This window comes from Henckelia pumila, chromosome 2, assembly GCF_033568475.1.
Source record: "Henckelia pumila isolate YLH828 chromosome 2, ASM3356847v2, whole genome shotgun sequence".
NCBI lineage: Eukaryota > Viridiplantae > Streptophyta > Magnoliopsida > Lamiales > Gesneriaceae > Henckelia > Henckelia pumila.
The window spans coordinates 95,596,104-95,740,282 of NC_133121.1; the positions used below are offsets into that span (position 1 = coordinate 95,596,104).

The following is a 144,179-nucleotide window of genomic DNA, read 5'->3' on the forward strand; positions in this document are numbered from 1 at the left end:
TTTTGGAATTGCTTGTCTTGTATGTATATATCTTGTTTTGATATATTATTTGATATGCATGCTTTGTCTCTTTCTTATTATCCCGATCCGATCACCCTCCTGGAAAACAAAAAAGAATCCTTTTTCACACGCCAGTGATTGAATTTCTATATTTAGTCTGATAGGAAATAAATAAAACTAAGGCGAAGGGTCCAAAGTTTTTACTGGAAATTGTATTCTCACCGGATTATCCGGCTGTCGTTTTGTTTGTATGTGTACTTGACGGCAGGTGGGACAGGATCGAGTCAGAGATCGCATGGCTAGGTGGTCGAGTTGATAAAGTGAGGCCTCGTTATTGTAGGAGTCGATTTGGTTTTCGAACTCGGTTGTACTTGTTGTATTTTGATTGTAGAACTTAGAAGTGATGCATGTTCTACTAGATTGATTATTGTACAACTCTAGAACTTCATGTATTGTATTTTGATAGTCGGATATATATAAATGCATGTTTATAATTAGGTTGGTTTATGGTTTTGCACTTTCCCAAGCTTTAGCTTTGCTTTTTGGGAGTGTTTTTCAGTGCAGGTCGAAGGGGCAGCGCGCCCGCGCGACTCGAGGAGCGCCCGCGCCTCCCCTGGGCTTGAAATTTTGCATTTTGCGAAATTCCGGCGCGCCCGCGCCACCAGGAGGCGCGCCCGCGCCTGTAGCTCGATTTTTCGGCGCGCCCGCGCCTTAGCTTGATATAAAAAAAAAATGATTTCTTTTCCACGGCTCCTCGTGTTCATTTGTGTTTAATTAAATGAGTTTAGATGATTAGAAACGGGGTCTCACATTAAGTGGTATCAGAGAGATAAGATTCTTGGATTTGAATTAGAGTGGGCAGGGTAGATGGAGTCCGCATGAATTGAATTTTCGCATGTGATTGATTTATTTAAATAATTATTTGAATACGTGCAAGCATAATTTATTGATTCTTGAATTAATTGAATTACATGAGTTGTGATTTAATTTTCGAAGCACGGTTACTTGATTTGATCGAAAGCATGCTTTATTATTTGTAAATTACTTGAAATTGCATGATTATGTGATTTAAAATTTAAAGCATGAATTACTTGAAATATGAACTGCATTTTAATTTCGGATCCGAGTTCCACCATCTGCTTGAGCTAGCAGATCAGAGATTGTTTGCGATGAGAATTAGAATTTGATTGAGAACCGAAATTCAGTGATTTGTAGTTGAACGAACTTATCGAGAAGAGATGTGGAACACCGAATTTTGAGATGGAGATTTTGTGTCCATTTCTTACTGAATATCAGAATTGTCTCCTGAAGAATTTTAGCAGACGACAACCAGCAGTAACTCCTTTGACTGATCTAGATCGTACCACTACTGCACTGTTAATGTCACTCTGACATTGATGGAAGTTCTACCGAGGAGGTTTTAGTCGTTTAGACTACCGATTTTGAATAGTACCGAGAATGCTATCGGATGCGGGAGTTGAATAGAAGAGATCGAGCAGTTGGGTGATTCTCTGAACTACACAGATGACCGGAGAATTTGGTTAGTGTGGTACCAACTTAGAGGATTGGTAAAAGTTGGTAGAATTTAAAGAAGAGAGCATTAGGAAATCAAGGTTCGATCACTTTTTGGAATCCGCTTTCATCCGAATTTCTTCGTCATATTCCTTTTCACCGTTTGATCAGAGTTAGAGGGACTTAGAGATCAACTGTAATTGAAGAGGAAGCAGTTTATGAATCAGTGAGCAGTGCTTGAAATCAGAAGACGCTGCCAGATCGGTCATCAGCCCAAACACTCTGCCAGAGTTCGTCATCAGGATATTATCGAAGATCTCCGAAGGGAGTTGCCTTGTGTCTTTAACTCCAACTAGATTCTAGCAGTACTCTTATCGAGGATCAGACTCAGATTTTACCGATGATGACCGCAGGAAACAGTAGAATATGGTTTCTATTCTTATTCTGATATGATGGGTTGCATACCATATCTTTCTTCTTATCGATATTTATTGATTCATCTCAGTTTGTTGAATTTTGATTATCAGTAGTCTCAATTCTTGGAATTGATGGGATAAGTTGGAACCGAACAGTATTGTACTTCAGATTCTGATTTGATTGAGATTTTGATTTGATTGTAACTGAGCAGTATCGTACCTCAGATATCAGATTTTGAGTTGATTGTCTGTTGGGTGCTTATCCAGTTCAGAACTACTGAGGATTGTTTCAGGGAGTTGACAGATTCAGATCCGAGTCAATAGACGAACAGAAATCCTCCGGTAAGGATTCTCAATTCCAGGATTCTTTATTAGTTGATCTTCCGAATGACTTTCAGATGTAGAATTTCGCGGAGAAATTGTTTTGTTCGCAGTTGATGTCCTATAATCTAGCCTGAATTGGTTGATAAACCAGTGGTTAGAGAATTGCTGTTATCATCCGGATGAGATTTCTGGATTACCTCTGAGTCATGAGGTTAGATTCAGCAATTACTTGAGATCAGACATCATCAGTTGAGAGTTCAATAGAAAGAAGAATTTAAGACTGGACTTGGATCGACGTATGACTGCCTTGGAGTATAGTCGTACCGTTTGAAGTGAAAACTCGTCTGCATAATTGTAAATCTTTTGATCTGGATCTATCAGAGGTATTTAGATGAAATTAGGAATTATTATCGATCTTTTCGGTTCCGTTTGGAGAATATTACTGATCATACAGAGTATTGGAGAATGGTCTTACAGAATTGCATGCCGAGACTTGCATGCCATGCTATTGAGGTCTGAATCGTGATTGTATCGAGATGTCCTTTCCTCGATCATATTAATTCTATAGCTGGAAATTTCTGTGTTTATTGCAAGATCGAAGCTGTTTTGATTAAAGCCAATCCGACATCTGTACCTGAGAATTGAAGATTTTGAGTTCTATAGCAGAGTTTTGAGAGATTCTTATCGCCATGGAGCCGACTTCTTATCTAACTCCAGAGAATACTCTTATACCTGAACCGAATCTTATGAGATCAGTCTGTCTGACATGAAGAAGAAATTGACCCGAACTCCAGTATTTCTTATTTCCTATGTACTGATAATCTTCAGTGCATTGCTTTTTCTTATCCAGATTCTGGAGGTATTCTTATTCCGAGGAAGTCTGTGTTAGCACAGTCATGGTAGCAGTTGGGCCAGTTCGAGACTCAACATCCGATTCGTGTTATTGAATTGGTAGTGGTCTTATTGCTTGTTAGATCGGGCATCACTATTTTCAGTGAAATTTTTGAGGTCTTTTCTGAACTGAGAAGTCAGAGTATGAGTTTTGCAACCGAATTGATTTTGAGATTAAGGAACATATTTGATATGGTGAAAATCTGATGGTGAATTCCAATATGATCCAAAGTAATATGAGGCAGCAACGGAGGTTTGAACAGAATTATCTTTTATTATTTTATCTACTACCGTTATTCTCTTTGAGCCGATGAATCTGTTCTTATTTTATCTACTATTCTTGACTTTGCTGACCGATGAGTGTAGCACTTCTGATTTAGAGTCTGGAACAGATATGAATTTTAGTACGTACTGAAGCCGAGAAAGCCATGGCCACTTCTTCAAGCTTCTTCTTCCGTCCGATTCGCTCAATCCGACTATCAGATTTCAGATTCGAGTTGAGATTCACGATCACCGCAACGAGAGCTTCGTTTGGACGTAAGTTTTGCTACAATCCATGAACTTTGATTTTTGTTGGGTTGTCAGAATTTGATAATCTTCGAGTATGTTGTTCATGAGCTAGCATAGATCGTGTATTCGAAGTCGGTTCGGAAAAAGGACGAAGTTTGGATTTTATATGATTTTTGGGGCTTAATTTCGAAAATGGGTTTTAAGATTGTGGTTAGATTTGGTTGTTTTTGATGGATTGGAATATGATATGAGATGGTTTGAGTTGTTTGTTGATGTTGGTAAATTATGGTTTGACCGTTTATAGCTGTTATGCCGTCGAAATCGAGTTTTGGATTATCGGTTGTTTATTCGGTTTGATTTCCGGGTTTTATTTTGAGTTAGAAGATTTATATCGAATCCGTATGTTCAACTTTTTCAGAGTTTGATTAAAGGATTCGGGGTTGGAACGAATTGGAAGTTGAATCGTTTCGAGGATTGAAGACGGTATAGTATTTAACTTCTTGTTCGGCTTGTTTTGATTCAATTCGATATTAATTAAGTTCGTTGTTATTTTCAGATTTGAATCTTCGACGAACTTGGAAAGGTAAGAAGACGACAATTGAATGAATTGGACGATTAGCTCGAATTTGAATTAATTCGAGTGCCCAAAAGAAATCACATACTTGCATGCTACTTGAATTATATGATATTTGTTTTACTTGAATGAGTTTTGACTTGCATTGCATTCATATTGAGCCAATTACCTTGGTTTTACGGGCAAGAGAGGCCCAGAAGAGTTAGACGTTCTGTGGACTATAGTGGAGTGACATTGGTTAGCAGATTTTTACCAATTGTCGAGAAACACTCTCTATAGGTGCCCAGAGTCTAGAGGAGTAAAATATTCACCGTCCACCTCGATCGGGAGAGTCGGTGAGTTGGTGATATTTTATCCTCGGGATCCCAAATAAGAGAAGAGAACTTTTACCTCGTGATTATCCAGACTTGATAATCCCAGAGTTTTTAAAGACATGCATTGCATCGTATGCATTTGAATTGAGTTTAGACATGCTTTTGGAATTGCTTGTCTTGTATGTCACTACAAGAAAAACGGCCAAAGACAACGCTTTTTCCGCGTTGTTAATGTCCCCGAAAAAGCGTTGTCGTAGCCAGTGTTGTAAAAGACCACGCTCAAAGACAACGCGGAAAAAGCGTTGTCGTTTTTGGAAAAGACAACGCTTTTTAAAGCGTTGTCTAATCTAAAAACGACAACGCTTTTTCCGCGTTGTCTTTGTCACAAAAAAGCGTTGTCGTAGTTCAAAAGCTTTTTAAGCGTTGTCTTTTTTAGTAACGACAACGCTTTTTCCACCTACGACAACGTTTAAAAAGCGTTGTCTTTTCTCAAATAAAAAACAAAAAAAATATAATTCACAAATTTTCAATATTATCACTCAATATTCAAATTTTTTGAAAATTAAATATAATATGTAATATTTCAATATTATAAATCATTCAAATATAACAAAAATCATTCAAATATAACAAATAATCGAATTCTTCATGTTCATCTCGGCCATTTGCGCTATGCTTTCTGCCTCAAACCGGAGTCGGCGATCATACCAACTCTGAGAATGCTAAATCCATTTGGAGGACTGGAAATGTGCTGAACAATAGCAGCAAACAAGAATAACATTTTAAAGCGTTGGATTTGTCATGTAAACCCCTGCATAGAAAAGTAAATTTAATAAGATCTGAATTTGTTTTGCTATATAGACCATCCCCTTTCAAAATGACCAAGTACAATAATATTGAACAAACATATAAATATGCTTATAACTGTATGTACACAACCCTTTTGGATGAGTTTTAGAAACTAACAGTACATATAATTCACTTTTTGTATAATCTGAAATATTGATTCAAAAAAAATATTAACATCTGTGTGCCAATGGCATGGTATGCTTATGATTTGATTTTACTTTTCAGCTCTACGCATACTAGAGGTCATTATTTCTATATACCGTAATTTTTTGTATATCCATAGCCCAAAGGAGAATTGATTATCTTGAGCACATAAAGTTGAAAAGCCAGTGCACCTCCCATGACTGTTAAGTATGGAAAGCTTTCACACAAACAACTAGAGATGAAAAAAGTAAACCAATTTAGGATCTTCTACAACAAATAATAGGGAAGTCCGAGATGAGAGCCAAACTTTTGATTAGCTTTCTAGAGGACATCCCCGCAAAATTTATAAGTCAATTCATGATTTTTCGATATTATCAACCCTTTAAGAGGCCAAGGTTCACAGCTGCCCACTTTAGATAGCTTTCACTTGACCAAAAGCATTCAGCACATGCACCTAAATATACCTCTATAAAGTGAAATTGGAATCTAAAATCTGGTCTCATTTTTCAGAAGAGGTTGTTTTCAAACTGACGGTGATTTCTCTTTATTTGTAAGGTTACTCTCTCACTTGTCCTATTTCCCTTATTTTTTTTCATTTTTAATTTTATATAAATAAAAATAAATAAATCATTTATACAAAAATTGAAATTTGAAAATTGAATCATATTACATGGAAAATAATAATAATAATAACAAAAACAAAAAAATAATTTTCAGCAAGGAAGAAATAATTACAAAAAATCTAAATTAATACTTTATGAAAAAATAAAGAAACCAAAGTTTTACCAACATTGTAAGTAAGTCAACTACGTAACCAGTGGCAAATATGATGCGCATATCCGCATATGACATTTAAAGAAAAATAGACATGATAAAATCTGAAAAATAAAGTTAGTGCATTACAAAACCAAAATTAAAAATTTAATGTCGACCCATGCAAACAAAAAAAAAATTATATGTTAATGGACAATAAATCATAATTTAAACCAACTATATTGTTTAATGAAAAATTAATATTTTTAAAAATACAACTCGAGTTGTCAATTAGCTACTATACAATAACTCATAATCAATCTATGGAATGAAATATGTGATGCAATAGGAAAGTAAATTTCATTTTCATCTCTTAAGACTCTCTTCCAACCAAGTGTTATGGAGGGGAAAAAAAGAAAGAAAAAGTTTGGATTACCAGAAAAAAGGCAAGCAAGGGACTTTTGAGTATCCAAGATAGTTTGAAGCGCTGCAGCCTTAGCGAATCTGCATACTACATCACAGCTCACCACCTACCATGTAACCAAATAAAATATGAGAGTAAAATATTATTACATTAGCTTCAAGCAGTAAAAATACTCATAATGGCAGCAAGAACATCTCAATCAAACACCAACAACAACCACTCCACTTCAAACCAACACAGTAGCTTATTACATGGGTATCGCTCGCACCTTCTGAATTCAAAACAATTGGCCAGTAGCTTATTTTCATTTAGAACAGGTTGACGTGAATGGACCAAACACAGCTCCGGTGTATGAATTCCTGAAGAAAAATACTGGGGGATTGCTTGGTGATTTGATTAAATAGAACTTCGAGAAGGATATACAGAAGGCACTGGAAGCAGAGAAATCCTGTCAAAAATAATTAAAAACTCCACTCAATTTCAACTAATTGAAAAAACTGCCACAAATGTCCCCACATCCCCAAACCATCTTCATAGATGATAGCTTGTGAATTACACACACACACACGCAAATCTTTACATCCCAACAAAACAAACATGCAAAAGAAAACCCACAATTGAATGGTAATGTAAAGGATTCACCTTGGATTACGGGACAAATCAATCACCAAAAAAGAACTAATCCATTTGCAGAAAACACAAAAATGGCTTCAAAATCCAGCAAACTCCGAATAACTAAACAAATGTACACAAATCACAGAAGACGTAAGAATGCACATCTGTGATCAGTCACTTCATGATCTTTTATACTGCCAAATAATAAAAAAAAAACCAAAATATCATCAGGCTACATATTTTTTTCACCTAAAATTACAATAATCCCACCTTATGATGATAAGATATAAGCAGCCTGAGTCCTGATAGAACTAGGAATTAACATAACATTTTGCATCAAAGCAACAAGTTATAAGCCAGACCCAAATATCAAATACAAAAAATCTGCAGATTCAAACTCGCATCTGTTTTCAACAATTAATTAAAATGACAGCATTTTGATCACCAATCGACTGTAATCAGCGAGTTACTAAATAAAACAGAAACAACGCGCTTACGTTTTCCTCAGGGATACATATGAATTCAACTCTTTGATCTGAAATAAAAAAGGAAATAAAATGAAAACTTCACAAGAGTAAGAAAACAAAAACTGCATCAGTATTCAGGTGTTCTGGGTATCAGGATGCTGCGAAAAGTCTAAAACAATTATCTAAACATGATGAATTCAAAACATAAGACCCATGACAAAAATCAAAAGTATAATACATCAGAACATTAAGACCACATAAACCACTTAGAACTTTTAGAAGACCAATTTATAATCATTTTTTGCAACAGCGGCTTTGCATTCCACCATTCAAAATTGACCATTATCCGCTGTGAGTATAATAATAGAACGCCATGATGATCATTAATGTAACATCCAGCAGTATGGTGCCCACTCACATAACCTCTATCATATACTGCTGCCTAAGAGTGAGCAAAAGTAACAAGAAACTAATATAACTTTATGATTTATCAAGCAAGTTGTAAGCTTTTCTCTAACTAATAGTAGATCGTGAACAAAGTTAAGTTCATGAAGTTGTAGTAATTTGCAGGTGGTGTAATCTTTTTGTATCCTCGTTTCTTCCTCTCAAGAATGAAATGCTCTAGCAATCTTCATTTGTGTATCTCTATAATGGAGTCCGCCTAGATTCCTGATAGATTACTAGTCAACCTAGACTCCACTCAAGATATGCTCATGCTTGATTGTCAACTTAGATCTGCCCCACATATTTTGAGTATCATTGATTATTTAAGTCATAAAAAATTGGCTCGATTTGCTTAGCTATGCTAAGGCTTCACTAAACATAAGTAACTGAAAAAAACTCCTCAATAGTCCGTTGGATACAACTAATGAGTGTCTGCTCTGGATTAATATGCTCGTAGAGACTCTATATACAATAAAACAGCCTTGAGGTTATAGTTGAAAGATCCTGTTAATGATCAATCTTCAAAATCATTTACATGTGCAAGCAATTGTTGAATTATCCATTATTCCGCTCATGGGTGTGTGCTTATCTGATTCGTTTTGCTAAATTCCACCTAATATCAGTCCAGATATATACGTTATCATCAGCAGAGTAGCCATTTAGCCTGCGTCATTTTCTACTAAAAATTTACACGTGTATTTCCTTTCACTGTCTAATAATCAACGTAGGCAACAAATGGTCAATATTAGGGCAGGACTCAGGATTCAAGGGAAGGAGGTTGAGTCCTAACAAGGTGTTGAAACATGAATTTTGGAAAAAAATTAGACATGAAAATTTTAAACTTTTCTCATTCAAGAGACGACCTGCTGAATCTGCTCTTGGTCGATGAATTTTGCTCTTATTATCATGAAAAGATATGATTAATTTGACAGTTTGCTAGGTAAAATGGAAAGAAGTCAGCTGATGAAAACTTACTGTTGCCAAAATTTGCCAGTAGCTATTGATATTAATTTATCCAACTAATATATTCTTCACGTAGTCGAAATTATAAAACTCTACGATTAATCATTGAAATGATTATACCCAAAAAATCATTATAAAAGCATCACTAGGATCACTGACAAACAAAATTACATCAATATATATGATAAAAAAAACCCAAAGAATTAATATGATATTCTTAGAGATAGATCTGCCAACAAAGAGCCCCATGTAGCAGAATACATGATGATATATGGTTTTTTGTAAAAAAAAAAAAGAACAAAATCCAGATAACAGGGCAAACCCACATGAAAGCAACACTGAGGAATGAGATTTTGAGCAGCCCAAAAAACAGAGCAAGTTGTATATGAGATTTTGAGCAGCCCAAAAAACACGCAACACCTCTAGATATCTCAGTTTCTTACAAAAATTTCCACGCATCTAGCATTATAAGATTATAGAGAAATATAACGAGAATTGAATCAATTGAAGACTATGAGAGCAATGACACTCCGACAATCATGTGGACTGTAAACACCCACTTAAAACCCTAAAGGACTTGTCGCAAATCCTTTAATAATTATTTTTTCAATCGTGACAGGCAACTACAAGAGCTACAAGAAGAGCATATTTTCATATTCACCTGTAGTGTTGTTCAATGAAGTGAAGATGTTCGACGAGAGCGTAGCAGCAGATGCGAGATGGGCTTCCCGACGGCCCGAGTGAGAACAGCAGTGAGATGGGTTTGTCTTTGATCTTGTCCTTCACGCCCTTCTTCCTCCTGCCACCTCCCCGTCGTCCTCAGAAGACTGCCATACATTAAATTTTAAAGATGAAATCAGTACATATATATATATATATGCTAGCCTAAAATTACAAAAGAAAAAAGGGACAAGAAGACGTACGGAGTTTTCAGAAGCTGGCGGATCGGCGAAAAAGACTGAAATTAAACGTAAGGAGCTACAGAAGCTGCCGGATCGGCGGTGTTGAAAGAGAGAAAAAGGAGAAAGGGATCGGATGGGAGAAGTAATCGAGAAGAAATGGGAGAAGGGGTCTGATTTGGGGATTTGGAGATTATTATTTATTTTATGTTTTATTTTAAATAAAAATAATATTTTTTCTACAACAGTTTTTAAAAAGTGTTGTGCTACATGGGGAAAAACGCTAATAGATAACACTTTTAAAAGCGTTGTCTTTGACTCAAAAAAATGCTGATTGACAACGCTTTTTAAAAAAAGCGTTGTCTTTGAGTAATAAAAAAACATATAACCACAACGCTTTTAGTGAAAAGCGTTGTTTTTTAAAAAAAACAACACTTTTCACTAAAAGCGTTGTCTTTTAAGTGTTGTGTTTGTGCATTTTTCTTGTAGTGTGTATATATCTTATTTTGATATATTATTTGATATGCATGCTTTGTCTCTTTTACTGGGAATTGTATTTTCACCAAATTATCCGGCTGTCGTTTTGTTTGTATGTGTACTTGATGGCAGGTGGGACAGGATCAAGTCAGAGATCGCATGGCTAGGTGGTCGAGTTGATAGAGTGAGACCTCGTTATTGTAGGAGTCGATTTGGTTTTCGAACTCGATTGTACTTGTTGTATTTTGATTGTAGAACTTAGAAGTGATGCATGTTCTACTAGATTGATTATTGTACAACTCTAGAACTTCATGTTTGTATTTTGATAGTCGGATATATATCAATGCATGTTTATGATTAGGTTGGTTTATGGTTTTGCACTTTCCCAAGCTTTAGCTTTGCTTTTTGGGAGTGTTTTTCAGTGCAGGTCGAAGGGGCAGCGCGCCTGCGCGACTCGAGGAGCGCCCGTGCCTCCCCTGGGCTTGGAATTTTGCATTTTGCAAAATTCCGGCGCGCCCGCGCCACCAGGAGGCGCGCCCGCGCCTGTAGCTCGATTTTCCGACGCGCCCGCGCCTTAGCTTGATATAAAAAAAAATTGATTTCTTTTCCGCGGCTCCTCGTGTTCGTTTGTGTTTAATTAAATGAGTTTAGATGATTAGAAACGGGGTCTCACACACATCCTAAACTTCATTGTGGAAAAATCAAATAAGGACAAGTTTTTTAAACAGTACTTTCAGTCAGTCGAAGTAGCGTAAAATCAATGAGTATCATGTCATACATATAAGACTAAAATCTAGGAAAAATGGATTATGAACCCATTAAACCATAGAAAAATTACGAAACTCAGTAAACTACAAAAACTAGTTCGATTTAATAAGTTTAAAACTCTATACAAGAATACACGAATTGTAGATGCAACTCTTACTTATCTGAATATATATTAATGCTTCAATGAATTGAGATGACCACATAATATGAGGGAACACTAGTAGAAAAATGGCCTAAGACTTCGGTTAATAACCAAATTCGTAGGACCTTTATTTACCGAAGTAGTGTCACGTGAAGTAATAGGGTATGTTTTTACTTCGTTGAATCGCCGAAGTCTTATACGAAAAATTACCGAAGTCTTTGGTCATTTTTTGGAGGCAGAATTGGACCGATGCCGAAGTAAAAACATATATTTTACTTCGCTCATTTCATAATTGACGAAGTCAAAAATATACTTATACTTCGGTAGTTAATGATTTTAATGAAGTTAAAACTATGATTATACTTCGGTGTTTATACGAAGTTAATTCAATCTTTTACTTCGCTTATTAAGGAATTACTGAAGCCATAGAATATCTTTTACTTCATCAATTTTGTTAGCGGACGAAGTGATATAATATCGTTTACTTCGTTAATTTCATATATTACCGTAGTAAAATGCTTTCTTATACTTCGTCTATTAATGAAATTGCTGAAGTAATAAAATATGTTTTACCTCGGTATTTTTATTAAAATACGAAGTAGAAGATAACGATTTACTTCGTTTATTCTAAAATTGCCGAAGCAATAGAACACATTTTATAAATTAAAATTTAGATACAATAATGCCATAAATATATTTTTGAAACTTAAAAATACACTAATAATTAATAAATCCATCCCAAAACGACACATACATAAATCAACAAGTACTCTATCCACCGAAATAACCCAAAATTTGTTGGAAAACTGGCGTGTTCCCAGATCAATCACGATTGATACCCGGTGCAGCGGAAGTTTAAAATTTTTTTTTTATCATGGAACAATTCCATGGTGTGGGTATCAACCATTCAACGATTAAATTATTGTGTGTGTAAAATTCAAATAACAATTAATTAAATTTTACCTTCAATCTCGAAGCGAGATTATTGGACACCACACAGAATTAATCTGCTCTTGTTGTCTCTCCCTGGAACCGATGAACTCCTTCAATCAGGTCCACGAATGAGGTTTAAATCCCTCTGACAGATTGCACTAGAAAATCTGTCAGAAGTTTTTCTGCGAAGATTAAACGAATCTGATTCGTTATTCCTGACTGCAATTCAAAATCACAGACCGGAATTTTCTCTGACAGAGTGAAGGGGGGCGGCCGAAATATGTTTGAGAGAGAGGCTAGGGTTTCGAAATTCTGCTCTCAAAATAATGACCTGTTGTGTCTTATTTCTGTACTGCAATAACTTATTTTATAATGCAGGCCACTAACAGCTTAGGGCCCATTAGTCATAAGTTGAGGCCCGACAAGCAAAGCCCGCACGTTCAGAAATTAATATAAAATTCATCGTGACTCCGATTGATAAACCGATTTTACCAATGTGCACAGAAACCATTTCTGCACATTTTAAAGTCAAGATAAATTTTCCTGAATCCGAATTCAGTGATTTCCAAAAATGTCCATCCCTATGTCATTTTAGGAAATCCTACTCCCTTACTCTTATTTAAGAAGTCCAACTTCTTTATTCATTAAATTTAACTCTTTAAATTTAACTATCTCAACGGGATTAAAAACTCCATTACACTGTGTGACCCTCAATGGTTCAGGGATACAGCTAGCCGTGGGCTCACAACTCCTTGTGACTCGGAACAACGATTTCCGACTTGCCCAACGAATCATGGTAAAGCGCCTAGCAACATCGCCCCATGATTCCCTAGGTATCACTGATAGTGCCTACAAGAACCAGTAGATTTTGGTTAGCGTACAGTACGGTCCCTTCATCCAAATATCCCGATCGAATCAACAACCATTGGTATATCGAGAGTCGCTCAAGATTCGATAACTATGCAATACATCTTGAAGATCAAATTAGTGACATCGCATGTGCTACTAAGAAACCATTTCTTAAATCACATCAAGTACTCTGGCCAGAGATTTGTCACACTAATATCTCCTCAGATCGCATAGGATATCCACACTCGCAAGTATGTGGTGAATCCTTGACAACAATGCATCGACTCCTATATGTGTCGTAACTGTACCCAATCTCGACACCTGATGACCCCCATAGAGTCGGTAAACGAGTCAAAGCACAGCACTAGCATATAGAGTCTCCATGATGTTTCAAGTCGTAAGGACTAATGGTGTACAACCAAAAACGCGGACTTTATCCACTCGATAAGTGATAACCACTTGGAAAGTCCGGATAGGGTAGTTCGATTATTCATCCTATGAATATCCATTTGCATGCTTCGAACATCTCCATGTTCCCTACCAATGAAACGTGGTACTCCGCATCGCAAATGCTAGTCTCAAACTCGAGCGATCCTTATCCTTATTATCGGACGGCTCAATCGACTAGGAACAGTTTAGAATATACAGTGACTATAAGATGTATTTCATGATAGACATCTCCATGTTCTACCACATCTTACATACACTATAGTATATTCAAGGTCTTTATCAAAACAACAATAGTATATCACAATATAACAATATGAAGTAATATAAAGTCATTGCCATTAATAAAAGTGTAAATTACATTAAACAAAAGATTGTTTTTACAAAGAATCATCAAAGCCCATAGCCACAAGTTGGCTCACTGGGCACCCACTCTTTCAATCTCCCACTTGCCCTATAGCCAACTAGTCATACTACGTAGACCCATTGCTTCGCGATGTTTGTCAAACAATGGTCCTGGCAAGGGCTTAGTAAGCGGATCAGCGATATTGTCTGCAGAGGCCACTCGTTCGACAGTGATGTCTCCTCTTTCCACAATCTCCCGGATGATGTGGTATTTCCTCAGTACGTGTTTGGATCTTTGATGAGACCTTGGTTCCTTTGCTTGAGCAACGGCACCCGTGTTGTCGCAGTACACCGGGACTGGACCAACAAATTCAGGAATGACGCCCAACTCTTGGACGAAATTCCTCATCCAAACGGCCTCTTTAGCAGCAGCTGATGCTGCAATGTATTCAGCCTCAGTGGTGGAATCCGCTGTGGTGTCCTGCTTGGAACTCTTCCAAAAGACAGCACCGCCATTGAGCATGAATACAAATCCAGAGGTTGACTTCGAGTCATCCACGTCACTTTGGAAGCTAGAGTCGGTATAGCCTTCCAATTTGAGTTCTCGTCCTCCATAGACCATGAACATATTCTTAGTCCTTCGTAAGTACTTAAGAATGTCCTTCACGGCTTTCCAATGCATTTGACCAGGATTAGACTGATATCTGCTCGTGACACTCAGAGCAAATGCTACATCCGGTCTGGTAGATATCATCCCATACATGATACTACCTATAGCTGACGCATATGGTACATGTGTCATATTCTCTATCTCTGCATCAGTCTTGGGACACATAGACTTGGATAAAGAAACTCCATGACACATGGGTAGATGTCCTCTCTTGGACCCATCCATTGAAAACCGTTTCAATATGGTGTCGATGTAGGTTGATTGTGTGAGTCCTATCATTCTCTTAGATCTATCTCTATAGATCTGTATCCCAAGAATGTAGGATGCCTCACCCAAATCATTCATCGAGAATCTACCTGATAACCATATCTTTGTTGACTGCAACATCCCTACATCATTCCCAATGAGTAGGATGTCATCAACATAAAGTACTAAGAATGTCACAGCATCCTTAACTACTTTCTTGTACACGCACGGTTCCTCCGGGTTCTTGATGAAACCAAAATCTTTTATTGTTTCATCAAATTTCTGGTTCCAACTTCTTGATGCTTGTTTTAGAACATAAATTGATCTCTGAAGCTTGCATACCTTATGCTCGCTTCCCATGGATGTGAACCCCTCTGGCTGCTTCATATAGATTTCTTCCTTAATGTCTCCATTAAGAAAAGCAGTCTTCACATCCATTTGCCATATCTCATAGTCATACCATGCAGCTATGACAATAAGGATTCTTATGGACTTTGAACATTGCAACTGGTGAAAAGGTTTCATCATAGTCAACTCCTTGTCTTTGAGTGTAACCTTTCGCCACCAATCGCGCCTTGTAGGTCAATACCTTACCATCAGGCCCAAGCTTTCTCTTGTAGATCCATTTACACCCTATTGGAACAATTCCATCAGGAGGATCTACTAAAGACCAAACTTGGTTTGTATGCATTGAATCCAATTCAGACTGCATAGCTTCAAGCCATAAATTTGAATCCGCATCAGAAATTGCTTCCTTGAAGTTTCTTGGATCACATCCAATGTCGGGTTCATCTTGATCCCCTTCAAGAAGAAGACCATATCGAACAGGAGGTCTAGAAGTCCTCTCGGATCTTCTAGGTTCAGGCGTGTCCAGTAATGGTTCCTGAGGCGTAGGATCGTTATTTTGTATTTCGGGTTCTTCTCGAACTTCTTCGAGTTCCATCATCTTGCCTTTCTTATCCAATAAGAACTCCTTCTCCAAGAAGGTGGCATTCCTAGAAACAAACACCTTTGTTTCAGCAGGATAATAGAAATAATATCCGATTGAATTCTTCGGATACCCTACAAAATAACATAAGCTGGATCGACTATCCAACTTATCTCCCACTGTCCGCTTCACGTAAGCAGGACATCCCCAAATCCTCAAGTACGAATACTTAGGAGCTTTGCCATTCCATAACTCGTATGGTGTTTTGTTCACTGCTTTAGTGTGGACGTTGTTCAACAACAATACCGCCGTTTCAAGCGCATAGCCCCAAAACGAAGGTGGAAGCTCAGTGAAGCTCATCATGGATCGAACCATGTCCAACAAAGTTCGATTACGACGCTCCGATACACCATTCAGCTGTGGTGTCATAGGAGGAGTCCACTGTGAGAGAATCCCATTCTCTTTTAGATAGTTCAAAAACTCGGTACTCAAGTATTCTCCACCTCGATCCGATCTAAGTGCTTTAATACTTTTACCTAGCTTGTTTTCTACTTCAGCCTTGAATTCTTTGAACTTTTCAAATGCTTCAGACTTATATTTCATTAAATATAAATACCCATACCTTGAATAATCATCAGTAAAGGTAATGAAGTAGGTGTGGCCATATTGAGTCCCAACTCTAAATGGACCACAAACATCTGTATGGATCAAATCCAACAGATTTTGACTACGCTCAGGTTTCCCCTTAAAAGGAGATTTAGTCATTTTTCCTTTTAGGCAGGATTCACAAGTAGGTAGAGAGTTAATATCAGACATATCAAACATGCCCTCTCCCACTAGCTTGTTCATCCTCCTTGAGGAAATATGACCTAGTCTAGCGTGCCAAAGGTTTGCCGGGTTTTGACTATCGATTTTCCTTTTGTTTGTTGTTGCCGGTTTATCAGCATAATTTATTGGAACGTCTTTTATTTTTAAGTTGTATAGATCGTTTTCAAGTTGTCCATTTCCAATCAAACATTCATTCTTGTAAATATTGCAAATCCCATTCACAAAATTGCAAGAATAACCATCTCTATCTAGCATAGAAACAGAAATAATGTTTTTAATTAAATCCGGAACAAATAAAACATCTCTTAAAAGTAACTTAAAACCGTTCTGCAAAATTAAATAAATATCTCCCACAGCTTTGGATTTATCTCTGGAACCATTCCCGAGCCTTGACTGGGTCTCACCCATCCTTAGCCTATTACTTCTTGTCATCATTTGCAACTCATTGCAAATATGAGATCTATATCTGGTATCCAATACCCAAGAAGTAGTATTAAGAAAAACATTTATTTTAATGTAAAACATACCCTTTGCAGTTCGTAACTACTTGAGTTTTCCTTGCAGTTACGTTTCCAATGACCGGGTTTCTTGCAGTGATGGCAAACTTGTTTAGACTTGTCCAATTTTGCATGTAACATTTGGCCTTGAGATCATGGTCCAACCATTTCTCTAGTTCGGCCAACCTTTCGGTAGTTACATCAGCCGGGGCTGTTTTCGGAGAAGCCTTTTCTAACACTTTAGAAAATCTTTTCCGAACTTAGGACAATCTTAACTTATGGAATCATTCTGTATTGTTTGCGCCAGTAAGTTTGTTTTGTTGGAGAATAGAAACATGTGGATTACTGAGATGAAACAGACAATTATCGATGATTGTTTAAGCAATTTACTAAGAAATAAAATAGGCGAATTTAATTTTATGAATCTCACTCCCACTATTTTAACGATTTCACTACCCTCTAGTGAAAACGGAAAACTTTTTCCTTAGTGAGAACATGGAGTCCAATTGACAAACTTATGGTCCCGAATAATATCAGCCAACCATAATTCTCAAAAGGTAGAGCCCAATTGCTTCCAAAGCAACCCCCATGTATTTACCTCATGTCCAATAAGGGCCCAATAATATGACGCCGTTTATAGTGACATGTCAAGATTACCCATCAATATTAAGTTGTGATGGACGGTCGCCATGTGGATCCCCCAATAATATGAGCCGATCCCATGGGAGTTCCACCCAACTTACAACATGTGTCGATCCAATGTACAGCTTTCCGACGGACGGGCCCCCCCAATAATATGAGCCGGACCGTATCCGCGGGTAGCATCACATACATTGACCGTTGATGGAAGGTAGGAACATTTAAACAAATTTAAATTTCCTTTATTTATCTTGATATCAATTTTAAATCATATTTAAAATGAGGGATTTTTAATTATAAAAATTTTGTCTCATCAATTCAATTTATTGCATGCTTGCCGGATTCACGCAATTTATGTCTAAACATGCATACAATCATAATATCAAATATTATATAGGATGATCGATTCCATTTCTAATTGACCCGTGGTTGCCAATCACGAGTCTTAGTCCAATCCTAGGTAATATGCAGTATGCAATGCAATCCTATTACATATGCTTCCAATTTACATTTCTTCAGTCTTTATTGTCTGCTGGGCCCACCATCTTCAAATCTTGATCTCCCACTAAATCTAATGCATTTAGAATAAATAACAATGACAAGTAGGGGATACATTTTTAGGGGGTGGGAACGGGCCATAAACCAAGCCCACTTTTATTACATATGACATTCATATCGGGCCATAAACCAGGCCCATTAATAAAACCAACAACAATAAAAACAAAATGTAAATTCCTAACATACACCTACAAAATTGGTCATGGCAATCGATCATCCTTATCCAATAACATTTAATTCAAAATTAATTTATTGGATAACATGCAGTGGCAATTCAAATTTAAACAAGATAAAATCATATTTTATATATAAAATCATATTTTACACATAAAATCATATTTTATCTCTATATCAAATAAAATCATATTTTATTTATAAAATCCAATTTTAAGATAAAATCATATTTTACTTAATATATCATAAGATCATATCTTATCATCAATTGTACCAAAAATAATTGATTTCAAAATTCAATTTAAGGATAAAATATTAAAATTTTCCAAAAATTCAAATTTATCCAAAAATCAATTTTAAAATTTACGGACTCGAACAATTCGATCCGAAATCTCGTGAACCAATCAAAAACAATTTTTGACCGGACCAAAAATAAAATTTTAACACATTAAAATTAATTTTAAATAAAAATTTAATTTTTCCCGCGGGCCGCCCGGGACACTCCCGGGCCGGCCCGCACCCGTGGGCGCGGGCCGGGGCAGCCCGGCTGCCCCTTTAGGGCAGCGACAATCGCTGCCCTGGCGGCGCCGTGCGCCGCCCTGGGCAGCGCCGAGCGCTGCCCTGGCGGCGCTGTGCGCCCCCTTTGGGCGGCGCCGTGCGCCGCCCGGGGCAGCAACAATTGCTGCCCCACCGGGCAGCGATCCAATCGCTGCCCGGGTTTTGCCCCGAAATTTTTTTTTTTTTTATTTTTATTTAAAAATATTTATTTTGTTTCAAAAACCGAGACTCAAAAATTTTTGTACAATCGATTAATTTAATCGTTTGATCTGAGCAACCTGGCTCTGATACCACTGTTGGAAAACTGGCGTGTTCCCAGATCAATCACGATTGATACCCGGTGCAGCGGAAGTTTAAAATTTTTTTTTTATCATGGAACAATTCCATGGTGTGGGTATCAACCATTCAACGATTAAATTATTGTGTGTGTAAAATTCAAATAACAATTAATTAAATTTTACCTTCAATCTCGAAGCGAGATTATTGGACACCACACAGAATTAATCTGCTCTTGTTGTCTCTCCCTGGAACCGATGAACTCCTTCAATCAGGTCCACGAATGAGGTTTAAATCCCTCTGACAGATTGCACTAGAAAATCTGTCAGAAGTTTTTCTGCGAAGAGATTAAACGAATCTGATTCGTTATTCCTGACTGCAATTCAAAATCACAGACCGAAATTTTCTCTGACAGAGTGAAGGGGGGCGGCCGAAATATGTTTGAGAGAGAGGCTAGGGTTTCGAAATTCTGCTCTCAAAATAATGACCTGTTGTGTCTTATTTCTGTACTGCAATAACTTATTTTATAATGGAGGCCACTAACAGCTTAGGGCCCATTAGTCATAAGTTGAGGCCCGACAAGCAAAGCCCGCACGTTCAGAAATTAATATAAAATTCATCGTGACTCCGATTGATAAACCGATTTTACCAATGTGCACAGAAACCATTTCTGCACATTTTAAAGTCAAGATAAATTTTCCTGAATCCGAATTCAGTGATTTCCAAAAATGTCCATCCCTATGTCATTTTAGGAAATCCTACTCCCTTACTCTTATTTAAGAAGTCCAACTTCTTTATTCATTAAATTTAACTCTTTAAATTTAACTATCTCAACGGGGATTAAAAACTCCATTACACTGTGTGACCCTCAATGGTTCAGGGATACAGCTAGCCGTGGGCTCACAACTCCTTGTGACTCGGAACAACGATTTCCGACTTGCCCAACGAATCATGGTAAAGCGCCTAGCAACATCGCCCCATGATTCCCTAGGTATCACTGATAGTGCCTACAAGAACCAGTAGATTTTGGTTAGCGTACAGTACGGTCCCTTCATCCAAATATCCCGATCGAATCAACAACCATTGGTATATCGAGAGTCGCTCAAGATTCGATAACTATGCAATACATCTTGAAGATCAAATTAGTGACATCGCATGTGCTACTAAGAAACCATTTCTTAAATCACATCAAGTACTCTGGCCAGAGATTTGTCACACTAATATCTCCTCAGATCGCATAGGATATCCACACTCGCAAGTATGTGGTGAATCCTTGACAACAATGCATCGACTCCTATATGTGTCGTAACTGTACCCAATCTCGACACCTGATGACCCCCATAGAGTCGGTAAACGAGTCAAAGCACAGCACTAGCATATAGAGTCTCCATGATGTTTCAAGTCGTAAGGACTAATGGTGTACAACCAAAAACGCGGACTTTATCCACTCGATAAGTGATAACCACTTGGAAAGTCCGGATAGGGTAGTTCGATTATTCATCCTATGAATATCCATTTGCATGCTTCGAACATCTCCATGTTCCCTACCAATGAAACGTGGTACTCCGCATCGCAAATGCTAGTCTCAAACTCGAGCGATCCTTATCCTTATTATCGGACGGCTCAATCGACTAGGAACAGTTTAGAATATACAGTGACTATAAGATGTATTTCATGATAGACATCTCCATGTTCTACCACATCTTACATACACTATAGTATATTCAAGGTCTTTATCAAAACAACAATAGTATATCACAATATAACAATATGAAGTAATATAAAGTCATTGCCATTAATAAAAGTGTAAATTACATTAAACAAAAGATTGTTTTTACAAAGAGTCATCAAAGCCCATAGCCACAAGTTGGCTCACTGGGCACCCACTCTTTCAAAATTATATGCACATATCCACACATGTTTTATCAAAACTATACGTGTACACATCCACACGTATTTCCTCAAAAAGAAGTATTATCCCAATTTCAAATGACATATTCAACCACCTAAACATGTACACATCCACACGTATTTCCTCAAAACAAAGTATTATCCCAATTTGAAATAACATATTCAACCACCTACATGCGAGTAGACGAATTCACTCCATTCACTTCTAACTTCATCAAATTGTTCTTGACTGTACGCCTTATTCTTGACGCATCCTGCAAACTAAAATTCAAAAAAAGATAGGAATGTCACGGTAAACCAACAAGGCAACTAGTTGCAAACTGAAATCCAAAACAAAGAATAAGCAACCTATTTGGTATGCATGCTGACATGTATGATCAGCTTAATTGTTATGGGTTTTAAAACTTGCCACAAAAAATGTTGTTCAATAATACCTTTGCTGCCAAGATCAGTTCTCAACAAAAAATTTATCAAACCAAGCCAAGCCAAGCCAAATACAATCCATACACTGTTTAAATTAATTGATTATATTGACACTTTAAAATAGATTTGTTCAAAACATAAACAGATTCTTAGCAGATTGTGTTAGCATGCTGACACTTTAAAATAGATTTTTTCAATCCATATGCATGCTGACACTGTTGTTCAAGATCCTCTTTGCTGCCAAGATCGATTCTTAGCAGATTGTGTTAGCATATGATGCCCAATTTATCAAGCCAAGCCAAAAATAAAATGTAAAAGCATGCAAGTGCATTGAAGCCTAGGCTCAAGAGACCAGGCAAGGGAGGGCTTGAGACACAGCAAACTACCGCTCGATCCTTTAGCACATGTGATTCATAAGCTATAGTGCTGAAACCATCACTAACAGAAGCTATAGTGCTGAAAAACCATCACTAACAGAAGCACTAACAGAAGCACATGTGATTCCTTTTGCCATATGGTAATAAAAACCATCACTAACAGATTGCTAATGTTATGCTTAATTGGAAAGCGTATTTTGAAATAAAGCAGAGCATAAATTAAAATTTGAAACTCACCATCGTTTCCACCCGTAGAACTTCACATTCAACTATTTCCTTCATATACCTCATCACATAATATCCACATTCAACACCACCACTTTGTTTCAGATTTCCCTATAATAAAATTGAAACTCAATTGCATCAATCACAATCCAAATAATATTTCCCTATCAATTAATGTCATTCATACGTAAGCACACCACATACCGTCAGTTGTTTAAAACCTGACCATTTAGGAATACCCCTCGATGCATTGTACAGCTTGACCCCACTACATTTAAAAAGTAACAAGTTATTTTTTTTTTCATATGTATAAGTGACTGCATATATAATATACTACCTACTTCATCACTATCTTTTTCCATGCATCGTCTCGGCATCTATTTGTTGTAGAGTCCAACAAATATATCATATTTTCAGCTACATTGACGATGGTCAAGATCCAATGGTACCTAAAAAAATGTGATGTTGAAAGAATAACTTGCGAGTTTAGAAACAACATAAAATAATTGACTAGTATCCATTATATATTTATAAAGAACTAAAATCATACCCAGTGTTGTATGGGATGAGGCATACGCTGTCTCTACAAACCGCTTCCAACTGGTTAGAGATATGTTGTGACAAGTGACTGCCATCGCTGTCAAGTGGGCATGTAGGTAAGTGTCCAGGATCCACAAATGAAATGCAATCTGTACGGTCTTCTTCCTTCAAATATTTGTAGAGGTGACTGCACTCAATATTACATACATGGGTGAAAAATTTATCATAGAATGGACACAAACCAAACAAAATATTAAATATGCAAACAAAAAAATTAAGTGCAACATAACATACCCCATGTAAACCAAAATCTGTCTCGCACCTATCTCCCTCATCTCCATAAATGGAACGATATCTTCTCTAATCAACCGTAGGCTTTGAGAACGTCCAAACATAGATTTCTCAAACTCTATGTGAATGTTGTCATCTTCGCTCATCAATCTAAAAACATATGAGTAGATATACTTGCAAGCCATGGGTAACTTTTTTTCAATCTCCATGAACGTTTCACACTGTCCAGCAACATCCATAATTGCAAATGGTTGAGGTTTCTCTTTCTACAATTTAGAATATTCGTACAATTTAGAATAAAGTAAAATATTATCCAAGAAACATATATGACAATTGCTAACATATAATTCAATAAAGCTTTTAAAATACCTTTGTCCTTGGAAAAATTACCAACACTTTTGGCCAACCAACGATGGCTCCAAGTGCATCCTTCATGACTATTGGTCCACAATTCATTGGGATTGGAAGCTCTGCTGCTTCATCTAGGACAACGTCAATCAACACCTTGAAGTTCTCTTCCCCAAGTGGAAGATCTTGAATCGTAACAGTTGGACCTCCACTTGATACTATTGTGCCATATGCCACCACATCTCCACGTGTTTTCACGACAAGGTGGCATTTTTTCCCCTTGAAAAACAATAAATTATCATATATACATATATAATTCAAGAACCAGAAAACTTGGTACACCCACGGTTTTGGCCAACCAAAGTGGTCGATTGATTCATCTGGTACTGCACTAACAGCTACCAAGTAAGCCATGGCCAACATGCAGATTATGGTTGAGGGAGTTAGGAATGATGCAGGCCTTATATAGTGATATATGACATGCACTTATTATTGAAACTGACTTCAATTATTTAAGCTAAGGGAAATAAAACAGGCTGGCTATGTAACCTTCCAGTCAACTAAACATCCAAATTTGAATTTCGGCCAGCGCTTGGGGAAATAAAACAGGCGAGCTATGTAACCTTTCCCACACACGCACTATTATATATATATATGTATTATTTTATCAGTCTCTTGGCTTAAAGTCATTATCAATGATCTATGAATTGGTCCTCAAATAATCTATACCAAATTTAAATTCATGTGAAATCGAGTAATAAATAACCTTCATGTCTGGAGGGCCGCATTCATAAAAACCTTCAAAATCATCAGACAGCTTTGGGTTCAGATTTTTGGATGCATTTGGGCCCTGAATTTCGGACGACTTGTTTGATGCTACCATCTCAGAAGCTCGATCGGTGATGATTGGCATAACAGCAGCAAGCTGCGCCTTCAATTTCTCCAACTCCTCCTTCAAAAGTTTAGTCTCTTCCAACTGTTTTTGGGAGATTTCCATCGTAGTTGTAGGGACTGATTCCCTTTTCTTTCTAGGAGTTTTAAAGAAAACTTGAGGTGTTACAAATCCGCCGATACCTCGAACCCTCCCATAATGTTCCTGGTTGCCTAATGCAATGGTTAGGACATCATTCATTCCAGAAACTTTGAACTCTCCACTCTCCTTCTTTTCCAACAAGTCATCCTACATTTATAAACATAAAAAAATCAATCCAAGAGATATATATATATGAAGGCATTATGGAAATCGATAAAGTTAAAAATTTACAATTTTTGCAGCGATTTCTGATGTCTCTGTATTTGTAATTTTTCCAGCTTTGTCTTCCCGAGCTTTGCGCCAAAGAATTGATCTGTCAACTTCTTCATCTTTGGCAATTATATTTTTTTCCTTCTGCAATTCAAAAATTCAGAATCTTAACTGAAGGGCTATCAAAATATTTTCAAAAACAACATAGAGGAGAATTATGGACAACAAATGTGATTAACAGATAAATATATACAAGTACGTATATTCAAAAAAATAAGACAGTGTATTATACACGAAAAAATGACAATCGAATGACTCAAAGCTTACCAGCTCAGCCTCCAAGCCAATGTAACCTTTTCGAGATAGTCTATGGTGATATTTACAATGCTTGGTCCGGTATTTTTTCTTTTCATGAGTAATCTACATCAGAATTTACTTCAGTTAAGTACGGAAATTAGTCATTATTAAAATAAACATGGAAATTCTTAAAGTACCTCCCATGATGGATGTAGTCTGGCATCCACAAATGCCTTCCAATCTGCTACTGGTAGCTGATATTGACTTGGTGGAGAAATCAACGTTTCAGGATTATGTCTGTTGGGCCAGACATATCTACTAGTCAATTTGTTTTTAAAATCTCTCCATTTTTGAGCTGCTGAACTCATCACAGCTGACTGGCTTTGTGGCGCTACTTCAAAGACATTCTGAAAATAAAATATGTTAGTTGAATGATTGAATCGAATGGATTCAATCCCATAAAGAAAATTTATGTGTATAGACAAGAAAACATTCAATCTATAGAGTAATACAACAATGAACCAATTAATGTTCATATTTATTATGTTTGGAAGATAAACTTACCGATATCTCTTCCCAAACCTTCTGTTTTATGTTTTTTGGAACATCAGGCCAAGACTTTATATTGATTGGCACCATGGATCTAGCAATGGAGCCAATGTATGATTGAAGTGCCCTCCCATTTGCGTTGTATGTTGGCCGCCCCAAGTCATCATAGTCAATCTTTGATTTTTTTCCCCATCTTGCAGCAGCAGTTTGCTTAGCCATCATTGTACGACCTCGCTTGTTCTTTTGCACATCTACTTGTTCTTCTCCATTAGTAAGTGCATGTGGCTCTGCATCTTCACGAGTCTTACCAACACTTAATCCATGCATCTCCTCAACTGCAGCTTTATTTTTCTGCCTTCTCTTACTCATTATATGTGTTGTCCACTGCATAAGAATATTCAAACCACTATTAACATATAATGATAACATAAATATAAACATAAACATGATAAATAATAACAAAAGACATAATAACATATACATAAACATAAGGAAGGGACAGGAGAGTTCATAACATAAACATTAATAATAACAATAATAAAACTAATAAAAGTTCATAACATAAATTTTTGAAGTACATAGAGTGTCTTTACTCATACATAACAAAAAATGATATAAAAGTGCAAAACATCATTTTTTTTTGTTCGCTTCCCAGACACCCTCGTGTTCTGTTCTAAAGTATCTTCCATGAACGGGAATTTCATGAGTAACAACATTGTCAATTGGTCGGGTCTCGGGAATATTAGTCAAACAATCATCCTCCCCCTCATAACACCTATTTGGCACTGGGATCACAATAGACCATCCTTTTCTTGCTGGGTCATCAATATAAAAGACTTGATTGACTTGACTTGCAAGGACAAATTCATCATTCATGTGCCCTCTTTTGTTCAAATTGACCAAGGTGAAGCCACATTCGTCGTTGTTTATTACTCCTTTGTCATTCGCAACCCAAGCACACTTGAAAAGTGGAACTTGAAATTGATGATAGTCCAACTCCCATATTTCTTCAATCACTCCATAGAAAGACACATCAGCCATCAAAGGATTTTTATCTTTGGCACTACTAACAAGCATGGTGTTTGCAACTAGAGAAACCCCACTTTTTTGGCAAACTCTCTCATCATCTCGCGCCTTTGTCTGGTATAAATTGCTATTTACCACATAACTACTATACTTGATGACTTGGGAGCGTGGTCCATGAGCCAACCATGTCAATGTCGATGTCGTTCCACCATTGCGGCTGTCTATTTCAGCAGCCACCTGAAATTTATTTAATTTGAAAGAGTGATTAAAATAGTAGATGCAACTTACCGCAAAATGCTTCAAAAAATATTTATTCATCCACCCAACCTTTGCACGAAACCAGTCAATGAACCTCTTATTGTGGGCATCTTGTATCCATCTTTCATCTTTCTCTTTTTTCGAAAATATCGATTTCAGAAAGGTCTTGTGTTCACTGTGGAAATATTTTTCCATTAATTTTTAAAAAACAGCAGATATTGACAGATAAAAAAAGTGCAGAACTAAGTATTAATGCAATAACTTACATTATGTAGGGAAATACTTCTCCAGTATTTTCCAGCACAGTCAAATGTGCTTGTAGCATATCACTTTGTCGCACTGTCATTGGTGTGTTACATGCTAAGAAGCCAGGAACGTTTGAATTGGGGTCTCGGATTGATTGAGGGATCCCAACAGGATCAACTCCATTGAGGTATTCAGAACAAAACTCAATTGCTTCTTCTGCTGAATATCTCTGAACAATGCAACCTTCAGGATGTTTTTGACTGCCTACATAACTCTTAAACACTTTCATGCATCTTTCGAATGGATACATCCACCGGAAGAAAACAGGTCCACATAATCGGACTTCTCGAATAAGATGGACTGTTAAGTGCACCATAACATCAAAGAAAGAACGGGGAAAATACTGCTCCAATAAGCAGAGCGTAACAACCAAGTCAGATTGCAGCTTATCTAACTTGGCTACATCTATAACCTTACTACAAATATCTTTGAAGAAGAAGCATAATCTTATGATTGCGTATCTAACATGTTTTGGCAGCGCATCACGTATGAGTATTGGCAGGAAATGCTGCATTAGAACATGAAAATCATGAGATTTCAAGCCAGACAACTTCAGCTCAGACATGAACACAAGATTCTTCATGTTCGATGAGTAACCTTCTGGAACTTTTATATCCATTAACGACTGGCACACTTGTAACTTCTCTTTTTTTGTGAATGAGCATGAACTAGGAGGAATATATGTTTTTTTCTCACCAAATTTAGGTCTCAATTCAGGCCTAACTCCCATTTGAAGCATGTCCAACCTAGCTGCCACATTGTCCTTAGTTTTTCCTTTAACATTCATCAAAGTATTAATGAGGGATTCAAAAACATTCTTCTCGATGTGCATCACATCGAGACAATGTCTAACATGTAGGTGTTTCCAATAAGGAAGATTGAAAAAAATTGACTTCTTCTTCCAACATTTTCTGAAATCTGTTGCTCCTAAATCCTTTTCCTCTGTACTGCCTTCCACATTATTCTCCTTCTCCTTCTTTCTCTTTTTACCTTTCACACTGATCTTCTTTCCAAACTCACACTTTATGTTCGAAAGCTTGTCATATAACATAACCCCAGATAATGGTGTAGGTGTTTCTCCATGTTCTTCTACGCCATTGAACTCCTTAGTTTGCCTTCGATAGGGATGAAACCATGGTAAGAATCGTATATGACCAAAAAATGACATTTTCCTCCCATTTTCCAAATGCTTTGCATAAGTATTTTCTCCGCATACTGGACATGCAAAATAACCATGTGTAGTACATCCACTAAGGTTACCATAGGCAGGAAAGTCATTGATTGTCCATAATAAAACTGCTTTAAGAGTGAAAAACTGTTTTCGATAAGCATCATAGACACCATCAACTCCTTCCCACAATCGTTGCAAATCTTCAACTAGCACATCAAGGTAGACATCTATATCGTTACCTGGCTGTTTAGGTCCAGAAATGAGCATAGTTAACATGATGAATTTCCTCTTCATGCACATGTTTGGAGGCAGATTATATGTGGCCAACATGACTGGCCAGCAGCTGTACCGACTACTAAGGTTGCTATGAGGATTAATGCCATCAGCTGCAAGTGCTAAGCGAAGATTTCTTGGCTCACTTTCAAAGTCGGGCCACATATGATCAACCAACCTCCAAGATGGTGAATCAGATGGATGACGTAACTGACCAGCAACTCTTGTGGTTTCTTTATGCCAAGTTAAATTTTTTGAGGTCTCTAAAGATTTATACATACGTTTGAATCTTGGTATGGGAGGAAAATACCACATCACCTTGGCAGGAACACCTTTCTTCTCAATGTTCTTCTTGGTTAGCTTCCAACGCGACAAGCCACATTTAGGGCAGCTTACACAGTCTTTATATTGTTTTTTATAAAGGATGCAATCATTGGAACAAGCATGGATCTTTTCATGACTCAATGACAAACAACTCAATGTCTTTTTTGCATCATACGTTGAGGATGGCAGATTGTGATTATCTGGTAGCATATCCCCAAAATCTGTTAATAGATCTGAAAATAGAGCATCACTCATCCCATGCCTTGCTTTGGTATTGTACAGTTTCACTAGTGCACTCAACTTTGTGTAACGCTTACATCCATTGTACAATGGTTTCTCTGCGTCCTCCAAAAACTTCACAAATGCTTCTGGATTTTCTGTGTAGTTCTCGTATGCTGCCTCACACATATTAGTTGTTTCAAAGTCTTTGTGATAATCATCAGTTGGATCCTGGTTGGTACTCCAATTTACTCTATCATTTTCGGCAGACTCGCCATGCCAAATCCAATTGACATAATTTTGACTAAAACCATGAAAAAAAAGATGTTCTCGAATGGACGTAACCGGTCCTTTTTTCAGATTTATACATTTGCAACAAGGACAATGAATTAAATTGGGGTCAACATGGATATTTTGCAAACAACTGCTGATGAACTGTTCAACACCCTCCTCATACTGTTTAGATCTTCTATCCGAGCGAATCCAAGATTTATCCATAATTCACAACTTATCTTCAACAAACAATTAAATTTATGAAATTTATATATAATAACATATACTAAAAGATTAATATACAAGAATCATGAATGATTTCCACTTCAAGCACTAGTTACTTGGTTTTTAAAACCAAATGGATTTTTTTAAAAATGGATGGCTTACAACCACCTCTATAGCGCAAAACATCAATGTGACTCCAAAAATCAATGCTAATTTTAGGAATATTTCCAGAAAACAATTTTAAATTCAAATATGACTGAGCCAAGCTCAAATACAGGAAACTGTTTTCAAAATCAAGAATGAATACTTTTGGTTGCAAAGTAGAAACTGAAAATTAATTTTACTAGTGAACAGAAAAAAAATATATAATATGCAAAATATTAATTTGTCAAGGGAATAACATGTCATATTGAGTAAACCTACGTTTTACAAGGGAAAGTTGCATCTTTTTTAAATCAAGTAAGTTAATAGGAGGAAATTAAATACTGTACGACACAAGTTGAATCAGCAAAACAGAATAAGTACTGTTTGTAAGTGTAAGGATAGGGGAAATAATAAATACTTGTCAAATTGTTGTTGAAGCAACAAAAGCTATAGTGCTGGAAAACCAAAAAAAAAAAACCAGATGGAGTGGTAACTATCAGAACAGTAGATTGTTTAGCAAAGAAAGCAACATAAAATAATTTACTAGCATTATATTGTGGAATGATTCAGGCATGTCCCAGTGCTGGGATCCAACACTCCAAAGACCAAACGAATTGATAGGTAACTTTTTTTCAGTGTTTCCTAGATTCAGACTGTCATCTACTCGGTATCACTTTCCCATTCTATTTTGCATCAAACCCTTACACGTTACTTAACTTGTCCCCAAGCCTCTACATGAAAAACTCTCTAACCAAAGACCAAAGCTGCTTCTAACCACAATGTCATAAAATAGAATAGAATAGAATAGAAAAGAATAGAATAGGTGGCTTTACTTTACTTCCTATCATGACAAGATGTTATAACCATACAAACAAGTATGGATAATTAGCACTTTAATTTTATCTAATCAGACCCACAATCATATGTCAACATCAATGTATGGAAATCATTAGAAAGAAAGAAACATGGTAATCAAGCAATACATCCTTCCCACTCATATCACGAAAATAACACATTTGCTCGCAGACCTAAACACAGAGATATACAGGGTTCGTCCTTTGACTAGAAAAACTAAATAGGATAATGTATGTTGATTAACCTTGCACTTCAAAGATTTAACTAAATGATCGTTTCTCATATGGTGCAAAAGCAGTTGGGCCGTGAGAATTATTTTCATTCATCATAATCTTCCAGGTGAGGCACCTATCACCCGTCACAATCAAGGTAATACTTACAGCAGATTTTACGAATCCATGAACACAAATGCGCACGAATATGAGAGCAACGTGAATTATGCCCCCTGGAGACACACACGACTCACCCGATCGTCAAGCATTTATACTAATTAGGCACAAATTTATAATGCATGTCGTTCAATCTCTAAAATATTTTAATCAAGACGAAATTAATGATGGCTAATATTAGTTGAATGAATCAATAGAGAAGTATTTTGTTACATTTGGAAAATGTGTTATCCATTCAGGGATTTCAGACAAGTTAACCAAATGCGGCTACTATCATACATACACAGCACATTCAACTATGAAACCAAAGCCAAGACCTAGAAGTATGAGATGAGCCAAAAGAAGGGAGACAGGAAGAGGGAAGTGGCAAGAATAAGTGAATGAAAGCAAAACAAGAAAACATTGAAAACCAACTAGTAACGCAAGTTCAGATAAAACAAGACACACAAGAAAGTTGAAGATACAAAGGGAAAGAGGAGAAAAAGGGGACTTCTTTAAATGAAAAGGGATCGATCATCAACCTTTTCTGATATTCTAAATTTTCTTTTGACTAACAAAGCCTGTAAAGATGCATAATGCAGTTCCGAAGCTATCGAACTATATAGTAGACCCAACAGTAACGCTGAAAAAGCGGGAAAAAAAAAAGCAAGAGAGGCCACACTACACACCAAAAAGAGGTTCAAAAGGAGGCCATCATCACATTCTACGCACAACACTGCCACTCTATAACCCAACCAAAAAGGAGGAAACATCAAGAAAAAAACTTGCTCCATTTAAATTTTCATTTTTTTTAAAGGTTAAGAAACAATAAAACAAGGAAAAAAGAGGCAAAGATTGACACTTGAAGACCAGAAAATGGAACTCAAAATGCAGCAGCATATGCATTCCACTTTACCTAAATTGAAACAAAAATAGAGAGATTCAGACCTTTTGCTTTCGAAATAGGGCGTTGGCGTCGGTTCCCGGCGGTGGTTGATGGTGGGCGGCTAAAGAAGAAAGGGATCGAGCACCTAGGTTTTCTTTCCCACGACGAAGAATAAAGGGGATCGGATCGAGTTTTGTTTTTTCACAAGTGTTGAAAAAGTTAGGAAGGTCAAAATATCCGGTTAATCCTTTTACTTCATCAATTATAATAAAAAATATTAATTTTTTTACTTTTTACTTCATCAATAATAGTATGCCGAAGTAAAATACTGTCCAAATTAATTAGTGAAGCCCGCGTTTTTCAAGTACCGAAGTAAAAGGTGCGTTTTTACTTCATTCGTGTTATTACCGAAGTAGATTCTAGCCTTTTACTTCGTAATTACTAATTGGCGAAGTAAAAACTGACGAAGTAAAAGGCACAATTTCTACTAGTGGAAAAATATCTCATGTGCTTGTCGATCCAAGTTAGAGTGAAGGATATTCGCCATTGGATGTTTGGACTTTCTAACGTTGACTAATGTTGACTATGAACACATGCATGACGACTAAGCGATAATATTAATCATCGTTCCGGCCCAATCTAGCATAAGAAAATGTGTAAACATATTCATTTTTCAAACTACATCAATTTAAGCCTTAAGTAAAACCGTATCACCTCCAAGAAACAAATTTTCTAAAACAAGTATATGCATTCTTCAAACTGTAACTAAATTGCGACAAAAGACATGCAGTTGCTTAGAAAAAAAATTTAGTCATCAAATACTATCTAAAGTCAAAGTCTACCAAACACGAAGAAGAAAAAATAGCAAGAAAAAGAGAATAATGGTCAATCGAAAAACACACCGTTTTGACATATGACCCATCTTTGTATGTAAAACCAGACCACAATGGATCAAAAAATCAACAAAGACTCACAAATACGAACCAACAACACTGGAGAGACACATGTTAGAAAAAAAAAACTCAAAGCAGACAAACATTGATCCATTAAAATCCAGAATGACAAAATACTCAAAGGGAATGGAAATATATATGATGATAAATATTAACATAGAGAATGAGAATATGAAAAAATCCAGACAGTGAAATTTTAACAAATCCCTTGAAACTGACCGGGGGTGATCTCCATCATACGGTGCGATGATAAAAGCGCCCACTCCATTCATCACTTCCACTCCGAAATTAACACTCGTATATTCTACTTGTGAGGGATAAACATAGCGCAATGGCTTAGTTTAAACTCGAAATTGAAACATGAATTCTTTACCAGAGTGGAACAGCTCCGAAGAATTTTCCATTTGTTTTGAATTTTCCCGACTTCTCCCTCGGTAAATACCCTTGCTCGGCCTGGAACCCTTGTGTTTTATACAAAATATTAATGTTTCATTATTTTTTGTGCATGTATTAATTCAAATCTAATTAATCAATATAAATCAAATTATTTTCTGTTCTATTTTATGGTCAAGCCGTGTTATTTTAAATTTATTTATTTGATCATTTTATGGTGTCGTGTTACGAAAACTATTACATTTTAGCTGTTAGAAACGATTATTTTATTATTTTAATAATAATTTTAGTACATTTAAAGTTTATAATAACAAATGTGAATTACACGTTGTCGGCGTACATAAAAAATTATATTTACGAAATTGAGGTTATTTTAAGCATCTTCTAGAAATCATATATATAGGGTTAAAAGTTGTTCAATATTTTAAAACACCATCGTGATAAACATATAAAAGAAGGAAAATAGACAACAAATTAAACGAGGGAACAATAGACATACGATATTATATCAATCAATCCGTGGTACGTCATAGAATGGACAATATATATCCTTAATTTTTAACACGAAGTAGTGTTGACTGATACGAACATAGATAATAATAATATAATAATAATAATAATGCAACGAAATACCCATCATCATTAATTCACGATCCGTCCGGAAAGGTATTTAGAAAACACCACACAAATATGAGCAAAATCAATGAAGTCCTGGTTATTATTGGCCATGTAAGCGTCTGCGGGATATCCATGCAAAGCCTCTGCACAAGCCTCTCCACTATGCTTCACATACTTGGCCCATTTTACCACCCTTTCAAAATTTCCATTTATCAAATCTTTAAACGACTTTTGAAGCGCCCCGATGGCCTGTTTGTAGTCGGCCTCGCAGTGCAGCATACCCCTTCTCATGCCAGCTTGTTTTGGGTCGCCGCCTTTTTCCGACCCAAGCCACGAGTGAATGAAGTTTTTGGTGGTGGTTGCCTCGAAATATGTCAGGCTGAAGGCTACAAGGGCGAGCCCATATAGGTCGTCGTCCTCGATAGTATTCTTCCTGGGGTCTAGGCGCTGTACGGCGTGGCAGAAGGCTTCGCCTGTTGTTGATTTGCATACGTCGTCGAATAGTCGAGATAAAGAAGACCCGGTGGCATTGGTGGTGGCCGTGGCGGTGGCTGTGGTGGGGTGGAGGAGGGGTGAAGCTAAACATGCAAGGATGAAGAGGGTACTCATGAAAAATAGGGCCATATTTTTGGAATATTGTTTGATTAATAGTTCTGTGGTACTGCAGATTGCATGGGGGTTTTATGGTGGAAATTTGATGAAACTATACTATAAAAATGGCGTAACGTGATGGATATGAACATTGATTCACATGGAATTAATTAATAATGAAACTTTTTAGGGAATTAAATTAAACGAAGCAGCTGGTTGATGACAGCTAGCCATTTGCATGGTGTAGTGATCATGTATATAAATTAATGGTGTGCTTTTTGAATTTTACATTATTGAAAAACATATATATAATTCTCTTTTTGAACGTACGTACGTGGTCTATTTTGGTGGAGAAGGATGAATTTGAATGGTTTTGCTATTTGTTATTACATTCTCAACAACCTTTAATTTGCATGTGTGCTCATATTAGGCATTACCTATATATACCATACCAGTCCCATAATGACACCATACATGTAGGACTTATTTATAGCTAATTTTTCTCGTGTTGTGTAATTATTTTGTCTATTTCAGTCGTAGTTCTGTACCTTTTAATTTTAGATAATTTTAGTATTTTTTACTGGAAATATTAATTGACGTGATGTTGCAGGAATCGTGCATGTAATTAAGTGCACGCATAGGAGTTACATCATCTCAACGAAGAAAACACTAATTAAAATTGCAAGAAAAAAAATTATATATGAATAAAATTATATATGACTTGCTCGTAAGTGAGTATAGATCAAAATTATAATCATAGCCTTTCTCATAATTTTTTGGTTTTAAAGAGTCCTGGTGTGATGTAGCAGAAGTAGCACGGAGTGGGAAAAAAAATTAAACATTTTTTTGGTATGCCGGTGCAATTATTTGTTTTAGTTTTTCAAATTATTTGATATCGACGTAACACTCACCATCCATATTTGTAAACTTTTCCTTTCGGAATTTCTCTAAATATCTTTAGTTTAATAAAGTGATAAGACTACATTTACGGAGGAATACTGGACAAGATTTTAATAAAGTTTGTTTGGTTTAATCTCTCTAAACAAATTATAAAAGTGTGAACAAGGTCAAAGTTTTTCTATTGTGTATAGTCAACTATGTCATTCGTTTAAACACACTTGATAAATTTTGTGATAATGTTTTTGTAAGATCAATTATTATGATAAAGTCAAAATTGATTAACTATGTGCATACTAGATAATGATTCAGTTTTCTAAAAGATTAAAATACAAATATTTTGGCTTTATTTGTTTGTAGATAAAGTGTATATTTTTTTTCACGAAAACTTTAAAGTTTTTTTTCGCAAAAATCTTAATTAAATACTCATCCAATTTTTTAAAAGATTGAAACACAAAAATATTTTGGTTTTTATTTGTTTGTAGATAAAAAAATAGATTTTTTCCACAAAAAATCTTATGTATTTTAATTAGTGTAAGCACCTATCAAGCTAAAAAATTAAATCATGTTTTCTCATAAAAAAATTAAATCATATGTTTATGAATATAAATAAATAAATAAATATATATATATATATATTAGAAAATATCACATTTATAAACTTTGTTAATATATATATGAATTAAATTACACGTCGAAGTTGAAATATATTAATTCAAATTGTGTCAAGTTTTAATCCAAAATAATAATTAAAAAGAACATCAAGACACACATACCATATATGTAAACGTTAAAATTTAAAAAGTTAACCATTTTTTCCTTCTCAAAAAGGCTAAAACTATAACAATTATTTTATGAGATGATTTTGCACCTAATTAACGAATGAATACTTTTACAAGAATTAGAGATGGATAAACCAGATATAGCTCTCTGTAACTTAAACATACATGTTTTGAAGATAAATTTTTGTAAATAAATCTTTACAAAAATGATTTATTAACATTACTCACTAATTTTTCTTATGACTATTAGTATGAAATATCCAGCTTAAAATAACAATGACGTCTGCAAACTCGTCTTGCATAGAAAAAAATACATGGTTGAATATCTTCAATTGTTTGAACTAAACTATAATATTTATATTATTTCCTTTAACTATTCAATTTTGTAAATATATCTATGCTGATCAATCTATTACAGGTTAGGTAATCACGTCGGAAAAAAAAGTTTAGAAGAATAATGTCGACACATCAAATTAAATATCTTGCAAAATATTACCTCGATGCAAATTCTCCAGATGAATAATCTATAAAAGATAAAATATGATTTATTATTAAATTTATTTTTATCATTTCATGAGCAAAATTTTGAATATTTTATCATTGGAACAAATATTTAATAAATGACATTTATATAATATGAGATATCAAATTATAAAATCAGGATTTAATTTAATTTAATGCTTATTAACAAATATAGAACAAATTATATTCTTTCGGAGAATACATACATGCGATAAAAAAATGTGGATCCATGACACGAAGCATGTAGTAATTGCTCAAGCTCGATCAACAAAACAATAGAAAACCTGAAATGTAATAACTGGATAAACTTCAATATCAATATTACGTCAATGTAAACCTACTTTTAAACATTTATTTATAACGTGTGTTATTTAAAAATTTCATATCTTATACAGTTAATGCAGATATAGAAAAACGATGATCATAAATAATGATATTAAAACTGCAAAAGTTACTTTGTTCGAAAAATTACAAATATTTTTATTGGTTACAGTGTTGAAAATTATATCGATTTGATCCATCATTGAAGTGTATATACAATTTTTTCTCACAAAGATTATATAATTATTAGCAATTATTAATACAATATATTTTATATATAGGACAATAACACTTCAATAAACCACAAATATTTATATACACCAAATAAAAAATAATGTGCATTTATTTTCAAAATAGACTTGACGATTGAAATAAAAAAAAATGGGATGATAGTATTTTTAAATAAATACTTTCAAATCCAATAATAATAAATTTCAGCAACAAAAGCATTACAAGTAAAGAGAGATGATCACTATATTTTACAAAACAAGAAATTAAAAAGAAAAGAGGATGTCCAACAAAGATATTGATTGTCAACAATATTGACATACATGTAATAGAAGATGATAACATACCAGAATGTAGATTGAGAATGATGAAATTATTGTTATTCTTGCAAGAAATATTTTTAACATAAAAAGAGATCGTCCAACCAAATAATAATAAATATCGAAAAATGCAAATGATTGAAGGAGACAACACAACGAGAATTATTATTATAGATGACGAGAATATTGATTTTTCATAGAGAAGAAAAAATGGTTGGTAAGTGAAAAAATCGTGAAAGAGATAAAAGTCCAAAATATAAAAGACAAAAAACATTTGACACAATAATTTAAGTTAAGGTTTAGAATGCTTTATTTATATTACAATTTTTTTTCCCATTAATCAATAGTCATAAAAAAAGTAATCAATAGTCAACACATAAGATAGAAAATTATAAAATCAATATTAAATTTAATTTGATTAATGTATCTCACTTATTAGCAAATACACTCTTACAAATAAATATTTTTGGCATAAAAAAATCGTTCAACAAAATAACCAAAGAATAAAAATGCAAATAATTGACGAAAACAGCACCACAAAAATTGTTGTTGAAGATAATAAGATTTTTTTTTACAAAGAATAAAAACAGATGGGGAACGATAAAATGAAGAAAGAAATCCCAAAATATAAAAGAAGAAAACATTTGGTGCATTAATTTAATTTAAAGTTTAGAATGCATTATCTATATTAAATTTTTCTCTCATAATCAGTAGCGGTAAAAATAAATTTTCAACACAATATATTATTATATTTTTTTTCTCAAATTTTATTTTTTAAAATATATCATGACATCAAATCATATATTTTTTTTAATGTCTAATTTATAAAAAATTATGATATTTATTAAAACTATGATTTTCAACAACTATAAATTCAATTATATTTGTAACACATAAAATTTTTGAACAAATATTGTTTGCACTCATTTTAAAATAAATTTTGTACATATTATATTACATTGAATTTCACTAATGATTAAAATATCATGAAAATCATTAATTAACTGCACATTAATCTCATCTACTTCAAAATGTTTATCGATAATGAAAGTTTGTTGCAATGTGCAATGCACGTGTTTTTTAACTAGTTAAGTAAAATGTGGTGTCAACATTATTATTATTATTATTATTATTATTATTATTATAAAAGAATATATGCCACATTTTAAAAGGAAAAATTTACGAATACAGGTCATACATGTAATTTGTTTCAAAATAAAATCATCAAATTAAGAATATTATTTTTGGTCATTGATAAATAGACAATTACATAAGTAGTAATCACAAAATAAAATCACTAAAAAAATTAAGTTGTTTGTGTCTTATATATTTTATAATTCTTATGAGAGTCGATAAAATGTGTTTTAAGATATTCCCTTGGTCTTGTATTTTACGCACAAAATGTGTATAGTCAAGTGTTAATTTATGTATATATTTAAGAAAATTTGCATGTGTACGTACTTTAAGTTACATTCAAACTTATATTTTGTACGATGATAACGAAGATACCATTGAAATTAAATCTATTTTATGTTTACTCTCAAATCTCAATTATCTTTGACAATGAAAAAGATCGTCCGATTACATCTAATCTGAAGAATTCGCAAAGATATACCCTATTCGTGTAAATAATATCATTAAAACACGAGATTGTAACTTAAAGCATATATATCTAACATGACTCTGTTTACAATGCATACGTTATAATTCACCATAATCCAAGGGTCCAAAGCCAGAAGACTTGACGAACGTTGCAAAGGTTTACATGCCCATGAAGTTTTAGCCCAATAATTAAGGTTGACGTCTTGTGACCAGAGGCGGAGTTAGCCTTGGCGCAATGTGAATCCAAAAAATAATTATATATATATCTTTCTATATTATAATAGTTTCATGCCTTAGAATAACTGTTTGGTCTTTTATGTATTAGGACTGAATTACCCCTAAGCCACTTTTACCCATTTTCTCCCCTAATCCCCCCACTACACGTTATATTTGCTTCTTAATTTTTAAACTTTTATGTCCCATTTATTATATATATATATATATTTTTTAAAAAATCAAATATTTAAAAATAAAATTTAAAGATACGTGTGTTACTAAAAATGTAAATAAGACGAACAGTTCGCGAACTGTTCGGGTCTCGGCTCGTTAAAAGCTCGTTCGGGCTCGTTTAATGAGGCTCGTTAAGGCAAACGAACCAAGCTCGAGCTTTACAATATTCGGCTCGTTAGCTCGTGAACATGCTCGTTAACAGGCTCGTTACAAGCTCGTAAGTAATCTCTTAGACGAAAAAATAATAGTATTGATTTTTAATTTATAAATTTACACTTTACTTATGAAAAATATTGAAAAATCTATAAAAATTAATTTATTAGAATAAATTTACAAATTTTAATAATAATATTATATTTTTTCAAATATATAATTTAGTTTTTAATTAATTTAATGAATATTTAAATTTATAGTTTAAATATATTAAGCTCGTTTAGGCTCGATAAAAGCTCGAATAAGCTCGTGAGCCATGAATATATTCGTTAAATAAGCTCGGGCTCGGCTCGTTTATAAATGAGCCGAGCTTGAACATTCAAAAGCTCGGCTCGTTTACATCCCTATGTGTTACACACGCAAAGCGTGTGCCAAATGGCTAGTATATATGATTTTAACTCTAATTTTAAATTTTTTACCTGGTATAGTTATATGCTTAGACGTTGGATCCAAAAAACAATTATATTCAAATTTTAGGCTCAAATTTTTACAAAGTATTGTCAATAAAATCCAAAATTTAGGTTTGCTTTTTTTTTTTCTTCCCATTGTCAGTCAATCATTCAAATGTTTTAAAATTGTGTCCTTTTTGCAATCTGGAATGAATTCATTATATTATATTTTTTCGAATGTAGAGTTTATTTTTTTATCAAAAATATTTATTGCGGATTTTATATGTGTTGTTCTTCGTCATGTTTTGGAGTTTTAACATTAAGTAATAGGTGCTACTGATTATATGTAGATTGTGTTCGAACCTTAGAAAATATTATTTTCGACTGTATATTAATCGGTGTTTTTTTTATTAGTATATTGTTGCTACACTTAATAAAAATCCTAGTTCCTCCCCTGTCTGTCACCCTTTGGTATCAAGTTCGATTCCCCTTGATTGCAGGTAGTTTTTTTAATTTATTTAAGTAGATTTAAAAGTTTTTTTGTAATTCTTCTGCACGAAATAAACATGTCTCGAGTTCACGCTCATATCTCGTTTGAAGTGCAGACAACCACTTTATATGGTTGTAATTTAGATCAAGATTATATTGTACTATTAAAAAAACATTAAAAGTTTACATGGTTGCATTAAATGCATCCGACCGGCCGGCCGACCTTGTATTGGTTCTTTTTTGTAGCTATCACAAAACTGCCCCCATTCACATCAATCCCATTTAATAGTGACTCTATTATTGGCAATAAAACTTGAGTGAAGTTGCATAAACTCTCTCATTTGTGTGTGTGAGGCGTAGATTCGAACCCACGTAAAAACAAAATCTCTCTCTCAACTTCACTCCAATATTGTAACAAATAATAACTATATATATATATATATACAAAAACATAGTTGCTGATGCCACTGGTTGATGTACTTTGCAACAAAACCAAAACCACATCTTCTCTCATTTCAATTTCAACAAAAAATAAATAAATAAAATAAACGAATTACACACTATATTAAAAGGATAACCATTTAAGCTCCCCGGGCCCTATCTAGAGTGTCGGCTTACAGACAAGATTATATCACTCAAAGTGTTTGGCAAGCAAAACATTCATCCATCTGTGTACTTCTAATTCAGAAAATACAAGGGTGGTAGTACATCACTTTTGGCCAAGTAGAAATGAAAACGCACTAAAATATGATGAGCAAAAAACAAAAAATATTTACGCTGGAAAACGTATTACTAAAGGAAGTACACGCTCACAAGGTGGGATTGAACAAAAAAACGATTAAGGGCAAAAAAAATAATGCTTTGGGACTTTTGTACACGTGCATTTCAGCAGTTCTGCACCAACAATCAAGAAACAAAAAATAATTGCCTAAAAAAATTTCCAAGCTAGTAAACCATGCTAAAAGAACATTTTGCTAAAGAGCTCTACCGTTTTCATATGGGGAGTCGAGTGACTTGTATCTGCGGGAGGATTCAGGAATGGCATCTATGGAGCTATGTTGCATTCTCGCAAATATAGGTGATCGTAGTCAACGTACTTTTCCCAATGGTTACGGAACTTCTGTATGCCAATCTCGAGCCATGGTTTCAAGTTGCCATTGTAATGTATGACCGCTGCACGCTCGATATCTTTTTGGGAGACATTTGGATTATAGCCAAGACCCAAGACATGCCAAAATTTATCGAGAGGAAAAGTGCGATTCCAAAATGTTATCAAACCAGGTGGCAGGGTCCCAAGTTTCCACAGCAGTCTGTCGTGATTCTGAGCAATGAAAAGCACTCGTGCTTCAATATTAATAAACCGAGCATTTATCTTATTGACCGATAAGAGAGTAATATGCACAGGAAGATAAGTATGGGGCAAGAAGAGCTTGGAGAAAGTTTAAAGACAAAGCATTAACCATTCAGGTTCAAGAAAAATTGTATTATGCATCTTACCAGGTTCTGCCATTTGTGGTACACCTCAGTGATATTTTGTTTCTTCCACTCCTTCAGATCGAAGATATTCATCCCGAAAGCCCAACCACAAGCACGAGGATCAAAGTTCTTTGAAATGATGGGATTTGAAAAGTTGAGATACCGGTCAAACCGATGAAAGCTTTCCCCACATGTTTCAACCACTCCAATGACCTTCCCCTTTAGATCTAGGGACCAGAGGCCGGTAAGATCCTTTTGAACCACAATATCATCATCTAAGAACAAAATCTTATCCAACTTTGGAAAGATTTCTGGTAGGTAAAAGCGGAGATGGTTCATAATTGAGAGGTACTTAGGGTTTCTAAACTTCATGTTTGAATCAGATTCGGTCCGTCGATTCTTGAAGTAATAATCAATCATGGATGGAGAACCCAACTGCCTAAGAACTGGACTGTAACTTGCATTTAACCACGTGAATTCCTCTACATTCTGAACCTGTATCGTAGCCTTCCCTGGAAGGTTGGCCAAAAACCACATTTTCATCGCAGCATAATTGAGCCTGTCGGTGACCACATGAAAGACATGTTTCGAAGGATCCTGCCCAAACAAAACCAAAAAATTCACCTCGAGATAGGAAAGATCAGCTAAAATATGAAATTATTTTTGGTCCATTTCCCAACTAATCTAGCCCCCATACCAGAGGTTTCTAACAAGTTCTAATAAGATTGTGTTAAGAGTGTCAAAACTAACCAATCAAAATTAATAGACTTGGTAATAATACCACCATTTAAGATGCTTCAGCCTTCCAATTGATCACACAAAAATATACAAACATTCTTTACCTTAGCATGAGTTATAGTTGAGTTCACAACAACTGCAGCAGCCAATATGTTGTCCGAAAATAAGGCATAGTGGTATAACTTGGGATCAGCTAATTTTTCCTCGTTTGGGAATTGTTGTTCAGAAGAGTTCAACATGAAATAATCTGTTGAGAGGCGTAAGGGAAGACAGTGTAGCCCTTTAGGCATTGTTTTGGCAGTCAAGTGTGTCAAAAACAACTCTTGTTTCTTGTGGACTCGAAGCTGCTCCTCGGCTAAATGAAGCATCGCACGAAGTTTCTTTATTACGGCAGCACAATCATCTTGTATTTGTTTCCCTTTCAGTAATGTTTGCTCCATTGCTCTCAATCTCTCGTTAGCACTACAAGTGAATTAGAAACAAACAAGAAACATAGAAACATGTCATTTTCTCTAGGAATTTGAAGACCAAAGTATGTTGAGATCGAATCATACATTTGATTATTTGAGATCATATTTGATATCAATAAGAAACGATAAAAATAGCAGAAGCAACCAATTAATCTCATGCACACCAAAATAATATACTAACTTTCTGGGAAGCTCAGAATCCTTGGTTGCATCACCAAGTGCTCGTTGAACTTCCTTCATACGCAGTCGAAGCTCCCTTATAAATTGGGGATTGTTTCGAGTTCCTGAGAGAGAAAGATAAAGCTTTGCTCGGATGAGTTGATCCTTGAGTTGACGAACAAGGGCATCTGGAAAAACTGTTTGTCCATTCTGTTTCTCTGTTCTAGCCTTCGTTTGTACTCTTCCAGTATCTTTCCTAGATACTTCAGAAGACTGTTGCTCACGTTTCATTTCCTAGAAGAAGAACAAAGACATCAAGTGATGGGTTTTATATACTGCATGGTACACACTTAACTCAGAGCAATAACAATGAACTAAAATAGACCAAACTTGCATGGTTCATGGTTTCATGTCCAGGAACAAAAACGCATGCGTCTAAGATGCATATTTCGTGTGCATCAACAGATGTTCAAGGTTAACTATTTTTCATATTCCACCGAGTTTTACAAAGGTATGGGAAGCAAGAATGCAACAATAAGCAACAAAATCTATGTTATCGATAATCTATGAATTCCTACAAGAATCAAAGGTCAAACTCAAATCCTCGTAGGATTCAGATGAGAAAATGAGATAGCATAGCGCATTTCAGATGCAATAAACAAGATAAAAAGGAAATGTTCTATAATTAAAACCATGATAGAATGACTTATTGAAGCAGAAGTTTAGTCATAATCTGACCTTTTTATCGGAGACACTCTCTGATGTCCCCTCAAAACGAGGCCGATCATTTTCTTCCTTCACATCAGTATTTGCTTCCCTCTTTCCAATAAGCTCGACCGATCCACTTTCTTTTGAAATTTCTTCACCCGTCTCTGCCTCTTTGGCTGTATAAATCACCTGTCTAATTGGATTCTCATCAGACTGCTGGTCGCCTCCACTATTGCTCAAAGTGAGAGAATTAGTAGTTTGGTCCTCCGCTGATTCTATATTGTTTGAATAAGAAAATGAATTAAAAATTCAAGCATACAACAAAAATGATGAAACAATATGTACAATCGTGTAACAAAAAACCTCCTGCCAGCTGTCTTGTAATTCGGGTGCTCTCTCCAGATGCAGAGTTTGAGTAATTCGAGCCAGATCCAATTGAACTTTCAGGATACACTATGCCCGTTGGTTCTTTCAATGTGGTAGAGGAGGACTCCTATAAAGGAAATAGCCATTACAGAAAAACAGAACAAAAGTCCAAAAATTCCATAAAAACTTATACCCAAATAGGAGACTAAAACTGAAGAAATACCTGAGGTAGCACATTTAAAGGCCTGACATCACCAGAAAATGGCTGCAAACGGAAAAATTCCAAGAAATGATTTCTCCCCATAAAAGAAACAAAAAACAATTAAAGGGAAATTGTCGAAATACAAACGAGTTGCTAATAAAGACTTACAAATGCTGAAGCATCTCCCACAAATTCATTTATAGCTGTATGGCAAGCAACAGAAAACTCCAATCAATCCAAACATCAAACCAAAATTAAAAATATCAAGAAAATTAACAAGTCAAGAATTCTTCAAGAAGATAAGGGGACATTACAAGAAGAGTCGGTGAAATAGGCACCGAGAGTGTCGGTGTAAAGAACAATAGGGGCAAGAACCGTCACCAACAGAAAGAATATCACTGATTTTCTAAACTTCATCTTCATCCTGTAAGCTCTTTCCCCACTCTCACCCTCCAACTGACAAATTTCAAGATTCAAAACCAAATCTGTCAATATGTATACATGTCTCGATTTACACACCAAAAAACCCAGAAAATTTGTGAATCTTGATCATGGTGTCGGTGAATGGAGATTATCCACAGGAAGGGAAAACAACCCACAAATCAAAAGGTCGAAAACTAACGAATCGGAAAAAAGAAACAAGCTTTAGAATCTGGAAAACTCCAGTTATAAAACAAGTAGCCCAGATGTATGAAGGAGATATATTCTAACGAAAAAGCTACACATATTTCTTGATGTGCATGTGAGTTGGGTGGGACGCTGCTCAGTGATCTCTCATCTTTCTCCCGTTTTCGTAAAATTCACCATTAATCAACGACCATTTCATTTCCTTTATAATTAGTAAACTGATTTATTTCTTGATTTAATTATTTAATTAATTTCCTATTTCATAAAGTATCAAATTTTTTATACACAAATTCAGAGAATGCGTAAGTCCATTATCTCATATGATTAAACAATAAAAACTAATACAAATATGTACCATACGCGTAAGCGCATTAACTTATAAACATACTATTAAACGAGGAATTGATTGAATTTTCTTTGTTCATTAATTAATGAATCACTGCCGCCAGCGTATTTTACCGATCGAGTTCACGTTATTTTAAGAGTACCATCTAACTTAATTTTTTTAAAAGGAAAATACATTCTTATCATATTTTTGATCGTGTATATTTGTCTTATTTAAATTAGATTTGATATATACGCGGTCAAATTTAAGTTTTAAGATTTTTTTTTTAATTTTAGTTGTTTTTCGGATGTGATATTGATGTGTTGATACGTGTAGAGTTGACGAGTCAAGTTGGCCCACAACTCGTCGCACCCAACATTAAACAAGACAGATTGACAGTTTTTTAGGTAGTTTGTAAAACACTAATTTAACTCACTTATTTTAGGTGGCGAGACTGCCAATTCGACAGACTCATACATGATTTGAAGGTTGGGACACGCGGGCCCGTAACCCACCATTTGGTAGGTTGAAAACTGCAACTCAATCCACCTATTTTATACAGTGCGATGAATCAATCCGATGAATTTAGCCCATGTGATATGAACATTAAAAAAAAAAACCAAAATTATCAAATATTATAAGATATGCGACTAAAATTTAAATTTAATGACATAAAATACCAAAATAAAAAAAAAAAACCAAATATGTGTTACCAAAAAAATGCCGATCACATATATTTCATCTAGTACGAAGTTTTCAAGCATTGGAAGAGATCTAGAGAACTAATTACAACAATCTCCTCCCCAATTATTTATTTATTTTTTTAAAATACACTTCCCCCTAGATCTAATGAATTAGGAAGCGTGTACATGATAAGATTTATCGGATTCAGAATAATCGAGGGATCTGGGAACCTTCTTTTCTTTGAATTTCAATCATTGACTTAATTGGAAGTTGGAATGTATTTACGGGTATCTCTGTCAAAATAAAACAATCATATAAATTGTCAGGGCTAATTGCATCCAAATCTCTGTGAAAAGTTTAAAAAGCATAAAACCTCTTGTGTAAAATTAATAGCATGTAAGGCCCTATGTTTTAAAAAATTAGCATAAAAACCCCTATAAGAGGGTATAAATGTGCCCGAGTTTGTATAACATAAGGGTGAAATGTGCTACATTTTAAAAAACTGGGGATGCATTAGCCTATTAATATTTTTTAAGGAGTTTTATGCTTTTTAGACTTTTCACGGGGTGTGGATGCTGCTAAAAAATGAACATCAATTTCCCAAGCATTTGCTGCAAAGGGAACATTGACTTTCAAAAAATGGTTCTCATTTGAGTAGTCAAAATCAGCCTCTTTCATATTCACATAGCAAAAGCTTGGCTCAACGCCTGCATAGGCTCCAAAAACACCTCCCCCTCTTCCTTTGATTCGAATTCCATATCGCGAAAAATCATAAAAAACCTCAATAGATTCAAGGGCTCCTCCAGAATTATACATATTCACCAACCCGATAGGAGCAAACTGAATTTTCTTGCCATAAACCTATAATCACATAGATAAACATGTAACTAATTTGTATGCTGCTATGTATGTCCAAAACTTAACGAAAATCGACTATAACTAGCAACAAACTACCTTGATAGGAGATACAGTGAAGACATCACATTCCAATGTTGTTAACGTAACATCAAGGCTTTCATATTTCGATAGCCGATTAAGAGATCCTGATCTGAAGGAGAAGATTGCGAAGTCTCTATCCCCTGGCTGGGGCAACATTTCGCCTATGTTATCAATATCTGCAGGGGAAATCTTTCCAGAAAGCTCAACTGCATTTGTTAGTGTAGTATTATTCTCCATGCCAGGCCAGGTTCCTGATCCTTGGCAATTGAATGCAGCAACAACTCCAGTAAGCTTATTCAGATTCCATATTTTCATCAAGCTTAGGCATATTTGAAAAAGAAAAAAACATTCAGAATACTGAAGTATATATTGTATAGGAACCCAACAGACTGGTGCAAGTGAGTGTTCTTTGTGCAATGATGCAATGACATTTCAAAAACATGATGTATCACGTTCGACACCCATCAGACTCTGTATTTGCGCATTTTGTGGACAGCCAAACTCGATTGACATACCTTTTCCCATCGGTGACTGGGTCGTTGAATAAGCAATCACGGGTTGGTCGTCCGATGTACTTTGCTCTCAAGATTGAGCCATCAGGCAGCACAAGCCTTTTAAGTATTTCAAAATCATGGCATCCTGGTTTATCACTAATGATGGAACCAACCATGGTTAGATGGGAAAGAAAAAAGAATAATTTTCACATTTGAAGATGTACATTCCATCTTTAATGAGTGAACCAAGCTATGTGTACCTAACATAGATCCCACAGCCTCCGACAGCCCGAGCAACTGCGTGGAATTCAGCAGCATCATGACGGCTCTGGGATGTTTAGATGAATAGATAAATTAATTGCGCGAGCCATAGCTCAAATTTGATAAACTATGCCAAGAAAAATGAGCCTCGTACATAGAACATGTCCCAATCTGGTACAAAAATTTCTCCGAAGAATAAGCTGTTATAAGCCACAGCAGCTATATGGAGCGTTTGTGTCCTCGGGTTCTTGGGGTAGTAATCATCTGATGCACGAGTGATGGCACTTGTTTTAGAACTGTAACAGTGAATATGAATGAATTTTTTGACAGACTAGAAGTATATGTCACTCAACATCAAGAAAATTTAGAACCACCCTTCTCTCAAGAGGCTATCAGTAAACTTTTGACATGGGATTCACTACCTGAAAACAGAATCAGTGCTATGAGCCATGCAACAAATTATGTCATTTTCTTGGAAATTCTTGGATATCGACTTTTCGAGGGATTCTTGAAAACGTCTAGTTAGCAAGACACGGCCTCCTGAGCCAGTTGCTACTGTTTCTAGTATGTTCTGTACATCAACCTTAACTCCATCAACTTCCTGGGAAGCAAGGTATCCGTGTAAATCATCGTAGAATTCGAATATATTGTCAGGATCAACCGTGCCAACACCATACTTCTCCATGCAGTCCATGGCTATATCCCGGCTATGTGAAAGATTTCCTTGTGACTGTAATGGGAACTTTAATATCGGATTGTACTTTTTGGTTTCCGGAGCGTCTGGATGAAGGCCTCCCCAATATCCCATTAATGCGTGCCATACGTATACATACCTGGGATGAAGAAGAAATTTCCAGGAATCAGACATCGAAGCCTATGATACATAATACATCCATACGACACAATGAAGATAACTGTGCAATAAATGGGAAGGACATGAAACCGAGCATACTTCAGGCCGAAAGTGTTCTTTATATCTGAAATGAATTCTTTCAGACTGTGTGGCTTGTTGCTTGACTCCTCATTATCTGCCTTGCAAAATTTGCGGTTTTCTTTAACGCTCATCAATCTTGCACCGAATCTGCATTTTGCTATTACCACATATTCATATGAATTTGCATTCAATTCTTGCTAGAAAAGAGAAGACAAGCTACTTACTGTGAGCCTTCAATGTAAGGCTGCCCCTCTACTTGGAACTCATTGGTTGTATCTTGCCACCCGTCGTCAATTATCAAAAATTTTGCTGGCGTGCCGCCTTCAGCTAAGCTATGATATAGAGAACAATGAATAAACGTTGCAGAATATCAAGTGACTCAAATATATTCCTTGTGGAACCAACCGTCATCAGTTGTATTAAAAGTCATAGTCGCAGTTGATAATACAAATAAAAAAATTTTAAACCGTACAGTAGTCCAAACAACTTGTTTTGATTGTTGTACCATATGGACAACCACATTGGACTGCAGAGGCAACTGGTGCTGGCCAACATATCTTAAAGAGAGGAAGGGAAAAGGTAGAGTAAACACAAGAAGTATATAAAATACTGAGATACAGGGTAGCTATGATAACCTTTTCAGCCCGTCTCGGATTCCTTGAGGATTTACATCGTGGTAGAAAGCATCCCAGGTACACCATCCCAACCAATCGAGAATTCCAGGCATCTGATCAGATATTCAAATGCTAAGTCACGAAACATAGTATGGTTTTCGTATTTAAGTCCGAATCATGCCTGGAACACTTGCCTTCTTATCCTCTCTGAGTGTAAATGTTCCACTGCACTCCTGCAGGATCCTGTGCATTCTCAGAAAATAACAACACATGGCCTACTTCAGCAAAACTCTTCATTCAAACCATGAATGAACCTAGAATCCCATAATCTTATTTAAGCAGATATAAAATTGAGGAATCAAAATGTAGCTCAGACGCCCCCACCTACTTCATCGATTCCTTGATCAACTCAAATGGGTTGCTTCCGAAATTCATGAAAACCGCACGTGGACACGCCGAAGCAGTGATCGTGGCATCACCTACAGAATCTCCAAATGATTTTTTTATTCAAGAAATGATAAAGATTCGTTTCAGCAATGAAACAATGTCAATTGAAGAGAATTTTTTATATAGTTTTACCACTTTCAACACACACTTCAAGTTCATTAGCCGAGTTCCCCTGCAAACTGCTTCTGAATACACCATCTAATACGGGCAAAAACAGTACATAATCTGTGTTTTCGCCAGAGGCCTCGAGCAGCAACATCTGTGTCTCAACAGGAACGTCTCTTGCCGAATTCCCTACTCGCGGTATCATCCACCAAATCTTGAATCTAAACAAAGATAAAAGCCTGGATTCTCTGCACAGAACACAAGACTTATATATATATCCCACTCCGCCTAAAACACATTTGACATATATATCATTCAATGCAAAAGAATAAAAATGGCTCACTCGATAATCCCAAGCTTGAATACATGCCGCGAGCTGCTCTCACCAGAAGCCGCACCTAAAAAAGCAGACGAATACGACCACGGTGTCATTAAAATGTTTTCTGGTACGCTGGAGACCACAGTCTTGCCATTAAAGCTAAGAACTCCATCTTGGAAAACAGGCTTCCCTTTGAGAAACATGGAATACCTGCTGAAGCCTGTTCTGTAAACAGGCAAAGCCCCGCCATTGAAGGGAGAAGATAGAGAGATTAATCTCACTTTGCATGGCAGATTTCTAAGAATGGAACATGCCACCATAGCCATGGAGCCTTTGTTATTTGAACTTCAGGAAGCCATTTGACAGTTAAAAGCAGTTGTATGTTAGTTGATTTGGTGTGTGAAAGCCGTAATGATAAAGAGAAAAAGGCTGTCCAGAAATAGGATGTGGATCACAACATCCTTCTTTTGGATATTTTTTACCTCAAAAAGTTGACAAACGACCTCTCATTTTTTATTCCACATTCATACTACATTGACCGTTGACCATCCATAATCAACATAAAATTTCAAAAAATATATATATAATTCGATAAAATATTTACAGTGAAAACTGCTGCTTTAAAAAATTGTTTAAATAAGTTCAATTTTTTTAAATGTTTTTATTATTAAAAAAATAGAAATAATTTGACGTTGAATAAATATTAAAAAAATATTTTTGTTTTTATTTGTTAATGTAGATAGAAGCAAAATGTCAAAAACAAAAAACGCTAGCTTCTAATTTGTGCTTTTTAAAACGACTTCTATAAGTAAATGCTACCATTTTTAAGAAAAGTGTTTTTTTTTTTTGTCTTTTCCTCTTTTCCAACCAAACAGACCGTAGTATAAATTAAGTATCTCCCTCGTTATATTTTTTTATTACATAAGAATTTGCGTCGTTATTCTTGGATGCACGCTTACCAAATCCTCAAAATAACACGATAATCTTTTAAGTCATATTAGTCGGATAAATCATGTTAGACAAGTTTAGTGAGACATACTCGTTTAATAAGATATTGATGCGAAAAATTGAACTTCCGATCCTAATAAATTTTCTTCCTTAGTTTCTTGATAAAGACATTTTTTGTCTATATATATCTTTTGGACCAAATATGGTTTAGATATTTCTGTTCCAGGCATCGATCAATGAAATGAAATTTGAGAATTCAAATGAGACTAGAAATGGTAGATTCGATTAGAGGGTCTTTTATTTATTTATTTATTTATTTATTATTTATTTATAAAACCAATGGGGCTGATTTTGTAAAAATATATATATTTTATTTGACACAACAACCTCATTTTATGTTCCAAAAAAAAAACTCATTATTTTTTTTGAAACTAGAACCACCTCATAATTAATTTGCTTGCTGGCTTCCTAACATAGTATAATAATATATATTATATTTGACACGACAGCAGATTTATTTATGAATAAATAAATAAAATTGACCAAATTCAAACAGTGTCACCTCCCATGTATCACCACGTAATGGCCACTTGTCACCTCCTCCGACCGCCGCCCCGCCATGCAAAAAACCTCCTTTTCCTCCGCCGACACTCCACCATGCTCTCGTATATACGTACAGTGAGAATCTGCTGATCTTCCAGCTTCCCATTCCCGAATCGAATCGCGAAAAGTTTGCGCGCACATGGCTTTCGCATCAAACAACTCCGGCGCCGCCGCCGCCAACAACCACCACGACGAAACCCACTTGACGATCCCCAACATCGAGCTTCAGCGCTTAACCCACCTCACCGACTACCTCCCGGACCTCAAAACCTACCCCAACCCGCTGGACAACAGCCCCTTCTTTCACCCCGTGTCCGAATTCTACATCACCAGCACCGACGTCATCCTCCGCCACATAATCCACGATCTGTCCGGAGAGTTCTCATCCCCGGGACCCCACCTGGCTTACCACCGGGCCGGGCCTCGGAAGGTCGTGTACTTCGATCCGGGTCAGGTTCGGGCCGCCATAGTGACGTGCGGGGGGCTGTGCCCCGGAATGAACACGGTGATCCGGGAGCTGGTGGTGGGGCTGTGGGAGCAATACGGTGTGCGCGAGATCTACGGCATACGGGCTGGGTACCGAGGTTTTTACTCCTATGATCCGGTGCAGTTGAATCCGAAGATGGTGCATGGTTGGCACAAGAAGGGTGGCACTGTTCTGGAGACTTCCAGGGGTGGCTTCGATCTTCAACAGATTGTGAATTCCATTCAGGACCATGCCTTTAACCAGGTGATATGTGAATTCCCCTTTTGCCTTTTCATTTGATCTATTATAGGATGCAATGCTCCAGAATTAATTTTTTTAGAATTTGAGTTTCCTTTTGCCTTTTCATTTGTTTTGATTAATTTTCGGGTATTCGGTTTGACCCGACACACGAAAAATTACTATTTTTTCATGTTAAATCATTACTTCTCGTGATCCGGGTTGACCCGCTACATACGTGAGGACAAGAGACCTACTCGATTGAATTCGGCCTTTTGTGATTGATCTGTTTTTTACGGGCTGTCGAATAAAAAATTGAGTCTTGATTGGATTGGAATTGAAAATTACTCATAACATGTATCTTGGGGTGGATCATAAGATTTATATCCTAAAAGCACGTTGGAAAATCAATGTATTTTTTTGTCTGATTCTTTGAAAAAATCATGCATCAATTGTCATATAGCCCTTTGCATGATTTTTGATCGTTGAGAGTTGTTGCACGGTAATGTAGAGCTGAGTAGGCGCACCACCGAGTGCATGGAGTTAGAAAAATGAGGAGCAAAAAGATAAAAATGGTGTAAATCATTTTTTCATATCTTACTATATATATTTATTATTATTATTATTATAGTGGAGAGCCTTTAATTTACCAACTTTCAATTAATTGGTGGAGCTTGAAATGAAATTACGATTATATCATAGCTTAATTCCAAAAAAAACAAAAATTATTAGACAAATTAGTCATTTTATATGATTACCTCTTTTTTTAGCCATTGATTTTATTTTATTCATCTAAATGACACTCGCTATTTTTGTTTGTATTTTAATTTTTTTTAGATTAGATAGTTATCACTATTAAAACTTTTGAATATCTAATTCATCATGTGCGTTCTAAAAATAACATGAAAGTTAATTAATATAAAAAAATTATGTATATACACGCATCGTGTACAAGGGACGCTAGTGTTCAAGCACCGATATATATGCATAAATCTCAAGATACAAGATGTCGACACATCTGGAAGTTTTCATATTTAATGTTATTTTTTCTACTCTTTTACCAATTTATCTCTATTAAACTAATAACATTAACTATTTGTATAATTGTTTCATTGGATTAAAATCTTCATAGAATAAAGACAAAATGAAAAATTGCTTTACAAAATTTACTTTTCCATACATTTTCTTGATTGTGTGAAAACACACGCAAATGTAAATGAGTGGAATGGATGGAGCAACAAATTCAACAATAAATTTATGTAAATTGGTCCTAATGCTTACAGGACCAAAAACATGTTTTGTCATTTATCGTATGGACTTTGAGATTCTTCAATTTTATGGGCATTGACGCTCTAAACTTCTTCAAATTCGTGGGCTTTCATATATGCTTTAGCTTATGGTGCAACTCTTTGGCATTGCTTGTGGAAACAAAGGGAACTGCAATCATCCCACATCATTTTAATTGGATTTTGGGAATGCTGAGGAGTTCGAGTCAAAGTATCATTAGACCGTGAGACTAGTAGTGCACTCAGACAGTAGGCGAAGCTAGCTCTCGAGCTATATGTATGTGTTACATTAGTAAATCAACACGAACCACGAATGTACGTTAGTCGTGACAGTATGTTGAGGGAGGATCATGATGCAAGAAATATGACCCTACACCTGTGGAGAGTTTAAACTTTAGGTGCTAGCATGTACTTAAAAAATCTAAGAAGAATATCAAGCATGTGGAGAGTTTAAACTTTAGGTGCTAGCATGTACTTAAAAAATCTAAGAAGAATATCAAGCATGTTTTTATTAAGAATGTTCTTTTTTATATATGTATACTTTATGTGTGAAATCTGGAGTTGAATGAGAACTCGGGTTTAGAAAATTCAGGAACTTGAATGTTGTCTAGAGTTGGAAGTGCTCCAAACTCCGTTTTCCTCTGTGTGCATAGAGATGGAGTAGAGTGACTCCCCTCACCCTTCTACCCCAGCATTAACACGTCGGTCTGCTTTTCTATAAAATATCTCATCTAAACTAGAGTTGGCAACTCTTCTTTTCATGGCCCTATTTTGACTTTTTCAATTGTCAATACGTATACAAATATGCAGCTATACATTATTGGTGGAGATGGCACAATGCGAGGGATGGTCGAAATATGTAAGGAAATCAAGCAACGGAAGCTAAACATTGCAGTAGCTGGACTTCCCAAAACAGTTGACAACGATGTAGGCATTATCGATAGATCCTTTGGTTTCCAAACTGCAGTGGAGATGGCACAGCAAGCTATCAATGCAGCTCACACGGAGGCTGAGAGTGCCGTAAACGGCATTGGCTTAGTCAAACTAATGGGACGCAGCACAGGGCACATCGTCCTTCACGCAACCTTAAGTAGCCGTGACGTTGATTGCTGCTTGATCCCAGAAAATGATTTTTACTTGGAAGGAAAAGGTGGACTGTTTGAATTTATAGAAAGTAGGCTCAAATACAATGGACACGCGGTGTTGGTTGTGGCCGAGGGTGCTGGACAGGATGTCATACCTAAAACTGGTGATCAATCTCATGTACAAGAGAAAGATGAATCTGGGAATCCGGTTTTCTTGGACGTAGGTGGCTGGTTGAAATCCGAGTTAAAGAATTGGTGGAGTAGGGACCATCCAAAAGAGCTTATTACTATCAAGTACATAGATCCCACCTATATGATAAGGGCTGTTCCTGCGAATGCAACAGATAATTTGTATTGTACACTTTTAGCACACTCAGCGATCCATGGTGCCATGGCTGGATACACGGGGTTTGTCTGTGGTCCAATTAATGGGAATTACGGGTATATTCCTGTGGATGAGGTAGCTCAGGGCAAGAATCGCGTGGATACTAAAAATCATAAGTGGGCTTGGGTTAGATCTGTCACCGACCAGCCTGACTTTGTAAGATTCTCTGATGCGAGTGGAATATGAATTTCCAGGTAGGATTTCTTCGATATATACTTGCTACTCTTTCAGTCCTTGAAATTGTTTTTATTAGAAAATTGGGTTTATGGGTCTCCCTGCACTTTTGAGTTGGAAGGCATTGTTTTCTCCTTTCTCTATCCTTAAGAGATTATCCATATTGTTAAGAGGTAAAAGAGTCAATTTGATGACTCCGAACATGATATTTTATTTCCTGATAAACTTTATGAAACACTCACTTTAGAGACAGACCAGAAAATGGAACTAGACATTTCCCCTGCTGATAAAATTATTGGAACTGAAAGAAACTCCTTTTGAACACAAACACAAACACAAACACTAGACATAGAACAGATGATATCAGCAGTGCATTGATGCAGGTTGTTTAGCAGCAGTCTGGTCCACAGCATACTCGTGCACAGCGGATCAGCGGCTTGGAGAAATCAAACAAACAACATCGGCAACCTGCAAAACCAAGAACAAAGAAAAACTTTTTGTCATCTACAGCCGAGTTCATCAAGATTAGTGATTTATTTTTTCCCCACGTCAACATTGAGGTAATTTGGCATCAACATTTTCGAAGATGAATTATATAGTGTCTTGTTGGATGATGTATTGTTTTGCTCTTTGAAAGTGTGAAATTTTATGTTGTATATATTGTATCATTTAATAAATAACATATTATGTTCATTATATATTAAATCATATTTATTTGGTCTTTTGATCTATTGTAGAAGATTACCAAGTAATATTTTAGTCTAGAATATATAAAACATGGGAAATTCTTATGCCTGTGATATTCTCCGGTAGATAGAAATTGTTGCAAAAATAAGAGAGGTGTAAAGCTTGATGCATGTTATCTTATGGAAAATGACCACAATTACCAAATAAGTGTTTGGGAGTTATTGAAATGAGGTGAAAATCAGTTTATATTGGAATCTAACCAAATAAGGTACCATTAAGTCCAATTTTCTCAAATTGAAAATCTTTTGGAAAATGATATCAAATGTAGCCGTGAGATGTTAAAAATTCAAGGAAGGATACGTGTAGTTGACCTTGGGGTTGCACCATGCCTGGTTGCACCTTAGCCGCATTCGCCCAAGTGACGAGGAAAGCTACCACAAGTAGCCATGACACACTGGTGATAAAAGATTTTGCATTGGCCATTTCTTTCAGTTTGTGTAGATATGGAATTGGTAAGAAAATGTAGGTATGACAAATCCCTTTTCTTGATGCCCTTTTATAGTTTTTATAGTGGAGAATCGTCTCCCTTTTCCCAAATCTTTAAAATTATGTTATTTTTCGACCAAATATGCGAGATGGGTTTTCTTTGGATTATGCATCGCTGCTATTGTTGACTTGGAACACTCGAATCCATCATTTGATCAGGCGGTGGTGACTCCATTATAGTTGAATTTCAGCGGTCACACTAGTGGGAGTTTGGAATGTTCCAAGGAAGGGGAAGACTGCATTAGTTTTTTACTATTTTATATTCAGAAATTTGAGAATGTAGCGTCGCAGTCATACGAATTTATACTCGTGTAACAAGTCGCAACGTCAGAGTCTTACGAAGTTGCAGATGTTTTGCTATCGGTTTTGTGAATCCCCAAGATTTTCATGTATGCATATTATCGAAAATAAGATGATTAAATTAAATGAATGATTGATCAAGCTCATGTAGGCAAATTTCAAAATCCATGAAGCCACAATTTCGAAATTTAGGGCATTCCAATCCCCATGAAGCCTACCGAAATGCATGCAGCCACAACGCTAGTCAAATTCAAAATTTGAACGAGAAATCAAGTTGTTTTGTAACCCATTATAACCTCCATCCTTACCATGATGACCGCCATCATTAGGTTGATTAAGGACCCTAATTAGCGCATTTTATGACCCCAAAAAACGACTGCCCTTCGGCTGCTCATTTGAACCTATAAATAGAGCATGAACTGAAGGAACAAAGCACACTTAAAGGTCCAAGGTACATAATGCATTACTGTCATGAGAGATTGGAATCCGATCTCCACCTTCCAGAACGTCCATAGATGTTTTACATGTTCTGTCCAACTTTCATCACAATCCAACGGTTATATTTGTGTAAAACACTTTTTCAAGAATACTACACAGATTTTATGCGAGAAGAGAGCAGCTTCAGTTTGTCGTACGGAAACCAATCCAAATGGCAACCAAATCAAATTTTCACAGTTCACAATTGATTTCACGTCTTGAGGAACATTCTGCACAAATTTCAGGCCGATCCGACGGTTCAACATGTCGCAAATGCTTCTCAAAGTTGACTAATTATCAAGCCTATGCAGATCCGAAAGCTCTCCTATTTTCGAGCAAGAAGTGCAGCAGTCATACCCTTTTCTGATCGATTTCAAAGCCAAACAAAGGCTTAAGTTCCGTCCAAAAATCACACAAGGAGTTGCTGCCCAAGACCGATTAGATACTACAAATTCGAAGCATCCGATTATGCACAAGTTCGAGGATTTGAAAGCCTTCTTGTTCGATCATGTCACCAAGTTTCATTCACGTTTTTAATCCAGTTGAGCAAGTCCAAAGACTACCGAAATCTATTTAAGCGTTAAAGGTAAGTGGACGTTTTGTTTTAAAGTAATGAAACTCTCTTTTTATTTTCGATTCCAGCATGATTTGTTTCATGAATAAGCACTTGTGATTTTCTGGTGTACCAAAACTTGTGAACTAGTGATAGAATTATATATTCTGAACATTCTGCTATGTTTTTGTTCTGTTCTGATTCATCACTCTTTAGAGGATAAACATATAAAGGGATGATGTCAGTTAGCCACAAAATTTGCAAGCAACTTGGTACACTGCCTCTGCCTGAAATATATGTTTTTGAATTTCTGAAAGAATAAGTTTTTGTCTTTATATTATGTATATGAATGAAATCCTGTTAAAATGACTTTAAACGAATGCTAAGAATTTCTCTAATTTACTGAGTGACACCTATATCTCTCGAAGATGATGAGCTGAAACCAGTTCTGGGACTGGTGAAAACTGATCAAGATCCTGATGTTTAGTTATGTTTAAAAATAAATCACTGCATTATACTTTGATGTTCCAGTTTAGTTTATTATTCGATCAAATTTTGTAAAATACAATGTATCTTCAGTTTATGCATAAAAAGACTGGTTACTCTTGAAATCTGTATTCCAAGGCTTGTTGTTTAATGTGCAAACGTTAAATAACGCCGATGCCAACTAGGCCCTCTTTAGAGTTGTGATAAGTTTTAAGATTTTCGAATCTCTCTTACTTGTAAAGTTTTATAAATTTTTTTATCATAATATACTATATTTTATGTGGGGGTTAATGTCATTGTTATTTTAACCGACGCTAACTTTTTTTCTTATTCTTTTTCTCTCTTTTTCCCTTTCATTTTGATCAAAATGAATTAACATATTTTGGGAAATGACAACTTACTTTCGAGGGGAACAATATCATTAGTTCAAAGTCCAAATCAAAATGAATTAACATATTTTGGGAAATGACAACTTACTTTCGAGGGGAACAATATCATTAGTTCAAAGTCCAAATAGACGGACTCTTGGCTATTATACCACACAATACAAGAAAACGTAAGCTAGTGCGGAGACCTGACAAGACTCTCAAGTTTGTTCACATTTCATGCCCACTAGTTTTTCATTCCAAGTTGTTGTCATACAAATGAACTTGGATATCCAACCAATGTACACTTGTTTTTAAAAAAAAATTATGTAAATAAAAAAATTATATGACTACACTGCAGGAGTTGACATCTAAAATTTTTGGCAGATTCAGGATTCGCAGATTTTTCTGTAGCAGAAAATTTAGCCATGGTACATAACAGTAGCCAGATATCTTGAGAATAAGTGAATAACAAACTACGATGGAGCAGAATACCAGTGTCGCTGTAGAAAATTTCCAGTATATGAGGCTACAATGACTTGGTTTTGCCAGTAAGAAATATTAGAACTAACTACAAAATAGATTCATAGGTTTTTCCTGTCATGTAATTAGCCAGAAAATTAGGTAGCCTCAGTGATGCTATAAACCCGTTGACAAATTTGGTTCTGCATTGCTTCATGAAAGGAGCCAGCCATATGCAAACATCTAGCGACCTTAAAAACAGAAAAACCTGAATCAAGTAGCAAGTGGCAATCAAGATTCATGTGTTGAGAAAGATATTGGTGCATCATTGGGTAAATTAATTACTTTGTTACCTCGTTACAACATAAAGGAATGTGTAAACACCAGATGAAATAACTCGTAAGCAAATTACCTAACCATAATGCCATCATTTGAGAGTCTACATCATAGCTTTGATGTTAGCCAATTCATTCAATGCCTCCTTGAGGTTTGCCAGTTCGTTTAAAGCAATTCTGAGAGGGTCTCTTAACTTGTCCATCTTGGCCTGAAAACGGTCATCATTTACAACTTCAAAAAATTTAACGAGCTTCCGGACATTGAACAAAGAAACGAGATAATTTCCCACGCTCAATCATTTGGTTTATGGATTTTAGTAAAATGCTCATAAAAAAGAAAATATGAGTTCATAAAAAAGAAAATATGAGTGCATTGGTTCTTCACATGCATGTTGCTTAAAAAAAGCTTGCTGCAAATCTCAAAAGTTTTCAAGAGCAAAATATGCAGTACCTTGAGAGCAGGTATAAGAGCAAAAACTTCATCAACCGATTCAGGGTGAATGTTGGCAATCAAACAAATCTGAAGGGATGAAACATGTTTTATCAAAAAAAAAATCACTATGAAATGAAAAGATAACCACCAATAAAACCCTCTAAGCTATGTACCTCGACATCAGAAACACCGAACTTCTTGAGAGATCTAATCAGAGTTAATGGTCAGCAATGCAAAAAAATGTCCTATTATCCAATAGCCAGTAGCATATATGGCTAGGAAATAAAGTAAATTCACAAGAAAAGAGGATACTCGAGCATTTTCTTGACAGCCTGCGGTCTTGTAAAGTTCCCAGTTCTCTTGGCATATGCCAGTCCCAGATCAAACGACCTAATTCAAAGCACCCCCAAAAATGGTTAGCTACCCAGAATTGCAATCATGTTGCACATGATTCAAGAGTAGTAAAGAGCTGAAAGGGAGTTATGAGATGAATGTGATGACAAGAAAAGGTAACTTTAATCAAAAGGGCGGAAGAAAGAGTTGAGTATGAAAAGGGCGGAAATTTTAGCCAATTTCGCTCACACAGGAATTTTTAAATCTGGATCTTGAGACAACATAATCATCTGATCTTGAATTCCTTGCAAAATTTCTGCAGCTTCACAGTCCATCAAGCACATAGTATTTTGTGGAAGTTCTGCACATGCATTATCAGATATTTCATTTATGATAACTAACAAAAAATGAACAGATAAGTACGATATCAAAATCATCAGAAACAATTTTCTCTACCACAAATGCATTAAATTCTGACTGAATAATATTCAGTTCAAGCATCCCTCAACTTGGGAAAAAATAACAAGCCAAATCCAAGGAACTAGATATGATAAACCAGTCATAAATTTTTAAATATGTTTTAGATTTGGATTTTTAGGTAATTTCCAGAGCTTTGTATTATCTTTACTTCTAAGGGTAGTGACCATTTTTCCCAGTGCATCTATTGTGATCTTTCTGCCACACATAATTATTCAACTAGTGACACATTTTCATTTACCTATGAGAACCTGAAATCAATCAAAAGCAAGCAAAGCAGAGCAGGCATATTATAGATGTACTGACCTTGGTCGAGTTTGCGCTCCACTGGAGGAGTTGCTTTTCCTGTGGATTTTTTACTGCCATTTGCAACTTTGTCCCCTTTTCCACCTTTGCCCCAGCCACCTTAAATTGTTGATGAATTCGTCACCAAAATGAATGAAATAAAATTACTATAACCAAGTTCCAGAACATAACCAAACCTGGTGTATCATCCCTCCCATTAGATCTTGGAGTATTGGCTTCCATTAATCCTAAAAAATTGCAATAATGAAAAGTTCATCAAAAAGTTATGTCATTTTTCCTTTCAATTCAATGTGTTAGCAACTCAACAAATAGTCAGAATAACAACGTAAAAAAATATGCATGTCAAAAATAGGTTTTTAACCTTCAGCATCAAACTGAACCTTTTTCCCTTTCTTTGACCTTGCAGAACTATCATCCTTCCGAGCTGTTTATTTTGCATGAAAAAATAGATACTGAGCAAAAAAGTAGAGTGAAAATCATTCCACACAGCACCAATGCAACAAAGACTGAATTACACCATAACCAATGGGTCCAGCAAGACATAAAGGCTAGTACATTCCCAAATCACCAGTAACTTCATTTTGTCAGAGGATAAAGGCATAATAACTACATTAAAAGATCCATTTGATACATTGCATTTTATCGGTGTTGCTATCACATCCAAAAGATAGCTAGAAGATCCATGAAATGTAAAACTTGTTCATAAGCATGCAATAACACCGTTAATTGATGAACAATAATCATACCTATAGTTATTGCTCATAATATGATTCAAAAAGCAGGAGAAGCTCACAGTTCCCATACTATAATCAAGTGTTCAGATTATTATTCTTTAAGTAGAAATAACACTTCTATATTTGCACCACCCTACCTAAATTATTCTCATTTCCCTTTCAATAAATGTGTTCAGCATTTGTATATTTTAACAAATCGAAACCAATAGCGATGGCAGATACTTCTTTACTTTTTCAAATGAGTGAGAAAGTGCCTATTTCAAACACTAGTTCATAATCATTTATTTGGTGGGCTAAGATCCAACCAAAAATTAAGGAACCAATAGACAAAAAATCTTCTCATTCAGAAACCGATTGAATTTCATACAATCATAAGTAAAAGATGCCATTGGCATTGGCACACAGACAAAGAATCACTAAGACAATTATGGATGACGATTAACCACAACCCCTTTCCCTCGAAACTTTCTTCAAGAAAGAAACAATTGAATGTACTTTTTCTCAAAGTCAAGGAGGCAACCAATTGCACAGTGAACTTACTGTTGTTTCACATACTGAAAATTATTGTATGCATCGGCCGTCGAGCACAAACCACTGGGATGACTAAGCAACCCTTAGACCACAGTATATGCAACATAAAGAAAACTATATTTCACATGATCATAAATCAGGGACATGATTTCTACACCGACAAGCACAAGCTAATTGAATCCACCAACAATTAGCCACGAGGTAGCACAATTAATCTCCCAGAACTTCAAATACTGAGACAAGTTAGGTGCACGCGTGCGTAGTCAACCCAAAAATATTAAATCTCATGTATAATTTTCCCAAACATATAGTTTAGCAGCTGGGTGCAGGTACGTCCTCCCAGAAAATTATTCACTTTGGGGGCCCAAAAAAAAAGTTGCAAGAAGAGACTCCAGTACCGGAAGATTTCAGAGCAGATTTTCCACCTGGGACGAATCCTCCACCTTTTTCTGCCATATCGTTCCCTTCAATCACCTTAATTTTATCAAAAAGTCCCACTTAACAATGGCATTGCTTATTTATAACAATAACAATAATAAAAAAAAGCATAAATTCCCAGAGACATTATTTTGGGTACTCTCATGATTTGGCGCACAACCGTTTCACATGCAAAAGAAATCAAACAACGAAGCGTGAATTTACCATAAATCAAGGTAAAAAAACAAAATTTTCACCAACATTCCTTCACAGCCGGGAGATGGGTAACGAATTCTCCAGTCTTTCCGTAAAATAACCCAAGAAAAACTAGAGAATAGATGAATTTTTCGATATTTCTTACCAGATTAGCGGATGACCCAGAATCCTGTGGCAAGCTACTTAGGTCAGTGATCTTCGTCAGTGTACAATTACGAAGAAACAGTCTCTCTCCTGTATTTGTCGCTACAATTCTTTGCTCTGTAAACTTTGGAGCTATAGAAGGTAATGCAACTTTTAGTCACCACGATTTCGTTCAAAGTTTTATTGCCTTTTTTTAAAAAAAAAAGAATTTATTATATCTATACAATCTATACATCTATACAATAAAATATAATAATGCATGAATCCCTACAATAACAAACTTGATCAAATTAATGGATTGACAAAATTTTCTTGCTACTTATAACTCTCATCTTTCAATTATATTTTTGAATTTTGAGATATAAAAAAATGTTCATTATATTTAGATATAATATAAACTATTTATGCAAGCGAATTTTTGCGTGTGTGGATTACTAATATATACTAGCAATTGAGACACACTCGATGTGTGTGCGACGTAATACATGAATATTATTTATGTATATATAGGTATGAGAGTAGTCATGTCCATATAATTGAGAAAAAATGCATTTAATTGAAAAGGGGGAAAAAAATAAAAAAAATGTAAATTGAAAATAATAGAAAAAAACATGAATGAGTGGATGGGTATTTTTAAATTAAGAAAATTCAGATCAAGACACCAAAACAGTTTTTTTGATGCTCTCAGTTTTAATAAAATAATAAAAATATATATAAAGTTGACATAGTGCGTGAGCAGCATATCGAAATTGATATATATACATATATATTTATATATGCACTAAATCATCTGCTATATAAAGTCATAGTTTAATTTTATCACTCATCACGTATATGCCACCATCATTAATATTATATATGAATAGATCTCTCGTGACACATATCGATCTGACATATATTTATAATAAAATTTAATTTTTTTCAATCAATTGAGTCGAATAGGAGACTCATCTACAAAAATTTTGTACTCAAAAATTTCATTCTTTAGTATTACAATTTGATATCCAATATACTTGTACTAAAAAAAATCGTCCATTTAATGATCATAGTTTGCATTAAATCATAATTTATTTTTGGTACTTAAGCCTTAAAATGTTACGTCTATCATACTTGCATATTTCCCTTCTATTTGATTGTTTCAGATTAATAGTTTCAAATTGTGAATTTAAATTACAATTTTAGTACATTTTTCATGCTAAAGCTGGCGTCATTTCAATATTAATTTCTTTTAATGGATTAAATAGTAATTTCTGAATAGTCATTCTAAAAACACAGTAATTTCTAAATTTATCTAATGTGTGTGTATATATATATATATATATATACACACACAATTCTAAAGGAATCTAAAGTTCGAGCTATTATAAATTCATATGATAAATTCTCAAGAAAATGAAATAAAAAAGAACTGCCAAAGAATTTGTTCTCAAGATACTATATTTCAACATGTGATCTGAAAGGTCAAAAATGGGTACATTAATGATTGAAGTGATGAAAAAATGTGATCAAAATCTTGGATTACAAAGAATTTACATCAATGAGTTGAACTTGAGCGTGGACCAAATCTCCAAGTGTTATATCTGGTAGTCTGCTACTGTTACAAAACATCAGATCTTCCAAGAAGCTCAAATATATATCTCTATTATACTACAGCCTAGCTACACTCTATATGCAAAGGTTTTCTCGTGTTTCTGCGAAAATCAGGGGAACTCATGAAGGTTGAGAGGCGCTGTGTGGAGTGTTATTCGAGCTATACAATGTAACTCAACATGGCGCGCCTTGGGAAAGAATAAGACTTTATTGAAATTGACTAGATCGATCTATGTCCCTGAAACATATTCCTTCTCTAGTACACTGAACACGACTTTGAGTCGCTCCTGAAGATTTAGAGTAATGTTCTTAGTGATTCTTTTTCGATGTTTGGTGTCTTTTAACCATGCGATTCCGAAATGTACTTGAACACTACAACCTACAGATCTTGAAGGTAAATCCTCAATCTGATATCTCAAGTGAAGCTGCAGTTGATTATCATTTATGAGTCAAAAGACTGCAGAAAAGGAGAGTGAGATTATGCGAGTGTGACAACTGACAAGTGGCAGGGTACTAACCGTAAAATAGTCACCAAGTGGTACTCCGTGGAGGGTCATGACCTCTTCTATGAGCCAACCGTTTTTACCCGAAAGACGGGACTTTTGCTGAGTACTGGTCACTTCTCCTCTGTAATGGGATATACGCTTGTCAAATTTGTAATAAAGTTGTCTCTGATAAACATCGGGTTTTTCAGATTCCCATGGGCTGTGAGAATAGTTTAGGCATCCAGCTCTTTCCATAACCCTTCGATCAATCTCACTCCCTCTGAATAACTCCATAGAAAAACTAGTCTGAGAGTAACAAATCAGAAGTATTCAAGTTATTCACGCGAAAATGACACCAAAAGCAAACAACCCAAGACAAACATGCAGAGGACAGATGGTACAAAGACGAAAAATGAGAAATAAGCAGTCATCCACAACCAAAAGCCAATAAATTTGTGTGAAGAGTGGTTTGTGAGAATCTTTTGGGGCTAGACAGGTACTTACAGGTACAGACAAGATGGAACAGTAGATAACCGACATGTTAACGTCCTCAATTCCAAGAAAGGACCCAGTCTCCTCGGTTTGAAGGCTTTTGGCCTCAACTTCTTCCTCAGCAGCAGGGAGATTTTTGACAATGGACTCCTCTTCAGTTGTCTGAACACTGCTTGCTTCAGATTCTTCCTCGACTATTTTTACCTTCTGCTCAGGAGTCAAGGCTCTTGCCCTCCACAGAGCCATTATTGTTCTGTATAATACACATTTACAAGACATTTCTTTAAAAACATACAGTCGAGTAGAAACAATTAAAGAAACTTATTTAAGTCATGTGATCAAAACCTTGGAAGCAATATATGTTGTTGTAAAACATCCATATACAAAATTGAAAAGGTATACCAGGAAATCGACACCTCATTCCACCTTTTACCAAAATTGCCAAAACTTATAACTTCAATTAATCAAATTTTAGGCATCATTACATAGAGGAACAACAAGACTAGCAGATAACTACTAAGTTGAAGACAAATAGACCAAAAATTGGGGTACAAACAAGGCTCACATGTAGACCAGTGCAAAAATTCATCAAGGATGAAACAAAATGGCCAATAGTATGAAAGAACTCTAGAGAAGATGGGACAAACCAAATTTCTAATAGTTCATAAAAACATTTAACTCACAAGTAAAACTTGAAAATTACCTATTTGCCATATTGAAAGCCACAAAAGAGTGAAAATGAAACTTCAGCCTGCCTTCTGCATCATGTGACCTTGCTCCATGTCGTGCATCAAAACCCCTTCCAAGCCTTAGTGTCATGACTACAACAGGACTGCCCATTGATGACAAAGTAGGAGGAATGATTTTAATGTCTTCTATATCTTCCCAGAGAAAGAAGAACTTTGTCTTATGACCAAATAAATCAGCATGGAACCCAACTATTCTTGCTGACAGAAACAGACGGCCCTGCCACAGGGGCAATAAAATCAGTTTCCAAGACTCATAAATAATACATGAACAAGAAACTAGGCTCCAAACATCATCACTCCAAGCCTTGGGAAGTGCTTATTTTTGCAAATACAGTAAGTTGGGAGGAAAAGGAAGGAAACCAACTAAATGGAAAGTCACCAACAGTATGTGAATGAAGAGAATAGCTTCAATAGGTATGTAGCAGAAAATGTCACACAATAAAATGGAGGGAAAAAAAGAAGAGAAAAAAAAACAAATAAAACAACAAATTAAGTACCTGGAGAGGCATTTTACGTTTCAAGTGGCACGAAAAGTCATTGATGAGAAATTCCTCTGGAGGAAGCCCAAAGAGCTTCTGGAAAGCTGAATTGGTTTGAGGAGAACGCAATTTAATCTGTAAACATTCCATGGACCATGTCAAATAGCCAGATAGAACAGAGATTAAAAAAAACTGAGACCCAACTCATAGAAGGAATCTAGGAGCTGAAAAGGAGACCCCATACCTTCTTTCCCACCTCCTTTTCCATCTTAGTTATATAATCTCTGAAACCATTGCTACCCCTGGTATTGTTCAAGAAAATTCTTAAATGCAACTTTGACTGGCATGCCTGAGCCAATTTTCCTTCAAGAGGAAGCCATATATCAGACAAGTCTGAAATATTAGATTTTAAGAAATTAATTTCAGTGTGTCCAAGAGATGTGGCTTCGTCAAAAGGCCCATCAAAATCAAAAACTTCCACATCCAGCACAGATGGAGGCTCTTCCATTGCATCAAATTCAAAAATTTCTGCAAGGGAACATCAATTTCAATGAATTGATTAATCCAACATGGATTTCTCAGAGAAAAACAGGAAAAGATAAAATTATCGCTCATTTTGGCTAGATACAATAGAAACAAAAAAATTAAATATCATACCATTCCAAAGACTATCGGATTTCTGGAACTTGATAGAGCTGGTCTTTGTTTTACCATTGCAAGTAAACACCACATAAGGGTCAGAGAATCCACTTGAGTCAACTGCCGCCAAATTTCTTCCTTCAATTAAGGCAATTGTGAGCAACCAACCATCTCCCTGTGCTTTGATTCCATGATCGGTGCCTGTTATCAGCATTAACCAAATAAACAATATTAACCCTGTGAAAATTTGTTCAACGCCTTTATTTGACACACAGTCCTAACTTTGAAATTGAAGTCATGAAATATGAAAGATATAACAAAACTAGTAGTGTCAAACTAGAATCACATAACTACATGCAGAATGTGTTTATTATGTACATGGACATACTTTTGTATGCATCAACATATGTGATGTGAGCAGTGAGACCAGGTCCATCTCACGGGAATGGTGTCCCTCTCTAGGTGAAAAAATATAATATATTAGATTTACCTTTTTGAACTCGGGCCTGCATAAATCGAGAAATCAACTCCAGTACCCGTTTCCCTTGCAGAACAAGTACCCCACACACAATCAATTCACCAATAGAATCAGGCATGTCTAAACCAACAAATTCAAGACCCTGAATTGTGTTGGGCATGGCCAGCCATACATGCACTAGAACATAAAACCCCATGAGAATTGTTGAAATGACTGTAAAATTAGAGAAATACTGCGCCGCTAATTTCCAATCTGACGGACGTTCCACCTGAAGAGATGCTAACAGCTGATCTTTCTCCGAACCAATACCTTTGAGATCAACAGGATTTACATTCTGTGATAACAACTTTTCATACTGATCAAAGCTTTCCTTGATACCTTGTTTTGCTCCACCTTCGATCATACTTTTCATCATGGTGCTCTGCAAAAAGTTCATTCTCCAAGAGACGACAAGTTTAGAAGACAGTTCACCTGATGGCTGCTCAGGCCCTTGAGTAATACAGTAAAGTATTTCTGCCCTGAAAGTTTTCCCGTATGGTGCATCCGGAGTGCTTACACTGGATAAAACAGCAAAAGTTTTCCCATCTGCTTTCAAATATGTTTGCTCCTCTGTAGTTTTTAAAGCTTTTATCAATTTACTCGCAGCCTTGGTATACGAAACCACTCTTTTCAAAATCGCATCACCATTTTCAAATTTCCAGGGGCCTATTTGCAAATCCGTTGATCCTTGTATGTCCATTACACCTTTCAAATGATTTGAGTCGGGTGAAAAGAGCAATAGGTTTAATTCTCGTGGAGTTATCCCATACAACTGGTCTAAAACTATCCCTCCCGGTAAACTACTTGGAATCTCATCACCTTGTTCTCTCATCTCCATTGTTTTCATTGCTTCTTCAAAATCAACTGATGAGGATTGCTCGTCTGTCTTGTCCTCCAAACCCAGTGCATTTAAACTTTCAGGTAAATCTGATATATCAGACGTATCATTAGAACTTACGGACACTGAATCCACATTCTTGTTAAAAATTTGTGCAATTCGACCAGCAAATGTTGGTGCATGTGATTTTTCCTCCTTAGAAGGGGCTTCTTCTTCTGATCTCATAGGAGAAGATGACCTTAAAGGAGAAGATCTTGATGGTAAATCTGATGTCATATCAGCAGACTTTCTTGGATTTACAGGATCAGTGATAGGTGGCAGGTCTGGCAGTGTGTTATTTTGAGAGAAACATATGGTGAGAAGAATTTCACCTGTTAAAATGCAAGAGGAGTTACCATAGGAGAACTAACCTTCCCAGTAACAGAAATTATCTGAAATGCCATCTATAAACATACTCAACCCGATGTGAAACATGGGCCCTTCCTTCCCTTTCTTTCATTCAATAAAACATGCATGCACAGAACACACACGATAAAAAACAAATCCAAGAAATTAACACAATAAGAAAAACAGGAAACCAAAAACACTGCTTTCCCTGGACATGCTCAAGGCATCAAAAGTCAGAAATAAATCACCATGAATCATCAAGACTAACCGGAAATCTTTAATCAAAATTCCTAAACATAGAAACTCGTAAATTCACATATTCGGTATCCCCTCTTGAGTGTTCAAGAAAGTTAACACGGTCTAAAGGAAAAGAAGTAAAGATTACAAGCCTCACCGCAGTCCTTATTCTTGGTCTTTTTATTCTTCGGCCGCAATGTATACCAAGAAGTACCCAGAGAAATGTCCTTGGCTTCAAAAACTTGAGAAATGGGAACTTTGACTTTTCCAATAAAATCGTCATTGAAGTACTTATCTTCGTCTAAAACTGAAATCACAAGCTTTTCTTTCAAGTCGTCAACTTTAAACGTAAATTCCTCACACCATGATGGGTTCAAGCACTTCTTTAAAACTTTAGTCCTGAACTTTTGCCTTCCCAACTGTAGTTTCACGTATGGATCACTCGATCCATTTGGGTCCAATGCCCGTATATTTCTTGCTTCAATTACTCTTACTAAAAGCTTCATGTTTGGGAAAATTCTCCGTTCATCAAACAGACAATGATGGCAGTCTTGAGTAAGTAACAAAAATATAATCCAATAATGCAATTCTCCAATGAAGTTATGGAGACGAGAGAATTCGAGACTCAATGCAACCCATTTATTCCACAAAATCAGAAAAATAAATCCAATCGCATTTTTTAAAAATTCCCCGTTCAAGAAACAGAAGCTTTGAGAAGATAACAAAAGAGCATCCAGAAAATCAAAAGCATGAACTGCGAATTGGGATCAGAATATGAAACGGGAAATGGCGAAAAACAAATTCTTGATGAAACTGCAAATCAATATTTGAAAAAAAAAAAAAAACAAAACAAAACAAAACAAACAAAACAAAACAAAACACGAACAGAGGCGGTTATGGAATTTATTCAAGAAAAAACGTAAAATCTAAGATGGAATTTGGAAAGATGATGTATCTGGAAAAAGATTATTATATATTATTATAAAACCCCCAGAAAAATAGAATTTTGAATTATGGGCAACTATTGGTATAATAAATAATTCAGTTCTGTTTCTTTGATGATGGAGAAAAGGGGGAAATGCAGTTGAAATAACAAAACGAAAAAAAGATTGGGATGCTGACTTTTTCTTATGCCTTTGTTATTCAATTTGAGCTGCGCGTATGTTTTTGGACTAATTGACTTCTCAGACTCACAATAATTATAATTATATTAATTAATTACTAAGACAAATCTTCTAGTGTATTACATTTTTTATTAAGGATAATTAGTATTATTATTCGGTCAGATTTCATGCAAACCCAATTCATGGTTTTTATATTCAAAAGCGCCTTGTAATTCATCCTAATCGTTTTGTTTTATGATAACGTGTGACATTAAAAAAATAATGAATTATAATACTATAGGGTTTTATTTAATAATATAGTATAAATATATTATCAAATATTTTAACGCTGTTATCAATATAATCCTATTAATCGAAGTAAATGTTATTTCTACACTTGAAACGAATATATGTGATTTTTTTTATGACATGAATTTTTTTTTTATGACTTGAAAATTCGTAGCCGCTACTTTTCGGTGCGCACTGGGTAAATTAAACCATAATAGGCAAATTATGTGCGTCAAATTAGTTCAAAAAAATGTTGGTAAGGAGAATTGAATTACTGACCTCTGATCAAGAGTTCATATATCCCACCAATTTGAACACTTATTGAGCGCAATATTTGTAATATTTTTGATTTGATTATTAGGTGATGGATTACACTTTTATCTAATAACATGAATAATATTTGTAGATAATATTTATTATAAGTTAATTACGTAGTGGTCATTTTCACCGTCATAATAAAGAAATGCTTATAAATATAGTAACAAAACATAAATCCAACATGGCATTTAATCTAATCCAACCAATTTCTTTCCTTTAAAAGCTGTGTTCTCATGTAGAAAATAAATAAATGTTTTATCAGTTTTTGTATATTAAAATATATATATATATATATATATATATATATATATATATATATATATAAATATAACCTCATACACACTCTATAAATATATTAATACGATTGTAACCCATTTTATCGAATACAAAATAAATTTTCATCAAATTTCATGCATGTACTTCAGAATCAATCGGTAGAAATGGATATAAATCACTTGATTTTTTATGTTTTATTTTTTTAGTGTCATGTTGCAAAAAATTATGACATTTTAAATGTAAAAACAATTTTATTTTTATGAATGTCAATTTTTATATGAATAGGTCTCAAGTGAGATGAGTTAATCCGACAATGAAAGGTAATAATTTCAGCATAAAAAGTAAAAAAAAAATAAAATTAGTCAGTTAGATCTAACAAGAGTTCTGATTCACGAAATTGATTCATGGAACCGTCTCATTGAAATTTTTGCGTCTTCATAAGCATTCAAACAAAAAATGTGAATTACATATTGTTTGAAATATTAAAAGCGTATAAATCTAAAATTATAAAATTAAGATTATTTTAATTTCTTTTTAAAAATAAACAAGAAATTAAGTATCTGATGTTACCCAAGAAAATTAGGTAGCCCGGTCACTCAACTTAGACATAAAAGAGCTCTTACTCATCCGGAAAATTGCCCACCCTATCTACCCAATTTTCCCGAGTAACATCAGTTTCTATTTAATTTTTTTATAAGAGATTATCAACTATTTATGATTCGACATGCGAGTTTATGCAGTTTAGTTTAGTGGTTTACGTCAAGACTCAAGGCACCCGGTCTATTTTGCCTAGAATTAATAAAATAATTAGTCGCGGTGACACACATAATACGTGCACATAAAATAAATGATACGATTTTGTTATGCTTATAATCATAGCAGTAAAATTCATGATATAATATTATCCACATTCTCCAAAATATAAACATAAATTGATAGTTTTTACATTTAAAATATGACGCACCAATATACCAAATACAAATATTATATTATCACTCTCTCAAGTTTATTATAATAGTAAGAGATATAATTTAAAATTAATGAAATATATATAAAATACAACCATTTATAAGTTGCATTTTCTGACTATATTTTTTAAGAAAATAAGATGCGTAACAAATAGTAATTTAGTTTCGTTTATATTATATTAGTAAAATGGTATTAATTTCCCATTTGTTATTTTATTTTAATGCACAAAATAAATTAGTTTTTGTGAAATATTTTGTTAACATTTTACATTTATCTATTTATTTAATTTCCCATTTGTTATTTTATTTTAATGAACAAAATAAATTAGTTTTTGTGAAATATTTTGTTAACATTTTACATTTATCTATTTATTTTAACATTGTATCCAAAAAATATTTTGAAGAAAAATAGTATAATTATACTTTGGATATAAAAATTTTTATGGTTTTCTCTTAAGGTTCCCTGGGATATGTCGATGCCACCCTAAGGGTACCCTCAGGGTGGCATGTCAGTTTATTATTGGTCACTCATGTGGGACCCACACATGGGTCCCACAAAAGTGGCCAATAAAAAACTGACACGATGCTACCCTGAGTGTACCCTCAGGGTAGCATCGAATTATCCGGTTTCCTGATTATGGTTTTAGAATTGCATATTTATTTTATTTGTGAACCGTATAATCCACATTAACCTTATATTAGATATTTATTTATAAAATAAAATGCGAGTTAGACAAAATGTTAGACGATTAAGGTTTTCGATCGAGCCAAATAACAAAAAAAACCAAATTATATCGAACTAATTTTAAAGTAACTAAATTAATACACATGGTTGTCTTTCGCACATGTTATCTATCGTGGTTTATCTAATTAGCATTGTAGAAGATTTGTTGAAGATTGAGAGAAGACCGATTATAGAAATATAATTTGTATATATAAATATATGTGTCATAGTTAGGAAAGATATATTCTCTCTTTTTATCTTTGTTAATATCTCCTATATATACTTGTAATCATGAAGAAAAATAAAAGTATTCTGATTATCAAAAACTTAGGCTCTTTAATAATTTACATGGTATCAAAGCCAGGTTTTCTGCACTAAACCCTTGCACGAAAGCAATGACGTCTCAACCTCCTCAATCAATTATCATTCAACAAGACAAAGCTGCCTTCCCAACCAGTGTTATTTTGGATGAATCTAATTACTCGTTGTGGTTGCAGCTTATGGACATGCGAATTGGAGCTCGAAACAAAGGAGGATATCTTACCGGAACTGAAAAGAAACCAGCTGCAGATGATCCCAAGCACTCGATCTGGATCACCAAAAATCAGAAAGTGAAAAGTTGGCTCATTGATTTCATGAGTCCTTCCCTGATGCAACGATTTATTCGCCTTCCAACAGCCAAAGAAGTCTGGGAAGTCGTATAAAAAACGTTCTATGATGGATCGGATGAGACTCGATTGTTTGAACTGAATCAAAAATATTTTTCTATCCGACAAGATGGTAGACCTCTGTCCACTTATTTCTCTGAACTAATTTCCATATTTCAAGAAATTGATCACAGGTCTAACTCTCAAGAAAACACGGTCAATGGAGTAGTAGAATTACACTCTACCATGGCCAGACTTAGAGTTCATATTTTCCTGAGTGAACTGGATCCAGAGTTCGATCAAGTTCGTGGGGAAATTTTGCGCAAAGATCCTAAACTTGACTTGGAAAGCACCTATGCTTATGTTAGGCGTGAATTTTCAACAGAGACAAACCATGAGAGCATCGTATCCAGTTCCGGAACATACATCATTAACAATACAACCAGCACGTCAATACAACCATGGGTCTACAAGAAATCGACGAATTCCACAAACAGAAAAAGTGACTACCTATACTTGTGATCATTGTGGGGAAGGTGGACACTCAAAACAACGCTGCTATGAACTTATTGGATATCCGGACTGGTGGGATTTCTCAAAGAAACCATGGAAAAAAGCTACTGGCAAGGCAATGGCTACAATGGTAGATGAATCTGGTGGAGTTGTAGATCCAAATCATGTTTCCTCTTGGATAAGGGACATGCTTTCTCAACCAATTCTAGGATAAATACTTGGATAATTGACACATGTGCATCTGACCACATGATTTGTGATTCTGAAAAATTATATTCGTTAAAATTATCTTTCCAGACCATTGTATCCACGGCTGATGGAAGTGAATGCTCGGTCGTTGGTGAAGGTTCTATCGCCTTGTCTGACACTCTCAAACTCAATTCTGTTCTAGTTGTTCCTTCCCTTGAATGCAATCTCCTCTCCGTTAGCCAAATCACTTCTTCTCTAAATTGTACTGTGACCTTTTGGCCTTTATTTTGTGTTTTTCAGGATATTCTGACCCGGAAGACTCTTGGTTATGGTGTTAGGCGTGGAAAATTATATTACCTTGACCTTACGAAGGATGGAGAGAGTCAGATTGGTCGAATGCATTTGATGGAAGGGGATACGAAGGCAAGAGACAAGGTCTGGCTGTGGCATCGACGTTTAGGTCATTTATCTTTTGGTTATCTGAGGAAATTAAGGCCTCATTTGTTTTTGAATTTAGATGAATCAATGTTCCAGTGTGATACATGTGAACTTGAAAGGAATTACCATGTTTCATATTCACCAAGCTTGAATAAAAGCATTGAACCTTTTTCTGTTATTCATTCTAATGTATGGGGACCCTCGAAAGTTTCTTCTTTATCCAATGCTAAATATTTTGTCACTTTTACGGATGAATGTACACGTATGGTTTGGATATCTTTGTTTCTAAGTAAGGGTGATGTCTCTACTGCATTCTGTGATTTTTGAAATATGGTACAGACTCAATATAACAAAAACAGATAATGCAATGGAATTCATGGATACTAAACTTGGTAAGGTTTTACTTCAGTATGGTATTCGACATCAGACCTCTTGTCCCTATACTCCCCAACAGAATGGCTTGGCAGAACGAAAGAATAGACAGATTTTAGAGGTCGTGCGTGCTTCTCTTTTCGGGATGAATATGCCACGCTATTATTGGGGAGAGGCGGTCAAATCAGCTGCTTACCTTATCAACCGAACACCCTCCAGTGTTTTAGCTTTTCAAACACCTCTTCAAAAACTGAGCTCTTTCTTTCAAATTCCCTACCAACAAAGTCTTGAACCCCGTATTTTTGGTTGTGTGGTATTTGTTCATGTCCCAAAATCCTTGCGTGGTAAGCTTGATCCCTGTGCCAAGAGATGTGTGTTTGTAGGCTATGATGATTTCCAGAAAGGGCATCGGTGCTATGACCCACAAACAAAACGCCTACATGTTAGTTTAGATGTATCTTTTTGGGAGCTTGAAGCTTACTATTCCACCATCGGTTCACACTCTTCCCTTCAGGGGGAGAATATGGCAGAAGGGAAGAATAGTTCACCTGAAGAAAAGTGTAGTGGAAATGGGAATGAGAGTAGTCATGATCCCTCAGGCGTAGACAGTCCACCTATTAATTTAGATGTATTTGAGGAACAAGAACATGTTTTTCCATTGCTAATACCATACATCATAGAGGCCGATCAGAATATCTTCACAAAAGCTACTATATAGGTAAGTTCTCCACTAAATTCCACTATTGTTGATCCTATTTCTTCTTCTCAAAGATACCCTCAAAGACAAAATAGAGGCATAGCGAAGAAACAATATGAACCAAACCTGAAAACGAATGTGAAATATCCTATAAATAACTATGTCTCTACTAAAAATCTGTCTAATTCCAGTGCACTTGTTGTTAACCAATTATCCAGTGTTTGTATTCCTAGAAATGTGCAGGAAGCATTGGAAGACCCAAAGTGGAGAGCGACAATGAACGAAGAGATGCATTCTTTGGAAAAAATGCTACATGGGAGTTAGTCTCATTACCCAAAGGAAATACTACCATAGGATGCAAGTGGGTGTTCACGGTAAAGATCAAAGTAGATAGAAGTATCGATAGATATAAGGTGAGATTGGTTGCGAAGGGGTACACACAAAGATATGGGGTAGATTATCAGGAGACTTTTGCACTTGTAGCAAAGCTTGACACGGTACGCATCTTAATTTCCTTGGCAGCAAACCGAGGATGGCCACTTAAACAATTTGATGTGAATAATGCATTCTTTAATGGGGATTTGGAAGAGGAGGTTTATATGGATACACCACCAGAAATGAAGCTTAGTTAGAAATGGGATAAGATGGTTTGTAAATTAAAGAAATCGCTATACGAACTTAAGCAATCCCCTAGGGCATGGTTTGGAAGATTTTCAGTCACTATGAAAGGATTGGGATATAGCCAGAGTGGTGCCGATCATACATTGTTCATTAAACACCAAGAAGGTAAGGTGACCATGTTGATCATGTATGTTGATGACATGGTAGTCACAGGAGATGATTATATAGAGATGAAGCTTCTGCAAGAACATTTGGCAACAGAATTTGAAATGAAGGATCTTGGACTCTTGAGATATTTCTTAGGCATTGAAGTAATGAGGACGGATGAAGGGATTTCTCTATCCCAAAGGAAATACGTACTTGATTTATTGAATGAAACTGGTATGCTTTCCTGCAAGCCGGATGAGACGCCGATAGAGATGAATAATAGGCTGGAAATACTCCCTGATCAAGTTCAAACTGATGTAGGAAGGTATCAAAGGCTGGTGGGAAGGTTAATTTACTTATCACACACTCGACCAGACATTGCCTATGCCGTGAGTGTGGTTAGTCAATTCATGCACCAGCGAGCGAAGAGCATATGGAGGCAGTGTATCGAATTCTGAGATATCTGAAGGGTTCACCAGGTAAAGGCATGTTCTTCTCTAAAGGGAAACCATCATGTGTGGAAGGTTACAGCGTTGCGGATTGGGCAGGGGATCAAACTACTCGGAGGTCTACTTCGGGCTATTTTACATTCGTTGAAGGAAACCTTGTGACATGGAGAAGTAAGAAGCAAGGAGTTGTAGCAAGGTCATGTGCAGAAGCTGAATTTCGTGGAATGGCTCACGGTATAAATTAACTGCTATGGATTTCACGTGTTCTTGATGACTTGAGAATTAAGTACGAAAAGCCAATGGACTTATACTGTGATAATCGAGCAGCCATTGAAATTGCACGCAATCCTGTACAACATGATCGTACTAAGCATGTCAAAGTAGATAGGCATTTCATCAAGGAAAAAGTCGAAGGAAAGCAAATCCAATTACCATACGTAAAATCCGAAGAGCAACTTGTAGATATCTTGACAAAGGTTGTGATCTTTAAAAGGGTGATTAACAAGTTGGGCGTGATGGATTGTTATACACCAACTTAAGGGATAGTGTAGAAGATTTGTTGAAGATTGAGAGAAGACCGATTATAGAAATATAATTTGTATATATAAATAGATGTGTCATAGTTAGGAAAGATATATTCTATGTTTTTATCTTTGTTAATATCTCCTATATATACTTGTAATCATGAAGAATAATAAAATTATTCTGATTATAAAAAACTTAGGCTCTTTAATAATTTACAAGCATGATTTTCAAATAACTTAGGCTCTTTAATAATTTACAAGCATGATTTTCAAATTATTATGTTAGTTTTGAGATTTATTTAGTTTTCATCGAAGATAGCCGCTGTGAAACCATGTGCCATAAAAAATTAACACTTCATTTTGTGTCTCAAAATCAAACTAATTATTATTTACTTATCTGATTAGTTTGATGTATTATAAGAACTTAAGAAGAAAACCAAAAAAATTAAAAATAAAAATTTAAACCGTGTTGGGAACATAGGTGTAGTAATTGTCCATGATATAAAGAGCAATTAAAACACGGTTCTTGAATTGTTATATGATTTAAAAGATTTGAATTACATTATTAGTTCTAAGCTATAATATTTTAAAGTGAGAATGACTCAGTCCTTAAATTACTAAGATCATTGATAAATTTTTGCTTATCCGAATGAGAATTTTTTTCCTCGGGTTTAGATAAATATTTTCGGGAATTGGTCCTGCATTTTATGACTATATTTTTGAAGAAAACAAGATGCGTAACAAATGGTAATTTAGTTTCTTTTATATTATATTAGTAAAATTGTATTAATTTCCCATGTTTTATTTTATTTTAATGCACAAAATAAATTAGTTTTTGTGAAATAATTTGTTAACATTTTACTATTTATCTATTTATCTTAAAATTGTATCCAAAAAACTTATTTGAAGAAAAATAGTATAATTATACTTTGATATAAATTTTTTTATGATTTTCTCTTAAGGTTCCCTGATTATGTTTTTAGAATTGCATATTAATTTTATTTTGTGAACCATATAATCCACATTAACCTTACATTAGATTTATTTATAAAATGAAATGCGAGTTAGACAAAATGTTAGGCGATTAAGGTTTTCGATCGAGCCAAATAACAAAAAAAACCAAATTATATCGAACTAATTTTAAATAAACCAAAATAATATACATATGGTTGTCTTTCGCACAGGTTGTCCATCGTGGCTTATCTAATTAGTATGATTTTTAATTTATTATGTTAGTTTGGAGATTTATTTAGTGCATATCGAATAATTGCAACCGTTGTTGAGGTGAATCCACATGTCATAAAAAATCAACATTTCATTTTGTATCTCAAAATCAAACTAATTATAATTATTTACTTAATCTGATTAATTTGATGTATTATAAGAACTTAAAGAAGAAAACCAAAAAAAAAAAAATAATAAACCATGTTGGGCACTTAGATGCAGTAATTGTCCCTTTTTTTTTAAATCTCAAATTGTCCTCGTTATAAAGAGCAATTAAAACATGATTCTTGAATTGTTATATGATTTAAAAAGTTTGAATTACACTATTACCCTCAACTTATAACGCTTTAAAGTAGGAATGACTCAGTCCTACAAACTAATCACAAACTAAACCAATTAATTTACTAAAGATCATTTATAAAAATTTTCTCATTCGGATGAGAATTTTTTTCCACGGGTTTAGAGATATATTTTCGGGAATTGGTTCTAGATTTTTCAAATCCCCGAATCAAAAAGTGATGATAGTATGTTGATGTTATCCTCATCTCCGAACCTGTCCCGAGGCCCCGACAATGATGATATATTTTCCGGGTTTTTTAAATAAATATAATAAATTTTAAAAAAAACTTAAACAAATATAAAAAATTTTAAAACTTTAAAAAAAATATAATAACGTGGGATTTGAGACCCCATTTTATTGAAGAGTTGGGGTTTGAGACCCCGACTTCTTATTTGTTATTTTCGAGGAGTCGAGATTTGAAACCCCTACTCCTCATAGCCTATATATATATATATAATATTCATTATTTTCATTGTTATTTTTTAGTTTTATATTTACAGATTTAATTGTTTTTGCATGTTAAAGAAAGCGCTTATTATGATTAAAAAAAATTTAGTTGTTTAGAATTTTTATAATACAGTTGAACTTTTATAAAGTAATAATATAACGTCGATGATATTTTACTAATTTAAAAATGCATTAATTAATCGATAAATTAATAAATTATTATTTATAGAATATTTTTTATTCAAAATGAATATAGAGATTAATTATATAAGAAAATTGTGTTTTATTAATTTTCATAGATTTATATAAGAGTCTTCTATTGAGATTGAGAAATATTATTATTTTTATAATTAATAATTATAAAAATATTTTAAGGTTTTATATGCATATATATTTTTTTCTATTATAAAATTTAGAATGAAATAAAATGACAAAATAAACTTTCATAAATTTAATTTTTAATAAATTAATAGTTTTTATAAAAGATAAATTTTTTTAGTCTCGACTTGAATTGATATGTTAAATTAATAGTTTTAATAAATTAATAAAATTATAATTTTTTTAGAAAAACTTTTATAAAAATCTATGAAAATAAACATATATAACCAAAACCATGTTCATTCAATCAAAAAATAATTTTTAAAATAATAATTTATTCATTTATCGGTTAATTGATATCTTTCTAAAATTAAATATCATTGATCAAAATATTATAAATTTATAGAAGTTCTACATTTGTAGTGACCCTGCATGGAATCACCTACTAACTGGCAACTAATAGCATGCATTAAATTTAATAAAGAAATAACGATTAACAAAGTAAAAACGTGCGGAAACATAATCCAAAATTTACATATCAGCTTAGTAAAACAATTCCAGACTTAAATCTGTAGTGATACAACCATATCGAAGAACTTAACGTAAACAGTCTTAAAACATGAATACAGCTAAAACAAATTCTGTTGTATAAAATCTCCTGAAAAGCTCCGACTCCCTAGTCCTGCCTCGAACTACGACTCCGTCCATCCTGCGACCTGCCCCGTGGAATAGGGTGTCCAAGATAACAACTAGGACGTGAGCGCTAACGCCCAGTACATAGACATGAGTAAACATATGTATATAATGCATGCAACATGATGACTGATAAAGGGTCATGTTGGAACACGCGTTCTCTGATCACACGGGTGTGATACCCGGAGCAGCGGAAGTTTAAAAATTTTATTTTTCGATATGGAACGATTCCATATCGTGGGTATCAAATCCAAACGATTAAAATCTTGCAAGTAAAAATTGGCAACACCCTGCAACTGATGACTGACTAACCTGATTCTGCGGTCATCGGTATAGTCGAGGGAATCGAAGAGCTCATCCATTTCATCTAGCCAACTTTCACAAGCAACGGAGTTCTCGGTACCCGTTAAAGTAGGAGGTCGAAAAGATCGGAATCTCTTCAGAAGAGTCTCCATCGGGGTCGCGGTTGCATCAAACTGATCCACTCCTGTACTATCCTGATCATTCGGAGGAGTAATAACTGGCAGCGGATTCTCAGTAGAAGGAGGAGTCAAAGTTGGTTGATTCCTTCTCAAAGATCGTCGCGGTGCCATCTGATATCAAGGGTTAGGACACAATATCTCAGACTTATTCTCAATCTCATAACCTCGGTGTCCAAAACTCTGCTCTGAGTACTCATTAATCTCAACGATATACAACGACAGATATATATCACATAATTCATGCTTTATAAATTAAATCACAACTCATGTAATTCAATTAACTCAAGAATCAATAAATCATGCTCGCACGTATTTAAAAATAATCATTTAAATAAATCAATCACATGCGAGAGTTCAATTCATGCGAACTCGATCTACCCCGCTCACTCTAGTTCAAATCCAAGAATCTTATTGCTCTGATACCACTTAATGTGAGACCACGTTTCTAATCTTCTAAACTCGAATAATTAATCATCATAATCGAACACAATAAGCCGCGGAAAACGAATCAAAAGTTTTTTTTTTTTTTTTAAAGAAGCCTCACGCCCGCGCGAGGTCATCACCTCGCGCGCGCGCAGGCTACACGAACAGAGACTCGCGGAGATACTCGCGCACGTGCGAGAAGGGAGCTCGCGCGCGCGCGGGCAAAATCTCCCGAGCCTCTCAAACTCCCTGCGCGCGTGCGAGGTGTTGCCTCGCCCGCGCGCAGGAAAAATGGGCAGAGGGGTCGAGGAGCCTACGAACAACCAACAAGGCAAATCTAAACATTCCAAGTTCAAACATAATACAAATCAATATTTAGAACATACCAAATCTAGGTTCTGCCCAAAATACAATAACCAGTCGAGTTTCATAAATGAGTTCCACCGACTCAACAAAACTAATACAATTCCAAATAGACTCGACCCTACGACCCGGAGTCTCACTTCTATCAATCTCACCCCCAAGCTAACCAGGACGACTCGGTCCAGCTCCTGATCCTCCTGTTGCCAAGTTACACATACAAAACAAAGACAACAGCCGGAATAATCCGGTTAGAAATATAATTTCTAAGTAAAAGAGACATGCACTCAATATCAAATAAACACCTCAATCGAAATGTGTCAACATAAATCATAACATCGAAATGATATTGAATGAATGCATGGATTTAAAAGTCAAGATTATCAAGTCAGATAATCATAAAATCGATCGGTACTCGGTTGGGATCCCAGGGTCAAGTCTTCACGACAACTCACCGACGCACCCTTTCGGGGTGGAAGTCGATCAACTCGATCCCCTAGACTTCAGAGCAACTATAAGAAGTATTCTGGCAATTGGAAAAACTCAAAATCCAAAGCCACTTCAATATAGCTCTCTAAAACGTCTCATTTCAAAACGAATCGAAAGTCGGCTCAATATGAATGCAAGTGCATTAATAACTAAATCAAGTTCACGCAAGCAAATAAACAAGCGGTATGTGATTTTCGGGAACTCGAAAATAAGTCGATCTCGAGTATTCTTTCCCATTCATTTCAATGTCGACTTTTTACCTTTTTCTCGAATCTTCAATCAATCCTGTCAAACAAGAGACAACTCAATTCAAACTCTAAACAATTCGAAACTCAAAGTCGATAAATCAAACAATCTATACCGTCTTCCAACTCTTCGATTGGTAACCGATATCCAAGTCCTCCAATTCCAATCTCTAACCAACTGTCAAAACATCGAGACACGGATTCGATATCAACTCGGAGTTCAAACTTAATCAAATTCGATATACAAATCAAACCGAACCAAAACCGATAACTCAAACTCGATTTCGACGGCATAACGGCTATAAATCGACTATCTGGAAAAACTCAAATCATCCAACAACATCACAATAACTCAATCATCATCACCATCCATCAAAACAACTCAAATCCAACCTCAATCAAAAATCACCATTTTCGAAAATATGCCTCTAAAATCATATAAAATCCAAACTTCGTTCTTTTTCCAAACCAACTTCGAATACACGATCTATACTAGCTCAAGAACGACATACTCCAATATTATCAAATTCTGACAACTCAACAAAATCGAAGTTCAAGAGATCGTAGCAAAACTTACGTCTAAATGAAGCCCTCGTTGCGGTGATCGTGAATCTCAACTCGGAATGAAAATCTAACGGTCGGATCGAGCGAATCGAACGGAAAGAAAAGCTTGAAAATCGATTTTCATGGCTTCCGGGAGAGAGAAATCGAGAGGGAGAGAGTGGGGAGGAAGGAGAGGTATGGGGTGAGGTGATGGGTCAACCAAGTTGATGATATTAATAATAAAACTCCATCTTTTTCATTTCAGTCCTTTATTTCTCCAATCTTGCAAAGTAACCCCCTGCTAAATAACAAAACAATCCTCAATTACTGAAAACCCTGATTATCTCGATTAAACTCAATTATAATAAAATCGGGGCATTAGAAAACCTATCTGCTCAGAGTACACACTTGTCAATATTTTTACCTCTTCAAGCTAAGGCTTGATTCTGGACTCCAACAGATTTAATCTGCTCTTGTTGTAAATCCCGGGAACCGATGACTCGCTCGATCAATCTCCGGAATTAGGTCCACGAATAGAAAACATAAACCCTCTGATTGATTGCACTAGAAATCAACCAGATGTTTATCGTAAAGAATAAACAGATTTGATCTGTCAATTCAGAATGTAATTTTCCAGAAAAATCACAGACTGAATTTTCTCAAAAAGGAATAGAAGATTTCGAAAATCCCCTTAGAATATTTAGTGTGTTTTTCGAAAACTCCAAGATAATGCTCCTGTTGATTTTCGAACACTACACATATATTTATATATAATTTCTAGACTGGATTAAATTATATCTCTATTAGGACTCTAACTCCTTAGAGCCCATAATCCATAACTTAAGCCCAACAAGCCAAGCCCGTTATTATAGAAATTAATATAAAATTCATCATGACTCCGATTGATAAACTAATTTCACCAATGTGCACAGAAACCATTTCTGCACCTTTTAAAGTCAAGATAATTTTTCTGAATCCGAATTCAGTGATTTCCAAAAATGTCCATCCCTATGTCATTTTAGGAAATTCCACTCCCTTTAGTTAAGAAGTCCAACTTTTCTTTCATTAAATTTAACTCTTTTAATTTAACTATCTCAACGGGGCTTAGTAATCCGTTTCTTGTGTGACCATCAATGGTTCAGGGATACAGCTAGCAGTGGTTCACAACTCCTTGTGACTCGAAACAACGATTTCTGACTTACCCAACGAATCATGGTAAGAGCGTCTAGCAACATCGCCCCATGATTCCCTAGGTATCACTGATAGTGCCTGCAAGAACCAGTAAGTTTTGGTTAGCGTATAGTACGGTCCCTTCATCCATATATTCCGATTGAATCAACAACCATTGGTACATCGAGAGTCGTTCGAGATTCGATAACTATGCAATGCATCTTGAAGATCAAATAGTGACATTGCATGTGCTACTAGGAAACCAAGTAACCTAAATCACATCGAGTACTCTGGCCAGAGATTTGTCACACTAATATCTCCTCAGATCGCATAGGATATCCACACTCGCAAGCATGTGGTGAATCCTTGATAACAAAGCATCGAATCCTATATGTGTCGTAACTGTACCCAATCCCGACACCTGATGACCCCTTAGAGTCGGTAAACGAGTCAAAGTACAGTACTAGCATATAGAGTGTCAGGCCCGAAAATATTAAATTATTAATTATGAGATGTGAGAACTAAATTCCATATTTTGGGAAAATATTGATTTGAGAATCTAAAGAAATTATAGATTTAATTTCTGATCCAAAAATATTAATTTGAAAATTTTACGGGTTTTGAGAATTATATTCCGAGAATTCTTAAATTAAAAGCATAAATATTCGATTTGAATATTTATGGGATTTAAGATTTAATTTCATGTTTCAGGAATTAAAGAAGATTAATTTTTAAGATATAACCCGATCAGGGACTGATTAGCAAATATCGAAGTTTGAAGGGCTAAAATGAAAAAGGACGGGATTAATTGATTTAATCCGAATTTATTTAATTTTAATCCGAGTATATTTAATTTGGGAATATTTAGAGTTTTGATTTAAATTCTAATATTCTTAAATTAATTAGGATTGAAATTGAATTAAATGATTGGTCGAGGACTAAATTGCAATTAATGAAGAGTTGAGGGGCCAATATGCAATTTCCTTGAAAATTGCCTTAAAAACGTGTAAGGCTTGTAAATATCAGAATTCTTCATCTTATCTGAAGAGAAAAACCGAGAGTGAAGGAGAAGACAGACTCCAAACCATTTCCAACAATTAAAACTTTGATATCTTTTGATCCGATCGTCCGATTTCAATTTCGAAAAGTGTTCTGGAATCCTTGCAACGAGGACTTCGATTTGATGTAAGTATTGTGTGGTTTTTGATATATTTCGAAATCATTATGTTGGAAAGATCAGACGTTGAACATGAATCTTGATTTTGATGGTTTATATCTTTTCGTATCGATGTCGAATCGGTTATTTGAAGTCGTATGATTTCTCATGAGTTGTCACAACATGTATCTCGAATGTATACTTCTGATATTCTGGGAATATAATTTTATTCAGATGATATGTGATGATTATTGTTGATATGAATATTGAAATGAAGTTCGAATTGATTTCGATATTTCGTCGGTTACCGATTTTCAGTCGCTACGCCGTCGATTAATGTTTTGAAGCCGGTTTGATAGCCTATGACTTAGATGAGATGTTCTTTACGATGTTGCTGATGTTGTAGCATCCTTATTCTTCCATTTCAGACTAGTTTGGAAGGCTAACGACTCAAGAACATTGAATTCGAACCGAAGAAGAAGAAGTGAGGTTTGACATGATGTTGATTGAAAATATATTGTTGAATTTGATTCGATTATGAAATGATTGACTAGAATGAAGATTGATATGCATGTTTTGATGCTATGTTTCAGATTTGAAGCGTTCAAAACAGAAGAAATACGAAGGTATAATGACGACATCGCGAGTCAGTGAGTTTGAAACTCAAGATCGATTATTCTTGAGTTGTCCCGCAAAAACCACATACTTGTTTATGTTTCGATTTGATTTTGATGTTGTCGATCCATCCCAGGTAGTGAATATTTGATTTGAGTCGATATTATTATGATATGAGAATGATACGAATTGATTCTATGCCGGGGTCGGAGGACGCCCTTATTTTCGAATCCGGAATGATTTCGATAGATGGATATCCATGTCAAGATCGGATACGAATCTTGATGGCAACGATGAGATATGAATCAATTCTTGATCGATCAATCGAAGTGTTAATTACTCTATTTGTTGCGTCGAGTTAAATAGAGTTGATATGATTTATTTAACGTTTTTGATATGTTGCTTATACTGAGATGATTTCTCACCGGAGTTTATCCGGCTGTTGCTTTGTTTTGTATGTGTGCATGACAACAGGTGGGGCAGGATCTGGTCTGAGATGACATTGACAGCTTGAGAGCGAGATTTAGCACGTGAGGACTCGGGTTTATAGCTGAACGAATATGTATTAGAGTACATCGAACCTAGTAGAAGACTTGAAACTTGAAGCTCACTTATGACTTTAGTGTAGCTTGTGATTTAATGTCTTTTACGTTATCTGTTTGATGTAAGAATTTTATGATTATATGCTCAAGTCATTATATATGATTATATGCATGTTCCTAGATATTGTAGCATGTTTTTGATCAATTTGTATTGAGAATATATGACTTGGTTCCAAGTTTTGACAGTAAAAATCAGCAGCAGAATTTTCTGGACACAGTGCCCGCTCGATCGGGTGAATGTTACCGATCGAGCGAGGCCTGTTATTCTTAGGCAGAAAACTTGATTTTTCTTGCTCGCTCGATCGGTAGGATTTGACCGATCGAGCGAGACCAAAAATGATGCAGACCGAGAGCTTGATTTTTATAGCTCGCTCGATCGGTGAAGTTTGCCCGATCGAGCGAGGCTCCGAATTTAAAAAAAAAAAATTCTGCTCTTGATTTATTATCTTTTAATTGTTTGATTAATTGTTTAATTAATCATTAGTTGCCCTAAGACGAGATTAGCAACCCGAGGTCCCCACAACAGGTGGTATCAGAGCGTAGGTTCTGGACTGAGATAGAAGCTGAGCGGGGTAGAGTGAGACACATGCATTTATAGTATTGCATGATTATGCAGTATTTGATTCGAATATTTAATAAATTGCATGTCCTCTTGATCTACTTTTGAAATTAAATTGATTAATTTACTGATTTGTAAATTTTTAAATTCTTATCGATGTTATTATAAGAATTTCCCCGGGTGATGTAAGCACCCAGAATTGAAGAGAACAGTGTTCTTTGGGTGATGTAAGCACCCCAGACTAACAGCATAGTATGGCCAGACTGAACAGAATGGTATGGTCAGACTGAACATAACTGTATTGCTCAGCTGAACGAAGTATTTTCGATTGAATAGAATAGTACATCAGCGAATGAATAGATGTTATTGCAGGCAGAAGTTGGCTTGAAGACCTTGATCAATTGATCACATTTTTTTTCGAAGGTACAGATGAATATAGTATTAGATTGATTGAATACCAACTTCGAAACCTAGCAACCAGCTGGTGGATTCTGATGAAGAAATGATGAGAAGGCAGAGAGGTATATTAATTATTGGTAAGTACTTAGAACAGAATTTTGTTTATAGTTCTTTGCCACAACAGATAGAAATGATGAGAAAGGAAAATATACCCTCTAGAAGCTGAATATTTTGAATTTTGAGGAATGCCTTATTAGAATTTTCAAGACTATTATGATTTTTTGAATTGTAAATGATGAAAACTCAAGATTGAGTGAATTATTTAATGGCTTGAATTCAAAGATTATGTCTGAATAAATGTTGACGACTGAAACATGTTATGAAAGACATAGTCTTGTTTAATAAAACTGAAGCTGAATGATGAAGCAAATGGACTGAAATTGTAAAGATGCTACGGTGTGTGAGAGAAACACATATTTAGCTACAATTTCTATTCCAGAAGTATACAAAGGATCAGAATGATATTGCACCTGAGAATGAAATTTTAGGTAACAGATTTATTTTGTTTTGACCTGTTTATTATTGGTGCAAGAGATATATGATAGTTGAAAGTTTTATTATATCTTAACTCTGTATCTGAAAAGAGATTTTGTGTGAATTGAACTGAAGAATGGAACTACTGCTTCGATGAAATGAATTAGACATGATTTTGTTCATCTTGAGATATCTGTTTAGGTTGCATGATAGATGATGATGCAATAACCTGATACAGATTATCAGAAGATTGATGATAAAAGCGATTAAATTAGATCAGCAAGAACATAATGTGCATATGAATATAATGATATGATATAGACTCTCGAATTAAGATTTTGTGATTTCGGTTTGATATATGATGTTTGACTACAGAAATATTCCGAAATCAGTATATTCGATGCACTAGATATGTTTAAGATCTAAATCAGCATTGATAGATATGCCGATGAATAGAGATGACAGATATATTCCAGTAAGATTTTGACTTTAGTTTAATTTGTGAAATGGAATTTTATAGAGACTTGATGAATTGATGAATTGAATGCTGCTTTTGAGGTTTACAAGATAGACGATAATATAAAAATCAGTTACAGATGAGTCTTTTATTTGATTCTACTAAAGTTATTACATCATAAAATCATAATTTTTGAAATTATTGATATCGATTTTGAGGTTTTGATATTCGACCTCAATAGATTTTGATGGACTCTTATTCTTTGTTAAAGTCTGAATTAATTTACTCGTCGTGAGTTGAGATGCTAGTGAGTTGTTTTCACTTAGCAGTTTGTCATTCAGAATATTGTTCTTTGGATGACCTTGACTTGAGTGAGTTTTCTTGATTATGAATTTCAAGAGTTATTGATTGTTTGATGTATACATTTAGCATAGTTTAATATTTTGGCTCGTAACTGATAGAAATTTCAATTCGATTGAGAAACGGAATTGAGGAATGAGATAAATATTCGATGAATTGATTTTAGATTTCTGTATATTTTGGTTTACATATTTAGACGAATATATACCAATCAGAATGATTTTCGATTGGAAATAAGCCAGCACTGTTCAGAAGATAAAAGAAACACGGAAAGTAAACTGAAGTGATGAGAATTCAGTAAAGAATGCCAGATTGAGATATGAATTGAAGCATCAGATCAGAATGGATGAATTCGTTTGTGATTGATTATCTGATTGTGCTTGATATTTCTGAAAAGAGATATCATAATTTGAAGAATTGCACAACAATGAATTCAATATTCGTTCAATCATTGTTTTATCAGAAGATAAAGCAAACAGATGTAACAAAATTAGTACGTTTTCGAAGTTAAACGTATAGAGAGTTTCTTATGAAGTTGAAATCGTTGACCAGATGAGTTTAGTTACAGTTTAGAAACTCTAGAATTTTTACGAGATTATGATTTGAAAAAATATTTTGCGAAACTACCATGATGAAGCGGTATAGATGAGGTAAAAAGGTGGTAGTTATGATCAGATTGACTGAAGTTACTGGGTAAGATGATTTGTCTATACGAATGAATCATTAATCCGTGATCAGAATTGTGTGAGATGTCACAGTAATCCAAGAAGTATTGTTTCAAATTGAGACCTTAGGTTTACTAGTGAATTGTATTACAGACGATCAGAAGGATCTGAGTACTTTTTGGATGCGAAAGTACAAGATTCTATTCTTGAATTGAAGAATAGTCAGAGCAGATGAATCGAATTTCGAGAATGAACTTTATCTGACATGATACCAATGATCAACCGCTCTGAATACTTTGAAATCTGTGAATACAGCATATTATATTCTGATTAATGGATAGTCCGAATAGACTAATCAAAATTTTAGAATACGCTGTATAAGATGTGATACAGATATGACTAGATAGCTGTGGAAAAGATAGAGATATGATGAGATTACAGGAATGATTAAAATCTATTGTCAGGATTAAGACTTTAGATTTATTCGACAAAATGTGGCATCGATTGATTGACTGATGTTCTGAGAATTGGTTATATGTGATTGCATTATACCATTCTTCGATTGATGGATTATCTGAGTTGGTTTTCCAGATGTTGAGAATATTCTCAGAACTTTAATACCTAATTCGGTATTACTGGATTTAATGTGTTGCCACTTGATGATTATAATTCCTGTAACAGCTATTGAGTCGATTTTGAGATAATGCTATGATGAAAAGAAATCTGATTTCCTTGTGTTGAAATGATACTACCGAAGTATATGACATCAGATCAAACATGAATTGTCGATATCAGATCAGATTTGATTTGAGACACACAAAGAATTTGAAGATGAATCTGTACGAAATGAAAACATAGAAGAAGAATTAGAATTATTAATTGAATGATAGATGTAACTTTTGAAGCTGAAACTGATTAGTTAAGAGGAAAAGTTATTCTTGAAACATCATTCAATTCATAATAGAGAAAGAGCAGAGTTGAATTTACAGATTCATAATATGAAGTTGAATTTCTCTGACTGAATGGTAGATAGAATTGATGATGTTCTTGGTCAGCTTAATATGATGGATCTGATTTGTTCCACGTATCTATGTGAAGGAAGTATCAGTCGATTCTTCCTACGTGCTTTAATCCGGTGAGATAGATATTGTAAAGATTCTGAGTTAAGTCGATTATTCGACAGATCCTTGATTTGGGAAAAAGACAACTCCGAAAGATTTCTTTTCAGTTAATTAAAGTACAATAGAAGAATTATAGAATAGACACAGGTTAGAAGAGATGATCTGATAAGAGAGGAATAGATGAGATACGAAGTTCGAAGTTATATGATTGAAGTGAGAATCACTTCATGTAATCATTCAGTCTATCAGTTTTGATACTCCGATTGAATGTGATTTCGAGGACGAAATCATTCCTTAGAGAGGAGGAATTGTAAGGCCCGAAAGTATTAAATTATTAATTATGGGATGTGAGAATTAAATTCCATATTTTGGGCAAATATTGATTTGAGAAGCTAAAGAAATTATAGATTTAATTTCTGAGCCAAAAATATTAATTTGAGAATTTTACGGGTTTTGAGAATTATATTCCGAGAATTCTTAAATTAAAAGCATAAATATTCGATTTGAATATTTATGGGATTTAAGATTTAATTCCATTTTTCGGGAATTAAAGAAGATTAATTTTGAAGGTACAACCCGATCAGGGACTGATTTGCAAATATCGAAGTTTGAAGGGCTAAAATGAAAAAGGCCGGGATTAATTGATTTAATCCAAATTTTATTTAATTTTAATCCGAGTATATTTAATTTGGGAATATTTAGAGTTTCGATTTAAATTCTAATATTCTTAAATTAATTATGATTGAAATTGAATTAAATGATTGGTCGAGGACTAAATTGCAATTAATGAAGAGTTGAGGGGCCAATATGCAATTTCTTTGCAAGTTGCCTTAAAAACATGTAAGGATTGTAAATATCAGAATTCTTCATCTTATCTGAAGAGAAAAACCGAGAGTGAAGGAGAAGAAAGACTCCAAACCATTTCCAACAATTAAAACTTTGATATCTTTTGATCCGATCGTCCGATTTCAATTCCGAAAAGTGTTCTGAAATCCTTGAAACAAGGACTTCGATTTGATGTAAGTATTGTGTGGTTTTTGATATATTTCGAAATCAGTATGTTGGAAAGATCAGACGTTGAACATGAATCTTGATTTTGATGGTTTATATCTTTTCGTATCGATGTCGAATCGGTTATTTGAAGTCGTATGATTTCTCATGAGTTGTCACAGCATGTATCTCGAATGTATACTTCTGATATGTTGGGAATATAATGTTATTCAGCTGATATGTGATGATTATTGTTGATATGAATATTGAAATGAAGTTCGAATTGATTTCGATATTTCGTCGGTTACTGATTTTCAGTCGCTACGCCGTCGATTAATTTTTTGAAGCCGGTTTGATAGCCTATGACTTAGATGAGATGTTCTTTACGATGTTGCTGATGTTGTAGCATCCTTATTCTTCCATTTCAGACTAGTTTGGAAGGCTAACGACTCAAGAACATTGAATTCGAACAGAAGAAGAAGAAGTGAGGTTTGACATGATGTTGATTGAAGATATATTGTTGAATTTGATTCGATTATGAAATGATTGACTAGAATGAAGATTGATATGAATATTTTGATGCTATGTTTTCAGATTTGAAGCGTTCCAAACAGAAGAAATATGAAGATATAATGACGACATCGCAAGTCAGGGAGTTTGAAACTCAAGATCGATTATTCTTGAGTTGTCCCGCAAAAACCACATACTTGTTTATGTTTCGATTTGATTTTGATGTTGTCGATCCATCCCAGGTAGTGGATCTTTGATTTGATTCGATATGATTATGATATGAGAATGATACAAATTGATTCTATGCCGGGGTCGGAGGACGCCCTTATTTTCGAATCCGGAATGATTTCGATAGATGGATATCCATGTCAAGATCGGATACGAATCTTGATGGCAACGATGAGATATGAATCAATTCTTGATCGATCAATCGAAGTGTTAATTACTCTATTTGTTGCGTCGAGTTAAATAGAGTTGATATGATTTATTTAACGCTTTTGATATGTTGCTTATACTGAGATGATTTCTCACCGGAGTTTATCCGGCTGTTGCTTTGTTTTGTATGTGTGCATGGCAACAGGTGGGGCAGGAGTTGGTCTGAGATGACATTGACAGCTTGGGAGCGAGATTTAGCACGTGAGGACTCGGGTTTATAGCTGAACAAATATGTATTAGAGTACATCGAACCTAGTAGAAGACTTGAGACTTGAAGCTCACTTTTGACTTTAGTGTAGCTTGTGATTTAATGTCTTTTACGTTATCTGTTTGATGTAAGAATTGTATGATTATATGCTCAAGTCATTATATATGATTATATGCATGTTCCTAGATATTGTAGCATGTTTTTGATCAATTTGTATTGAGAATATATGACTTGGTTCCAAGTTTTGACAGCAAAAATCAGCAGCAGAATTTTCTGGACACAGTGCCCGCTCGATCGGGTGAATATTACCGATCGAGCGAGCCTGTTATTCTTGGGCAGAAAACTTGAGTTTTCTTGCTCGCTCGATCGGTAGGATTTGACCGATCGAGCGAGACCAAAAATGATGCAGACTGAGAGCTTGATTTTTATAGCTCGCTCGATCGGTGAAGTTTGCCCGATCGAGCGAGGCTCTGAATTTTAAAAAAAAATTCTGCTCTTGATTTATTATCTTTTAATTGTTTGATTAATTGTTTAATTAATCATTAATTGCCCTAAAATGAGATTAGCAACCCAAGGTCCCCACATAGAGTCTCAATGATGTTTCAAGTAGCTATAGTAAGGACTAATGGTGTACAACCAAAATCGCGGACTTATCCACTCAAATAATAATAACCACTTGGAAAGTTCGAATAGGGTAGTTCGATCATTCATCATATGAATATCCATTTGCATGCTTTGAACATCTCCATGTTCATTACCAATGAAACGTGGTATTTGACATCACAAATGCTAGTCTCAATCTCGAGCGATCCTTATCCTTATTAGCGGACGGCTCAATTGACTAGAAACTGTTTAGAATATACAGTGACTATAAAATGTGTTTTATGATAGTGATCTCTCTTTATTCACTATCTCATCTTACTTACACTATAGTATATTCAAGATCTTTATCAAAACAATAATAGTATATCACAATATAACATTATGAAGAAAGATAAAGAAAATGCCATTAATGTATGTAAATTATATTAAACAAAGATTGTTTACAATAAGAGACTCTCAAAGTCCTTAGCCACAACTTGGCTAGCGGGGCATCAACTCTTTCAATCTCCCACTTTCCCTATAGCCAACTAGTCATACTACGTAGTCTCATTGCTTCGAGATGTTTGTCAAACAATGGTCCTGGCAAGGGCTTAGTAAGTGGATCAGCGATATTGTCTGCAGAGGCTACTCTCTCGACAGTGATGTCTTCTCTTTCCACGATCTCCCGGATGATGTGGTATTTCCTCAGTATGTGTTTGGATCTTTGATGAGACCTTGGTTCCTTTGCCTGAGCAACGGCACCAGTGTTGTCACAGTACACCGGGACTGGACCAACAGCTTCAGGAATTACACCCAACTCTTGGATGAAATTCCTCATCCAAACGGCCTCTTTAGCAGCAGCTGATGCTGCAATGTATTCTGCCTCAATGGTGGAATCCTCTGTGGTGTCCTGCTTGGAACTCTTCCAAGAGACAGCACCACCATTGGGCATGAATACAAATCCAGAGGTTGACTTCGAGTCATCCACGTCTCTTTGGAAGCTAGAGTCGGTATAGCCTTCCAATTTCAATTCTCTTCCTCCATAAACCATGAATATATTCTTAGTCCTTCTCAAGTACTTAAGAATATCCTTCACGGCTTTCCAATACATTTGACCGGGGTTGGCCTGATATCTGCTCGTGACACTCAGAGCAAAGGCTACATCCGGTCTGGTAGATATCATCCCATACATAATACTACCTATGGCTGACACATATGGTATGTGTGTCATTTTCTCTATCTCTTCGTCAGTCTTGGGACACATAGACTTGGATAGAAAAACTCAATGACACATAGGTAGATGTCCTCTCTTGGACTCATCCATTGAAAACCTTTTCAATATAGTGTCAATGTAGGTTGTTTGAGTGAGTCCTTTCATTCTCTTAGATCTATCTCTATAGATTTGTATCCCTAGAATATAGGAGGCCTCACCCAAATCCTTCATCGAGAATCTACCTGATAACCATATCTTTGTTGACTGCAACATCCCTACGTCATTCCCAATGAGTAGGATGTCATCAACATAAAGCACTAAGAACGTCACCGCATCCTTAACTACTTTCTTGTACACGCACGGTTCCTCCGGGTTTTTGATGAAACCAAAGTCCTTTATTGTTTCATCAAATTTCTGGTTCCAACTTCTTGATGCTTGTTTGAGACCATATATTGATCTCTGAAGCTTGCATACCTTATGCTTGCTTCCCATAGATGTGAATCCCTCAGGCTGCATCATATAGATCTCTTCCTTAATGTTTCCATTAAGGAATGCAATCTTCACATCCATTTGCCATATCTCATAGTCATACCAAGCTGCTATGACAATAAGGATTCTTATGGACTTGAACATTGCAACTGGTGAAAAGGTTTCATCATAGTCAACTCTTTGTCTTTGAGTATAACCTTTTGCGACCAATCATGCCTTGTAGGTCAATACCTTACCATCAGGCCCAAGTTTTCTATTGTAGATCCATTTACACCCTATTGAAACAATTCCATCGGGAGGATCTACTAAAGACCAAACTTGGTTTGTATGCATCGAGTCTATTTCCGACTGCATAGCATCAAGCCATAAATTTGAATCCGCATCAGAAATTGCTTCCTTGAAGTTTCTTGGATCACATCCAATGTCGGGTTCACTTTGATCCCCTTCAAGAAGAAGACCATATCGTATAGGAGGTCTAGAAGTCCTCTCGTATCTTCTAGGAATAGGCGTGTCAATCAATGCTTCCTGAGGTGTAGGATCGTTATTTTTATCTCGGGGTCTTCTCGAATTTCTTCGAGTTCCATCATCTTGCCTTTCTTATCTAGTAAGAACTCCTTATCCATGAAGGTGGCATTCCTCGAAACAAACACTTTTGTTTCATTAGGATGATAGAAATAATATCCGATTGAATTCTTCGGATATCCTACAAAATAACATAAGGTGGAATGACTATCCAACTTATCTCCCACTGTCTACTTCACGTAAGCAGGACATCCCCAAATCCTTAAGTACGAATACTTAGGAGCTTGCCATTCCATAACTCGTATGGAGTTTTATCCACTGCTTTAGTGTGGACATTGTTCAACAACAATACCGCTGTTTCAAGCGCATAGCCCCAAAACGAAGGTGGGATCTCAGTGAAGCTCATCATGGATCGAACTATGTCCAACAAAGTTCGATTTCGACGCTCCGAAACACCATTGAGCTGAGGTGTCATAGGAGGAGTCCACTGAGAGAGAATCTCATTCTTTTTTAGATAGTCCAAAAACTCGGTACTTAAGTATTCTCCACCTCGATCCGATCAAAGTGCTTTAATACTTTTTCCTAGTTTGTTCTCTACTTCAGCCTTGAATTCTTTGAACTTTTCAAATGCTTCAGACTTATATTTCATTAAATATAAATACTCATACCTAGAAAAATAATCAGTAAAGGTAATGAAGTAGGTGTGTCCAAATTTAGTACCAATACTAAATGGACCACAAACATCTGTATGGATCAAATCCAACAGATTTTGACTACGCTGAGGTTTTTCTTTAAAAGGAGATTTAGTCATTTTTACTTTTAGGCAGGACTCACAAGTAGGTAGAGAGTTAATATCAGATATATCAAACATGCCCTCTCCCACTAGCTTGTTCATCCTCCTTGAGGAAATGTGACCTAGCCTAGCATGCCAAAGGTTTGCTGGGTTTTGACTATCGTTTTTCCTTTTATTTGTTGTTACCGGTTTATCAACATAATTAATTGGAATGTCTTTTAATTTTAAGTTATATAGATCGTTTTCAAGTTGTCCATTTCCAATTAAACATTCATTCTTGTAAATATTGCAAATCTCATTCACAAAATTGCAAGAAAAACCATCTCTATCAAACATAGAAACAGAAATAATGTTTTTAATCAAATCTGGCACAAATAAAATATCTCTTAAAATTAACTTAAAATCGTTCTGCAAAACTAAATAAACGTCTCCCACTGCTTTGGCTTCAACTCTGGAACCATTTTCGAGCCTCAGCTGGGTCTCACCCATCCTAAGCTTACGACTTCTTGTCATCACCTGCAAATTATTGCAAATGTGAGATCCACATCCGGTATCCAATACCCAAGAAGTAGTATTAAGTGAAACATTTATTTCAATATAAAACATACCCTTTGCAGTTCGCAACTGCTCGAGGTATTCCTTGCAGTTACGTTTCCAATGACCAGGTTTCTTGCAGTGATGGCAAACATCTCCAGATATGTTCACGTTTGAAGCTTTTGTCTTGCCCTTCTTCTTTGGTACAATTTTCTTGGGTGGGGCAGAACGTTTCTTACCCTTTTCACTTGGCCCCTTCTTGGAGTAAGAAGAGGAGCCAACCAAGAGTACCGGTTTTTCCTTCTTTAATGTGGCCTCATAAGACACAAGCATATTGACCATCTCTTCAAGGGTGGCCTCTATCTTGTTCATATTGAAGTTCACCACAAATCCGTCAAACGACGAAGGAAGTGAAAGAAGCAATAAGTCCGTATTCAATTCATGCTCCAATGTCAAATCGAGTGTTACCAACTTCTCAATTAGCCCAATCATGTGTACCCCATGCTCACGGACAGAAGTCCCATCTCGCATGAGGCATGTCATGAGCTCTTTGACGGTGGCATACCTCTCCGACCTTGACTGAGCTCCAAAAAGTTCCTTGAGGTGCATGTGTATGTCAGCAGCATTCACGGCATCCTCAAATCGCCTCTCGAGTTCATCAGACATTGAAGCTTGCATATAACATTTAGCCTTGATATCATAGTCCCACCATTGATCAAGTTTTGCCAATTTCTTCAAGACTTATATTAGCCGGTGCTTCCTTTGGAGGATTCTTTTCTAACACGTAGAAAATTTTCTCCGAGTTTAGAACAATATTTAATTTACGGAACCATTCCGTATAATTTGCGCAAGTCAATTTGTTTTGTTCGAGAATTGAGTATAGTGGATTGCGCGAATTCATTGTAATGAAATACTGAAAAAAAACAGACAATAATCAGTGATTGTTTAATTAGTTTACTAAGACATAAAATATGGCGAGATTTAATTTTATAAATTTTACTCCTACTATTTTAACGATTTTACTACCATCTAGTGAAAACGGAAAACTTGTTTCCTTAGTGGGAACATGGAGTCCAATTGACAAACTATAGTCCCGAATAATATCAACCAACCATAATTTTCAAAAGGTAGAGCCCAATTGCTTCCAAAGCAATCCCCATGTTTTTACCTCATGTCCAATAAGGGCCCAATAATATGACGCCGTTTATTGTGACATGTCAAGATAACCCATCAATATTAAGTTGTGATGGACGGTTGCCATGTGGATCCCCAATAATATGAGCCAATCCCATGGGAGTTCCACCCAACTTACAACTTGTGTCGATCCAATGTACAGCTTTCCGACGAACGGGCCCCCCCAATAATATGAGCCGGACCGTGCTCGCAGGTAGCATCTCATACATTTATCGTTGATGGAAGGTAGGAACATTTAAACAATATTTAAATTCCATTTATTTATCTTGATATCAATTTTAAATCATATTTAAAATAAGGGATTTTTAATTTTGAAAACTGTCTCATCATTTAGTATTTGTATGCTTGCGGGATTCATACAATTTAGTCTAAACATGCATACAACAATAATATCATATATTATTTAAAGAATGACCGACCCCAATAACTAATCGACCCGTGGTTGCGAATCACGGATCTAAGTCCAATCCTAGGTGATATGCAGGTATGCAATGCAATCATATTACATTGAGCTTCCAATTTACATTTTTTCGGTCTTTATTGTCTGTTGGGCCCACCATTGTCTTCAAATATTTATCTCCCAATACGTCTAATAAATTTATAATAAATTTCGATGACAAGTATGAGATACATATTTAAGGGTGGGAATGGGCCATAAACCAGACCCACTTTTTATTACAAATGACAATTCAAATTGGGCCATAAACCAAGCCCATTAATAAAACCCAACAACAATAAAATCAAATGTAAACAACCTAACATACACCTACAATATTGGTCATGACAATCGATCATCCTTTTATCCAATAATTAATTCAATAATTAAATAATTGGATAACATGCAATGGCATCATAATTAAAAAGATAAAATCAAATTTTATCTTATCCTTTCATAAGATCATATCTTATCATCAATTGTACGAAAATAATTAATTTTATAAAATCTAATTTAACGGATAAAATTTATAAATTTTCCAAAAACTCAAATTTATCCAAAAATCAATTTTAAAAATTTCGAACTCAAACAATTTGATTCGATGCCTCGTGGACCAATCAAAAACAATTTTCGATCGGACCAAAAACTAAAATTTCAAAAATTTCAAATTCCAATAAAAATCAAATTTTTATTTTCCGGGCTGCCCGGGACATTCCCGGGCATCCCCGCCTCCACGTGGGACAGGGCTGCCCATGTGGAGGTGGGCAGCGATCTCATCGCTGCCCGTGATGCCCTTGTTTCCTTTAAAAATTTTAATTTAAAAAATTTCGTTTTGTTTCCAAAACCCGAGGCTAAAAATTTTGTACAATCAATTAAATTTTAATCATTTGATCAAAGTACAACCTGTCTCTGACGCCACTGTTGGAACACGCGTTCTCTGATCACACGGATGTGATATCCAGAGCAGCGAAAGTTTAAAAATTTTATTTTTTGATATAGAACGATTTCATATCGTGGGTATCAAATCCAAACGATTAAAATCTTGCAAGTAAAAATAAAAAATCACAATTAAATATTTTTACCTCTTCAAGCTAAGGCTTGATTCTGGACTCCAACAGATTTAATCTGCTCTTGTTGTAAATCCCGGGAACCGATGACTCGCTCGATCAATCTCCGAAATTAGGTCCAAGAATAGAAAACAGAAACCCTCTGATTGATTGCACTAAAAATCAACCAGATGTTTATCGTAGAGAATAAACAGATTTGATCTCTCAATTCAGAATGTAATTTTTCAAGAAAAATCACAGACTGAATTTTCTCAAAAAGAAGTAGAGGATTTCGAAAATCCCCTTTGAATATTTAGTGTGTTTTTCGAAAACTCCAAGATAATTCTCCTGTTGATTTTTGAACACTACACATATATTTATATATAATTTTTAGACTGGATTAAGTTATATCTCTATTAGAACTCAAACTCCTTAGGGCCCATAATTCATAACTTAAGCCCAACAAGCCAAGCCCGTTTTTATAGAAATTAATATAAAATTCATCAATAGTCCGATTGATAAACTGATTTCACCAATGTGCACATAAACCATTTCTGCACCTTTTAAAGTCAAGATAATTTTTCTGAATTCGAATTCAGTGATTTCCAAAAATGCCCATCCCTATGTCATTTTAGGAAATTCCACTCCCTTTAGTTAAGAAGTCCAACTTCTTTTTCATTAAATTTAACTCTTTTAATTTAACTATCTCAACGAGATTTAGTAATCCGTTACTTGTGTGACCCTCAATGGTTTAGGGATACAGCTAGCCGTGGGTTCACAACTCCTTGTGACTCGGAACAACGATTTTCGACTTACCCAACGAATCATGGTAAGAGCGTCTAGCAACATCGCCCCATAATTCCCTAGGTATCACTGATAGTGCCTGCAAGAACCAGTAAGTTTTGGTTAGCATACAATACGGTCCCTTCATCCATATATCCCGATCGAATCAACAACCATTGGTACATCGACAGTCGTTCGAGATTCGATAACTATGCAATGCATCTTGAAGATCAAATAGTGACATCGCATGTGCTACTAGAAAACCAAGTAACCTAAATCACATCGAGTACTCTGGTCAGAGATTTGTCACACTAATATCTCCTCAGATCTCATAGGATATCCACACTCGCAAGCATGTGGTGAATCCTTGACAACAAAGCATCGACTCCTATATGTGTCGTAAATGTACCCAATCCCATCACCTGATGACCCCTTAGAGTCGGTAAACGAGTCAAAGTACAGTACTAGCATATAGAGTCTCAATGATGTTTCAAGTAGTAAGATTTAATGTTGTACAACCAAAACCGCGGACTTATCCACTCAAATAATAATAACCAATTGGAAAGTCCGAATAGGGTAGTTCGATCATTCATCATATGAATATCCATTTGCATGCTTTGAACATCTCCATGTTCATTACCAATGAAACGTGGTACTTGACATCACAAATACTAGTCTCAATCTCGAGCGATCCTTATCCTTATTAGCGGACGACTCAATTGACTAGGAACTGTTTAGAATATACAGTGACTATAAGATGTGTTTAATGATAGTGATCTCTCTTTATTCACTATCTCATCTTACTTACACTATAGTATATTCAAGGTTTTTATCAAAACAACAATAGTATATCACAATATAACATTATGAAGAAAGATAAAGAAAATGTCATTAATGTATGTAAATTATATTAAACAAAGATTGTTTACAATAAGAGACTCTCAAAGCCCTTAGCCACAACTTGGCTGCGGGGCATCAACTCTTTCAGGTCATCCGAAAAGTCATGCTCAGTACCGGCGCCACATGAGTGCTGCCACCGCACGGATCAACCTCTGGGTGCAACCACACTCGTCTAGTACACCAGAGTAGACAGACATAAATGCTCCCGCAGTCGCGGTAATCTCAGTGACAGACTATCGAGTATAGAGCTGAGCGGCTCTATAATCAGGTATAACAAGATATAGGCTCAACGTGTATATGCACATGACATATGAATATGGAAAACGGTAAATCATATATCATGCCATATAATAATGCCAAATAAATGCAACATATAAACATGTATACTCGCTGGCAATCTCAGTCAATGTGTACGTACCTCTGGGCTAGTTCAAGTATAGTAGGATCCTAGTTTTCAAGCCTATATTCAAAAGTTCACCGTATCACTACACAAGTTCTATAAGCCTTTACTAAGCTAATAATTACTCCCAAAACTTTAAATAGATTCTCGGACCATACCTTCGTCCGTAGTAAGCCCTTTGGAGTCGCTAGTCCCGGATGACTATAACCACACCTTGGTTATTCCAGAACCTCTATTATAACCGATAGGGCCCTCAAGTGTATATCTCACACTATATAACTGAAGAAGAAAACTCGGGAATTCGTAATTCAAATGAAATCAGACAAGCCCTATTTATAGGCAAAATTCCCGGCCAGGATCGGAACTTCCGATTTCGGGATCGGAGCTTTCGATCCAGCTTACTGCGTGCATGCTTGACACGCCAGGATCGGAACTTCCGATCCGACGATCGGAGCTTCCGATCTTCCCTCCGTTCGACATTTGTCAAAACTCGCGGCTGAGTCATCGAACATTGCTGGCAGCTGGAGATCGGAACTTCTGTTCCTGGATCGGAGCTTCCGATCTCTGTGCTTCCGATCGGCTTCCGAAATGGCTGGGATCGGAGCTTCCGATCTGGGTTCGGAGCTTCCGATCCGGCCCAAAGTCAAAAGCCCAAATTTTTTTCTAAAGTTTAATTACACTCCGAAATTGGTTAATTACTAACCCTTAATTATGTTTAACATATTATTATCTTAAAATGAAATCTGGGTTACTACAACATTATTGTAAAATTCCAAACATCTAAAATATTACTAAGTTTCATTTTTTAAAAAGTACTATTAATCAGACTCGTCACTTTTCAAACATATAATTAATAAATTGAAAAAAAAAAACAAATGTCTATCTACCAATTCGAAGAGTAACAAAATATATTTTTTAAAAACCTATGGACAGAAACAAATAGACCCACTTCACTTAAACTTTTCTAAATTAGTAAATTATTATTATTATTTGTCCCTATATATAAAGAATTTCCTCGTAGACGCCATATTTTCATTTACCGAAATTGATCTTATGTGTTATAAATATTACACGTTTATTTTTATTTATTTTTTTTCTTAAATTTTAATATTTCAAATTTTTATATTTTTCTCAACTAAACACTATGATAAGATAAATTGATAAATAAATTTTAAATTTATTTTTTATATTATTTTATAAATGAATAAAAATATTGCTGACATGTTCGATCACTAGCCTGTTGGATCATTTTTTAAGTTAGAAAATGGTTCGATCACTGACCTGGTTATAAAAATATTGTTTAAATGAAAAAGGACTAAAAACCAAAACATAACTTAATTTACAAGGCCAAAATACAAAATTGAATACTTACATGACCAAATCACAAAACAAGAGAACTTACAAGGTTTTTTTTTACTATTATTTCTTTTATAAATGTTCGATTATATTACAAACTTTTTTCAAACATGTAAAACAACTATAGATACAAATATAAAACCAAAAAATAATAATGATAAAATTGAAAATATATATATATATATATATATATATATATATATATATAAGAATAAAATATAAATGTATATACAATAAAGAGTTGGGGTTTCAAACCCCGACTCCTCGAAAATAACAAATGAGGAGTCGGGGTCTCAAACCCAACTCCTCAATGAAGCGGGGTCTCAAACCTCACGTTATTATATTTTTAAAAATTTTAAAATTTGTTATATTTGTTAAAAAAAAATTTAAATTTATTATATTTATTTAAAGAACCCTATATTTTCCTAATTAACAAAAAAAAAAACTCAAATCCATTAACTCTCAAATTTCAATCAAATCCAACTCGTCACCTCCAATACAATTATGTTCTTTATCTTCTTCTTTTTTTTTTTTTTTATATCATGGGTCAGTTTGGATACAAAATTTATTGGCTTAAACACTTAAAAAGTGTTTTTATTAAAAAAACAGAAGCAATTTTAGTGTCTGGATAATGTTTTTAAAAAATAAAAACAGAAGCAGAAGCCAACAATCCAAAATTTCTGAAAACACTTATTTGCACTTAAATACTTGTTTTTTTTTTAAAATTGCTTAAGTTTTTTAAAAAAATCACTTTTTTTTAAAAAAAATAAGTGTTTTTTTTTTTGTTGACTTCCATAATCAAACACAAGACTCAAATGGTACTTGAAGTGGTGATGAGGATGACAGGCTTGGGGGTATGGGGATGATGATGACAAATTCGGCCAATCCTGTTACCATTCATAGGACATTCAAGACTAAGACGAAGATTTAATTTCATGTAATCGGAGATGAGAATTCTCCAATTAGATAGAACTGAGTATGAAGGCATGGATGGAGACATAACACTATCCTCATCCTGTCAGCTCTATTATAATTCTTCGTGTATTTGGATACCTAAAAAATAGGATTTAGAATTGGATTAGGAATTTGATTTTAAATATATGAAATTGAAATTCTATTTTGGTATTTGGAAAAAAATTAAAATATATTTTGAAATTTGATGATATAAATTTTATATAAATGATATTTTGTAAATTTTTTTTGAAGAAAACTTAAAATTTATAACCAGCGTATATATATATTTATTATTAGAATATTTTTACTATTTTTATAAACCCAAATCCCGTGAAATCCCATGAAATCCGATCAATTTTATAAGGATTTCAGTTAGTTAAATAAAATTTCATGAAATACCATCAAATACCAATCTCTTTTTGAAATCCCGTTTAGCCATACACTAAAACATTATTTTCAATTCCAAATCCCACCAAATCCATTGCAATACCGTGATTCCAAACATAGTTAGGCTTTTTAAAGTGAGTTGAGGATGGAGATAAGATTTAATCTTCATGAAATCGGAGATGGAGATTCTTTAATTACACATAACTGAGTATGAGGGCGGACTTAGTACCCGTAGAGATGAGGACGGTGAAATCCGATTAGAAAAAGCGGAGAATGTGATGGGAGTGGGTGAATTTTATATTTGATTACCGGAAAATCGCGATCAGAAAAAACGAGAAATGTGACAGAGGTGTGTATGAATTTTAGATTTGAGGATCGCGATGGAAAAAAACATCATCGCCTTAGAGTAATTTTCAGCTGCCCAATCATTCTTGCTCAACTCGTGATCACTAAAACTCACTACCGGGTTTTAGTTGTTTTTTTTTAAAAAAATCATATCACTAAAACCTACTATTGGGTTTTAATTGTCGGGGACGAGTTGGGCATCATTGGTTGGACAGCTGAAAATTTCTATTTAACTTATCCTTATTACATAATACCAAACGCGATGCAAATAATACGAACTTAAAAAAAATTAACTAAAAAAAAAAACTAATGCGAGTTTTCATATGTTAATTATTTGGTACGGGGGATCTATTATTATTATTTTTTTTGAAAAAAAAAATTGTCAAAGGTTGTGTTCACTGACCACTGTTTCCGATATCTAGAAGAATTTATGCAAACAAAATTCTCAATACGAAGCTATATTATTATTGATTTCCTACTCGTGCCTTTTAAATTATATAAGAATTCATATGGATTCAAACAATCATCTAGAGTCTGACATGATGTTTTTTTTAAAAAATTAATGCAAAATTATATTGAAGATATTATTTTTGAATAGTACAAGTCTTTGGAGAAATTTTCAAAGTCTACGCAAGAATTAAAACGATATGATATGATATATATATCTATTATTATTTATTTTATTTTATTCTATATAAATATGTAAGTTTTATTGTGAATTTACATTGTTATCCTTGTGTATTTAATGGCTCTTATTAATGAGTTTTCTTTATTAATTTCTAATTAATTTAATTATATGGTTTATATTTAAATATTACTTACATAAAACATGATGAAAAAATTATTGAGAGCTATTGTTTTTTTCATTTGATTTCATATTTCTTATTTTATCTCTTTAGTTGTGTTGTTAGCTAAAACTTATGATTTCAAATATTAATTTTTATTTATCTATTATCTATTATCTATCTATCTATTATTATTATTATTATTATTATTATTATTATTATTATTATTATTATATGTAGATTTCATTGTAAATTTACATTGTTGTCCTTGTGTATTTAATGGCTCTAATTAATGAATTTTATTTATTAATTTTTAATGAATTTAATTATATGGTTTATATTTAAACATTACTTACATAAAATATGATGAAAAAATTATTGAGAGCTATTGTTTTTACCATTTGATTTCATATTTCTTATCTTATCTCTTTAGTTATGTTGTTAGCTAAAACTTATGATTTCAAATATTAATTTTTATTTATATATATAAATATGCAAATTCTATTATGAATTTACAGACATCTTCTTGTTTGTTTAATGACTTTAAGTAATGAGTTTCATTTTGGTTTTCTAATTAATTTAATTTATATGATTTATTTTTATACATTACTTGCATAAAACATGGTGAAAATGAGTTATTTTTTTTCCTTATTGCTTTCTAATGAATTTAACTGCTCAATGATTTTTTTTTGTGAGAAGGATGTTGCTGAAATTACGAGTATACCACTTATTTGTAATGTTGGGCCAGATTATTGTATTTGACATTTTACTAAAAATGGTATTTATTCGGTCAAGTCTGGGTATAGGGTGGCGATGGATTTGGAAAAGGTGGTAAAAAATGATGCATGTGTCAATTGGAAACGATTATGGCAAATTCGGGTACCTCCGAAAATCAAGAGTTTTTTATGGAGAGTTGGTCGTGGTTGTTTACCGACAAGATCAGATAATTTGGGCAGGATGGGTGTTTCGGTTTCTCTTGTTTGTGTGATGTGAGGGTTTGGGATTGAGAGTATTTGGAATTCTTTAGTGAATTGTACCTTTGCAGCGAGCTGTTGGCAAGAGGCAGGTTTGTATGAACTAATTTATGATGTTGTATTGATCTCTGAATTTGTAGTGGAATGGTTGTTTAAGATGACTGAAAAACTACAAGAACCGAGTATTGCTAAGTTTGCTATGGTTGCCTGGGCTATTTGGAAGCAAAGGAATAATAAATTTTGGAACTCGTCTCATCTGTCACCCTCTGATACAGTCCATACAGCTTTCAATGCTTTGTATGAATGGATAGCAGTGATGTACCAAGCGCAAACGAGTGTCGTCAATCATCATAATACGCCTAAATGCAAGTTGCGGCACCCTCCCCTTGTCATATGTTAAATATAAATATGTAATATTGATGCGGCCTTTCTAGAAGGTGAAGGGGTTACTGGTTTTGGTATGGTACTGCGAGATGCTTCAGGTGTATGTATAGGTTGTCGGTCTTCTGTCTGTCATGGGAGGTTACCTATTTTTGAAGGTGAAGCTATGAGCATCCTGGAAGCTCTCTTTTGGGTGCGCAATTTGGGGTTTGAGAAGGTGATCTTTGAATCGGATTCGAACAGTGTGGTTGATGCATTTGGATCTTCGGTAAATAATTTGTCTAAATTTGCTTCTATTATCTCTAAATGTCAGCTGATCATGAATGCAAATTCTCAGTTCATAGTGCGGTTTGTGCCAAGAAAAACAAATGAAATAGCTCATGTTGTTGCTAGGAATGCACACTGTTGTCCGAGCCCTAGTTTCTGGATCAAGACATTAATGTATGTGGTGACCCTTCTCGCTCTTATATGTACTCGGATGGATCATGTTAATATAATAAATTGATTGGGTTTGTTTAATAATAATAATAATAATAATAATAATAATAATAATAATAATAAAGTCCGACTGAATATGACATTCAATTCACTAATTGGACTTAATAACAATTTAGATTTAAGGGTAAATTTGATTTTTTAATTTGATTATGTACCAATTAAACTATTTACAATATTTTATATATCAATTTACAATTTTATTAATAGTTCGTGTACCAAAATAAATATTAATCCATGATAATATATCTAAATACATGTTTATGAATATGCACTTTATATAATCATATTAATTAAATCGAAAAAACAACAAATTATATTTATCGTTTACAATATAATACTTGTTCAAAAACATATACATGTTTTAAAGCAAGATGATCAAGAGATGGTTTGAAAAGTGATAGAATTTAGATTAATGAAAATAATAATAAAAAAATGATGATGGGATTTTCGAAAATAAAATCCATATATTTAATTACAAAAACCCATTTGAGATCGTATCATAAATCAATTTCATATGACGATTCTTCGACTCGACCGTTTAATATCAAAAATATTAATTTTCACTATATAAATCAGTCTCATAAAAAAATTATCTATCTTGCTCTATCAATAATTTTAAATGATAAAAAATGATTATTCAGAAAATGAATATAATAAATTTTTGAAGGGACCGCCATCTTAAGCACCGGTTTCTTTAAATTTTTAATTATATATATTTTATAAATTTTTATATTTTATTATTATTATTTGCCCTTTGATTATTAGAGAACCCTCTCTATCTTCATCATTCAGTATCCACCCCACCGAGCACTTCTGCTGGTACACTGAGTGGCAGAAGCCGACGCCGTGTCGGAATTCCATTCTCATCCGCGCCGCTCTTCTCCGCCGCCAACTGTCATTCTGAACGTATCCTTTCATATTTATGATTATTTTTGTTGCGGCGGCCATCCATCACCCACCACCGCCAGTACTACCGTTTCGGCCCGCCTCGCCGCATTCTCTCCGTAAAGATTGAAGCTAACTCAATCTCTCCACTTGTTTCCTCTCTCGTTTAATGGTAGAAATTACTTTCTGGTTTCTCGCTTGTTAAGACGACCTCGGTGGATTCGGATTCTTGTATAATGTGAGTTCATTTATTTATTTTTGACAAAAAGCTTATTTTTGTGCGCATTTTCGTTATTCAAACTTCGATTTTTGTGGGCGGAAGGTTAATATACGCTGTTCTTAACAGAGCCTCCCCAAGCTATGAGATTCTAAAAAACTGTTTATTTAATTTTGGTTTTGTGTTTTTAGCTGAGACTTTCTGAAGCTTGAATGTTCGAACTATAAATTACAAATGGGTTTTACGGATTGTGAGTAATTGAATTTGATTTTTTTAAAAAAATTATTTGACCCTCTAGAACTTTTTCTTTTTCTTCACTGGTGCTTTTCTTTGGTTGTTTCATCAAGAACGTGAATTTATCATCAGGATTATTATTGTTTTGTTCGGCGTATTTGATTATGATGTTTGAGAAATGTTATTTTGGGCGCGGGAGTAGAAGCTTTGATTAAATTTATAGCTTGAGTTGAAAAAATAAGGTGATCTAGCTTTGATGGTTCGAAATTTGGGGCGTACTGGGAATCTGGGTATTAAAAGTGATAACATATTATTGTTAGGATGCATACCTCTTTAATTTTTTGTTATCATACTTTTAATCTGTTTATGACTAGGATTTTTAATGTTCCTCATTTAAATTGCTGATGGTTGAAGAAGAACTGATTACTTGGTCTTTCTTGGTAGTTGGATTGTATTTTCATCTATCTTTTATACAATCTATAGCACAAGTCTGATTCAAGATTATCGATGTGCATGTCTGCTTTTGTACTTTGGCATGAGTTTTGAAGTTCCGTGCTTGCTAATCTCTGAAGCCTCCTAGTTTCTGGAGGTATAAGTAAGTAACTGTGAAACAAACAATGCTTGTGAGGCTGTAGATTTCTTGGAAACCTCTGGTAAAATGAGTGCTCAACAAATACGATGAATGCTGTGTTTTAGATAAAGGCTAGTCAGGAAGTTGGTAATTTTTGCATTCTATTGCCAGCCCTATGTGATTCAAGTTGTGTGAGTACATGATGAACATTTAGGAAATTTTGGATTCTTATTTTATTATTTGTGCACGCAGATAATTTTTATTGCAAAATCTGGTAAAGGGCATGAAGATAATTTGCTATGCAAGCATTGCAAAACCCCCATTTTTGCTGGTGCACTCCGTTACATTTAACCAACCCCAGTTGAGTTTTGTTTCATCTCTAGCAATTTCAAGCTATGCTGCCAAGAGATGTGGTTTGTTGATAAGGTCAAATGCCTCTGTAGCTGGTAGAGCACTTTCATCTAAGGCCTTACGTCTATCTTCCTCCAAGGACAAACTCAAGAACGAAGTTAATCCGACTTCATTCTATACGCATCCTAGTTTATTGCAGATGAAGAATGAGAGGATAGCCAACCGTGCCCGTGTTTACGAATTCTTGAGGGGCATCGGGATTATTCCTGATGAGCTTGATGGATTAGAACTTCCTGTTTCCGCTGAGGTCATGAAAGAACGTGTGGACTTCCTTCAGAATTTAGGACTTTCGATCGAAGACATCAACAATTATCCTCTTGTCCTTGGCTGCAGTGTAAAGAAAAACATGATTCCAGTGCTAGATTACCTTGGAAAATTGGGCGTACGAAAATCTACTTTTACAGAGTTTCTGCGTCGGTACCCACAAGTCCTCCATGCTAGTGTTGTTGTTGACCTTGCACCGGTTGTTAAGTATCTGCAAGGTATGGACATTAAGCCTAATGACATTCCCCGAGTGCTGGAGAGGTATCCAGAAGTTCTGGGGTTTAAACTTGAGGGCACCATGAGTACTTCTGTGGCTTATCTGGTTGGAATCGGAGTAGCTAGGCGAGAGATTGGTCGGGTGCTAACTACATATCCAGAGATATTGGGCATGCGAGTAGGACGTGTTATCAAACCATTCGTTGAATACTTGGGAAGCATGGGTATACCAAGCTTAGCTGTCGCTAGATTAATCGAGAAAAGCCCACACATTCTTGGTTTTGAACTTAATGAGCGGGTGAAAGCAAACACCAAACTCCTTTTAGAATATAATGTTAGCCAAAAGTCCCTTGCTGGTGTGATCGCTCAATATCCTGAAATCTTGGGAATTGACCTGGAAACAAAACTTCACAGCCAACAGAGCTTCCTCAACAAGATTTTTGGATTGGGTCCCAAAGATTTTGGAAGAGTCATAGAGAAGATGCCGCAGGTTGTCAGCCTAAGTGACAAAGCAATAGTGAGGCATGTGAATTTCCTCAAAGAATGCAATTTCTCCGTAGAACAAGTGAAAACGATGGTTGTTGGGTGTCCACAGTTATTGGCCTTGAATATCGACATCATGAAACTTAATTTTGAGTTCTTTGAATCCACTATGGATAGACCACTGGATGATTTGGTTTCTTTCCCAGCTTACTTCACGTATGGACTTGCGTCAACAATTAAGCCGAGACATAAGATGATCGCAAGCAAGGGATTGAAGTGCTCTCTTTCCTGGCTTCTTAATTGTTCAGACGAGAAATTCGAAGAAAGGATGAGCTATGACTCATTTGACATGGAAGAGATGGAACCCGATTCCTCTTCATTTGACCTCAATACTTTGATGCAACCAGTCAGTGAAGACTCTGACTCTGATTATGAGGATGACAGTACTGATGAGTACGAGGATGAACATCTTAAACAATAGAATCAAATCGAAATCCTGGCATCAATCCTTGTATGGGGTAGGGGCGTCAAGAAATCGTCGGTGCTACGAATTCGTTGGTTTATAATGCATTGAAGCAGGCAAGGATTTTGTGACCCTACTTCTTTAGAAGGATAGCATTGTACAAGTTAACTTATAACTAGACGTGTTTTAATAGATGGGAGAAAAAAGGAATATTGATTCGAAAATTCTCATTTTTATTAGCACTATGGTTGCGTTTTGTTTCTAAATATAAAACTTAAAGCAGAATAAAGTACATTAAAGCAAAGGAAGGAAAAAGCTAAAGCTCTAAAATCAAACACAGCTTTAATAAATTCTTCTGTCAGATTAATCAAATGCGGGACTTCTTCAACTGAAACAAAACAAAGTTCTTGCACATCACTTGACAACAACACAAGCCACAATGGCATCAAGAGTATTCCCTTATTCTCTACCCATCGTATTCACAATACTCCCATTATATCTCCTGAGCTTAACACAAGCCAAAACAAGCGGATTATGCCGAAATTCTTGCGGTGAACTACCAATAAACTACCCTTTTGGCATAGACGATGGCTGCGGTAGCCCTTATTACAGGCACATCCTGGTGTGCTCCGACTCAGGCCAACTCGAAGTCCGTACCCCATCAGGCAGATACCCGATCCGAAACGTGAGTTATTCGGATCCTCACATTCTCGTCACGGATCCAGCCATGTGGGACTGCCGAGATGGTAACGAGTTTCGTCCCACCAGGCCATTTAGCCTGGATACAAGCACTCGGTTCAGACTCTCACCTCAAAATGACTATCTTTTCTTCAACTGTAGTGAGGATGATGTGATCATGGAATCCAGGCCCATTTTTTGCGAACGGTTTCCGGAACAGTGCGACTCCACCTGTGACACAGCTAGCTATCTCTGCAGAAACTTGCCCGAATGTGCTTCTGCATTGCATGGCAGCTCGTGTTGCTCTTATTATCCAAAAGGGAGCGAGTCTTTAAGAATGATGCTCAAGCATTGTTCAACATATACAAGTGTTTATTGGAGCAATCTTGGTGTTACACCTGCTTATAGTCAGGTTCCGGAGTATGGGATCAGGGTTGACTTCGAAATCCCCGTCACCACTCGTTGTCTCCGGTGCCAGGACAATGCAAAGGGTGGTGGTGTTTGTGGGTTTGATACAGAAACACAGGATTTCTTGTGCTTGTGCGAGAAAGGAAACACGACTACTCATTGTAAAGGCATGTATATACATACTTGAAACTTAAATTTTCATTGTTTGTGGTTTTCATATGATTTTAATGTTGATTAATCCCTTGGTGCAAATGCAGATCATCATAATAGGCCTGGATTGGTAACCGGTGAGTGAATGAAGTTTTAAATTACACTAGCTAGATCTTCGAATTTCGGTTCTCTCTTAATTTCTGTGTTTTGAATGGTTTATACAGGGGCTGTAACAGCAGTTTCAGTGGCTGGAGCGTTGGGTGTTGGTGCCGGATTGTGGTACCTGAGAAAGCTGCAGACAAAAGCTCCTGTAACACATGGAGTTCAAAGCAACGAAAACAGGCTTTTCTGATTTCGCCTTATATTCCAAGCAAGGAATCTAACTCTCCACTTTGTTTTAGTTTTGTTTGTGAATCCTGCTTTTTTACTTCCAGAGAATTAACATTGATATCACAAAAAAAGGGTATCGATTTTCATGTTACAATAACAATGATGAGGCCCATTCTCGGGACTATAACAACCTGAGGCATGGGAAACAAATTTGTTTAGCATTGTACATTAGGACGACACTGGAGAGGACCAGCATCCGATGTCAAGGCAGGGACCAAAGAGCCCTGAGCAGCAGCAAAGTACTGCTGTCCCGAATAATTCGGAGCGCAGCTTCCATAACCCGACGGCACAAAATAGGCTCCGTTTATAAATACATCGTTAGTCGACCTCCATTTCCAGTTTTGCCAACCATTATTATTTCTCTCCCTCTTTGTAACCTGTCACCCCATAGTTTCGTTAGTCCGTATCTAGGCATCACTTCAAGCACAAGTTACTAGCAGATTTGTTTCATCTTTACCTGTTTAGCGTAAGCATCGTTCGAAGCAACAAAATAGTTCCCTTCACTGAGTATAGTTGGATCAGAGCTCCCACCAATTGCATACATCAGCCACTGGTCGTACCTATTGTTGGCAACATGCGCGTATCCCGTTCTAACCCTGAAAAGATGGCATTGTCAATAGAGAGTCTATCAAAACTTTCATGCTCGATTCGCAATCAACACTTTTGGGCATCACATTTGAGTAACATCCTTAAAACATATACCTCGGCATCCTTTGAATCAATCCGGGGCCGAAGTGGTTGAAAACCACGGTAACTTTCATTATCAGGTCGGCCTTAAATCCATCTTGATGCCCGAGTAACATCACCTGGAATCATAAAGTTTTCATATAAAAGAGATTTAAGCTCCATTGTTCTACGAAATATATTACCAAAGAGATTCATTTTAGTGATATGAACATATATACATACATGCATATATGTGAGTTGTCGTACCTTATCATGCTGAGTGAAGTAATTGTTGGAAACAGTTATACCAGTAGAGCCATGTATAATGTCAACGAGACCATCTGTTGCGCGAGCAAGATAGCAATGATCGATCCAAATGTTAGACGACGTGAAGATACTGATGGAATCTCCATCACTGCCAAGCCTTTCGCCAACATGATCCGGTGTGCTCCGGACCATACCCCTCTTCCCGGGCTTGCAATCATGTATGCTAATCCCGTGGACTATAACATGGCTCACATAGTCTATACTGATACAGGGACCTCCAGTTATTTCCACTTTGGCACCTCTACCATCAATTGTTTTGTAACTGTTAATCATCAACTCATTCCCAAGAATAATAGTCATGTCCCTTTGAAATATGATCCAAAGTGGTTGAGTCTGAATCGCACCATAACGCAACGTGCCTGGTTTGGGATTCACAGGGTCGTCTGAAGCGTCTGTTACAACATAGATGGCACCATTCTTCCCTCCCATTGCAGCACTTCCAAACCCAACCGCGCAGTCGGCCAAAGCCTGGCGGTTTTGAGCCCAGTTGGGGTTCGATCTCCAACAAGAATCAATCTTGTTCATTACCTTATATGTTGACGTATAAGACGACTTACTGGAAGTCTTCTGGGATGAATGAGCACTGAAAGCTAGCATGCAACAAACCAACAGCCAAGAAAATAGAAGGAAAGATCTCGGCTTCGCCATGGTCGAGGTTTGTGCTGAAGAACACTGGAAACGTTGATATATAGCAAAAAAAGGTGCATAGTGGTGGTATACATGTTAACAGACGTATAGCCCTCATTTTCAGTTCATTATTCGGAATGATTTTGTTTGGGGATTTATTTCTCAACGTGAAAGCACGAAGTTGGCAAACGTTATACGTGAAACAGGGTAATCTAATTATCGATTAGTTTAATGTAATCTGTGTTGGTCTTTGTTTATATGTTAAGTACGTACCCCAGATACACACGCTCCCTAGTACTGCTTCCTAATATTGAAACTCGCGATGGAGTTCCCTCGGTGTTTTGATATTGTATCTTCATTGATATTATATTTTCACAAAATACTAGCTCGTGAGATGATCTAATCAATCATTTTTATATGACGAATCGATCGTGAAAAAATATTATTTTTTTTATTGTAGATTTATGTCCGATCAACTCATGCCACATACTTATACTTGTTTCTTGAAAGATTTGTTATTGACCCCTTCCAATTAATCACAAAAAGAAAGAACAATGCCAAGTGGACTTAGACAAGAATCTTTTTGTAGTCGCGTTATATTATTCATATTCCCACTATTTTGCAATCCTAGTACGACCAACCCTAGAACTATATTTGAATTCGAGATCGTGAACGTATGAAAGCAAATTTTAACCAAAATAATACTCTCTCCGTCTCAATTATATTGTCCACGTTTTTTTTTATTTGTCCCAAATATATAGTCATATACCATATTTAGTAATATTTTTTACACTTCTTTACTAATATACCCTTATTAACTACACCTTGAAAATTATGCAATCATTTTTTAATTCATTGAATAGGGATAAAATATAAATTTTATATAAAATTTGCTTTCCCAATACATTTTAATCTGTGTAAAAATTCAAAGAGGACAATATATATGAAAAATATTATTTAATAACTTGTGAGCTTTGTTTTCAAAAAAAATAAAATAAAATAATTTGTTAGCTTTTATAGTTCTTTTAAGTATTACATGAATGAATCTTTAAAAATTAAAAGAATCTCGAATCTTTTGCTTCAACATTTGGTTCATCTCTTGTTCCATGTTGAGAACGGCATCGATATAATGCATATACGCTCTCTATCTGTATGGATATAAACCCAAAAAAGCAAAGCAACATGACAAATCTGTAAACCCTTGAGAATCAATCTGCTATAGATTCCTTACCTTCAAAAATAAATCTTTCTCTGTGCTGGTTGAGGTCTTTGGAATGGAAGTTATTTAAAATAAATAAAACAACAACAAATAAATCACATCCAAGAAACCTCATCTTAATCCAAATATCTCCTGCGGAGGATCATAAACATGTTGATCAGGGAAAATTTCCTCGAAGTCTTGTTTGACTCTATTCCTTAACAAGGGATGCGGCAGAAGCCCCTTTAACAATATCCTGAATGGTAATTGTTCGGGAAGATCAGGTGACTTCTTCATGTCCTCGTATATGTTCATTGCATCACCAGGAGAACCATACTGTAAGAAACCCCGAATAACTTCAGTGTAAGTCTGAGAATCAGGGAACAAATCTTCCTTTTTCATACTTTCCCATAATACCATCACATCATCCATATTTTTCCGTCTAGCCAATGATACAATTAAATCCTTGTAAAGGAAAACATCAGGTTTGTACCAGTCTTGTTTTTGAATCACCTTAAACATCTGAAGATGCGATATTTAACCATCAGTCAAACTCAAGAGGATAACAATATTTCTAAAACACTGTAGTATAGTAGAAAGGCATAACAACATGAACCATTAGATAAAGAAAGAGTTTAATGCCTCAGGTGCATTAAAGGATTTGCCTGAAACCAGTTGAGTACAGCCTAAAACTTGGCAATTCAACAATTAGCGAATGCGCAAGTCGGTTAGTTAACCAAAGTTTCAAGTTTCTTTGACACTTGAGGTTAATTGGAAATTCGGAGCTGAGATCATTAGCAGACGTAGATAAACTACAGCTTACTTAGAAAACGAAGCCAAAAAACACTTGCGCTCAATGTTCTTTTCCTCACTACCATGAACTCTTTTGTGGATATCTAGAATCCATGGGTAAATAACTTTTTAATCCAGTAAAACATTACCTCATAATCCATAGCCTCAAAAGCTATGGAAATGCATCCGGCTATCTCCTAAAATTTTAAAATACTTAAATGTACTGCACCTGAAGGATATCATGAACAGCTATTTCTGAAATCTTGCTAAACACATTTTCGAAATGAGAAGCCTTTTTAAGACTTGACCAATCAATAAACCAGCCCGTCTGTCCAATCCCCAACATTTCCTCATATCAGTAAAAAAAGGATGTTTAACAAATATTTAGCAACTGAATTTCAATCACTATGCAAAAAATCAAAACTGATGATAATGGTAGTGGTACCTCAAACATTCTCAAACATTTTAGAGAGTGAGAGTATAACAAGTCCAAATGCCACCTCTGATTGATACAAAACAAAGAAGAAAAAAAATCCATACAGAACATCCTGGATGGACACACAGGATAATAATAATCTCATCTCCTGGACACTATAAGCATATGTTGCTCCCGACAAAATACATCAACCAGAAATAAAATTATTATTCCTGCCTCAAGAGCCCAAAATTAAGTAGATTTCAAAAGAAAACTTAAAATTTCAAAAACTAGGTGCAAACAGTAAAGCGCGAGTACAAAAAAAAAAAAAAAAAAACAAACAAATCACCTTGACAGCTAGGTGGACCTCCTCTTGGCGTTCGAGCTCATTTAAAACAGCGATCATATCCATTTTGAGAAGCCTTAACACGTGAGTCTTGATGAATTTATCGGCCTTCTCATCATCATCTTTGAATCGCTTGAGGCCCAGTATAACAAAGAGCGCCTCCTTTCCAAGTAGTTTCTTGCCCCTCCACAGAGGCCCTCGCGGCCTGCCGTCGTGGTAAGACCGGAACCAGCTCGGAAAATCACTGTAGCCAGCGGGAACTTGTGGCGATGGACAGATCAAAGATTCAATACTGACGGGATGCTCGGCTAGGAGGGATTTGGAGGCGAAAAGAAGTGATTTTGACCTCCACAAAATTAGGGTTGGGACTCGCATTCTACGAAGGAATCGGAAGAATGGAAAAGAACAAAGCGGCAGTTTGTTGATATGGAGCACATAATCAAAGTACAAATTAGGAAAAGGGTCTCGTTTACGAGCCGAGCCGAATATTACTCGTATTCGACTACTCGAATTCGAGATCGATCGAGTAATTATTTTTTTACTCGAGTTTGAGCTCGAAAAATAAATATATATAAATAATATATGAATAAATAAATAAATAAAATATATTATATTATATATGTATACATATATATGATCTATCACATACATTGAAAGCTCGAGCTCGATGTGTGTTCGAGCTACTAGAGCTCGAGCTCGATCAAACCGAGCTCGAGTCGAGTTTTGATCGAACTACTCTCTAGCTTCTCACGAGTAGCTTGACTCGTTTGCACCCTAGTCTCGTTTATGCTATCCATTCAGGCAGTGCTTGAATAGGGATCCAACGACCCAATTTTTTTTTTTTTTTCATTTATGAAAAGACACTGCACTCGTATTTAAAAAAAGTAAAGTCACAATCTTGAAATGTCCACTCTACGGTCGTTTAAATCTTTTTTAATTTTAATTTTAATTTTTAATTAATTAATTTATTTTTATATCTTTTAACCTAAAACTAACGTTTTCTTCTCTTCTTTTAATCAATTATTTCTTTTTTTATTTTTATTTTATTTTATTTTATTTTTTAACCCTAAAACTAACGTTTTCTTCTCTTCTTTTAATCAATTATTCCTCCTCTCCAGCCCCAAATTGTTGGCGCTTACTTTTGGGCTAGTAAAAAAGATTTCAAGAAAAAATTCATTGCGAACTTTCAAATGCTTACTGTGCCGACCTTCTCGGAGCTCACCAATCCAATCCCCTATTAGTATATTTTTCTGAATTCATTTAATATTTTCAAAAATTTTGTTGCCGATGATGAATAATGGTCTTCGTTACGAACATTATGGGGATCGACCTGCCTGGTCAGGTCGCGGGTAGAGGGGGCAGAGCCACCTCATGGGGGCTCGGGGGCAACGCCCCTGAAAGCTTTTCAGGAACCTTGTGTCTGTTCATGAGTGGACGCCTTGTTTTATAAACGGATGCATGCTCATTCAAAAAAGATACAACTATTCGGAATCGACTCTTAATTACTATAAATATGTGCATCATCAGATTCAATGTTTATGTCTTGAATCAGTTTTGTATACTTCATTGTATCCTGAGAGAGATCGAGAAACATCTCTTAAAACATAACGATATAAAACGTGTCTTAGAGTTTATCAAAATCCTTTATATTAATTTTGAAATTCTTCTAACATCCCCTGATTTCTTCTTCATCGTTTTCTTTCCATTCTCCTGTATTTCCAACGAACAAGAATCCAACTTTTTTCGGGACTGCTCTCGATGTTCCCGTGGTCTAATAGGGTTTTTTTTTTCAAGAAGTGGAAAATATCGATGTTTTTTGTGTAATTATTTGGATTCTTTTGTTGCTTTTGGTAATCTGGTTCTTATGCAGTTTGTCATTCGTTGACTGAAAATTTGTGTTTATTTGTGAGTTATGCATTTAAAATCATCCAATAAATGGTTTGAACGACTATTTTTAATCCTTGGTTTTTTATTTAAATCTCAAAGATTTCGTTGAGAAGCCTATATAACTACACAAAGTCTAATCTTTGCATTTTTTGATAAATTAATCTCTCTATTAGGACTTATCAAATTTAATAAAAACCGCCCAAATAGACCGAATAGAACCGCACCCCACCGCTATGTTCAATTTTTTTTGACCAAACCACGGTTGAAAAAAAAAAACAAACTGCACCGCATAATATGGTGTGTTGGTAATTTTAGAAGAAAATCTCATCAGCCGCAATGCATTAATAAATAAATATAGTTTAAAAATTATTTATGATATATTAATATGATCATGAATATATTTTATATAATTTACTTTAAATTCAATAGAGTGATGCAAATTAAACATTACTATATCTATATCTAATTATAATAGCATAATTATGATATAAATTCAAAAATTATGTACAGAAAAAGATATTATATTATCATAAAAAAATTTCTCTACAATTTTCTTTTTTCAAAATTTTTTTTGCCTTTCTTATAATTTTTTTTAAAAAATCTTGAACGTTGACAAAATATGAGGAAATTTTTATACATTTTTTGAGATTTTTTTATTTATTTTCATGTATTATCCCTTAAAACTCGAAAGTAATTTTCGACGGAGCATTCAATTTGATTTATGAGATTTCATGATTAAAAATTTGACTATTGTTTTATGTCATTTATTTTTTAATGATTTAATTTTTTTATTATATTTTTTATTTGAAAAACAATTTTTATGCTTTCATGCCATAATGAACAAAATATATTCTAAGTTCATTAAATATTTTTATATCAATTTATATATATTTTATCTTATTGTATTCATATATTATATATATTTTGTCTACTGATGATCCTTCTTATTTATTATAAACCGCCCGAAACCGCATATCTATATTTACATGAAAACCCACAATTTGAAACTAGCTATCTTTGAAACCGAACAGTGCATAACAATTTAGTTTGAATTTTTTGAAAATACCGCCCAAACCATATCCTGATTACCCCTACTCTCTATTGTTGTCCATATGGAAATCGAAATATTATTTTATGTGATTTATTAACGGCTAAATTTTTTAAATAAAGTACTCCCTCAATCCCAATTATATAGTTCACGTATCTTTTTTGTTTGTCTTAAATATATAATAATATACCATATTTAGTAATATTTTTTATACTCATTTACTAATATACCCCTATTAACTACAATTTGAAAATGAGCAATTATTTTTTAATAAATTAAATAGAGATAAAATAAAAAGTTTGTATAAAATTTATTTTTCCAATGATTTTTCTTAATTTGTGTGAAAAAATAGGATTATATTATCGAGACGGAGGGAGTATAATGTATTGTGATTAAATATAAACTTTAATTAGTTTTATGTTCAGTCGTATACCTAGTAAAATCTTTTCATTACCGGGCATTTTTTTGTTATTGAATGACTGAAGTCTGAACACGTAGTTGACGACCGAATATAATGATGGATGACTAAACATATGTGTAAAATCCCGGTCTCATTTTACAAAGATTAATTTGTCTAATAATGTTATAATTAATAAAACATGATTATTGGATTTTATGTGATCAAATAGACCAAAGAATCAGGTCCAAAACGTCCGAAAAATGGTTAGTGGGCTTAATTGGACTCAGAAGGTTCTGATGGTCCGAACTTAAGCCCATGATAGATCGGATGGTCCAATGGGTTCGTAAGATGCGAAGCAGATCAGATGATCCGATGAAAGGAAAGTTCGACCCTACCCCATGGGGTAGGTGGACACATTTAATTGGTTCAAATCATGTGGGTTCCACATGATTGATGTGGGGCCCACATGATTTGGACCAATTAGCAATCATGTGGGACACACATGATTTGAATCAATTAAATGCTTCCACCTACCCCCATTGGGTATGTTCGAATTTTTCCCGATGGAGATCGAACGATCCGAACTCTAGTGATCCAGTCAGATGGATGATGTCATGACTGACGTCACTAGGCCCGATTGGACGATCCGAAGAGGGATCAGACCGTCTGAACTTGCATGCATGCGACATGGTCTTGTGGCCCCTTTCTTTTCTTTTTTCTTTTTTTTAAGATTTTTTTTTTTGTTTTCTAATGGTCAATTTTAAAAATTACCAAAAAACACCCCAATCAATTTTGATACTTAAAATTACAAATAAAATTTTCAAATATCGATATGAAAATTACCAAAATACCCCAATAAATTTTGATACTTTAAGTTACAAATAAAATTTTCAAATATCAAATATTATATAAACACACAATGCAAGTAGAGGTAGGTTGTCGGTGCACCGTACCAAAATTACCGGTATGAAAAAAAATTCATTCCGGCACCGATATCGAACTTCTGAAATTTTTGTATGGAAAAAATCTATACTGATACCGTACAGATATCGAAAAAAATTCGATATACCAAAAAAATGTATATGTATCGAAAAAATTTCGATACAATATCTCAATAATTTGATATTAAATGATATTTTAATACAATATGTTAACCCTCAACACAAGCCATACGGTCCTAGTATTTATGATATTACACGATAAGGGATGATGACCAACTGTCCAAGGTTTGTAACCATATCATATTTGATCAGATTTCAAAAAACTAAATTTTAGATACAAATATTACACGACAAGGGATGATGGCCAACTGTCCAAGGTTTGTAACCATCTCATATTTGATCAGATTTCAAAAAACTAAATTTTTAGATACAATTATTTTTATACGAGAATTTCTTGTTAGGTGTATATTAAATATGGTGGTTGGAAGATGCGGATGAAGACAGACGGGAGTTCTTGGTTGGGAAAATGAATTGAATCACACGTTTTCTTTGCCTATAAATAGGCAGCTGCTTCGTTCATTTTAATGCCAAATCGAGAGAAAAAAAGAGAGAAAAGAAAAAAAAATAGTTTCTTGGTTTTTTTTTCTTGAGTGTTTCTCTTGTGCGAGTTAGAGAATTATTTTTCGGTAATACTCGAGGTTTGAGTTGGTGAGAGAAAATGTTTTGTATACACTTGTAATATTTCTCTCGGTAATAAATATTTACAGCAGCTCCGTAGACGTAACCTGTATTGGGTGAACCACGTAAAAATATTGTGTTCTTGTTGATTACTTTATTTCGCAATTATTTGAGCATTTATTTTCTGTCGGTCATCGACTATTATGGGCTTAAATTCCGTAACAACTGGTATCAAAGCCTTGGTATAAAATTTCCTAAATTCTAAGTATGCTCTGTGGTTGCAGCTCTGTCTGAACTTCCACATCTGAAAATATTTTTTTGAAATTTTTTTCTAAGGCAAAAATGATGACCGAAAATGACAGATCTGGCCCTTGCATCAACAAGTTCGATGGTTCAGACTTTACGTTCTAGCGCTTACAGATTAGAGATTATCTGTGTAGCAAGAAGTTACATCAACCTCTATTGGGAAAAAAATCCGAAAAAAATGAAGGCCGATGAATGAGAGCTTCTTGACCGATAGGTGTTGGGGGTTATTTGCAGTGTTTTCATAATCGCACCGGTGATCGAACCGGTTTACCTAAAAAAATGGTCCAACCGATCGGACCGTTTTAACCGGAAGGTTAGACCGAAAAATCGTTTATATAATATAATATAATAAATAATATATTTTGAATTTTAAAAACTAATATATATATATATATATATATATATTTATCATAATTTGAAAGCTAAATAAATATGTAAATATATTCAAAATATCAATTATAATTTTAAATTATTTAAATAAAGAATTATTTAATTTTAAAAAAACCAATAATTATTAAAATAATTTTTTTAATGAAGTAAAAATTTCAAATAATAATGTATATATATATATAAATATTAAATTTAAATTTTAAAAAATAAAAATTTAAATTTTCAAAAAAAAATAAAAAATTCGAAAAATCGGTTCAACCGCTTGAACCGATTTTCTTGTTCTTGACCGATTTTGACCGGTTTTTCGGTTTTTGGTGAAGTTTTCGGACCGGTCCGGCGACCGGTTCCTGGTCGAACCGATCGGTCCTGTTCGGTTATGAAAATAGTGGTTATTCGTTTGACCCTAACAAAGAACGTGACACATAAAGTGACAGAAGCAAATAACACGGAGGAGATAATGTCCATCTTATCAGACATGTACAAGAAGCCATCAGCCAATAATAAGTACATCTGATGAAAAAGTTATTTAACTTGAAGATGGGTGAAGGCGGTTCAATAGTAGCACATATCAATGAATTCAACACGATTGTTTCTCAATTGACATCGATTGAAATAAATTTTAAAGACGAGATTCGTGCACTTATTCTTTTTGCGTCTTTGCCAAATACTTGGGAGCCGATGCGGGCAGAAGTTAGTAATTCTATTGGAAAAGGAAAATTACAATTCAATGATGTAAGAGACCGGATTCTTGCCAAATTAAGAAGTTCGCAGGATGGACTCTGGTGAAAAATCATCATCGAGTTCTGATCTTAATCTGGATAACAGAGGCAGGGGCAGGAATGTCGAAAATAATTATAACAAATGGCGGAGGAGGTCCAAGTCAAGGAATAATAAAGATAAAATCACATTTGAAAAGAAGGTGAAGTGCTGGAGCTGCGGTGAGATTGGCCACCTGAAAAGAAACTGCAGATCAACAAACAACGCAAATGTTGTAACTGAGGATGTACATGATGCCTTAGTATTATCCATGGAAAGCCCCGTTGATTCTTGGGTTATGGATTCTGGATCTTCGTTTCATACCACGGGTAATCGCGATGTATTCGATAATTACATTGCTGGCGATTACGGGAAAGTCTTTTTGGCTGATGGAAAACCTTTAGAGATTGTTGGTATGGGAGATGTCCGGTTGAAAATGTCAAATGGATCTGTCTGGAAAATAAATAAAGTTAGACATGTACCAAGACTGACGCAGAATCTGATCTCAGTAGGATAGCTCGATAACGAAGGTCATAAAGTGAACTTTGGTGATGGCTCTTGGAAAGAGAGCAAAGGAGCCATGATTATTGCTCGAGGAAACAAAACTGAAACCCTTTATATGAATTCCAGTTGCAGAGACATGCTAGAAGCTGTGGATGCTGGAGTTAACTCAAGTTTATGACATTGTAGACTTGGACATATGAGTGAGAATGAAATGAAGGTGCTGATATATAAAAAAAGCTACCATAATTAAAAACTGTCGAACACAAATTGTGTGAGTTGTATTTTTGGAAAGCAGAAAATGATGAGTTTTCAGAAAGGTGGTAGAGAACCGAAAGTGGCAAAGTTGGAGATGATTTAACTAATGTATGGGGACCATCTTCTGTGACATCTCTTGGAAGCCTCATGTATGAAATGGTGTGCACAAGACCATATATAACACATGCAGTGAGAGTTGTGAGCAGGTTTATGAGAAATCTGGTAAAACAACACTGGGAAACAGTGAAGTGGATTCTCAGGTACTTAAAAGGTACTGCTGGTTTATCTTTATGCTTCAGGAGGACTAATCAGAACTTACAAGGATATGTTGATGCCGACATGGGTGGTGACCTAGATGGCAGGAAAAGTACTACTGGATATGTGTTCACATTGGGTGGTACGACATTAAGTTGGGTGTCCAAGTTGCAAAATATAGTCGCACTTTTGACTACTGAAGCTGAGTACGTTGCAGTGACAGAAGCGAGCAAAGAGATGATTTGGTTGAGATCATTTCTTGAGGAATTGGGTCAGAAGCTTGATGATAGTACGTTACATTGTGACAATTAGAGTGCTATTCATTTGGCAAAAAATCTTGTTTATCATGCTATGACGAAACATATACAGGTTAGGTACCATTTCATCAGATCGGTTCTGGAATATGGAATCTTGATTTTTCAGAAGATTCATGGAAGCAGAAATCCTGCTGATATATTCACGAAGGCGGTGACCACTGATAAACTGAAGTTATGTTCAACTTCAGTTGGACTGCAAGTATACAAGATGAGACATGAGTTGCTGCATTGATTGTGTGAAGCCATGATTCAAGTATTCAAGTGGGAGAAATGTTAGGTGTATATTAAATATGGTGGTTGGAAGATGCGGACAAAGACATGTGGGACTTCTTGGTTGGGAAAATGAATTGAATCCCTCAATTCCACGCGTTTTCTTTTCCTATAAATAGGCTGCTGCTTCGTTCATTTTAATCATCCCAAATCGAGAGAAAAAAAGAGTTTCTTGGTTTTTTTCTCGAGTGTTTCTCTTGTATGAGTTAGATAATTATTTCTCGGTAATACTCGGGGTTTGGGTTGGTGAGAGAAAGTGTTTTGTATACACTTGTAATATTTCTTCCGGTAATAAATATTTACAGCAGCTCCGTGGACGTAGCCTGTATTGGGTGAACCACGTAAAAATATTGTGTTCTTGTTGATTACTTTATTCCGCAATTATTTGGGCATTTATTGTCTGTCGCCTGTCGATCATCGGTTATTATGGGCTTAAATTCCGTAACATTTCTTCCACAATTTTCATGTACACATAGATTTACTACCAGTGTTCTAAATAACTCGCTCAAACAATGCTTAATTTTGTTTAAGTTTTAATGTGTTTAAACTCGATTAAGCAACTATTTTTAACATGAAAGATTTCATTATAGTTTTGAATAAAAATATATTTATAAACATATATATTTATTGTTTAGAACTTGAAATATTTATTAAATCTTGTATTTATGGTAACTATATAATTTTGTTTAATATTTGACTTAAAATAATTAAAATTATAATAAAATTTGCAAACATTTTTTTAAGCTTGAACTCGTATTAAGCTCGCTTAAACTTGAAATTTGATTACCATGCTGCTACACCTATTAGGAATCAACCAGAAGAATGTAATATTCTGAGAACGTTGACAAACAATACACACACTGCAGAACAAGAACACAATCCCAACGAACAGATAAAACCCAACGCACGCAGATCAAACACCAACGCACACGAAAGCAAAATAAATAACACAAGTATTTACGTGGTTCAGCAAGGAATTTGCCTACGCCCACGGGAGATCAACACAACCACTTTATTAATCACCAACAGAAAAAATTCAAGCTCAAACCAGAGCTTATTACAGAGACAGCCAAGAAAAACTCTAACGCTAGATACAGACTCAATTCAAGATTTTATCCTTGAATTATTCCCGTCACAATCTGCGCCTCAGTTCTCTCCTCTGAAATCTCTCTTTTCTTCTCACTCGAATATTTTTTGAAGATTGAAGAATTTGATTTTCTGTTATGTTGGTTACGGCCAGCTTTCATCTGCTTATATAGAGAATTACATCGACTTTCATCTTGGGCTTTAGGTTAACAACAAATTACGGTCCAATTATTAAGTCAACATGGTCCAACCCAATAAGTCTTCTCACACCAGTCAGATCTCCTCTCATACTTTGATCTGCATTGATCTGCCTTCAAGATTACAGCTTCTAGGATAATTTATTTGACTTCTATCTGAGTCCCAGTACTTGAGAAATCAATCTGTATGAACTCATCCGAAGAACTCATCTGACCATCAACTTCGATCTGATCCCAGTATTCGATCTGGCCATGGACTCATCTGATCATTGAATTCTTTTGATCTGTACTCTTCGATCTGATCTGTTCTCTATTCTCATTCAATCTGATAGAAGCATACTTCAACAATCTCCACTTTGATTCTTTCAGGTTGAATGTTGCTCTCCATCCTAGCCTCCTTTGGCTAATTTTCAATCACCGCATTAACTAAGTCCAAACATTTCTTGAACTTAGCATACGGCAGTGACTTCGTCATAACATCTGCAGGATTTTTTTTTGGTGCTATCTTAACAAGGATCACATCTCCTTTTTCAATTACATCTCTGACGAAATGCATCTTTATATCTATGTGTTTCGATCGTTCATGATAGACTTGGTGTTTTGTCAAGTGTATTGCACTTTGGTTGTCACAATGTACCACAACTTGATCTTGTTTCACACCAAGCTCCGCTATCATCCCTTTTAACCACAATCCTTCTTTTATGGCCTCGGTTACAGCTATGAATTTTGCCTCAGTGATAGAACGGGAAACCACTGACTGTAGATTAGACTTCCAGGTGATCGCTATGCCATAAAAGGTGAACACATATCCAGTCAATGACTTTCTTGTGTCTAAGTTTCTAGCAAAATCTTAATCCACATATCCAATCATCGGATCAATCCCATCTTGCTGTTTCTCAAACTTCAACCCCAACCCAGTTGTGTTTATGAGATATCGGAGAATCCAATTCAAAGCTTTCCAATGATATGTACCTGTATTAGCCATAAATCTTGACACAACACTGATTGCGTATGCCAGATCAGACCTACTAAACACCATTCCATATATGAGACTCCCCATTTCACTAGCATATGGAATACCAGTCATATTCATCTTGTCTTCCTCACTTTCAGGCGACTGACATGCAGATAGCTTCAAATGCTGTCCCAGAGGGGTCAAGACAGATTTTGCATGATTCATGCTATACCTTAGAATAATCTTCTTCAAATAGTTCTTCTGACTCAGATGAATCTCCTGTCTTTTTCTGTTTCTCATTATGTCCATGCATAATATTCTCTTCGCTTCTCCTAGATCTTTCATCTCAAACTCTGAGTTGAGCTGTTGTTTCAAGGATGATATCTCTGCCCTACTTTTACTTGCAATCAAAATATCATCAACGTAAATCAGTAGATACAAGATAACATGCCCTTCATCCTTCTTCAGATAGACACATCTGTCATATTGGCTTCTCACAAAACCAATACCAATCATGAACTCATCAAACCTCCTGTTCCGCTGCCTCGGACTCTGTTTTAGCCCATACAATGATTTACTCAGTAAGCAGACCTTGTTCTGGGTTTTTTGATGCATGAAGCCTTTAGGTTGTTCATATATATAGTTTCTTCCAGGTCACCGTGTAGAAACGCAGTTTTCACATACATCTGCTCAAGCTCCAAATCGAGCTGGTTCACCAGTGCTAACATAATCCGAATGGAACAATGTTTGACCACTGAAGAATAGACTTCATTAAAATCTATTCCTTCTACCTGACCAAAACCCTTTGCAACAAATCTAGCTTTATACTTGATCTGATATGTATCAGGAGTTCCTTTCTTCTGTTTATAGATCCAATTTCATCCCAATGTCTTCTGATGCTCCGGTCTATCTACTAGCGTCCAGGTTTGATTCTTATCAAGTGAGTTCATCTCTTCATTCATAGCTTCAGTCCACTTGTTTTTATGTTTACTCGCCATAACTTCATCATAATTATTTGGCTTTGAATACTCCACCTCCTCAGCTACTGTAAGTGCATACCAAGCCAAATCAGCTTCACCAAACCTCTGAGGAGCTCTGATCTCCCTTCTGGTTCTGTCCCTTGCAAGATTTTATGTACTCAAATCCTCTTTTGAATCACTTGCTATCACATTCTCATCTTGCATCTCTTCTGACTCTTTATCTGGCACAGAAGACTCCACCTCAAACGGTAGTTTATCATTCACACTGATCTGACTGTTCTTTCTATATATATTCATTTTATATCCCAGTTTGAATTCATCAAACTTCATATCCCTGGTGTTGAAGAACTTTGGATCTTTTGACTCCAGGTTCCAAACCTTATAACCCTTCACACCATCCGGATACCCAATGAATATACATCTGACTGCCCTTTCTTCCAACTTGTCCTGTTTCAGATGAGAATATGCAAGACATCCGAATACCCTCAAGTTTGAATAGTCTGCAGGTGTTACACTCCACTTTTCCATTGGTGTCTTGAAACCAATTGCACTGGATGGACACCTATTGACCAAATAGCACACAGTAGATAATGCTTATCCCCAGAAGGACTTAGGTAGAGAAGCATTGATCAACATACATCCGACCCTTTCCAAAAGAGTTCTGTTCATTCTCTCTTCTAGGCCATTCTGATGTGGTGTTCCTGTCACTGTTCTGTGTCTAGTAAAGCCTTTCTCCTCACATAGCTTCACAAACTTATCAGATAAGTACTCCAACCCATTATCTGTTATCAGGTGTTTACTCTTCGATCACTCTTGTTCTCAACTACCAGCAGCCATTCTCTGAACTTATCGTAAGCTTCATCCTTAGTTTTTAAGATGAATATCCATACTATCTTTGAGTAATCATCTATCAAAGACATGAAGTATCTGCCTCCACCATGAGTTTCTGCCCTAGAAGGACCCCATAGATCTGAATGAATGTAGGCCAATGGTTGCTTAGTTGTGCGACTTTTCTGACCAAACGATACTCTTTTTTATTTCCCAAGAGCACATATATCACACAAATCAAGTGATTCGATCTTATCTCCACCTAACAGACCCTGTTTAGACAGCTCATGTAATCCTTTCTCACTTACATGTCCAAGCTTAAGATGCCATAGCTTGGTTCTGTCCTGCTGTTCCTGAATACTTGTTGTACTTCCAATAATTGTTTCACCTTGTAGTACATATAGGTGGTTCCTTTTGATAGCCTTCATAACAACCAGAGATCCTTTAGACACTGAGAGACTTCCTGCTCCTGATTTGAATGAATATCCCTGAGCATCAAGTGTTCCCAATGATATCAAGTTTCTCTTTAACTCGGGCACATACCTCACCTTAGTGAGTACTCGGTCAATCCCATCATGCATACTTATTCCGATATTTCCTGAGCCCTTTATCTTGCATGATTGATTATTCCCCAACAGTACCATGCCCTGATCTGATTCCTCCAACTTTTCAAACCAAGATATTATAGGACACATGTGAAAGGAGCATCTTGAATCCAGTATCCATTCGTGGTTTTGATCACCTTTACAAACCACTAATACTTCTGCTGAGTCATATCCATCTGAAGCTACGGCCAGAGTACCATCTTCCTTGGATTTTTCCTGTTGCTTCCCTTCCATAGAGCAACACATCCCTGAAATTTTCATATGCTTTAGGAAGTGCATTTTTTTGAAGTATCAAAGCCCGATCTTCATCCTCAATCTTTACTTCAATATTCTCCAAGTCATCCAATATCTTGGTGAATTCTTCGATCTGGTTTTCAAGGTTCTTCTCATCCTTGATCACAAAGGAGTACAACCTCTGTTTCATGTACAGACAGTTAGCCAGAGATTTAGTCATGTATAGATTATCAAGCTTAAGCCACACAGCTGCTGCAGATTCTTCTCTCGCCACCTCTCGAAGATGTCTATCACCCAGACATAGAATAACTGCACTGTGTGCTTTCTCGAGCAATTCATCTTTGTTCTTGATATCATCAGAAATCTCCTCCTTCTTCTTATGAGCTTCCACCAATCCTTGCTTTATCAGGATTGCCCGCATCTTAATTCTCCAGAGCGAGAAATGGTTCTTGCCCGTAAACTTCTCAATATCAAACTTCATTGATCCCACCATCTTTGTTTAGTTTTCCCACGGACGGCGCCAGTTGTTAGGAATCAACTAGAAGAATGTAATATTCCGAAAACGTTGACAAAAAATACGCACACAACAGAACAAGAACACAATCCCAACGAACATATAAAACCCAACGCACGCAGATCAAACACCAATGCACGCGAAAGCAAAATAAATAACACAGGTATTTACGTGGTTCGGCAAGGAATTTGCTTACGTCCATGGCCCGAGCTTATTACAGAGACAGCCAAGAAAAACTCTAACGTTAGATACAAACTCAATTCAAGATTTTATCCTTGAATTCTTTTCGTCACAATCTGCGCCCCAGCTCTCTACTCTGAAATCTCTCTTTTCTTCTCACTCGAATATTTTCTGAAGATTGAAGAATTTGATTTTCTGTTATGTTGGTTACGACCAGCTTTCATCTGCTTATATAGAATTACACCGACTTTCATCTTGGGCTTTAGGTCAACAACAACTTACGGCCCAATTATAAAGTCAACATGGTCCAAACCGATAAGTTTTCTCACATCAGTATGATCTCCTCTAATACTTTTGATCTGCATTGATCTACCTTCAATCTTACAGCTTCTCGGACAATTTATCTGGCTTCTATCCGAGTCTCAGTACTTGAGAAATCAATCTGTATGAACTCATCTGAAGAACTCATCTGACCATCCACTTCGATTTGATCTCAGTATTCGATCTGACCATGAACTCATCTGATCACTGAATTCATCTCATCTGTATTTTTTGATCCGATCTCTTCTCTATTCCCATTCAATATGATAGAAGCATACTTCAACAACACCAAACTAAAAAAAAGTTATGAATTGGTATTGTGGTCTATGGGTCATCTTGTCTTACAAAAGCAATTAATATTGTTGCGGAAAAATAACGTTATCTAGAGTCTACACCAAGTCGTCGTAGAAAATAACATTTGGTGGCAATGGTGGACTCATGGATTCTTTGGCATTAGTTATATATTGGGCCCCATCATTCATTTCGAACATGACGGTCTTTCTGGGAATCGTCCTGTTTTCATGGAAAAATAAATTACGTCAACTTCAACTACATTAATTATAATTCTAGTGCAAGTGCAAGGACTCTCATGTATTTCATTTTCTTTCTCAATATAATGACTGCTTTTGAACTATCTTCTCGTTAATTCTAAGCTGATTACCTAGTACTATCTTTTTTGTTGGGTAAGCTGAGATTTTCCATCTTGATTGGTTGGTTAATCTTGGACAATTTTTCTTATTACGAGTCCAAAAAAAAAAAAAAAAAAAAAAGAATGAGAAAAGAGTCCCCCATTTGTTGCATGCTGTTGAGTATAGCATTGATTAGTACGTGCTTGACATCATCTCTCAACGACGACGAGTACTCTCTTCTAGCAATCAAGGCTCTCACAACCTCTGCATCCAATGGCATATTGGCTCAAAACTGGTCACAAGGGACCTCTTATTGCTCTTGGGTTGGCGTAACTTGCGGGAAGAAGCACCCAAGGGTGACGGCTTTGGATCTTTTCAACATGGATTTACAAGGAACCATTGCAAAAGAAATGGGAAATCTCTCGTTCTTAACATATCTCGACGTGAGTAACAACAGTTTCTATGGCCAAATCCCGGACGAAATCGGGAACCTGAGGCGCCTCCGCGTTTTGAAAATGGCTTTCAACCATTTCAACGGTCGTATTCCTCTAAGTTTCGGGACTTTAACCAATCTTGAGAGGTTAAATTTGTCAGGAAACAGCTTCTTCGGAAATGTACCTTGGAGCATATTCAATCTCTCTTCTTTGTATGAAGTTGATGTTTATTCGAACCAGCTGTCTGGAAATCTCCCGCCGACGCTTTGCCAAAATTCACTAAAAAAGTTGGAGATCTTGCGTCTCTCTTACAATCAATTTGGTGGTCACATTCCAACAAGCATTGGGAGTTGTGCCCAACTCAAGAAGCTTTTTCTATACAGCAATAGTTTCACCGGAAGCATTCCAGTGGAAATAGGAAACTTGTCAAAGATTCAGACACTTTCTCTCGCAAGAAACAATTTGACAGGTACGGTACTATGTTTGATATTTGAATAGGTTATATTATATGTCTTCTTAAGTTGACACAGCAATGGGGTTGTACTACAGGTTCTATTCCATCATCAATCAGCAATTTGTCAGATTTAGTTATATTAGTTTTGAAAGACAACACCATTCAAGGGGGACTTCCTTCAGAAATAGGACGTCTATCAAACTTAGAAGTGCTAGAATTGGCCCAAAATAGAATAGATGGTGAGTTACCACACTCTGTTTTCAATCTATCTAGATTGCAAACAGTCTCCGTCGGACAGAATGAGTTATCAGGCAATCTCCCTTCTTTCATCGACAAAGGGCTTCCGAATCTTGAACAACTTTTCCTTAGTAATAATCAACTCACTGGAGAAATTCCAACTTCAATCTCAAACCTCTCTAGACTCAATACCCTCAGCCTATTTAACAACTCTTTCACCGGGAAGATACCTACAAATCTTGGCAACTTGCGTCTGCTCAAATTGCTAGACGTTGCGGCCAATCATTTCACAAATGATTTATCCATACCTGAACAAGATTTCCTGACATCTCTCACAAGTTGTAACCAACTGAGCTTCATTCAGTTTGCTGTTAACCCTATAACTGGAATGCTTCCGAAATCTATTGGCTCCATCAATCTGTCGGCATCCGTTGACTCCTTTGTTGCTTATTCTTGCAAACTCAAGGGTTCAATACCTGATGAAATTGGTAATCTCAGCAGCTTAATTGCATTCACTGTTGGATTTAATGAGTTGACGGGAATGATCCCGGAGGCAATACAACGTTTAAGCAACATGCAAGCATTTGAAGTGTATGGCAATAAGCTACAGGGTCCCATCCCCCATGGCTTTTGCAATCTGAAAAACTTGTATCTTGTTACGGTTTGGGACAATAATCTATCCGGGACGCTACCAACTTGTTTAGGAACCCTTCCGATGTTACAAATTATTGAAGCTGAAAACAATTCTCTCAATTCTCATATTCCATCAACTTTCTTTTTCAATAAGGTCATTCGAAGGATAGATTTATCAAACAATTTCTTTGATGGTCAACTGCCTAAAGAAATCAGTAGTATGGAGAGTTTGAGAGACTTGTTATTATATGGAAATAAACTCTCTGGAATGATCCCAACAACTATAGGGAATCTTCCAAGTTTAAGCGTTCTAGCTTTATCAAATAACAAGTTCAGTGGCATCATACCCGACTCTTTTGCGAACTTGACAGCCTTGGAGTACTTGGACCTATCCAGCAACCATCTCTCTGGTTCAATTCCCAAGTCTTTGGAGACACTTCTATACCTTGACTACTTTAATGTTTCTTTCAATGAACTCAGTGGTAAAATTCCAGACGGCGGGATTTTTGTTAACTTCACGGCTGAGTCTTTCAAAGGTAACAAAGATTTGTGTGGAGCTTATCGTTTCCTGGTCAAGGCATGCAAAGAGAATATTACGAGCATGTCGTCGAAAAACAACAAAAGCTTAAGATACAGATACATACTACCTCCTATAGCTTTTGTTGTTGTTGCAGCCACTACTGTGCTAATTTTTCTGGCATGTCGTACTAAAAAGTCTTCGTTTTCAGCTTTAACCAATTTGCATCTTCACCTCACTCATGAAAGGATTTCATACTACGAAATTGTTCGAGCCACGAGTAACTTCAACGATGAAAACATTATTGGACAAGGTGGCTATGGCCTTGTATACAAAGGAGTTTTTTCTGATGGGCGGATATATGCTATTAAGGTTTTCAATTTAGATATGCATCGTGCACTCAGGAGCTTTGAGACAGAGTGCCGAATAATACGAAGCATTCGCCACAGAAATCTAGTCAAGGTCATTACCAGTTACTCCAACCTTGATATGAAGGCTTTGGTGATGGCATATATGCCCAATGGAAACCTTGACAAATGGCTCTATTCTCATGAATTGCCCTTGAGCATTTATCAAAGATTACAAATAATGGAAGATGTGGCACATGCAATAGATTATTTGCATCAAGGATATTCGTCACCAATCACCCATTGTGATTTGAAACCGAGCAACATACTTTTGGATGAAGACATGGTAGCACATGTAGGCGATTTTGGTATCGCCAAATTCTTAACAGAAGACCAGAGGGTGGCACAGACTAAAACTTTAGGGACCATTGGGTATATGGCACCAGGTAAGATATTCTACTCAAGGGTTATAATTTAAGTGCCAGTTTTTCCAATTTTAACCGAATATTTTTGCGAGCTTTTGATGTATATATGTATCTTACTATCTGCGAATAATTTTTTTTAAGCTTTGATGATGATACACACCTTTTTGTTAGAGTATGGATCATCAGGTATAGTGTCCACCATGGTGGATGTTTATAGCTATGGGATATTGTTGATGGAGACTTTCACAAGAAAGAAGCCAACAAATGAGATGTTTACAGGAGAGTTGAGCTTAACGAAATGGGCATCCGAATCATATCCGGACGCTATAATGCAAATTGCTGATGCTACTTTACTGAATGTGGACGAAGAACTTATTATAGCCAGATACAAGAAATGGCTGAAATCAATTATAGGGCTGTCTTTGGAATGCACAAGAGATATACCTGAAGCGAGGCCGAATATGAAAGATGTCCTATTGAGGCTGAAGAAGATCAAAGCTTCCTAAGACTACACCCAGAGACAAAATCTTAGAAATGCCTGACATCAAATATGCATGAGTTACTTGGATAATTGTAACCCAATTACTTCCTGTGGTGTTTTTGGAGTTCTTTGTCAGGTGGGAGTTTCACTAAGGGTCAATCACTTCCTAAAACACTTTATAACTTATTTATAAATCCCTACATAAATAAAACTTACTTTCAACTCCCTGAAGAGAGAAACTTTTGTTTCTAAATACCAATTTTACCCTTATCTCTTAAAAAAAAAATTGAGAGAATGGATAATAATAATAAAAACGAAACTAATCCAAATAGTATATATATAAAAATTCAAATTAAAATCAAAGAACATAAACCATATCATATACATGCTTATGTTGATACAGGAGCAAGTATGTGTTTAGGAAGCAAGCATATACTTCCAAATCATTATTGGAAGAAATATGATAAAGGATTAAAAGTTCGAATAGGAGATGGATCAATAATCATGCTTAATACAGTAGCAGAAAAATTAAAAATAAAAATAGAAGAAACAAAATTTGTAATACCCATTATATATCAAATAAAATCAGGAATGAACATTATAATAGGAAATAACTTTTTAAGAGAATATCTTCCCTTTACACAATTTGAAGATCACATAACTTTAAACAAATGATCATCAATGATTTACATTCCCAAAATACGAACAGCATTTCGCGTAGGAAATGAAGGATTTACAAAGAATTTTCATAAACGAAATACAAATCCAATAGAACTAAAAATAGAAAATATTTTAACGATTAATCCTGAAAAAGAAATCATGAGAAAATTTCATGATATATGTTCTGAAAATTCTCAGGACAAAATTAAGAAAAGAAAACAATTCATTGCTTCAATAAAACTCAAAGACCCTAATATCACAATCCGTGAAGTACCAAGAAGATGTAACATGGATGATGCAAAAATATTTGAAAAAGAAGTTCAAAAATTATTAAAACTTAAGATAATCATCCCTAGTAAAAGTCCACACTCTTCACCAGCCTTTTATGTCAGTAAGAAAGATACTGATAAGAAAAGAATGGTAATTGATTATCGAAAGATGAATAAAGCAACAATTATGGATGGATATTATATCCCAAATAAGAATGATTTACTATCTTATATAGGAAAAATGAAATATTTTTCCAGTTTAGATTGTAAATCAGGATTCTGGCAAATTCAACTAGAACCACAAACACAATTACTTACAGCATTCAGTTGTCCAAAAGGACAATATCAATGGACTGTATTATCTTTCGGAATTAAACAAGCACCAGGTATCTTTCAAAGATATATGGATGAATCTTTTAAATCATATATAGATTTTTGTTGCGTTTATATAGATGACATATTAATTTATTCAAAAACACTAGATCAACATTATAAAGATCTCATGACAGTTTTAGATATTTGTCATAAAGATGGAATTATACTTTCTGAAAAGAAAGCACAATTATTCAAAACAAAAATAAATTATTTAGGATTACAAATAGAAGATGGAAAACATTGTTTACAACCGCATATACTTAAGAAAATTCATGATTTTCCTAGTGAAATCAAGGATAAAGATCAATTAAGAAGATTTTAAGGATTATTAACTTATTCTGGAAATTACATTAAGAAACTTGCAGAAATCAAAAAACATCTTCAGGTAAAACTTAAACAGAACTATAAGTGGAAATGGTCGAAAGAAGATACTAATTACATAGACACTATTAAAAAGAAAATAATTAGTAATCTTCCTGAATTATATTTTCTTTCAAATAAAGATATAATAATAATTGAAACAGACTCTTCAGATGAATACTGGGAAGCATGTTTAAAAGCTTATACTGGAGAAAGAAATTAGAAGAACTTACTAAAACAACTACTAGAAATAATGAAGAATTATGAAACTATACATCAGGAACTTTTCAAGGTGCACGATTAAATTATCATTCGAATGAAAAAGAATTATTAGCTTTAATATTCACAATTAGAACTTATGAAATTTATCTTATTTCTAAACCGTTTTTAGTAAGAACAGATAATATGAATTTAACATATTTCAAAACAAGGAAAATATCAAGAAATGCAGGGAGAAATGCAGCAAGGCTAATTAGATGGCAATTGGAATTGAACCATTATCAGTTCGAGATCCAACATGTCAAAGGAACGGATAATTCATTACCCGACGCATTAACCAGAGAACTTCATCCAAACTATACTATCCGTAGTAACGGAATAATAAAGGAGATCCTAAGTGATCCAGAAAATGATTGTGAGTCATCCGAACATGCCTCAGAAAGCATGAGGAATATAAATTGATGAAATGAGATTTATATTCAGAAACATGAATTATTTTATGACTTTCAGTCATCTGAACATGCCTCAGAAAGCATGGGGAATATAAATTGATGAAATGAGATTTATATTCAGAAACATAAATTACTCTTTGAGTAAAATAATCAATTTAAGATTGATTCAATTCTTGCAAAAGAATTTATAAATGCAATGATACGCATAATAAAACTATCCGAATTACTCACGAAAAGAGTTATTTTACTAACCATTATATATATAAATATGTTTTCTTGTGCAGAGTATAATCAAGATGGAGCAACTAAGTCAATTAAAAGAACAATTGATTGAATTGCAGGAAGAAATTCAAATTCTTCAACTAAAAGAAAGGAATTTGATTAGAAAAATTCAAAGGACAGAAGAAAAGATGATAACTTCATCATCATCATCCTCACCAAGAACACCAATCAAAATGACAACTCCATTTGACAAAATAATGGAGATAAAAGAGAAACAGTCAGTGGTCACAGCCAACACTGACAAAGGAAAAGAAAAGAAAAAAGAATCGGTGGACACAGCCAGCACCGAGAAAAATAAAAAAGAAGAAAGGACATTTAAAAGTGCCCTTGAAAAAAAAGAAAGAAAGATGGTCAATCTGCGACCACAAAAACCAATTTTTGAGAAAACAAATTTTTTAGAAAAACTCAAAACTGAATTCTTTGAAACACTAAACTATTTGAGAATAGCCAAACCATCTGCAGAATCTTGGCTACAAACTTGTGACACACAGAGCATATCAAGAGCAAGAACACTGCAAGGTGCTCCAGCGCATGAAGTCGCAAGATTCTTTTCAAATGGATTATTAAGTGGATTGGAAGTCAGTCCCAACAATCAAGAAATAGAACTATTTCCATATCAGTTGAGAAATAGTATCATCCAGTTCAAGAAAGCAGTCTTTAAGGACGATCCAGTATTAACATTGAGTATTCACTCAACCCTTCCAGATTGGGATGATAACAAATTCTATCAACCAATGGTATATATTCAATGTCGAAAACAAAAAGACAAGTTCTTATTCGAAGGATCAAATGAAGAGAAACCAGTAATGAATATCTCAACACTTCCTGAGATAAGAATAAAGACATTGATTGATATGATCTCAAAGACAGGAAAGATTGATGAAAACTCAAAGGTTAAAATAAATTTTGCAACCAGTAAAATTTTATTAACCACTGGACACAAGAAGACAATCCAAAAGAAAGAACAAGCTATGTTAGCTCAATTCGAAACTCCAATCTATGAAGCAAGAGTTGACATGACCCGAGAAACCCAACAAATGTTATGTCAAAGACTAAGAACAATGATATCCACTCACAAATGTGGACATTGCCAACCCATTCAGACAGAAGAAGCAGATGTCAAAGAGGACAAACCAGCTGTCAAAGAAGACAAACCAATAAAGAAATGGTCCGAATGCACCAGTGATTCAGAGAGTGACTCAATGTAAAAACAAATGAAATCGTGGACCACACCACATGTTAAAGGCATCCACTCAGATGTAAAATGAGTTGTTTCCATTATGTAGTGTCGGGTGGTCCCCCTCTTTTCTTTTATTTTTAATTATGTATGCGTTTCTCCACGCCTATAAAAGGAGATGTTTTGTGCTGTAAAAAAGGAGTGAAGTTTGAGTATCTCTCTCTTCTTAAAGTTTCTTACAATCTTGTTCATAAAAGACGTATGAAAACTATCAGAAACTAAGAAACATAAAATCAGAAACAAAATAAGCCTTATGGCTAATAACTAAACAAGCAGGGCGTAAGGAGGATAAGGTTGGAAACCAATCATTGAATATTCATGGTTAAGAGTAAACCTGGAGATCCATAGAGCAAGTACCAGTTGATCAAGTGATCGTTAAGGAAAAGAAAGGATTTGGCCTCTGCTCAAAACCAAGATTCATTCAAACAAGGTAACCTTCCTAAACCTCCTGCAGCCCTTAATTCAAAGAAATAGTCAAAATACATTAATCATGTCATCATCCTTTATAAGAAATGGAAGATTAATAATAAAAAACTGGTTCGAAATAGAAGATGATCATGAATATGATACATTTCGTGAATATCGTATAAAAACTTCTGATTTAACCATATTTGAATCAATTTATCAACAAAAATTTGTATTAATAATCCATGAATGAAACCAAACTAATATGAAAACATTTATCTGTTATAAATGAATCAGATCTGAAAATCCATGAATCAGATCTGTAAATCCATGAATAAGAAAATTCATAAGAATTTGAAGAATTCCGCAACCTGGTATCAAAGCTTAAATAAAACAAATTATTAATGCCTGGATTAACTTTAGATATTGAGATTAAAAATTTATTTGATAAAATAATCTTACTAAAAGATTTACGTCAAATAGATCAATTATGGAATAAAATAAAAGATCTCCAAACCTTTTATTTCAAAAATCATAAAAAAGAACATTTTTCAAGCAACTGGAAAATGATAATTCAAATTTCTGAAAACGATGAAATTGAAGACATAACAATATGTTATGAATAAGAACAAACTTTGTTATCGAAATCCGATCAACAAAAACAAAATAATAGAAGTAACAATTTTTACTAAATGAAAAATGTATGAAAATACAAAAATGAATATCTTTAATTTATATTCTCAAAATATAAATTTTGATATAGAAAATTGTGAAAACAATTTGAAACATCTTAAAAATTGTCAATTTTCAATTGATGATTTTCAGAATTTATTAGAACAGATAGATTCGACAAAAAGGCTTTTAATATCCTTAAAAAAATTAAGAAGTTCTATCATCTGTTAAAATGACAGAAGTAACAATTCCAAATCAAAACAACCTGGTCGATGAATCTGAAGAATCTGAAGAAAACCAAGAGTATAATTTGAATATTATATTCAATCAAAGCAAGTTTGCTGAAATACAGAAAACAGGGTTTTCTAATTCAAAAACAAATCTAATAGACTAACCAGGAATACTAAGTAAGATTTCAAATTTTATTAATCCCAGAAAAAATTTAATTTATTATTCGATTCGTACAAAAGAACGATCTTGTAAAATAAATAACGAATCAAGGTCTAATACTCTGAAGTTATTAACAACTCAAGATATTAATACCATCATGGCAAAAGCCAGTGAAAAAGAACGATCTGAACTGAAATATGTTCATATCGGAGGAATTGAAATAATAATATCAGCTCACTACCGAGAAGGAATAGATACACCAATTGAAATAACAGTTCATGACAAAAGAATACGTAATTTCGAGGATTCTATCCTTGGAAAAATTGAAGGAAATTTATGTTACAAAAAGATGAAATTTTGTATTTATCCACAATACAATATATCTCTTTTTGATAAAAACATAAATGACGTTTTAACATTAGATTATTACTTTTATAGAAATAATGTTATGTTGACAGGAAACCATCCGATCAATATAAACTATGTTGTCGGTTTAGCAATAAATAATAATTCTCAAACAGGAATAATTTCAACAAAACCAACTATTTTTGTTGAAAGAATGTTTGAAAATATTACAAGAATTGAACACCCTCGAAAAGCATTTATTGAAAAAATAAATCCCTATAAAAGATGGAGTTCAGATGACCTCCAAATCACAAAACAGTCTGTACCAAGAAGATCATTATCATTTGCTAGAAATGATGAAGATATTCTTGATAAGATTGGAACCATGAATCAAAATATTCTTAAAATTAAACAAGCTATTGTTAATGAGTCAACCTCATCGCAATGACGTCCTTAATAAAATTAGAAAAAGATCTAGGAGATTTAGAAAATAATATTAATAAGATCAATCTATCAATACAAGAATTAGAGAAGAATTTCAAAGAATATATTGATTTAGCAACGACTAGATTAATAATTGAACAAGAAAGACATAGTAATGAAATATTAAACTATCTTAAGGAAGTTCTTCCAATAGATAAAGGAAAAATAAAAATGGAAGAAGAACCACCATTCAAAATTGAATCATGGTATATAAATTCCCTTAGTTATGACAAACATAAGTATGGAGATGTTTAGTGAAACGACTCATCTGATTTTGAACAAATAGGAGTAAATACAGAAGAATTATATCATTCAGAATTATATCATTCACATCAGGACTCAGAACAATACAGAGATATGGATATTTCAGAATCTGAATCTGAAGATGATTCTAGACCACGATTAAATCTACGAACTAATGTAGAAGGTAGTGGTGGAAGAGATGATTTTGGATCTTATAAAGATGTTAGAGATATTCTTAGAGAATAAAAAACATCAGGATTTGTGAAACAAAATATCTTAGATTTAGGTTGTTCAACAGCCAAAGAAAGAAAATCAAAGATAGATCATTGGGCAAATGAACTATCAGTACAAATTCAATTAACACCATTATTAGACAAAAGTGAGAATATTCAAGTTTTAACTCATGGGATGATAAAAATGACACTGGTAGGAGCAGTAAGAACTTGGGCTGAAAACCTAGTAATTACTAATCTACCACAAGGAATGACAGGACATCGATATTTCGAACTATTTGTTGATGCCTTGTACCAAGAATTTTTAGGAGTTTTTAATAATGATGCTAATTTGGTAGCTAAGAATATAGAACAAAACAGAGCAATCTTTATATTAGATAATATTAAATTATGCAATTTATGTTACTTAGAAGAATTTATTTGTGATTATGAAACAAACTATTATCAATTAATAGATGCTGATAAAAAGGAACATTATAAACTAAGTATCTTTAATAAGATACCTAATATACCTATACACAGTAAAGATGAATTCTTAACTAGTCCTTATGCTAAAACTTTAGGAGGAGCTATTAAATTCATCAAAGACATAATAACAAAGAAATGTCATGAAGTAACACTAAATAAAAGAATCTCTAAATCCTACAAACAAAATAATAAACTTTGTTGTGACAAAATGGAATTCACAGTAAAAGAATACGGTTGCAAAACAAACATGTCACACAAATATTTAAAACGACAGAAACAGAATAAATTTAATAAACCTTATAAATCTTTTAATAAGAAATTTATTCCCTATAAGAAAAAGAAATTTAAAAAGAATTTCTTCAGAAAACCTTATAAAAGAAAATTTTATAAAAAGTTTGATAACAAAAAACCACCTTGCCCAAAGGGTAAAGGAAAGAATTGCACATGTTGGTTGTGCAACGAAGAAGGACATTATGTGAATGAATGTCCAAAACGAAACGAAAAGAAAAATAAAATTAAACTTCTTGAAGAAATATATATTATTGGATTCTATCCCGTAGAAACAATTGAATTTTCATCCGATGATGAAAATATTTATTATCTTGATGAATCAAGTGAATCAGATTTTGAATCCGATTCCACATTTGATAATTCAAGAAATAATAATGATTAAAATAACGACAAGGGCATTTTTGGAAAGACAAATATAGGGAGTAAATTGAAAGTTATGTTTGATTTAAGGAGTTATCTACAAGTTGCCCTTTCACTAAATGGATAACATATTCTTATGCAATAATATCTACCAATGATAAAACAAAAAAACAAAAAACAAATATATATGATGCGTTCAAAAATAAAATATATCCACTCCCGTAAGATGTGTAGAATTAATTAATTTAATGGACTGGATATTTGACTTTTGTGGTTAGAATAGTAGTCAAATTCATAAATATTATTTAACTAGGAAGGTGCATGTGCGATGCACGTGATGAACCTAGAATTATATATATGTTTATTAACATCTAATAAATATTAAAGATATCTGACCTACAATGGTCATAAACATTATTTTTAAACTAAACAAAAAGA

At 35.0% G+C, this 144,179-nt stretch overlaps 12 protein-coding genes and 1 long non-coding RNA gene across 20 annotated transcripts; 4 read left to right on the forward strand and 9 right to left on the reverse strand.

The window, feature by feature from the left end:
- Positions 1–5,060: 5,060 nt before the first annotated feature.
- On the reverse strand, positions 5,061–10,269 carry LOC140882706 (uncharacterized). 3 transcript variants are annotated; one of them, XR_012150267.1, is made up of 7 exons: positions 10,124–10,269; positions 9,862–10,027; positions 7,824–7,861; positions 7,354–7,446; positions 6,980–7,159; positions 6,724–6,817; positions 5,061–5,352 (listed from the first exon to the last, which is right to left on the reverse strand). It is a non-coding gene; the product is annotated as an uncharacterized lncRNA (long non-coding RNA). The 3 variants fall into 3 exon arrangements; XR_012150269.1 differs by having other exon boundaries at positions 7,354–7,520; XR_012150268.1 differs by lacking the exon at positions 7,354–7,446.
- An 11,151-nt stretch (positions 10,270–21,420) lies between these two features.
- On the reverse strand, positions 21,421–25,857 carry LOC140877966 (uncharacterized). The gene is made up of 12 exons (XM_073281567.1): positions 25,654–25,857; positions 25,287–25,496; positions 25,120–25,212; positions 24,814–24,936; positions 24,316–24,729; positions 23,571–23,828; positions 23,205–23,467; positions 22,921–23,097; positions 22,712–22,819; positions 22,575–22,638; positions 22,383–22,481; positions 21,421–21,606 (listed from the first exon to the last, which is right to left on the reverse strand). Exons 1-12 carry the CDS (start codon positions 25,855–25,857, stop codon positions 21,508–21,510), a joined length of 2,112 nt encoding a protein of 703 aa, XP_073137668.1. The 3' UTR covers positions 21,421–21,507.
- Positions 25,858–33,954: 8,097 nt separating this feature from the next.
- On the reverse strand, positions 33,955–34,554 carry LOC140877967 (uncharacterized). Its single transcript, XM_073281568.1, has one exon. It carries the CDS (start codon positions 34,552–34,554, stop codon positions 33,955–33,957), a length of 600 nt encoding a protein of 199 aa, XP_073137669.1.
- A 6,951-nt stretch (positions 34,555–41,505) lies between these two features.
- LOC140885449 (probable galacturonosyltransferase 4) lies at positions 41,506–45,727 on the reverse strand. 3 transcript variants are annotated; one of them, XR_012150948.1, is made up of 10 exons: positions 45,168–45,722; positions 45,022–45,056; positions 44,875–44,916; positions 44,649–44,778; positions 44,316–44,560; positions 43,600–43,871; positions 43,053–43,410; positions 42,232–42,807; positions 41,723–42,055; positions 41,506–41,628 (listed from the first exon to the last, which is right to left on the reverse strand). XR_012150948.1 is itself a non-coding variant. In XM_073292407.1 (9 exons), exons 1-9 carry the CDS (start codon positions 45,274–45,276, stop codon positions 41,780–41,782), a joined length of 2,040 nt encoding a protein of 679 aa, XP_073148508.1. In that variant the 5' UTR covers positions 45,277–45,727; the 3' UTR covers positions 41,506–41,779. The 3 variants fall into 3 exon arrangements, 2 of the variants coding, with proteins under 2 accessions (XP_073148508.1, XP_073148507.1); XM_073292407.1 differs by having other exon boundaries at positions 41,506–42,055; positions 44,649–44,775; positions 45,168–45,727; XM_073292406.1 differs by having other exon boundaries at positions 41,506–42,055; positions 45,168–45,720.
- An 821-nt stretch (positions 45,728–46,548) lies between these two features.
- LOC140882609 (probable galactinol--sucrose galactosyltransferase 2) lies at positions 46,549–50,983 on the reverse strand. 2 transcript variants are annotated; one of them, XM_073288708.1, is made up of 14 exons: positions 50,813–50,983; positions 50,627–50,681; positions 50,311–50,531; positions 50,120–50,210; positions 49,926–49,974; positions 49,753–49,844; positions 49,342–49,449; positions 49,136–49,264; positions 48,606–49,016; positions 48,338–48,479; positions 48,183–48,250; positions 47,944–48,078; positions 47,444–47,747; positions 46,549–47,350 (listed from the first exon to the last, which is right to left on the reverse strand). In XM_073288708.1, the coding sequence occupies exons 1-14, from the start codon at positions 50,850–50,852 to the stop codon at positions 47,021–47,023; spliced, it is 2,175 nt and encodes a 724-aa protein (XP_073144809.1). In that variant the 5' UTR covers positions 50,853–50,983; the 3' UTR covers positions 46,549–47,020. The 2 variants fall into 2 exon arrangements, with proteins under 2 accessions (XP_073144809.1, XP_073144808.1); XM_073288707.1 differs by having other exon boundaries at positions 50,627–50,944.
- Positions 50,984–52,290: 1,307 nt separating this feature from the next.
- Positions 52,291–56,309, forward strand: LOC140882611 (ATP-dependent 6-phosphofructokinase 2). Its single transcript, XM_073288710.1, has 3 exons — positions 52,291–52,883; positions 54,953–55,806; positions 56,170–56,309. The coding sequence occupies exons 1-2, from the start codon at positions 52,293–52,295 to the stop codon at positions 55,796–55,798; spliced, it is 1,437 nt and encodes a 478-aa protein (XP_073144811.1). The 5' UTR covers positions 52,291–52,292; the 3' UTR covers positions 55,799–55,806; positions 56,170–56,309.
- Positions 56,310–59,569: 3,260 nt separating this feature from the next.
- Positions 59,570–63,739, reverse strand: LOC140883248 (DNA-directed RNA polymerases IV and V subunit 4-like). 2 transcript variants are annotated; one of them, XM_073289640.1, is made up of 11 exons: positions 63,590–63,739; positions 63,210–63,285; positions 61,908–61,970; positions 61,723–61,773; positions 61,547–61,645; positions 61,013–61,124; positions 60,743–60,820; positions 60,604–60,637; positions 60,449–60,517; positions 60,075–60,206; positions 59,570–59,913 (listed from the first exon to the last, which is right to left on the reverse strand). In XM_073289640.1, the coding sequence occupies exons 2-10, from the start codon at positions 63,265–63,267 to the stop codon at positions 60,102–60,104; spliced, it is 669 nt and encodes a 222-aa protein (XP_073145741.1). In that variant the 5' UTR covers positions 63,268–63,285; positions 63,590–63,739; the 3' UTR covers positions 59,570–59,913; positions 60,075–60,101. The 2 variants fall into 2 exon arrangements, with proteins under 2 accessions (XP_073145741.1, XP_073145740.1); XM_073289639.1 differs by having other exon boundaries at positions 59,570–59,930.
- Positions 63,740–65,013: 1,274 nt separating this feature from the next.
- Positions 65,014–71,067, reverse strand: LOC140879643 (C2 and GRAM domain-containing protein At1g03370-like). Of its 2 annotated transcripts, XM_073283448.1 has the most exons (10): positions 70,159–70,426; positions 69,788–69,869; positions 68,513–69,700; positions 68,041–68,223; positions 67,628–67,911; positions 67,402–67,518; positions 66,859–67,121; positions 66,168–66,408; positions 65,697–65,969; positions 65,014–65,603 (listed from the first exon to the last, which is right to left on the reverse strand). In XM_073283448.1, the coding sequence occupies exons 1-10, from the start codon at positions 70,282–70,284 to the stop codon at positions 65,409–65,411; spliced, it is 2,952 nt and encodes a 983-aa protein (XP_073139549.1). In that variant the 5' UTR covers positions 70,285–70,426; the 3' UTR covers positions 65,014–65,408. The 2 variants fall into 2 exon arrangements, with proteins under 2 accessions (XP_073139549.1, XP_073139548.1); XM_073283447.1 differs by lacking the exon at positions 69,788–69,869 and having other exon boundaries at positions 68,513–69,748; positions 70,159–71,067.
- A 37,919-nt stretch (positions 71,068–108,986) lies between these two features.
- Positions 108,987–112,156, forward strand: LOC140885179 (transcription termination factor MTERF4, chloroplastic). The gene is made up of 2 exons (XM_073292128.1): positions 108,987–109,315; positions 110,352–112,156. Exon 2 carries the CDS (start codon positions 110,383–110,385, stop codon positions 111,952–111,954), a length of 1,572 nt encoding a protein of 523 aa, XP_073148229.1. The 5' UTR covers positions 108,987–109,315; positions 110,352–110,382; the 3' UTR covers positions 111,955–112,156.
- A 4-nt stretch (positions 112,157–112,160) lies between these two features.
- LOC140885181 (uncharacterized) lies at positions 112,161–113,664 on the forward strand. Its single transcript, XM_073292130.1, has 3 exons — positions 112,161–113,189; positions 113,280–113,309; positions 113,397–113,664. The coding sequence occupies exons 1-3, from the start codon at positions 112,376–112,378 to the stop codon at positions 113,522–113,524; spliced, it is 972 nt and encodes a 323-aa protein (XP_073148231.1). The 5' UTR covers positions 112,161–112,375; the 3' UTR covers positions 113,525–113,664.
- Positions 113,665–113,717: 53 nt separating this feature from the next.
- Positions 113,718–115,080, reverse strand: LOC140885180 (probable pectate lyase 16). The gene is made up of 4 exons (XM_073292129.1): positions 114,496–115,080; positions 114,265–114,368; positions 114,020–114,158; positions 113,718–113,939 (listed from the first exon to the last, which is right to left on the reverse strand). The coding sequence occupies exons 1-4, from the start codon at positions 115,078–115,080 to the stop codon at positions 113,718–113,720; spliced, it is 1,050 nt and encodes a 349-aa protein (XP_073148230.1).
- Positions 115,081–116,207: 1,127 nt separating this feature from the next.
- LOC140885182 (protein THYLAKOID ASSEMBLY 8-like, chloroplastic) lies at positions 116,208–118,354 on the reverse strand. Its single transcript, XM_073292131.1, has 2 exons — positions 117,937–118,354; positions 116,208–116,902 (listed from the first exon to the last, which is right to left on the reverse strand). Exons 1-2 carry the CDS (start codon positions 118,306–118,308, stop codon positions 116,513–116,515), a joined length of 762 nt encoding a protein of 253 aa, XP_073148232.1. The 5' UTR covers positions 118,309–118,354; the 3' UTR covers positions 116,208–116,512.
- Positions 118,355–132,618: 14,264 nt separating this feature from the next.
- On the forward strand, positions 132,619–136,241 carry LOC140884175 (uncharacterized). The gene is made up of 3 exons (XM_073290844.1): positions 132,619–133,372; positions 133,453–135,537; positions 135,688–136,241. Exons 1-3 carry the CDS (start codon positions 132,640–132,642, stop codon positions 136,020–136,022), a joined length of 3,153 nt encoding a protein of 1,050 aa, XP_073146945.1. The 5' UTR covers positions 132,619–132,639; the 3' UTR covers positions 136,023–136,241.
- Positions 136,242–144,179: the final 7,938 nt, after the last annotated feature.

Coding starts and splice junctions, on each gene's coding strand:
- LOC140877966 (XM_073281567.1), bottom strand. CDS start 25,857: ATGGCTAAGCAAACTGCTGCTGCAAGATGGGGAAAAAAATCAAAGATT. Junction 25,497..25,653: donor AGGTTTGGGAAGAGATATCG/GTAAGTTTATCT, acceptor TTTTATTTTCAG/AATGTCTTTGAAGTAGCGCC. Junction 22,820..22,920: donor CTCATCCCATACAACACTGG/GTATGATTTTAG, acceptor ACATTTTTTTAG/GTACCATTGGATCTTGACCA.
- LOC140877967 (XM_073281568.1), bottom strand. CDS start 34,554: ATGGCCCTATTTTTCATGAGTACCCTCTTCATCCTTGCATGTTTAGCT.
- LOC140885449 (XM_073292406.1), bottom strand. CDS start 45,276: ATGAAGATGAAGTTTAGAAAATCAGTGATATTCTTTCTGTTGGTGACG. Junction 43,411..43,599: donor GATTCTGAGCTTCCCAGAAA/GTTAGTATATTA, acceptor ATTCACTTGTAG/TGCTAACGAGAGATTGAGAG. Junction 42,056..42,231: donor ACCACAAATGGCAGAACCTG/GTAAGATGCATA, acceptor TTCATTGCTCAG/AATCACGACAGACTGCTGTG.
- LOC140882609 (XM_073288707.1), bottom strand. CDS start 50,928: ATGGCTATGGTGGCATGTTCCATTCTTAGAAATCTGCCATGCAAAGTG. Junction 49,845..49,925: donor CACTCAGAGAGGATAAGAAG/GCAAGTGTTCCA, acceptor ATATCTGATCAG/ATGCCTGGAATTCTCGATTG. Junction 48,480..48,605: donor AGCACTGATTCTGTTTTCAG/GTAGTGAATCCC, acceptor TCACTGTTACAG/TTCTAAAACAAGTGCCATCA.
- LOC140882611 (XM_073288710.1), top strand. CDS start 52,293: ATGGCTTTCGCATCAAACAACTCCGGCGCCGCCGCCGCCAACAACCAC. Junction 52,884..54,952: donor AGGACCATGCCTTTAACCAG/GTGATATGTGAA, acceptor ACAAATATGCAG/CTATACATTATTGGTGGAGA.
- LOC140883248 (XM_073289640.1), bottom strand. CDS start 63,267: ATGGCAGAAAAAGGTGGAGGATTCGTCCCAGGTGGAAAATCTGCTCTG. Junction 61,774..61,907: donor GGTTCAGTTTGATGCTGAAG/GTTAAAAACCTA, acceptor GCAATTTTTTAG/GATTAATGGAAGCCAATACT. Junction 60,518..60,603: donor TCGGTGTTTCTGATGTCGAG/GTACATAGCTTA, acceptor TCATCCCTTCAG/ATTTGTTTGATTGCCAACAT.
- LOC140879643 (XM_073283447.1), bottom strand. CDS start 70,507: ATGAAGCTTTTAGTAAGAGTAATTGAAGCAAGAAATATACGGGCATTG. Junction 69,749..70,158: donor GACCAAGAATAAGGACTGCG/GTGAGGCTTGTA, acceptor GCATTTTAACAG/GTGAAATTCTTCTCACCATA. Junction 68,224..68,512: donor GCAGGCCCGAGTTCAAAAAG/GTAAATCTAATA, acceptor TGCTGATAACAG/GCACCGATCATGGAATCAAA.
- LOC140885179 (XM_073292128.1), top strand. CDS start 110,383: ATGAAGATAATTTGCTATGCAAGCATTGCAAAACCCCCATTTTTGCTG.
- LOC140885181 (XM_073292130.1), top strand. CDS start 112,376: ATGGCATCAAGAGTATTCCCTTATTCTCTACCCATCGTATTCACAATA. Junction 113,190..113,279: donor CACGACTACTCATTGTAAAG/GCATGTATATAC, acceptor GTGCAAATGCAG/ATCATCATAATAGGCCTGGA. Junction 113,310..113,396: donor TAGGCCTGGATTGGTAACCG/GTGAGTGAATGA, acceptor TGGTTTATACAG/GGGCTGTAACAGCAGTTTCA.
- LOC140885180 (XM_073292129.1), bottom strand. CDS start 115,080: ATGAACAAGATTGATTCTTGTTGGAGATCGAACCCCAACTGGGCTCAA. Junction 114,369..114,495: donor ACTTCACTCAGCATGATAAG/GTACGACAACTC, acceptor TTATGATTCCAG/GTGATGTTACTCGGGCATCA. Junction 113,940..114,019: donor ACGATGCTTACGCTAAACAG/GTAAAGATGAAA, acceptor ATGGGGTGACAG/GTTACAAAGAGGGAGAGAAA.
- LOC140885182 (XM_073292131.1), bottom strand. CDS start 118,308: ATGCGAGTCCCAACCCTAATTTTGTGGAGGTCAAAATCACTTCTTTTC. Junction 116,903..117,936: donor AGGTCCACCTAGCTGTCAAG/GTGATTTGTTTG, acceptor TCGCATCTTCAG/ATGTTTAAGGTGATTCAAAA.
- LOC140884175 (XM_073290844.1), top strand. CDS start 132,640: ATGCTGTTGAGTATAGCATTGATTAGTACGTGCTTGACATCATCTCTC. Junction 133,373..133,452: donor CGCAAGAAACAATTTGACAG/GTACGGTACTAT, acceptor GTTGTACTACAG/GTTCTATTCCATCATCAATC. Junction 135,538..135,687: donor CATTGGGTATATGGCACCAG/GTAAGATATTCT, acceptor CCTTTTTGTTAG/AGTATGGATCATCAGGTATA.